At 32.6% G+C, this 138,075-nt stretch overlaps 14 protein-coding genes, 2 long non-coding RNA genes and 1 pseudogene across 21 annotated transcripts; 8 read left to right on the top strand and 9 right to left on the bottom strand.

The window, feature by feature from the left end:
* The first annotated feature begins 7,836 nt into the window (after window positions 1-7,836).
* LOC122589332 (cyclin-D3-1-like) lies at window positions 7,837-9,514 on the top strand. The gene is made up of 4 exons (XM_043761620.1): window positions 7,837-8,448; window positions 8,541-8,742; window positions 8,842-8,972; window positions 9,092-9,514. The coding sequence occupies exons 1-4, from the start codon at window positions 7,978-7,980 to the stop codon at window positions 9,311-9,313; spliced, it is 1,026 nt and encodes a 341-aa protein (XP_043617555.1). The 5' UTR covers window positions 7,837-7,977; the 3' UTR covers window positions 9,314-9,514.
* A 17,326-nt stretch (window positions 9,515-26,840) lies between these two features.
* On the top strand, window positions 26,841-29,838 carry LOC122587010 (probable isoaspartyl peptidase/L-asparaginase 2). The gene is made up of 4 exons (XM_043759067.1): window positions 26,841-27,106; window positions 27,348-27,581; window positions 28,866-28,952; window positions 29,155-29,838. The coding sequence occupies exons 1-4, from the start codon at window positions 26,945-26,947 to the stop codon at window positions 29,650-29,652; spliced, it is 981 nt and encodes a 326-aa protein (XP_043615002.1). The 5' UTR covers window positions 26,841-26,944; the 3' UTR covers window positions 29,653-29,838.
* Window positions 29,839-36,891: 7,053 nt separating this feature from the next.
* LOC122589343 (probable carbohydrate esterase At4g34215) lies at window positions 36,892-38,091 on the top strand. Its single transcript, XM_043761629.1, has 2 exons — window positions 36,892-37,523; window positions 37,752-38,091. The coding sequence occupies exons 1-2, from the start codon at window positions 36,942-36,944 to the stop codon at window positions 38,055-38,057; spliced, it is 888 nt and encodes a 295-aa protein (XP_043617564.1). The 5' UTR covers window positions 36,892-36,941; the 3' UTR covers window positions 38,058-38,091.
* A 1,117-nt stretch (window positions 38,092-39,208) lies between these two features.
* On the top strand, window positions 39,209-41,078 carry LOC122588612 (probable carbohydrate esterase At4g34215). The gene is made up of 2 exons (XM_043760762.1): window positions 39,209-39,858; window positions 40,139-41,078. Exons 1-2 carry the CDS (start codon window positions 39,277-39,279, stop codon window positions 40,364-40,366), a joined length of 810 nt encoding a protein of 269 aa, XP_043616697.1. The 5' UTR covers window positions 39,209-39,276; the 3' UTR covers window positions 40,367-41,078.
* Window positions 41,079-43,562: 2,484 nt separating this feature from the next.
* LOC122588231 (probable carbohydrate esterase At4g34215) lies at window positions 43,563-46,834 on the top strand. The gene is made up of 3 exons (XM_043760353.1): window positions 43,563-43,692; window positions 44,974-45,242; window positions 46,459-46,834. Exons 1-3 carry the CDS (start codon window positions 43,563-43,565, stop codon window positions 46,645-46,647), a joined length of 588 nt encoding a protein of 195 aa, XP_043616288.1. The 3' UTR covers window positions 46,648-46,834.
* A 4,884-nt stretch (window positions 46,835-51,718) lies between these two features.
* Window positions 51,719-53,449, top strand: LOC122589727 (probable carbohydrate esterase At4g34215). The gene is made up of 2 exons (XM_043762054.1): window positions 51,719-52,412; window positions 53,083-53,449. The coding sequence occupies exons 1-2, from the start codon at window positions 51,771-51,773 to the stop codon at window positions 53,281-53,283; spliced, it is 843 nt and encodes a 280-aa protein (XP_043617989.1). The 5' UTR covers window positions 51,719-51,770; the 3' UTR covers window positions 53,284-53,449.
* Window positions 53,450-54,922: 1,473 nt separating this feature from the next.
* Window positions 54,923-57,319, bottom strand: LOC122588229 (putative receptor protein kinase ZmPK1). Its single transcript, XM_043760351.1, has one exon. The coding sequence runs from the start codon at window positions 57,317-57,319 to the stop codon at window positions 54,923-54,925; it is 2,397 nt and encodes a 798-aa protein (XP_043616286.1).
* Window positions 57,320-59,738: 2,419 nt separating this feature from the next.
* LOC122586316 (heavy metal-associated isoprenylated plant protein 33-like) lies at window positions 59,739-60,561 on the bottom strand. The gene has a single exon (XM_043758316.1). It carries the CDS (start codon window positions 60,522-60,524, stop codon window positions 59,835-59,837), a length of 690 nt encoding a protein of 229 aa, XP_043614251.1. The 5' UTR covers window positions 60,525-60,561; the 3' UTR covers window positions 59,739-59,834.
* A 10,954-nt stretch (window positions 60,562-71,515) lies between these two features.
* LOC122588468 (F-box protein GID2-like) lies at window positions 71,516-72,453 on the bottom strand. The gene has a single exon (XM_043760589.1). The coding sequence runs from the start codon at window positions 72,257-72,259 to the stop codon at window positions 71,684-71,686; it is 576 nt and encodes a 191-aa protein (XP_043616524.1). The 5' UTR covers window positions 72,260-72,453; the 3' UTR covers window positions 71,516-71,683.
* An 18,495-nt stretch (window positions 72,454-90,948) lies between these two features.
* Window positions 90,949-92,807, bottom strand: LOC122589941 (cytochrome P450 81Q32-like). Its single transcript, XM_043762273.1, has 2 exons — window positions 91,914-92,807; window positions 90,949-91,794 (listed from the first exon to the last, which is right to left on the bottom strand). Exons 1-2 carry the CDS (start codon window positions 92,802-92,804, stop codon window positions 91,159-91,161), a joined length of 1,527 nt encoding a protein of 508 aa, XP_043618208.1. The 5' UTR covers window positions 92,805-92,807; the 3' UTR covers window positions 90,949-91,158.
* Window positions 92,808-95,140: 2,333 nt separating this feature from the next.
* Window positions 95,141-97,156, bottom strand: LOC122589535 (G2/mitotic-specific cyclin C13-1-like). Its single transcript, XM_043761834.1, has 7 exons — window positions 96,763-97,156; window positions 96,428-96,660; window positions 96,180-96,332; window positions 96,038-96,071; window positions 95,790-95,939; window positions 95,572-95,706; window positions 95,141-95,480 (listed from the first exon to the last, which is right to left on the bottom strand). Exons 1-7 carry the CDS (start codon window positions 97,057-97,059, stop codon window positions 95,406-95,408), a joined length of 1,077 nt encoding a protein of 358 aa, XP_043617769.1. The 5' UTR covers window positions 97,060-97,156; the 3' UTR covers window positions 95,141-95,405.
* Window positions 97,157-101,367: 4,211 nt separating this feature from the next.
* LOC122586840 lies at window positions 101,368-104,342 on the top strand. 6 transcript variants are annotated; one of them, XR_006322083.1, is made up of 3 exons: window positions 101,368-101,484; window positions 101,769-102,076; window positions 103,888-104,342. It is a non-coding gene; the product is annotated as an uncharacterized LOC122586840 (long non-coding RNA). The 6 variants fall into 6 exon arrangements; XR_006322085.1 differs by having other exon boundaries at window positions 101,769-102,080; XR_006322082.1 differs by lacking the exon at window positions 103,888-104,342 and adding an exon at window positions 102,765-103,357.
* LOC122586839 (putative receptor-like protein kinase At3g47110) lies at window positions 103,597-106,912 on the bottom strand. Its single transcript, XM_043758837.1, has 2 exons — window positions 104,277-106,912; window positions 103,597-104,181 (listed from the first exon to the last, which is right to left on the bottom strand). The coding sequence occupies exons 1-2, from the start codon at window positions 106,900-106,902 to the stop codon at window positions 103,805-103,807; spliced, it is 3,003 nt and encodes a 1,000-aa protein (XP_043614772.1). The 5' UTR covers window positions 106,903-106,912; the 3' UTR covers window positions 103,597-103,804.
* A 3,162-nt stretch (window positions 106,913-110,074) lies between these two features.
* LOC122588228 lies at window positions 110,075-113,168 on the bottom strand (annotated as a pseudogene).
* Window positions 113,169-116,394: 3,226 nt separating this feature from the next.
* On the top strand, window positions 116,395-119,166 carry LOC122589974. The gene is made up of 3 exons (XR_006322382.1): window positions 116,395-116,572; window positions 117,181-117,277; window positions 118,703-119,166. It is a non-coding gene; the product is annotated as an uncharacterized LOC122589974 (long non-coding RNA).
* LOC122589973 (probable LRR receptor-like serine/threonine-protein kinase At3g47570) lies at window positions 118,553-122,094 on the bottom strand. Its single transcript, XM_043762302.1, has 2 exons — window positions 119,467-122,094; window positions 118,553-119,114 (listed from the first exon to the last, which is right to left on the bottom strand). Exons 1-2 carry the CDS (start codon window positions 122,090-122,092, stop codon window positions 118,735-118,737), a joined length of 3,006 nt encoding a protein of 1,001 aa, XP_043618237.1. The 5' UTR covers window positions 122,093-122,094; the 3' UTR covers window positions 118,553-118,734.
* A 4,106-nt stretch (window positions 122,095-126,200) lies between these two features.
* On the bottom strand, window positions 126,201-129,650 carry LOC122586542 (probable LRR receptor-like serine/threonine-protein kinase At3g47570). The gene is made up of 2 exons (XM_043758531.1): window positions 127,016-129,650; window positions 126,201-126,916 (listed from the first exon to the last, which is right to left on the bottom strand). Exons 1-2 carry the CDS (start codon window positions 129,639-129,641, stop codon window positions 126,540-126,542), a joined length of 3,003 nt encoding a protein of 1,000 aa, XP_043614466.1. The 5' UTR covers window positions 129,642-129,650; the 3' UTR covers window positions 126,201-126,539.
* Window positions 129,651-138,075: the final 8,425 nt, after the last annotated feature.

Below are 138,075 nucleotides of genomic sequence, written 5' to 3'. Positions count from 1 at the left end.
TCATTGACTCATTGTGTAGTTGAGTCATTCCTGCAATATGGTGTGATGGTCCAGTCACTAGTATTTCACTATGTCTACAAAGCCATCAAAATTTACCCAACATGGTAAGCCTAAAGTAAGATGAAAATTAAAAAGAAGGAAAGTCATTTAGTGGAGCCAACAACCATGTTAACTGGTAAGTTGTTAGAATTTATTGCGAGAGTACAATTATTTCTTTTATTATTATTTTTGAATGATATCACATTACTGTAATTTGAATGATTGAAAGAGCTATAGAATGTATCAATAAAAGAACTAATTAATTCAATGTGTTTTTTGCATGGAGAAATTAACAAAGAGAACAACCCACAAGGCACAAGCAAATAAGCCCAAAATGCTATAAACATCTATTGGAACAAATCATGGAGATGTACACAATGGGGGGCACACCCTATTGATCTAAAGACACGTAATGGTGGCATATCCTTATGTTGAAACAATATATTTAAGTTGAAGAGTGAAGATATCAAATAGGGAGCAACACTTTGAGTTGATGGTATAATTCATACCCCTACCTTCGATTTAGATGAACTTAATTATCATATAGAAACACCATTTATGAGATTGCATAGCCGCATTTGGCAAACGTTTTTAGAACAAATTATAAATGCTTTTCTCATTTCCTTTTGATCTTACGAACGTCAAAATATATAGAGTTTAAGCATGATGACAATGGAACTCATATCACATCATTCAATTTATACTTTCAACCAATCCTTTTATAAGTTCTCAATTTTAATTTTTTTTAACCCATGTCTCCTAATTCCGTTGACATCACCAATCCACACCACATCTCAATCCACACTATATTTGTTTAATTTTTAGAGAAAAAAAAATACACTTTTAATGGTCAAATGTGTTTGTTTTCTAGCCATTATGGCTTCAACCAATTTTCAACCCATTATGACTCCATATCCCATGGCTATGCAACTCATGCTCAACCCATGTCAATGGCGATGGTGTTTTCACATGGATTGACTGCAACCCACACTCCAACTCACATAAGACTAAGGCTATCTCCAATGCTAAGGATATCATTAGGCATCATTCAGCTGCCATATCATATCCTTACAAATCCTTAAAATCTTTTAATTTTACCTTCAACCATACAAACATCCTTACACATCATTCATTTGTTTTATATAGTTATAATAAATAAATAATAAAAGTAAACTAGATCTATTTAAACATAAAAACATAAAATTTGCATTATATAAAAATTAAATACCATACAGCCATTCAAATTAGGTGTTCCATAAAAACATAAAACTTGCATTACATTAAAATTAAATGAAGTGATAAATATAAAAAGAAATGTCTATGGACATGAAAAAGCATATCCTTGGTGAAGGATATATAGGCTATGGACAAGCAAGGATGAACATGCTTCAATGCTATAGATAAGAAAAGATCACGATGGATGTGCACAAACTCCTAAGGATACTCCTATTGGAGATAGCCTGAGGAGTAATCCCTCAAGGGAATGTCCATCCTCCATTTATATGTTGACACGTCACACTCATCAACCATGAGAGTCATTCCCCCATTCTTTTGTGGTGGAGTAATGACTCTAAGGCATTCCTTTTATTATATATATATATATATTTAAAAATAATAATTAAAAGTTTGCTTTTTACCTTCTACTAGGCAATATTCCCACAAAAGTCCAAACCTTCAGACGCGTTACAAAACCAACGGGGCTCGTGAATTAAGGAAGGGGAACGCCCCCGGGATCGAGATTGAGCGTTTCTGGGCGTTCTGCACGAAAAAACATGGTGAGAACGGGCTATTTCTCTTAGTCTAAGTTGTTATTGCCCTAAGTTATAGATTAGCCATGTATTCTATTTTGTCTTAGCTTGGGTAATGAACTTCAAAAAATGCTAATACAGATGACATGCTTTTTTAGTTACGTTCCAATGTAAGAGAACTTCAAAAAATACCTATTTCAAATTTTGTTCCAATATATATCAACAAAAATTTTATGTCGATTACTCACATGGACTATTCATATAACGACGTATCATCATTAAATGTTTTGTTATAGAAAATTCAGTATGGATGCATTTAGTTATAGAAGAATTTGTTTAGTTTCATAGACGAAAGGCTTTTTTAAGCAATTAATGGGTTGCCAGAATCTCTTTTATTAACTAGATTGTTATTCGTGCAATGTAGCGGCAGTGAGACGGTGACAATGTGGTTATTAACGTAAAAATAATTTCACTGCGGTCGGCGATGTGATAAATTTTTACGGTGGGATATGAAAGGGGGAGGAAGAGACGAATTGTGAATTGAGGTTTTTTTCTATTTGTTTCTACGTGATTGGTTATTAACGTAAAAATAATTTCATTGCGGTCGGCGATGTGATAAATTTTTACGGTGGGATATGAAAGGGGGAGGAAGAGACGAATTGTGAATTGCGGTTTTTTTCTATTTGTTTCTACGTGAGAGAGAGAGAGAGAGAGAGAGATGTTGAGAGATGTTGAACTTTTTTAAGGGCATTTTAGTTATAGTATATAAAAAAGAAATAAGGATGTATTAAAATAGGGGTAAATTAAACATCAGATTCTTAAATTTAAGAGAGGGGGATTAAGTTTGTTTTATAAGAGAGTATAGATATAAAAACAGTATCTCTTCCTTATTATTATTTTTCTTTTATGTATATATGGAAGGTTTTTAGAAGTTCTCCAAGACTTTTATCATTGGAGTTAAAACATTTTTTAGAACTTATTTTTGTAAAAAGTGTTTAATAAACAACTTTGATATTGAAATGTTCTAACAGATTTGCTCAATTATACATAAAGTTGCAAGTTACGTATCAAGAAAATGCACATTGCAATGTTGACTCTGACTCTTATTATTGGTGAGTACATGCTAAAACAAACTCTCTTCCAACCAAATGTGAAATATCTAAAATCATCTTTGATCAAAATCCATACATAATCAAGAATGCTTCTTTTAATAGATTACTGGATTGGAGGGAATATTTTCTCTTTTCTTTTCTTTTTTTTTTCTTTTCTTTTTTTAGCACCAATTTTTTGTCTTAATACCTTGACGATATACAAAAAAGTTAAGATGTAGACAACATTATCCCTACCACAACGATGTAAAGAGGCTGCTTTCAGGTTATATGTAAAATAGATAAGGATCTTTAGCCTTGCAATGCATGAGGATAGATCATTTGACCTCTATCTCTAGGCGTATCATCATTAGCATGGTTAGAGTAACCGGTTAACATCTTTGTCTATGGAGACAACGGTCCGTGGTTCAGTTCTCACACCATATAAATTAATGTCGAAAGTCATTATCTATCATTTAGATAGATACTAGAAACAACCTCTCAACTTAGGTAGAATTAACCTTACCTAGGTAGAGGTAAATCTATCAAACTCATATATCTCAACTCTCCTCATATACAGTCGAGGTATCAGGACTCAATAACGTTACTATGTTACATTTACATTTTTGGGGGGAAAACAATAAAGTAAAAAAAAAAAGAAGAAGAAGAAAAGCATAGAAGAAAAAAGAAAGCAAAGAAATCACATCAAAGAAACAGTCCAATTTCCTTACACAAACTGACCAAACATCATATTTACATCTATCTACCCATACCACTCCACTGATATATATAGCCTAACGTACAACTTTTTGTTTTCTTGTTATACTACATCAATTCTTGCAGGATCTTCAAAGATTTTTCATATCTCTAACATAAAGAATGATAAAAAGTAACAAATTCTACTGTTTTACCCACAAGTAGACTGATTTTTTAGCTTCTTTTACATTACGTAAATGTATATATATGTGTGACGGTAGCATGGTAGATATATAACATGGCCAAATAAGTGGTAATAATTAGTAGAAATCAGATTATATTACACTGCATATATAACATTGCTGCAGTGTCACCGGGAAGTGAGTGCTTCCAAAAAAAATTACAGTGAGCATTTGAACAGTAGTTTAGTAGTAGAGACTAGAGAGGACAGTGAGAGCCAGCATAGCTGATCGATAGCAATCAAAATGGGTGAAAATTGCTCAGACCATTTTATCAAAATAAATGGACCACAATATTATTCACAACTAAACTTCATAGACTCTCTTTTGTCTACCATATAATACCCACTTTTATTCTGGAGAAAATGTCACAAATAGTCCTTGTGGTTTGTTATATTCGTATTTTGCCTCCTTTGTTTTTTTTTCATTGCAACTGGTCCCTGCCTTTTTCGTTTTCGTTGCCAGAAGCCCCTGACACTAACTTCTGTTAGTTTAAAGCCGTTAGTGAAGATATAATTGTCTATTTACATAAAAGAAACACCCTTCTCCTTCATCCTCTTTGTTTCTTCTTCCAACAATCTGACCACCACCACAATCACCATAATCCAACCAAATTTTATTTTTTTTTTGAAACGACAAGGCCAACCTTTTTTTTTTCCAGATCTCTTTCCATTTCAATTTTATACATGCACTTTAATATATCTATCAATATATCCATCTATTTGTAATCTAATAAACAAAACAGACACAGAAGCATACACACAAACATATATCTATCTATATGTAACAAACAAAACAAAAACCGCCAAAAACACCACAAGAGCTCGAATCAGGCCAATACAAAAAAGATGATTATACACTTAACATACACACACAGATTTTAATTGTGATAAACCTAAAACATAAATAAAAACCAAATTAGCTAACCCAATACAATTAGTACTCCAACCGAATAAACGTTTCTTAGAAAAAGATGTTTATGACTTCTTTTGAAACTCCTAGTCTCCTATATAGGATTAGTTAGTAAACCAAGTCGTTTATGCCCATGAAATACATGCCAAGATATGTAAAAAAACATAGTAATTGCAATTAAGTCATAACAAATGTTGCAGAATTCGACGATTCAATTAAGTCTAAATCCTTAAATCATCAACCAATCACCAACCAACAAAAACATAACCTAAACATTCAAATCAAACACAAGTACTAAAAACCTCAATTCTCAAGTTAAAACACAATACCATATAAGATCAATCATTCCGAGAAATCAAAACCCTTCCAATCTCAAAGATAAAAAACGCATCAATACACGCATACATCGCCTGCTAGATCGAGGGATATTTGTGCTTTTTCCGGCAAGAGAACATAGCGGGCAACGACGGTGCTTCGTACCGTCAGCAGTGAGTATTCCGAACAATGGGTTTTCGAAAAAATATAGGACCCCCTCTGTACAGATAATAGATAGAAATAGATACATATATAACACAAATATATTTATATATATCGAACGGATGGATGGACGAAAACAGAGAATATGGGATAGAAATTATGGGATCTTTTGAAATAGAGAAAGGATAGGAACAAATTATTTTTTGAAAGAATATGGATCTTCATATACAAACTATATATAATATATATACATAATTTTTAAAAGAAGTTGTGATTATTAATTGAAAAAGGTTTTTATCATATATATATAATCCCTATGATTGTTAAAAAGGACGATTATACCCTCACGTGGTTCGCACGTGAAGGGCTTTAACAGCTAAATTAAACAGAAGTTAGTGCCAGGGGCTTCTGGCAACGAAAACAAAAAAGACAAAGACCAGTTGCTACGAAAAAAAAAATAAGGGGAAAAAGGCGAATTTGACAAACCACAAGGACCATTTGTGCCATTTTCTCTTTATTCTTTTAACTACATAATATACACTATTTATATAGAAACTAAATGTCTAAACCTATTTCAGTTTAATATATGAGGATATCATTTGTACTGCAACATTACACAACCTTAGATAATGCTCACATATAGGTGATTAAATGTGCATTACCTAAGGAAATAAAATAGAAAAAAAAAAAATTTTTAAAAATATGCATTACGGATCATTTCCTCTTAATGTATCTTTCAACACTTATTTGGGTTTGTGTTAAAAATCTACATCTTTATGTTCTTTATTGATTTTTCAAAATAACTTTCTATTCCTCTTTCATCTAACAAGGAAATTGCAATAGAGCTCGGTGAAAGTTTATATCATTAGTTATTCAACCGTAGAGATTCCTTTAAATTATTTTCTAATTTAAAGAATCAATGATCAAGATTTAAAAATAATATTTAAATCATTCATATATGGTTAAATATAACGATGATTTATATATGTTCCTTTTACATGTATAGTTGTATACTTGTATGTACTGATTTATGTATACATATGTATATGTATGTTAAGAAAGTTAGATTAGAGTTGGGCAGGGAGTAGACTTACTTAAAAGCATATGAAGCTACAGCATGCGTATGGGGGTCAACTTTTTTCATGCTTTTAAGTTTTATCGTAATTTCCTTTTTCTTTATCAAAATTTTATATTTCTTTCTTTTTATAAATTAAAATTAAATAAAGAAACCTGTTTGCCTTTGTTAAAAGAAGGCAGAAAAAAAGAAACTATATTTCTTATTTATAATTATTTTTGTATAAAGTTGCGTTGAAAATACCTATAAAGTAAAATGAATTATTCCGTTATACCATCTTAAAAAGAATTTATAGCATTTTTATTAATCGGCAAAGTGACAGTGGGATTTGGTAAATTTCAAGACACTCACTTTGATATGCATGCTTAGAGATGTGATTTTATCAGTAGTGACTTTAATGTGTGGCAAAGAAAATACGTATAATACGAGTATATAATTGGCGTATCATTGTATATAAATATATGTCCTTGAAGTTTAAACCATTAAGAGTGACGGTAACAACAAATCTTAGTTTGTTAACATTCATTTCGGGTTTTTGTGTGGTTCTCACTCATTTTTCTCGTCCTGGCAAGTGTAAAATAATGTGTTCGATTTCTAGTTTTTATGAAATAGCGTAAGATAATTTCATATAAAAATTGTTGTTAATTTGATTTAACAACTTTTTATTTCTTGTGGGACGAGTTCATAGCAAACACATAAATGAGATTTATTAACCGTTTTATATTTATCGATGAAAATATTTCTCTCATATATGGAGTATATCAAACCGTATTATTTCAACGCACCTCACCCTTAACCGCTGCTCTTACAACAGCAAGCAAGCGAGAACGAATCTCTCAAAGGCAAGGTTTAGATCTTTCATGTTTCGGTGAGCACTAAGATAACCGTTCATGTCTAATTCTAATGTGCACTAACCAGGGCAATCTAATGCGTGATCACTCGATGGATGGGGGAATTGTGTGAATGACGAGACCGACCTCAAACCATGAGGCCATTGTGCGGAGAATTCAACCATTGTGCTAGAAAGCTTTGGAGCAATGAATATTTTAATTCTATTAATTAAATGCTTGTTAATTTAAATGGATGGACGTTGAATTGGTATTATCCAATGAGAGTTCTGATATCGATCTAAAAAATTACTATGATTGAAATTCTGATATCAAATTTTGATATTATGTTTCGGTACCGAGGATATCAATCCTAGTAAAAAATAAAAATAAATTGCCAGTCCGACTAAACACATTTCGATACAGACATTATCATGACGGAATAAAAACTTAGACAAATTATGCTTGCCCATTTATTTTTTTACATTATTAAACATTTAAACCACATATTCACACACCACATATTCACAGTTTCACACAGAACACTAAATTAGATATTTGCTGCATTTTTTTTATCATAACTATAAAAAGCAAAACTACTTATACGAATAAAACAAATATATTATTTTACAGATTTAAAATAAAAAAAATAATCTATTAATTAAAAAAAAAAAGAAAGGAATATAGATGTGATACCTTGTGAATAAAAGCACAAAACCTCTGGACACTGCTCACTAGTCACTACACTCACATCTTCTTTCTCCCCTCTAAATCAACTCCCAAACTTGTCTAGATAGAAAAGATGGACTTCATCTCCATCTGCATCATCAAATTTAGACCTTAGTTAAAATCCATTATTCCTTCTTCTTCAAGAAGATGATGACTACCCTTTTAGACTCACTTTACTGTGAAGAAAAACATTACTGGGAAGAAGAAAATGAACAACAACAACAAGTTGACAGCTACACCACTTGTCTTGAAAATGAAGATGATGAAAATGATACTAATAGTAGTTGTATTAATAATTGTAATATAAGCCATCAGGACTTATTTTGGGAAGATGATGAACTATCTTCTTTGATATCCAAAGAACAGTTAAATGACGGTAGCACCGGTGACAAGAACCGCCGTGAGATGGTGGAATGGGTGATGGAAGTGGCTTCACATTACTCTTTTGCCACCCTCACTGTTGTACTGGCGGTCAACTATCTTGATAGGTTTCTTGAAAAGTTTGATAGCAAGAAATTTCAACAACAGCCATGGATCACTCAACTTACTTGTGTTTCTTGTTTATCTCTTGCTGCTAAAGTTGAAGAGACCCATGTCCCTCTCCTTCTTGATCTTCAAGTATGTCTCTCTTTGTGTGTATATATAATTTGCATTTTGATAGAATATAAATCTGATGTGTATGTATTAATTATATTTGGTTGGGAATGAAGATGGATGGAAGCAAATATGTGTTTGAAGGAAAAACAATACAAAAAATGGAGATGTTGATACTATCAACACTTGAATGGAAGATGAATCCTGTCACACCCCTATCTTTTCTTGATTTCATCACAAGACGACTTGGATTATCTCCTTTTCTTTCTTTACAATTCCTCAAAAGATGCGAGTCCCTCCTTCTCTGCCTACTTCCCGGTACACTACTATATATACCTACACTATATATGCTCATGATCTAGTCTTTTAAGCCATAATATATGGAGATTTAATGTAACGTTATTTATGTGAATGCAGAAGAGAGGTTTAGATGTTATCTTCCATCAGTTGTAGCAACAGCAACAATGATGCATGTAATCAACAATCTTGAACCATGTATTGGGATTCGATACAAGTCTCAACTACTAGGCATTCTTGGTATCAATAAGGTACTACTCACATTTTTCTCCTTTTTTGAACAGGTCAAAAGTTTAATTAGTTGACTTTTCTTTTTTCTCACTACTCGTATTATTTATTTATTTTATTGTCTTTTTTTTTTTTCAAACAGGAGGAAGTGGAGGACTGTTGGAAGGAAATCCAAGAGATAACATGTGGAAGGAATTCGGGTCGGGTTTTTAACAAAAGGAAGTTCGGGTTGGTACCCGGTAGCCCAGATGCTGTGATGGATATGTCCTTTAGTTCGGATGAGTCATGGTCAGTGGTGAACCCATCGGGTCCATCTTCATCTGAGCTAGGAGTCAAGAAAGCTCGCAAGGGTGCAGCAGCCTGACTGACTATGAGCCAATAACCATGTGTTATGTTAAATGCTTTTATTTTAAATTAAATGTTAAATTGCCAACCATCTTTGCAAATTTAGCCCCACCAAAAAGATAATGGAAAATTTGTGGTGACATGAAGTTATGTGGTGAGTTTTGGAGGTAAAGATGGTTGGCATTTTATCCGGATAAAAAAAAAAAAAAAAAAAAAAAGGGGAAACAAGAAATATTGAAATTAGAGCAATGTGGGGGTTGGTAACAAATGGTATTAGTAATTTCTTTCATTCTCTTTGTAAAAGAAAAAGAAAACAAGGATGAACATATATAAATAACAACTTTCTCATGGTCTAAATTGTCCATGTTAATTTGATTGTGTACATCGAACACTTATTATAGTTGAATAATTGTACTAATTAACTTGTTTGTTAAAGTTAACATAAGACTTTCTTGAGACTTTTTAATGTTACTAACGAAACATTGTTATTTTCAATAGGATGATGAGTTTCTTCAAATGAAAGTACCGTTGAACACCTAAAAGGTGAACATTATCTGATACAAGTACATGTTTTAAGTGTTATACATAGACTAAAATCCCTAAATTAATATTTCCAAAAAATAGTGCGGTGTATCCCTATTAGTACATTTTTATTTTCATGTTAAATTATGAACATCCAATTATTTTACTTAATTATGAATGTATCTGGATGTCATATTTTACTCTAAACATTTCAAGGTTTATAATATGGAGTATGTAGTGATGATGGATCCTCCTAATTAATTAACTTAATAATTCTCCTAATCATAGGATCAAGTCATATGAAAAAATAAAGAAGGATGATGAGAAAATATAACTATTAAATTACACATATCAAAGTTTTACAGATTATTAGGCTTCATTTTCCTTTAAAAAAAGGGTAAAATTGTTTGATTGCATTGAATGTGTAATCTCATGATAAATTTTAACTTGAGATAAAATGCTTATGATGATTTTAGTAACACTATTTAGGGGTGAATCCTTCTTAAGCGAAACCTTTTGTTATCAGTATTATGTTTGGTAAATGGTATCACTATAATGATTTATATATTGGATTTGGTTGACTTGCTAGATTGAACACTGGTAATAAAAGTGGAGATGATAAATATGAGATGATTATAATGTGAAAATGAAAATTAGTTGTATGACTTGAGCCAAACACAATAATAAGTTGGTTTAGGGATTCGATCTAGTGTGGTTGTAAGGTTGATTTGAAAGCATTCTATATAATAAATAGCGTTGCTCGATTTTCCTGCGCCTCACTTTTTATAGTTATAGTCCCTATCGTTAAATTTGTTGCAATAATAGTCTTCATCATTAAAAAATATTAAGTAACCCTAACTAGAACTAATGGTCATTAAGTTATGTTTAAGTGTTTAACGGAAGTAACAATAACGAATACAAATTAATCAGGTCCTTCTCATTAATTGGAAGTTACGTCCTTTTCTCTAACGGGTGTTAATGATCGTCAAATGTTATTTTAGTGTCTCACAAAAGTTACAAAAGCTGTTGTAAATCAAGTCCATTGTCGGGGTATATAGTATTTAGTGCGTTCTCATTCTTATTTTTTTTCCCCATTTTGTCACATTTTTTTCCGATTAATTATATTGTTGCTACCTGATTAATATTTGGTTTTTTTTTTTACTTTCAACTGTTCATAATATTTGATCATGCAAATGTATTTGTACACAATATTTAATTTTCAGACACACGTTTGAATAAGCAACAAACGAATGTATTTCTTGTTTATATAAAATTTATGCTAGCAATGTTATGTTTCTCAAGACAACGTCCGGATGACATGACTAGTTAAAAGTGAATTATAGATTTTGATAGGTGCACTTTAAAAAAATTTATATTGAGAATTTGCCGTGTCACAAGATTAAAATGATTAGAATAATATCATTTTAACCTGGTTGATTGATTGTGATACTGAGTTTGTTGTGAATACCACAAAATGTTGGATGACGATTCAAGGGCACACCGTATAAAACGTATGTTCAATAAATCACCATTCATATGGATCACAAGATATATTTTCTATACTTATGTTTAATATGTTTTGAATATATATCGTTTACGAAAATATTAGTACATATTTCGTTTGTAATTACTCGTAGCATTTATTATACATATTTCACTTCCTTGTAATTTTTTATTAGTTTATTTTTATTCATTAGCATGGTGCCCGAATAATGCGGTGACACGGTGGTGACGGGTGGCGACGACGACTAATGACGACTGATAGTGGTGACGACAAATAGTACTATAGGCTATATATTGATGTAAGTGTAATAATTAATATAATGGTTAGTATAATTATTTTAAAAGTTGAGGGACTGATGGTGTATTTATTTCATTTAGGGTGGGTGTGTGTTGTTTTAGTGAAAGGTATTTTTAAAGGCGAATTTCGTTTTAAGCTTCGTGTCGCGATTTGACAGCGAAATGTCTGATATACGTTGTCTTAACCGGACATTCATTCCTCATTATAACATATATAAACTAAGACCTAAAATATTAGTTATATCTTATTGTATTTATAACATTATAACAAATATTAAAATATGGCTAAATTAATAATCTGAGACCTAAAATTCTAGTTATAAGAGCTGGAGGGAAAATGTAGGTTCATACTACAAAGTAACACATACAGAGCTATTTTAGTGACGATAAGAGCCAGAAGGAAAATAGTTTCATACGTTAAGTGTGGAGAATCACATAATAATTGCATAAAAAGCAAGGTAGTTTACAACAATATTTTGGTGATGTAATACTAAAATTTGGTGTACAAATCGGTTCCTTTTATGTTTTGTCTTTATTAATTTGTCTTAGGATATAAATTTTTGGTGTGACCCTTGTAAATATTTGTAAGCAAAATGAAATGTGTATTTCTTTTTTTTTCCATCTTATCTTTTGATTTTATCACATGTCATAATTTTATAATTAGTCAGATTTTTAAGAGAATTAATTAGAAGGATATATCATTATGTTTTTAATATAATGGCATATATATATATATATATTGAACATTAAGATAATGGTATATACTTAGCAGTTTTCAAAGGAAAGAAAATTACATAAAAGACATTAAATGCTCTATGTATTATAGTACTGAAATGTGGAATTGTGTGTATGATTGTATATGTGAAAATAATTATTAAAAAAAAGAAAGAAAATTACATTGAAATGAAAAGTTAATGAGATTTACTAACAACAATAATAATATTGTAGAAATAATGTGTAGATTAATTAAATTGGATGATATGATGTGGATGATGATTTCCAATAAGTGAGAGGAGATGCATTGATGATGGTGTTTGACTCGATTCTTGCTAGTAGTGTAGTACTTGTAGTATGTTATAGCTTGTAACCCACTCAATGGGTCCATTTAAGACCATATCACTAATGTTGTTGACCATGCTATATATGTATGCAGACCTATTTCATTTACAGTATCATTCTCTACAAAAACAAATCCACCATTAGTAATTTTAAGGTGTTCATATAAGGATCATCATTTTTGATTGATTTATTCTACTAAATATTATTATTGCAGGCTGCATAAACTATAAACTGACACTACATAATTGTGATTTGTATATTAATAAAAAATGATGATATTTATATATCACCTCTTTTAGTTTTATTACTTTATAATATATATAGTGTTATAAATAATTGAGTAATTACAATATGTAATAACCATATTACATAGTATTCTGTTTCTTTCATTGATCAATGCACGGTGTCTAACCTCAAAAACAGTCCAAATAAAGTAAGGTGTATCCTCTCTAGAAGTTAAAAATATCGGGTAATGACATGCAATACTCTGTTATCAACTAGCTGGGCATTGATATCTTCCCAATTTAAGTATTGCCAGCCAATTTCATAAAATAACATGTTGTATCTTGACCAACACACTATTATGATTTTGTAATCCATTTTAAGTTATTAGACATGGCCAAATGGATTTGTTTCCCAAGAACTAGGGATGATGAATATATAGAGATCACTCTTATTTAATATATATATATATATCTTCATTCAGGCTCCTTATTTTATAAACTTAAGTTATATTCACACTTTTAGAAAATTGCCAATGACTTAGTGGCATCAAAAGAGACAAGATGAATAGAGGTCGCCATGTGCTTTTATTTTTACTATATTATTACTACTACTACTACTACTTTAAAATAGCACTTAAAAAAAAAGTCAATTATAGCTTTGGCTTTCTTTGATCGATAATGTTTACAGCTTCACCCCCTCATACTTTTCCATATGACTTTATTATGGTTATAAACAATAATACTTCTTGAATAACCAAAACTTATGGATATATACTATTCAGTCCTTTTGGTTTTATATGAGTGGCGTGATTGTCGGAGACATTTTTGCGAAGTTTGTAGCTAGATTTTATGGCATATTCAATCATTATTTTGCACCTTCCCTCTCATTTTAATAAGCCACGGTGGAGTTATGTTGCATGCAACTTATTATTATATTATAAAGAAGAAGATGTTTTAAGTACATTATATGATTTGAGCTCCACGTAGTTTTTGAGACATACTAAAATATCAATAATTGGTTAATCAATCCAGGTTACTTGGACATATTAATTAAAATTTTAAAATAAATTAAAAAAATATATAATATTTATTATCAAAATATTATAATTTGATATAAATCTAATAATTCAACTAACACAATAATTACGTAGTTAATAAATCAACTAACACAATAATAATTTTAAATTAAAATGACTACCGCATTAAATAAATAAAAAAAAGACATTAAATTTGTGATATTATATAAAAGAGATTTTCTTTTCTTTAAATAAATGATTAATATTTTTTATCAAACATGTAAAGGCCTTTTCTATTTTATTTATATACGACATTATCTCTCTATATAACTAAGAGAGGATAATTTTTTTTTCTAGGTGTCACTTTTAGTTGTTTGGCACATTGGATTTTTGATTAGTTGTCATTTTTTTATTAAATTATTATATTTAAATTGCCATGTATTTAGCCATATCATCTAAATTAATCTAATCATCAATCCTAATAGTTAATACAAATAAAAATACAATCAATATATTCTCCAATAAATATATTCTACTCCCGTTCAAGTTTAATATGATGATGATGATATCTATCTATCCATTTTTAATAATATTTATATTTATACGAAATTTAGATAATGATGATTGTGTATCGTTTATAAAATAAATAAACATGATTTAAGATTTACTCATCACATGACTCAAAATTTACCATTTAATAAAAATAAAAATACTATTAATTTACTTATTCATATATAAACAACGTACTGTATAACTTAGAGAGAATATAGATGAAATTACGTGAAACCTTCATTTTTACTTCTTTATTTAAATGTCATTTGTATGATTTAGACACTTTTATGAAAACAAGTCTGTTGGTCGGTATTAAAATATATTTATCTATGATGTAACTGTCTTTAATAAGTAAGTTTACATTAGAACACATTGTTGTTACAATATTATAGTTTACATTTTAAATTTGGAAGAGACTTTATTTATTTTTAAGAGATTTTTTACGACAATTTTCCACCATGCAATGCATGGGTTTAATCTAGTAATTAGATAAAAATATTTTTTAAGTAAATTATAGATTTGCCACACCAAAAACTTTTTAAATAAACAATCTTGTTTTATTATATATAGAGATAGAGATAACTTATGTTTTAGACGTCATTCTAGCTAAGATTGAAATATGGATTAAATGGTAATTGAATCATAATGTAATGGGGTTTATTCATCAATTTTATTTATTCATTTTTTCTCTTGCCGTTCTAATAAGAAAAAGTATTACATAATCTATGTACATAATGTTATAATAAAATTATAATCGTCGAAACCCTATACATTGATATTTGATAGAATGCAACATATACATCTGTCTCCCCAACTTGAAAGAGACACATTCCACTTTAACACAATTTATAGAAGTTCTTGATGTTTTCTTAGTTTAGTAATTCACTATAGTTTAATTCAATGCTTACTAGTTACTACAGAGTACTACTTTTTAACCAATTATATGTTAACTACATAAATGAAGATTAAAGTACAGAGAAAATTACTAATTACCAATATAATTAAGGACATCATATTTCTCCCCGACCATGTTACTAGTTAACATTAAAGGTTTGTTAAATTTACTGATATAAAAATGAAGAATGACTTAATTTCATTTCTATTAAAATTGTTTAGTTTATCATATTAGATTTATAAATTAGATTTCAAAACTAGTAACTTAATTAAGTATTTAAAAACTCACCTAAGACAATGGATTTGAAAACTCATTTTTGTTTCTTTGTCAAACCACACTCATAGTAATTCCACATTTAAAACAAGATCATCCGAAGGAAAAGAGGAAGGAAAAAGTGGCAATATGAGGACCATATGTTAATAAGAGTATAAAACAAGGGGCCAAAATAATGATACGAGGTCAAGGTCAAAATGAGACAGTAACTTTTGTTTTTCATGAGTCGTCTATATTGCCTTCTTTTTATCCTCTCTTTGTTTATTAGTTTTTTAATGAAGCTGTAGTGATTGACTTTTTATTCTAAATACAGTATAATTTAACTTAGTTTTGAACGCATAAAAGCCATATAAATAGTAATACTATATTATTTAAGAAAAAATAAGCACTGATGTACGTTTGTTATCTATACTTGTAGTATTATTCTGTTGAAAGGGGCAAAGGGCATTTAAAAAAACTAAATAAGTAAAAATACTATAGTTTGGCATGGTAAAAGAAAAGTAAAACAAAAAGAATTACGGGTTTTAATACGTTTTCTACTATATATGGGGACTTGGGATGTAGCCAACCTTACTCTCATGTAATGTAGAGAGACCAATATAGAATATGACTTATGGCCTTACAACTAGTAATAATCAAACCCATTACTCATGACTTTTGTATTCAATGAAAGTGTCTTAATCTCTGTGTACAAGCCTTTCATGTTTCGTACAATCATAAGAAAAGATCGGAAAACATTATATTACATTTGCTTCAAAAATTTGATTACCACCACGATATCAATTTTGTTGGCAAAGGAAAGTGTAAACTTATTAATGCCAGCTTCAACTATGCAAAAGAAAGAACTCAAATTAAATGATAACGTGCCATTGGGGATTTGGGGTGATAGCGTAGGGGTTAAGTCGTTAAGAGTTTTTCATTGTGATTTTTTTCAAATGGTTCAAAAGTAGTTCGAATTCTTTCACATGCAAATTTGATGTGGAACCTTAGTAAAGCTATACGGCTATACCCATCGACACATGGGAAAACAAGCTCTTTAGGGCTTTGTCATAATTCAAATCTGTTGTATGCGTATCAAAGTTGGGGGTGTCGTATTAACCATTTATCCTTTTTGACTTTATAAAAAAATGAAAAAAATCAAATGATAACTCGAAAAGCTAATTCACTAAATCAAATGAATGACAACTGACAACTTGAAGGATTAGCGCGCAGTTGTGATAGTATTTATCTATATTGATATCTGCATGAACAATATTTATATTTATAACGGTGAAAATTTTGGAGATATGTGCTCAGACTGGCTCAAAGGCAACAGTCAAAAGTTTTACCCAGAGTACATCTCGTACATACGAGTATAACATTGATATTACGCTAAATATTTGTATCTCCTATGGGTTGGAATAATGTTTACACTATTAATTCATGTGTTAAGCTCTTTTATTTTTGGGTTTAATCCAATTTTGGTCCCTACGGTTTGTACGATTTTGCAATGGGGACCCTTTTCAGGTTCACTAATAATGGGGTCTTTGTAGTCTGTACTTTTTTGCAACCTTAGTCCAGATTGACGATTCCATTAACTAATTAAGCTAAATTGATAAATTTGACACGTTTTTCAGTTTTAGTTAGTAAACTTCAAAAATTGTAAATTATACACTAAACTTGTCACTTTTTTCACTATTAGTCACTGCGTCAACTTTGTTACCTTTCCAGCGCTAACTTGCCCAGATTCGTTAGGTTTTTTTTTTTTTTCCAGTTTTCATCATTTTCATTTATTCCATTATTAAAAGTGATAATCGATAAAAAGTACATTCAAAACTCAATCTATTTATATGATTTATTACAAATTTATATAACACAAACAAAAATATTTACGGTTAAATTATAAGGCGTTATCAACAATCTAGAACACGTTACTCTGGATAACCGTTACAATATCTTATATTTATTATAGTTTAGCAATAGTTAATACAATGAATTAAGGAAAACTATATAAATTTATATAATACAAACAAAAATATATAATACATAACTTCACTTATTATTTAAGATAAGAGGCAAAAACTTACAATCATTAAACGTAAATATATATATCCAGTTTGTATATATGTATTTCGGACCCCTATCCTATCCATACAATAATTAAAAACGCCAGAGGGGCGATCGGAAGGGAAATTCGATATACTTAAAAATTAAGAAGCTAGGAAAAAATTGATGGGAATGGGTCCATATCTGTGTAGCAAAATATAAGTTGATTGAAACATGACATTAAGGTAGATGCAGTCAAACCGAAAAACAAAATTACACACATACACACACCACATTCCATGCGTGATTGGTATAATTGTTAGATTCCAAATAACTTACAACACCCTTTAATTCTTTTATCTATATCTCATGAAACTCAAGCCCCTCCCAGCATATGAAATACTATCTTTTATGGACTCTTCTCTGCACTGTTAAGTTGCAGATGTATTTATAACATTTGGGACCATTGGATTTTAGGGGTATAAGTGTAACTTTTATTCCCTTAGCTAGATAATAGTGTAATACATGAAAGATCATCAAGCAATGCTGGCTTGTGACTGGGATCAAATTTAATAAGTCAATATATATAAGACTTATGGTCAATCTCGATTGCATATTTTAGAAATGGTTATTCTTGAAAGTACGTTTAAATTGGCACCTCCCATTTAGAAAAAACTCATTTCAACGTAAAATACACAATTAAGCATTTTTTTTTTTAATATAATCTTGTTGCACTTATATATAAGCACTAAAGGACAGTTTAAACGCCTTCTAAGCATTATCTTGTCCGGTCGGTATTTGATTTCAATGATTGTGTTTCCAAGCATAATCTTATAAATATAGCTAGGTAGTTACATTTATATTTTGTTATTGATTAGTTATAGCTTGGCACTATAATATGTAGTGTGTCTCAATAAAATCCACATTTGACTATACTACTTAGGTCTAGTTAGGTGTACTTGTCACGTATGTAACTTGTTTAGCAAATTTAACCCTATTGGAATATATATGATGCATTTATGACAATATTTATTTGAGTTTTGTCAGTAAAGATGCATGAATTTTATGAAAGTTTAATCTTTAAAATTTGCTTTTCTCAAGTTACGATGATTGACAAACAAACCTAATTACTGTCTTATGGAGTACTTTTAATAATAATTATCATGTCCTTCAAGCATAAATTCATAAAACAGAATCTAAAACATTCATTTGAAATCTGAAAATCGATGTTAAAAACCATGCAAATTGAATAAAAAATTTCAAGAAACTGAGGCAAAGAATTTATATGCGATTAAAAAATAATGGATCCTTTTTTTTTCCCCAGGTAAATTAGAAGTACTGATTTTCATAATAATAATCTGAACTTTAAAGTTAAAGAGTAATTTTAAATGATGGTTTCAAGCGGTTCAAGAAACAGAAATTCAGATATGATTTTCCATCTGGACATTATATATAATCTGTTGTACTATAATTGCTAATTCAATGCTATGAATTGGATATACACGGAAATTTCTCATAAACACTATCAAAAAAGACATTTTTGTTGCCAGTGTATTTTATAAATGTGTATTGATCAGTGGATTAAATACGAAACTTAATTATACTTAAATAATTATTATTACTATTACGTACTACTCCATTATTATTAGATAGAATTTGACTAGTTCGATCTGTTTGAGTGTTGACCATAAAAGCTTGGTGGACACTGGACACCAAGGCCCAACAGTCCACAAACATGTAGGAGCCCTGTAAAAGATTTTTACCGTCTTTGCAGTAAATTAATTAGTTTTGCGTCACTTTCTAGTGAAGGCTTTTCACTGTTCACCAAACAGTAGAATGCTTGCCTAGTTTCTCTTTTTTATTTTCTTTTCGAGCTATACTTATACCAATTGTATTTAAGATTCTGAATTTTTTGTGTGTTTTATTTTAATTTTTTGTGCTACCTTACCAAATATTTGTATAGGAGTAATATAGTTCCAGCTACAAATTAGCTTGGATTTGAGATATTCGTGTATATTAAAATTTAGAAATAGGAATAAATAAATTGTCGTTAAAAAAATGAAAATCAAACTCACGGCTCCAGCCATGGACACTACTATTGAACATACGCCTATTATATAGACGAGTTGGATAGTAAATTCATTAAATTTTTCACAGTGTTTGCTGGTAGCCTGCGGGCTGTACATCACTATCTTGCCTATAAATCACATATTAACCTATAGCCTACTCGAGATGTGGTCCAACCTGTTTCTTTGATTTACATATAAGATTTGACAACGACTATCTCATAATGCTCCTCCCAAGGGTATAGTAACAACATTATACTAAGTCTTATGTTATATTAAACGTTCAATTTTAACTTTTAACTTTTCTATTTTCAACTTTAAGCGTAAATTTTTTTGTTTGTATTACATAACACTTCATATAAAATATATCGTTAGATTGAGTTTAAATATATTTTGCGTTGATATAAATTCCATCAACTACTATATTATACAAACAAATATATTTATGGTCAAATTTGAAAAAAAAAAAAAAAACTTAGACAAGTCAAAATAGAACATATTGAATATGTAACAAGGAAGTGATGAAGAAGCCGTTAAAAAATAAACCCATTAGAATGAAGAAATTCAAGCATTTCGAGATTGGTATAGTTTTAGATGGTTGCCGAATTCATTTAGTTAATACAATATTTTCTGACTGAAACTATGAAGTTTGAAGATATGGTAGGATTGAATTGGACAACATTTGTTGGGGGGAAACTCGAATGAAGTTGTGTTTGAAATGCAGAATGAGTGGTCCTGGGAAAGAAAGGGGTATCGGTATATTGGTATTGTATTGTTTACAAAATCACAGCTTTACAGTGAACCACATTTATATTCATACAAATAGTACTTAGGCACAACTGGTAAAAGCACAAAGGGACCCTTTCGGTGTAGGCAGATAAGTTGAAAGTGACAAGACTAAATAAAAAGATAAAAATTATACATATATAATACATATATATTATATGCAAAATGGCAAAATCCCTCACAAGGGTATAAAACTATAAAATGTCCTAAAGAAGGTCTAGACTAGAGTGGGGTTAAGTGTTGTATCCTATATTCCTATCTGGGACAATTTTATTGGTCTCGTTTGAGTAAATCTGAATCTGATATTTGGTGTTTTGTTTGATTTATTGGCTTCATGTATTTATCATTTTTTGTTCAATGTTCCCCTACATGAAAAGAAGACAAACAGAATATGATACAATACAATGTTGGATTCACATTGCACGTAATCAAGTTTAATAAATCATCGTAGAAGTTTTGGATATAAATCATGCTTTTAAAATGGTTGTATTTGATTTATTATACATGTATATACTAATGCTATTGTGATGCCGACACAATTCAACAAGATGAATATTCTAATTAATAACTCCCAATGACGTCTTCTACCGGTTTTGGGTCTTAATACCGTCTTCGACGGTGGTTTATATTAATTGAGAAAAACATAGAGATGTGATGATCATTATGTTTATAAATCTCAAAATTGATATTGTGTTAAAAATTGCTTAGATAATACATAATGATATATGATGCTTACGTAATTTTTATGGTTTTATATTCAAGGGCGTAGCTACCATAGGGCGGGGAGGGGCGCCCGACCCTCTGAAATTTTTTTTACGATGTAGGGGTATATATGTTTCGTGTAGAAATTTTTTGATATATTCGATTTCGACCCCCATTTTAATTGTGAATTTTTTTTTATATACCAAGCAATATAATTGATCCATTACATTTTACATATGCCCATTCAAAATTATTTAGCCCAAACTAAAACTCATAATCTAATTACTTACTTAGCCCATAACTTCATTGAATCGAACCAAGTACCAACTGTTTGTCTCATTTTTAATGTTTACTTTTGTCTTGGACAAGTGTTTAGTTTTTTAGTGATTGAAACATTTTTTTAATAATAATAGTATTTATTTTTTGACCCGACCCGAATCGAATCACCGACCCGAACATATTACCCGAAAAATAGTGTTAGGAAAAAAAAATTAGATCCCGACCCCCCACTCAAAAATTTCTAGCTTCGCCATTGTTTATATTCTTGGTTTTATTGCTTCTAAGAAGATGTAAAGATAAATTTTTACGAGTAGTATTCAGTGTTTGGTACCACTATACATTGATGACCAAAAATTTCAAATTTTGGATGAAAGCTACAAACTAATGATAAAATTAGTATTTCAGTTTTTGATGAAGTTAGTAATGAAGACCTACAAATCAATGGTTCAATGGTAAGTCGATAATAAGTAGTAATAATAAAGTGATGATCAAACTTGAACTTCATGTTTATTGGTGCAATTGAATTACTCAAACAACATTACCTTGCTTAACTAATTAAGAGTTACCTGTTTGTTTTTTTAACAATTAAGTGACTGAATGGATAAATAATATTTGTATGAAATAAGTCAATATAGTTATTTTTTGTTTACTAAATCACAAAAACAAACACTTTTATGACTTAATAGATTAAGTATTTTTATTAAATCATGATTTTTTTTACTAAGTCATAAACAAACATCGTTTGTTTTAGGTTTATTATTAAAACCAATTCAATTTATCTTTTAGCATTATTTTCTTCGACACCATAAATTCATCGACACATGAGAATACACATTCTCGTTTTAAGGCTGGTGTAGGTATATGGAAGATATGCAGTTACACGTTTATAGTTTATCAACTTATCCCATGTCTCTTACAAAGTAGTAAAAGTATAGAAAGTTGGAAGTTTTTAACTGGGAAACCAATATTTAGGTATGCCTGCTTCGTGTTGTATGTGTCACTACGAAGGAAGATAATTTCTATTCATTTTGGATACATGTTTATATATTTATTCGCTATATTCTTCATATAAGCGATTAATGGGGGAATGAACCAAGTCATAATGGTGTATTCATTTGAGCCCAAATCGATTATGTACGTCGGTAGTGATCTACTGATCTGTATGGGAGTCCAACATCTATTAAAGTCTGAAAAGTATCTTGATTAAACATTCAAATGTTGTCCATTTATAGAAAAAGCCCATATAGAGTAAAAGCCCACTTCATGATATTATCAATTTATCATCCATCCTATTAACGCTTATTAGTTTGGGTCCGTGACAGTAATAATGTGCCGTATATTATCTCTGGTTATTCCGGATCCGAGCAATCGAACTCTTAATTTCAAATTTCAATACCCGTGTTGATTTACCTTTTATTTTTGATTTACCGTTGAAAATGAGTACTCGTTACTATTATATAAACCAAACTCAATATATTTTTTCTAGTTCTTTTATTTTTAAAATATTCAAAATGTTCCTAATAATATAACTTATCAAGTTTTATATCAGGAGATTCTTTTCAACAAGGCTCGACTAAATTAAACTACTTTGAATATTCGAAAATTTATTATTATTTGACCTTAAATATATTTCTTATGTTATATAAAACTTGATAAGAAAATTATATCAATAAAAACACTTCTAAACACATTTAAGTTTTATAACTTTCATCAAGTACAATCTAACACAAAAAATATTATTTAAGGTCAAAGTTTGAAAAAATGATAGCATTTAAAAATTCAAATCATGACACTTCTAATGAGACGAAGTACAATCAATCACAATTCTTGATTTCTACTAATTATTATATTTAATTTCTTTTATCAAGAACTTAAAAAATTATGGAAAACTCGTTTAATTATGCTCGTTATTCTTTTGTTTTCTGTCCGCTATTCTTTCGTTGCCCATTCTACTAGTTAGCCTTGGATATGCAAAGTTTAACTTTAGTTCCCATCCTAATGCTTCAATTGATGTGGAATAGATTTATCATCGAGAGAACATCTCGAAAGTAAGTCAGTTATGGTTACCTCCTGTAAGCATGCCAAATTATGTAGGATTCAACATCTCACCTATTTTCAATAGATTTTATTATTTGGGTCTTATCAAATTGGTATCGGATATCAGTCTACCATAGCATTTGTGGCTTAGAAAAATGCACAAGAAAGTGAATTATCAAGTAATAAAAAATTAGGTAATATTCTTGCCTAAGTCATCATTTACCCCAATGTAAGAATACAGAAAAAAGTATCATTAATTGATACATTACTTTGTAAAACACAATATTTACCATTGGGGTAAGCATAGTCATTCACATGAATCTCTGTTTAATACTATAACACTTATGTAGCTAATCTCAGCTTTCTGTTCGTCTCCTTCTAATCTCAACAGATTTTATAGGCCTTATTTTTGTTAGTTCTAAGATTCAAAGCATTTGTATAGAGTGTGTCTTGTTTCTATAGAATGAAATCATGAATAGGGGGGGGGGGGGGGGGGGGGGGGGGTAATTTTTTAGAAGTTGAGCTTTTAATCGAATGATAGAAAAGTTATCAAAAATACCATTCTAGTATATATTTTTTGAAGAAAGAAAGTAAGAAACATCACTTTGATAAATACTTACCATTCTATTTTTTCTTTAAAATCATACGACTTTTCTTTTTCTCTTGAAATTTAACTTTAAATCATCTGGCTAATAAAATCGATTTATTAGTGCTAGTATTACCGGGGGAAAAGAGCTCCAACAACGTGGGAAATAAATTGTAGAATTGTAGATTCCCAACATGGTATCTACGTCGACTTCCACAAACACACACCGTGATTGGTCATTCATATTTCATGATTTTGACAATGATGATTTGGAAAGCAATTTAAAAAGTAAAAATAAAAAGATGCTTGCAGAAATGCATGGATGTGTAGAAGTATTTTAAGGGAAAATAATAAATACTTTTAAAATATTAATTTAAAAATTCTTATAATTATTAGATGGAAATATGTGAAAACAGGGGTTAAGATTAGAATTTTTTTAAAAAATTCCACGTGTCACATATAATAGTTTTAAAATGATTTTTAGGTTAACTTTTAAGAGAATAAATAATTTTTTATATTAATCTTGTGGACATATGTTAAAAAAACCCTTTAAAGTATTATTGAAACTAGTTGATTAGGCCTGGTAAGTTTCATAAGTCGTGTTTTGTATATCATTAATCAAGACAAATCACTAAGTTCTTTTAAAATAGATAATAAAATTTCTTCAATATACATGAAGAAACTAAGGTAATTAAATACTCCCATCATCCCAATTCTATTGTTATAGTTTGAATTTTAAAGTTTTTATTTTGCAACTTTAACCGTAAATTTTTTTGTTTGTGTTATAGAACATTTGATGTAAAATATATGGATAGATTGAACTTTCGATGTATCTTTCATTGATATAACTTTCATAAAGTTCAATCTATTCAAGTAGTATGTTGTACAAACAAAAATATTTACAGCCAAAATTAGAGAAAAAAAATTAACACATCAAGTCAAATTTAGACATTTAAATTAGAAAAAAAGGCAAATTTTTTTGAACATGCATAAATAATTTGGAAAGCCCACTTCCAGAATTTTAAGTTAAGTTTATAACTATTTAATACACCTTAACTACGACTTTAAGACCATGTTTATCAAAAACCAAAATTTAGAATAGTTAATATCAAAACAAGACAGAGAAATAAAAAAGAACTTTTAATTATCAAAGTAAAAATGTATAGATAGTAGGCACGGAATGATAATTACCCGTCAGACATGATGATAACGAAGAGACAAAAGCTAATATGAGGTTGATAGTGTGCCAATAACAATAACTGTGTTGCTGCTGTTTTCCGTGGTGATAGAAATTTAGAACTTGTACAAACTTATGTTTCTATGTTTGACCAAAACTTATGAATGAGTGGACACTAGCTAGACGCCCGGGTGAGTTCTGTAGTAGGCTTTTTACAGGTATTTCTGGCAAGTTAATTTAGTCGAAATCAAGATTTATAGAAGTTTCAATATCAATAGATTTTTAATTTTGATTTTTATGAATTTTGGTTGAATTTATAAATGAAAAATGATTATCCAACTTAAGAAATCAACCTAATAGTATTATGATAATAATATTCGATATAAATAAAGGAAGAAATTGAAAGAGAATACATAAATTATATTGAGTATATGATAAAAAATTTAAATTATTTTCTTAAATTGATATATAGTTAGTAAAGGCTCTACGTCCCTACCATTTTGAAAAATCGCAGAAAATAGATTCCGTTGATTCGAAAGATTCTACAAAGATAATATTTTCTTTTTGGGTGTCTATTCCAATGTTTAAATTTAACTAATAGACACAAAAATACGTAAAAAATACGACTAATTAGTCTAATTTGATATATTAGTTAGATATTTATATTTAAGACTACCTCGTCATTAGTCATTACAACCTAAAGCCCAAATTTCTATACTATATATGAACAATCTTTTTCCTTGCCTTTTCAATGAAAGACCAATTAACTACTACATGTTTAATTAATCACTTTTACTTGTATGATTCATAACCCACAATATATATAGATATAGATCTGGCTTCTTCGTAGTTCCAATGGAATTGAAGTTCACATACATTCAGCCTGAGTATCCAATGTTATTTCATCCCCAAAGTTACAAGCTACAAATCCCAACCTTGGCTTACCGGATTCTTTTTTTTTTCTTTTTACAATATGCATTGCATTTTCTACAAATGTTTATATCACTCACGAAATATACATTTTCTACAAATATCAGTGATACTTAATTAGTTACTTATGTTAAAAAGTGGTGATATTAGTACCACAATTTTTGATTCATTTACCATAGCATATAACTTTTAATGAAGATTGTACAACTTAATACTGCATGATTGTTGTGGTGTATTAATCAAATGTTATGATATTAATTTCACCTTCCAATGTTAAAACACTAAAACCTTTATTAAATTACCTAACCTCATGTTGGCATGACACACTATGTGTAATTGGTACATTTATCATAAATTAATCCATCATTTTCGAGAATCAGAAGAATCTTGTAACCGGTGGTCCACCATACACTAAAGATACACAAAGACATACACATCCCCACAACTAAAACACGTGAGTCTTTCCCACGTGTCCGGAGATACCTCCCAACTAAAATATATTTCACACAAACAACAAAATAAATTAAATTATAATACATCAAAAGAAAATTGAACCCAATATTTGGGATCCGTAGTACAAGTAGTCACTCTATAAATACCACCATTCAGCCACCTTAACAATCGCACTCTCCCCTAATTTTCTTGTCACACACAAACATTAACCTATACTTTGTTTGTGTGTGTGTCTATTTAGAGAGAGTCCCAATAGTAATAATAAAAAATGGTTGGTTGGGCTATTGCTGTGCACGGTGGTGCTGGTGTCGACCCTAACCTCCCAACCGAACGTCAAGAAGAGGCCAAACAACTTCTCACTCGTTGTCTCAATCTCGGCATATCCGCTCTTCGATCCTCTGCTTCCGCTATCGATGTCGTTGAACTCGTTGTATGTGTTTCGTGTTTAATTACAACCTCAAATAACATATTATTTTGTAGTGGTAATACATAGCGAATAGATTTCTTTGATGATAATCTTTAATGTTATATATAAATATTAAAAAAGGAATACATACAATGTATGACAACCGATATAATGTATTTTTAAATTTTAACTTTTATGGATATAAATAGAAGCACTTATTACAAAATAAAATTTAGATAATAATGAATGATCGATAATGATGTAGGTTCGAGAATTGGAATCGGACCCGATATTTAATTCGGGTCGGGGATCGGCATTAACGGAGAAAGGAACGGTGGAGATGGAAGCGAGTATTATGGATGGGCAGGGGCGGAGATGTGGAGCGGTGTCGGGACTAACCACGGTTAAGAACCCGGTTTCGCTGGCTCGGCTTGTTATGGACAGGTCACCACACTCGTATTTGGCTTTTTCTGGCGCCGAAGATTTCGCCAAACAAATGGTAATTAATGTCTTTAATTATGTTATTTGCTTGACTACTCTTAAATTAATTTTGTTTTTATTATTTACAAGCTATAATAAGCCAATTCTTAGTAAGTTAGTATCATACGAAATGACAAATATATATAATATATATTAAATTAAATGTATATATGTTTATGTAATGTAGTGTAACATATATATAATACAATTATATATACAGTTTAACCAATATTTTATTTAAAAAAAATTAGAGTACGTATTGAATTCCATACAGACAAAGATGACAAAAGGAAAGACATGCATTTAATACTTTAAGCTATTATATTATACACAAAGAATAATATAATGATAAATAAATATTTTTATGATGGAGATTATAGGAGTTATTTAAGTTTATCATATTATAGATTTATTAAATAAGAAAATAATATGTAACTAATCAATTAATTTAAATAAGAAAATAATATTATCATATCAAAGATTAAACATAAAAGATCATTTTTTGTGTTAATTTCATTGAATATTTTTTCAACAGATTAATTATCCATTTAATTTAAAAAGACTACTTTTTTATTTATAATAAAAGGAAACTAAGTAGATAGTTAAAATATAAATATTAAAACTAAATAAGGATAATAACCATAAATTAGGATTCTTACTTATTTTGGTTAACAATAATAAATTAAGCAATTAAACTACTCATTAAATTGTTATCTTATTTTAACTTATCCGTGTCACTTAAGAAATTGTTAAGACATATGTTGAGGAAAACCTTATAGTGGTGAATATCATATATCAATATATTATATAAAGGTTAGTTGATAGTAACAAATAAATAAAATTTAGGCTAGTTAACTTTATAGACCACCAGATTAACACATATCCTTCAAAGGATGTTTTACATGTCGCTTAAAAAATGTTTAACTTTGTTTTAGTTATATCGATTGATAGTATATGTATATATATATATATATATGTATGTATAGATAGATAGATAGATTGATAGATATACTTTTTGAAGTTTTAATTAACGTACACACGTTAATTTGTTTCCTCTTCCTTTTTTTGGATTAACTGTCGAAGTAGAACCACATATTAGTTTGGCCCTTATGGCAAATATCTCCGAATTATTTGATGTGATATATTGATGTAATTGTTTGATGTAATATTTTGGTGTCTTTCAGTTTTTCGCCGAAAGTCACCTTATAATATAGTTAATTTGCTAGTCAAAAATAATAATAATAATAATAATAATAATATCGTACACACGTCTTTTTTTATCCTTTCCGTTTTTCTTTTGAAGGGCGTTGAAAGAGAGGAAAATGACTATTTTATCACTCAAGATAATGTGGGAATGCTCAAAGTAGCCAAGGAAGCAAACTCAATTGTGGTAAGTTAATCCCTATTTAATTTGAAATTGCACACGACCTAAATGAGGGTGTTTATGAACATCTATAAGTATAGGGTGAAAATGTGATTTTGTTTTCATCTGCATTTTGGAGATAGGATGATATTCCATATGGTTAATCAATGTATTATGTATATATTTGAAAAGTACTCCGTCATTATAATAATTGTGGTTGGAAATGCAGTTTGATTATAGGATTCCAATTAATGGATACGAATCGTGTGGAGTCGAGGTAGAGAGCCCAATACGTATGAACGGTCTCCCTATAAGTGTCTACGCCCCAGAGACAGTGGGGTGTGTTGTCGTGGACAGCCAAGGACGTTGTGCAGCCGCAACATCCACAGGAGGGTTAATGAATAAAAGGATAGGAAGAATTGGTGACTCTCCCTTAATCGGTGCAGGAACATACGCTTGCAATGTTTGTGGCGTGTCCTGCACTGGTGAAGGCGAGGCTATAATCCGTGGGACACTTGCACGAGAAGTGGCTGCGGTTATGGAATACAAAGGGCTGGGTTTACAAGAGGCTGTGGACTTTGTGATTAAAGAGAGGCTGGATGAAGGACAAGCAGGGCTCATAGCCGTTTCAAACACGGGTGAGGTGGCTTATGGTTTTAATTGTGTAGGCATGTTTAGAGGGTGCGCTACTGAAGATGGGTTCATGGAAGTTGGCATTTGGGAATGAATTGGGTTTCAATCACAGCCAGTTAACTAGTATCTGTTGATTTTAGTTAATAAGTTGCTGGGCGCTTAGTTTCTTATATTTTCATGTGTTTGTTTATTTGTAACTTTTTAAGAATAGTCTTAATCCATGTTGAAACTTTTTTTCTTTTTAAATAAAATTGGTCGATAAGTTATTTTCTTTCTTCAATGTTCATTACTCTATCTCATGATCTACATATTTAAATAGGTAAAAGTAAATATTAATATTGCATGTCCAACAAAAATTTAGAAAGCAACAACATATTAATTAACTGATTGATTGGTGTCATAGCCCTTTTAGGGACATCCAATGAATATAAAATGATGCAAAGAAGATTAACATAGGCTAGCTGCGTACGTAATTAAGGATGACTCATAATTTGAATCTTGTTTAATAATCCAGCTTGAGTTAAAGCTCAAGCTATATATATATATATATATGGGAAAAATAAGTATGGGATTGTCCCCCATTTAAGTTTAGATGGGGAACTCCTCACACACAAATTTTTTAATAATATTTGTATTTTAAACAAATGATGGGGCCCCCATGATATTTATGAATTAAAAAACCAAATTGTGAGGGGTTCCCCATCTAAGCTTAGATGGGGGACAACCCCATACTCACTTCCCATATAGGTTTTAGGTAAAATAAAACAAATATTAAAGTAAAACAAATAAAACAATATATTTCTCTATACTAAAAATTACCGTGCATCATGAAAATCATCGTGTATCAATTGCTTCGTGAATCTCCGTGCATCAACTTAACCATGATCTAAGGGTCAAGATCTTGTCTAGCTTATTTGTTTTACGTTTATACTTGTTTTACAATATCCAACCCCTATATATATATATATACTTGATTTAATAAGTTTACGAGTCTAAATGAACCTAACATTATATAACATACTCGTATAAATTTTCAAATTCTTTATAATGTATTAGGGTGATGATACATCATTGTTTTCTAACCGTACTTACACCACCAATGATGTTTCACATTTTGTGTTGTACATCATCTTAAAATATTTAGTGTTATAAGGCTAAAAAATTGCCGATGTAAAAATCACCACCCAATGTAGTACATATATACTCTTAGAGATACAAATATTACTATATAACGTCGTCATAAGAATAATTTGATGTACTCACATTGGATTGTTACACTCCTTAGGCATGTGCTTATAATATGTGGAGTTCTCCAGGTTTTTCACTGCTACATCAGCAGGACTTCCCTCAAGACTCTTCATGCCTGTAAACAAGCTTACTGAAATTTCTTCACCACATTATCAATTATTTTATAATTTATCTCACACACACAAATACACACATAGATACACCACATATATATATAATAAATAAAAAAAAGTACAGCTGATCCCACATGTTACCCTACAATGGAAAGTCTTGAGGAGTCCCCGGGAGGACTAATTTGAAGGACGTTGGGCAAAGGTCTCTCCATGCCATTAACGTCTTGCGTCTTTTGTGCTTAGGACTCGCACAAAAGACTATTATAATGAGAAACCTTATAAATTACACGTAAATTTATATTATGAAATTTTAATAAAAGGTACAAAATATGATCTTGCGATTTTGTTAGCTAAACTATAATAAATACTTTGTTTTTTTTCTGGTCAATATGATATATAGTGTATTTGAAAATTGGCTGCTGTATTTTTATATTTTTTTAACATTCAAACATTTTATTAATATAAAAAACTAGCGAGGGCTAAAGTACAAGAAAAGAAAATGACATAACAGAGATTAAAAGTTAAAATTGGCTGCTGTGATAGTTTGCGATACAATATTTGATTTTCTGGTAATTAACAATGAATTTAATACTATACGGAGTACTAAAAATTTAACTTATAAATTTGATGTTGACATGATAAATTCCAAAACAAAATACTTGGTCATAAATGTCGTGCGAGTATAATTGAATGTCCCCATCTATCGTCGTTACTGTCATGCGTCAAGTAGGTATGTAGTGCGCATGAATGTTCTTTTCACTAGCTGGAATCCAAAATATTCGATTCTTAGTATCTAAACATGTCCTTTAATTTCTATATTCTTCTTTATTGCATTTAGCTTTTCCCATATAATATAACGAAAAGTTAAAGGTAATGAAAATCGATTTGAGTTTTTGCGTGCATAAAATAATGGGGAAATGGGAATTAAACATCAAATTTTGTGGGGAAAAATACTGGAATTTGACAATTGAGCATCAATAATATTACGGAACAAAAATATACTAATTACTTACATGGAACAAGTAAGGGCGCGTTTGGTTCACGAAATATTTTTGGATGAAATAGAATCTATTGAAAGAATTGGAATCTGATGGAATGGAATTTGATGGAATGTTTTTCATTTTTTGAAGATTTAAGGGAGAGACGGAATGAGATTCCTTCCCCCATCCTCATGGAATGGAGATTCCATCAAATGAGGGAATGTTGACATTCTAACGGAATGATATTCCTTCATTATTAAGCAATCAAACGCGCTAAGGAACGGAATTCAATTCCAATTCCATCAAATTCCATCAGAATCTGCGAACCAAACGCGACCTAAGATTATATATGGGAATTTAAAGGTCAAAATTTCCAATGGAGAAAGTAGAAAAGTAATTTTGTAACTTTGCTGATGGATTAAAAAAGTTAGAGGTTTGCTAAATACAGCCCTTTAGGGCTGTGTTTAAGGTGCATAAATTGTTTGTACATTTACCATGAAAATTAGGGGGCGGACTTTTAATATGGAAGATACACGTTAAATACAGCTCTTAGGGCTTTGGAACCATGTTTGTACATCTACCAAACCATGATTATTAATTTGATTTTACCTCTTATCTATGAATCTATCGAGAATATTACCGCAATCTGAATCCGCCTTGGAATATTAGCGCTTTCAAAAATGATATGTGTTAAGAATTTCTAATGGTTCAGTATATATTCATGTCTTCGATTATCATCAAACAACCGCCCAAACATAAATTCATGCGACTGGAGTGATATATGATAGCTGCTAGAAAGAGTGACAGGTCATAATTCTCATTTTGTAACCACACCTTGCGATTCTACGCCACTAGTTCGAGTTAAGCCGGAGCGGAGCTAAAACCGATTAGGCTAGCTAGATGGACATAAATAAGTCATATAAACCATATATGAGTTTTCTCTTATAGCATACTTCCTAAGTTAGTAGGTCATGTTTAAGGCCCATGGACTTGATACGCTTGGGCTAAAATTAAGTCATGGACCACGCCTTCATTAACTAAAATTATCATAGCTTTCACAACTGTACCGGATTGATCGATCCAAGTCATCCAACCGGTTGATCATGAACAGGAGGGTTGGTTGGTTATTAATGATTGGTCTAGTTTATTTATCAATGTGTAAAAACTAAATATAGGGAGTCGTTTTAACTTTTAAGAGCATTCACAATCCTTTTAATTATTACCCATTCGTCATCCGTTCGTTTGTTTTGATAACGAGCCTACGCCATTAAAACTGACTCATTATTGGTTCGTAATGAGGCCCATTCATTATTATGATAATGCGTGAAGACAAATTGTTAAAACTGTTTTTATATGAGATGTAGTGGGTCTTAGATATAATTTATTGATTAATAAAGGGGGATGATTTCCGGTGTCGATGACATAACGTTAACAACATATATATTTTACTTTGGCAAAAAGTTTCTTTGCATTTTTAAAAGATGTGTAGGACGTAGTTATATGTTTTCGCAGTTATAAAAATGTAGTAAATTCTTATAATTATTTATAAGTGTATTAAATTATTAGCAAAAATGCGCACATTTACTAGGGGTGAGATTGGGTCGGTTTTATCCTAAAACCGAAACCCAAACCGAATGTATCAGTTTTTCATTTTCTGAAACCGAAAACCGATTCAATCCAATGGTTCGGTTTGTCGGTTTTGGAGCTCGGTTTGGGTCGGTTTTGGTTTGGTTTCGGGTTTCTGTATAACACTTTAGCCTTTTGAGTTGTTGTATGACCAAAGGCTATGTATTTGAGCAACATGAGAAACAGTTTTAAATTGAAGGTATCATATTTCTCATCCTACTACGTGCTTCTTCTGCTCCTTGGTACAAAACTCTCATTGAAAAACAGTAGTGTTGCATAACCACGATATATGTTAATTTACTTGCACATGCTTAAATATCTGCTAATCTGCTATATTGGTTCATCAGCAACATGAAACTAACACTTTTCATACCTGTTAATTTATTAGACATCGTGAAAAGGTGCCAAACTTTAGTAATATTTTCAAATCCGATCCCATCAAAAACTCAGTGTCTTATGTGAAATAATAGTCCTACGGTATAAAAATTGAAATATACGAGTATAAAATATACTTTATTGAAGAGTAATAGATATAATAGGAAATTGATATAAATAATAAATAATAAATATAGTAATAAAATTATGCATATATAAAAATTGAAATATACATGATTTGGTTCGGTTCGGTTTTATTGGTTCGGTTTTTCATATGAAACCAAACACCGAATCAATCAGTTCGGTTTTTAGAAAAGCAAAACCAAATTCAATGGATCTTTGATTGGTTCGGTTTTTTTTCTCGGTTTTTAGATTCTCGGTTCGGTTTTTGCTCACCCTAACATTTATAACGTCAATAAATAATTAAATATATATAAAGGTTGCAGACAACTAAAATCGTGAAGATTAATAATCATGAAATGACATCAACCTCTATAAATTTATCTCTAACAAGTAACAACTAGATCAATGCCCGGTCGTTGACCGGGTTACAAACAACATGTATATAGTTAAGAGTACACAAAACTTGTAATCTTTATATATTAAAGATAATATAATTTAACAAAAATGCATATATCCATCTTTTATTACTAATGCCTACTATAAAATGTTGTAAACCCAAACATAAGAAGACTGGAAACAATTGACCGAGCAAGAAGTTCATGAGAAAGATATAAAATTATGTACTTTCGAGCATATCCTTAGATCCGTCAACTTCTATAGTAGCTTTAAACATGAAATCATCAACATCATCAATTATCTTATTTTCATCTTCCATAATAGCTCCAACGTTGATATCTTCACATTCCATAGTAAGGTTTGTATCAAAAGAGTAATGTTTGGGTTAAATTAGATTAAGATAAAAGCAAAGACGGGTCGTCTTTCATTTTGTTCGAAGACCGGACGGAAATTATAAAAGATAGAGGGTGAGCCTAGGAAAGGGAGAGATCCATTGGAATATTGGATTGTAGCGAAGAAACTGTCATGTTCGTTAATTCATTGGCAATCGAAGTTTAATACATACACCAAAATACCATCAGTCTTCTTATCATTTCATTATTTTAAAAAATAGTAATAATAAAATAATATTAATAGCTTTAAATATTATGTGGTAACTTCTTTGTTATTTTTATATATCTATCTATACTATTTTATAAAAGTATAACCCTATGTTAAAAGTTATATGAGAGAAATGTCTAAATTACTTTTAATGATTAACTTACACTATCAAAATATTATCTTTTAAATTATCTACATTATCCATTTACATCAATTACTTTTACATTAATAATCTACCACACTCAACGTCGTCTCCACCACCAATAGTCGTCACCACCATCACATAGTTGTCGCCACAAACACCACCGCACTGCGTGGGTAACATGCTAGTATTCCTTTAAAAAAAGTATAATCGCCACTGGACAACATTTTTAACACCTTAAAATGAAAAATACAAGAGGAAAAATTTCTCTACGGGACTAAGGGGTTCTTGGATATTTACTTTTTTTTTTTTTTTTTCAATTATCTAAAAAAATGAGAGCATGTTTTAATTGTTTTTTTAAAAAAAACAATGCATTTAATAAAGGAAATATATATTTTTTAAATACAATTAAAGTCATTTTTAAAATGACTCATTTTGATCCATTTATAAAATTACCCACGTTGACCCAGACCCGTTTTGACCCGTCATTTAACTCGATTTGGCCCGTACATTTTGCCCGATCCACCACTTGAGTAAATGCCCAACTCTTCATCTTGTTGGTTGAAAAATACTTCAATCTTCTTGATTGAAAATATGATGCATTCAAATGAGAATAAAAAGTTGGTGCTTTATATACTGAAATCTATAATGCCTTATAAAGAGGATTGAGTTTAAGAAATTCAGCATAATTTTGTTCCCAAAATACCCCCATTTTATTTCTTAAGTTTCAAACTTACCCTTTCACACAAAAAAAAACCCACACATCCTAGAAATACATATCCACAAAAACAAAAAACCCTCCGGTATCTTTCTTTATTTTTTTTCCTGATGCTGCCGGAGCCGGAATCAGATCCCTACCGGTGTCTTTTTTTTTTGTTTTTCTTTCATGTTTTGTATGCAATCACCGTAAAGCCGCCGCAACGCGCGGACACCGGGCTAGTATACGTAACTGATATTGTATGAGAGTTAATTATATAATTATTACTAATTACGTTTTATTTTTCTTAAAGAGCCTCATGAGAATAAATATTGGATTAGGATTCGCATGTATGGGCTATGTGGAAGAGTGTATACGCATTTGAGTTTTTTTCTTGGCTTATATATGAACCGAAAATATAATTGCCTTGTATTAGTAAAAGATAATTGCCTTATATTAATAACAAATGCATTTTGACTTTTTAATTTTGAAGGAATCACGTCCTATACCAAGTTACCATATTTATAAAACTATTACTTTAACTTTGTTTGTATTTGAATGGTTCAGATTATAATTCTTTTTATTTTCAATGGTCTAGATGAAAACTTAAAATTAATATTTTCTCTTGGCTATGGTAGCCATTAATATATAAAATACAAGTTTTTCAAAGATATATATATGGAAAATGATATATAATTAGATAGCTGATAAACATAACCCTTTCTAGTGTAATTTCTTACTATATGACGAGTATCAATTCATTATTACAAAAACTCAATCAATCAATCAACCATTCCATTTCATATATACATTTTGATTAGAGATAAAAAATCATAATACACGTCCATAAAAGATAAAAAACCATTCCATTTCTTTTAAACAACCATAATACATACGAGTATTATAAAGAATTCATTTAAGAGTCGACAGTGGGAGCCATGGATTAGGTAGTGTGATCTGTTCCTTTTGCAAAACATACAAAAATAAATTCAATAATTATTTAAGTAATAGACCACTTGCTTTGAAAATGGGCTAAAAAGATGCAAACTTTAACTATACCCCACCCCCACATCAACCATCATCATGTGTCCATTGCTTTTGTTCTACACATCCATCTTGATCTCATCTCCCGTTAACCACGCCAATGCCAACATCGAAAAGACCATTTTCATTTTGGCCGGTCAAAGTAACATGGCCGGCCGTGGCGGGGTTGTGAACGATAAATGGGACGGATACGTCCCACCTGAATCGTCTCCCAACCCCAAAATTCTTCGCCTTACGGCTGACCTCACTTGGCAACCTGCCACTGAGCCTCTCCATCGTGACATCGATTATTTTCGAGCATGCGGTGTTGGCCCTGGGATGGCGTTTGCCAATTCTTTACTAAAAAGGGATTCTAGCATTGGTGTTGTGGGGTTGGTTCCTTGTGCAGTCGGTGGCACCAATATAACTGAATGGGCTCCAAAGGGTCAGCTTTACAACCAGCTCATCCAACGGGCCAATGCGGCATTGCAAGGCGGAGGCACTATTAAAGGGTTGTTGTGGTATCAAGGAGAGAGTGACACGGTTACTCGAGAGGATGCACAGTTGTATAAGAGAAGATTAGAGCGTTTTTTTGATCACGTTCGCTCCGATCTTCTCTTGCCTAATCTTCCAATAGTTCAGGTATCGTGTCTGTACGTGTTTTAAAGAAAATATGATATGTAGTATGTGACATGACAAAAGTTTGTCATACGCAAATAGCACAATCATGTTATATATATATATTGTACTACGAATTTTTAGTTTTTTACCTGTATGTTGTCACGAAAATCTTTAAAAGTAACATCAATATGGTGACTTTGTTAGTACGAATGGTTGAAAAAGGAACATTAAAATAAAGTTAATTGACAGGTGGCATTGGCATCAGGGGCAGGGCCATATATTGAGCAAGTACGTGAGGCTCAGTTAGGAACGTGGCTAGTGAATTTAAGGACCGTTGATGCAAAAGGGTTGGGGCTTGAACCGGATAGATTGCACCTAACCACACCATCTCAGGTGGCACTTGGTGGGATGTTAGCCCAAGTCTTCCCTAAAGCCCACCAATCATTAGTCACCAGTAAAGCTTCAAAAACGACTCATAATTTTATAATACAATTTTTTCTTTATTTACTCTTTGATTTATTCCCTCGAATGACTAAGATTATAAATCCGAAATGATTTTTTACATTTGTTATACAGCGTTATTTTCTTATTGTTTTAGAACACATTATTTACGGATGTTAATTAAAATGTAAATGAGTCATGAGCATATGTTCCAAAGGCCCAGTACTTCAGTTTGTACTAATGTATGGATGTGTATATTTTCTCAACTCTGAAGATTAATTCAGTTTTATTTAACTATCAACTACTTTTTAGTTGGTTTCAAATTAGATTTGATGTTACGTGCGTGACAATTTTCTGATGCTGTTGAAGAGATAATTATTTCTCGTTTTATGCCTGATATAGTTAGGTTTCTACTACTTAAAAACTAAAATGTTAACTTACCGTCGATATTGAAAATATATGTAGTTGAAATATAGAAAAGTAAAAACAAAAATGACAATAATGTTTTAGCTTAAAAGTATATATATAAAGTGTAAACAAATATAATTGAAAATAATAATAATAATAATAATAATAATAATAATAATAATAATAATAATAATAATAATAATAATAATAATAATAATAATAATAAAAAAGTTTTCATGATTTAATCAAATGTGATTGATTTAATTTGACAGCGGGCCAAACATGTATTATGATGAGAGGCGTGTATTTAGATTTTAGAATACATTTTCAAAACCGAGTTTGTATTCTAAAATGTCAATTTGGAGAGGCTTGTCACAAGTTCACAACCGATTTTTCAAAACCACGCTCTACCTTTCTAATTTAGACATTGACAACCTACAGTATTACTCTTCTTTTTGTTAATGTAAATTTATCTCTTACCTTTTTGACATTATTGTTTTTGTTAATGTAAATTACTCGATATATTTTAATTTTTCCGACTCTTTACGTTAACTCTGATACGTACCAGAAAAACACTATAGATATCGTAAAAAATTACATAATAGTAAAATATATTTATCCTCACATTGTGCGAGAGTGACAACCTGAATGTTTTGTGAGTTGCAAATTCGGATTGTTTATATCTAAATAAAGCACATAAAATTAAAAAAAAAAAAAGTTACTGTAAAATTAGGAATCTACAGACTACAAAGAACTGTAAAACCCGCAATTAGAATTTTGTTTTCTTATTCCACGTACACTCTATATTTAATTATAGATTCGAACATTTTGGGAGACGTGCGAGTAACTTCCTTACATAAATACAAATGACAATGATGTCCACTAATTTATCAAAAATAAAGAAAAGAAAAAGAAAACTGCAATAATGTTAGCCTCTATTGTATGTCTGATTTTGCATCTAGGCATTACCTATGTGTCCGCGATTAAAGGGAAACAAGTAATCTTACTCGCCGGACAAAGCAACATGTCCGGTCGAGGCGGGGTTCAAAACAATACCTGGGACGGCATTGTTCCTCTTCAATCGCGACCCAATCCATCAGTTTTTCGACTAGCAGCTAATCTCACTTGGGTGGAGGCTCGTGACCCACTCCACAAGGATATAGATGTGAATGTAACATGTGGCCTAGGCCCGGGAATGGCTTTTGCTAACAGGGTGTTAAAGAAAAACCCGGGCCTTGGCCCATTGGGTTTGGTACCGTGTGCGGTTGGAGGTCCACACGGGACCAAAATAAGCGAATGGGGAAGGGGGAGTTTCCTCTACAAGCAGCTGTTGAGACGGGCTAGAGTTGCTCGAAGAGGCGGTGGTTCGATTCGAGGGGTTTTGTGGTATCAAGGAGAGAGTGACACTGTGAATGTTTTGGATGCGAAAAAGTACAAAAGAAGGCTAGTCAATTTGTTTCAAAACCTGCGTGCGGATCTTGGATCTCCTTTGCTCCCTATAATTGAGGTTATCTAAGAACTAATTAAGCTTTTGGTGACATTTAAATAAGCAAAATGGTGACATTTAATTAAGCTTTTGCTAGCTACCTACTACTAACTGATAAACTTTATATGGTTTAAAAAACTATTTAGCTAAATTGATATGTATTAATAATTTACTTTGTATAAAACTTTTATAGAAATGATAAGCTTGAAAGACATGTTTAAACCAAGACAGATACAAGAAATATATAGTTCTCGATCATTTAATGTTGTCGAAGTGTAAAACATAGTTGTTGGCAATGCAGGTTGCTATTGCCTCTGGACAAGGATCCTATATAGAAAATGTAAGAAGAGCACAACTGGGAGTCAAGCTCGCGAGAGTGAGTTGTGTGGATGGCAAAGGTTTGCCATTGCTAGCAGACAAGTTGCATCTTAGCACCCTGGCTCAGGTGCGTCTAGGTCGGATGTTAGCCGATGCCTTCCTTAAGCTTGAATCTATGGCTGCGATAACTAACAATACCTCTAGCCCCTAGTAGCAAGCAAGGAGTGATCTCTCTGCTTTTCATTTTTTATTGTAGTTTTAAATAAAGCTATGCTAGAGTAATAAATTTTTACAAACTAATTTTCATAAACATAGATGTCATGTGAGATGATTCAATTAAACAAAAGATAAAAATAAAAGTGAAAATACATAGAGATTATTTAAGAGTAATTTACAAACATTTAACAAACAAAATTTTCAAACATAATTTCGAGCAATTATATCTTGTCAATGTATTATCTCTCATCTTTCTCTATAGTTGTTAATTGAACCACCTCAAATGCCACGTGTGTTTAGAAATGTTTGCTTGTAAAATTTTTGTCAATTTAGTATTGTTCATGATTTAGTCGGTGGAAGTCATATTTATAAAAAAAATCTTAAGCCTAGAATTACTAATAAAGAGAAGGTTTTAGTGCGAAGCTTGAAATTTTACTAATTCAATGACATAGATAATACTGTAAATGATACTCTAAGCACATGCCTCGCACATTCATTTTCTCCTCTCTTTTCATCTTTAATCCACCCCCTGTTGGAGTGTTGGTTATTTCTCCCCCAATTATCACCGGCAAAAAGTCCTGATCCAATGTATATCCGTATATATATGTTAATTTGTATGTGTATGTTTATTTGGATTTAATTAGGATTGTAAATTCCGAATTTGATAGATTGGAAATGGGATAATGACCTGTGGATGTAGCGAACTATGACAAAATGTCTATGTTATGTATTGATCTAATCGAGGGTCTATGTTATGTAATGAACTTACCAAAACTGTCTAAGTGATGCATGTTACCGGGTAATCTACAGGTAGCCGGTTACCATCCATTTTTTTAAGGGATAATGACCTGTGGACGTAGTGAACTATGACAAAATATCTATGTTATGTATTGATTTAATCGGGGGTCTATGTTATGTAACGAACTTACCAAAATTGTCTAAGGGATGCATGTTACAGGCTAAAGCCGGTCATCAATTTTTTTCCCTTTATTTTTTAATCTTAATAATTAATTAATTTATTTAACATATATAATTAAGTATAAGTTATGGAAACATATATGTATATAAATTCTGTAATTATATAAAAACGGTAACATACATCACTTAGACAGTTTTGGTAAGTTTGTTACATAACATAGACCCCCGATTAGATCAATACATAACATAGACATTTTGTCATAGTTCACTACATCCACATGTCATTATCCTGATTGGAAATTGATATGGTTGATTGTTGAGAATACTTACATTTATATTCAACTTTTTCATATCAAGTAATTGATCTAATTTCATGTTATAAAAGTTAATTAAATTAAAACAAGAGTACATTATTATACATTTAGTTTTTTGAAAGGCAATATTACGCATAGTTTTATAAAAGTCTATATATATTCCACATAAGTTTATAAAGTTTTGACAAAAACTTTGTCTCACCATGTTCATACTTTTTCCCAATATTTTTGGTACGGGCCTTTCTTTTCCAGAATTTCTTTTTTCTGACAAGTGAATTTTATCTCCAACGCGTATGATGTGTGTTAATCGCACAACAAAAGGGTCTCGCACTAAGCGGATCTTAAATAGTCTTTCTCACTATACCACTTCCTTAATTGGAAAATACCGTCGAGGAGAACCTACCATGGCTCAAACTCGAGACCTTTGAGTAAACTTCCCCAGGGCCCCGCATAGCAGGTTTAGTGACACACCTCTGGCCATTGGGGTTTAACCCAGTGGTTTCCTTTCCAGAATTTCCTAACGAACTAACAAACTTTGAAGTTTAAAAGTGGTGATAAGAAGGTTTACACACATAAGAAAAAAAGAAAATTAAGATTGTTTACGAGATTGTTTGTTAAAAAAATGAACAATGTGTGGACATAACACAAAAAGCAAACAAAAAAAAAAAGTTCCTCACAAACACAAATGGTAGCCTGAAGTTCAATGGCATCTAATCAAAAGTACCATATTAGAGGCTCCGCAACGTACGCGTCCTTTGAGTCAAACACAATAGGCAGTGGTACTTGGTCCATATATATTGGCTAACTCGTCTGACCTCTAATGACGAGTCTATTTATTCAACGTGTATATAATGTATAAGGAAAAGTGGTATAAATGATGGGTCATAGACCAATTAGTCCTCACGTTGAGAATATTTTAGGGTTATTAGTCTTTGATTAGTTTTTTTTTGATTTGACGATAATGTTACACCGTCAGGGCCAGTCATTTTGAAGGATGAATGAGGCACGATGGAGCCTTTTATATATATACTAAAACCCAACTGGTTTTTTACAAGTTTCTATGCACATGGTACAACTACACATGCATGCAATTTTGAACTCTTTACCTTTTAACCCCTTAAAGATTTTACCTTTTACATTTAAGCCCATCACCTTTTACTACTTTACATTTTAACTCCCTAAAGTTTTCTCTTTACTTTTTAATCCCCAAAGTTTTTTCCTTTTACAGTTTAGCCCATCAACTTTTACGTCTTTACCTTTTAACCCTCTAAAGTTTTTATCTTTTACATTTTAGCCTATCAATAAAATGTTTTATTGTTACAATGTCAAATAAATGTTTGCTGGTGACTTTATCAAATTTGTACCAAAACATTGTCATCTGAAAAAATAATCTACTTGAGTCTCGCCGCAAGTTGTGTAATATAATCTGCGGCAACGTGTTTAAGCTTAATGAATCATTGTCCACGATGTTACTATAAAAGCTCCGCGACAACGCGCGGGTGTTTATTTCTAGTTTATATACTAAATCTTAAATGCTCATTGAGTATATAACTATATAAGTTAGAAAAGAAAAAAAAGTTATTCAATCATATGCAAAACGAAAAATATGTCGACCATTTTAACTTTTAAACCCCAAAATCACACTAAAAAGGAAAGAAAGAAACTGCTCAGTGCCGCCTTCTGCGGGTTTTGAGCCTCAATACCTCGACGGTGTATGTGGGAGGTTAAGATGTAGACAGACTTTACTTCTACCTAAGTAGATAGACTGCTTCCATGTTCTACCTAAATGTTAGAAAATGTCCTCCAACCTTTACATATGATGAGGATTGAACAAAAGAAAATATGTGCTTTCGCGTTGTATCAAAAAGTCGGATATATTGTAACGACTCTCACATACACTCTTAATTTGTTTTTTAGATTTTGTATTTAATGCATGTAACTCGACTTATAAGTGGAGTTATGTTATTACCTCTCCGAGATGGGTTCTCCATAGAAGTTCCTGCATCAGGAGCTGGTTCAATGGCCTCTCATTACCTTTCTGTTGGTACAACTATCGTTGAGTCTCCGAGGTTGCTTTTGAATCTGGGAGGTGTCAGCGGCGTCTCCTCTTCCGTCATTGCTTTCTGTCACAAGATCACTTGGAGAGTGTGGATGGCGCCACTTGTTTAAGCAAATGATCTCGCTTAGGTACTCGGGGTGAATCTTGCTGAGAAAAAGACATGAGTTTGGATATTTGTTGGCGGTTCCCTTATGGTGATTGGATCGTCGTTCACACCACCAAAGTTTTTAGGGTGTGTGAACAGTGTGAGTTAGGGTGTGTATTTATAAGGGTTTAGGATCTGGGCTGCCCCTTTAGACCTTTGTACGACTAAGTGAGCATGTAAATCAGGTACTTTGGCCAGTAGTGCCATTATAGGGGACAAAGTCTGTCCTCATGGACCATACACTCAGATCATGTAAGTACGGTTTGTCGTCTCCCATTTATCTCCGTATGCTTGTCCGTGGGAGCATGTGTGTATCGTGTTCGGACTTACGATATGCAAAACCCGAACTCCAAATGGTTTTAACTCGTTATTAACGATAGCTGATGATTAGCAACATCATACAAAAAGACGCAAAGTGCTTCTTATAGTTCTTCTATGCGGCGTCCAAAGTGCTTCCGACGCAACCAAGGAAGAAGACGCAAGTAGCACGGTCACGTCTTCCATGGCGTCTAAGGGGTTTCTTCTAAATTTGAACGCGAGTTTAAGGATTTGTGTGGGCCCGTTTTTGATTTTGTGAGGGGAAGAAGTGGGGGTTATAAGGAGGGGTGTGCCTAGAAGAGAGAGAAACTGATGAATAATGTTAGACGTGGGTTATAAGTGGTTCCTTATAAGGAGATGTCTTATAAATCTGAAGTATATATATATGTATATATCTTAGTATTATTATCATTATAATACTTTTTATTAATATATATCTTTACCATATTATAATAAAAAAAAAGTCCGCTTGTTAAAAGTTATATGAAAGAATTGTCTAAAATGACTTTAATAATTAAATTATAATATTAGCCCTTTATCTTTTAAAATATCTCCATTAACTATTTTACATTAGTTATCTAAAATACTCGACGCCGACTTTACTACTAACACTCGCCCCCACCACCACACCATTGCGGTCATAACCATTGCCAAATACAATTAATTAAATACCCTCTGAGGCTTAACTCGATCAACCAACTATTTTTCTTTTTCACCAAATATTTTGGAACGTTTTCCTCTGGGGTGGGTGATACCATTTCTATTAATCGGTAATCGAAAACTGTACGTTATATTCTGGATGGATTAGTTTTCAATCAGCTCGTACTATATGTTACATCTCTAAAAAGTACTATTGGGTTTGGTTCCCTGTGCGGTTGGAGGTAGGCTAGGGACACCCATTAGCGAATGGGAAAAGGGAAGTTTCCTTTACAAACAACTTTTGAGGAGGGCTAAGGTGGCTCGAAGAGCTGGTGGTTCGATTCGAGCACTATTGTGGTATCAAGGAGAGAGTGACACGGTGAGTGAAGTGGATGCGAACATGTACAAGAGAAGATTATTAAAGTTGTTCAATAACCTGCGTGCTGATCTTAAATCCCCTTCACTTGCTATACTTGAGGTAATTAAGGTTGTTTAATACAAAGGCTCCGTTTACTTTTTACTTAATAAACTTAATAGTTAAGAACTTAATAATTAAGTAGAATTTCATATTTTTTTTAACTTAATAAACAAAAATAACCGTCATTTACATATATTTTACATAATATATATAGATATTACTTATACATTCAATAACTTAATACATTCAGTACTTAATAATAATAATAAAAAAAAAGGCCTTATACTTCTACAATATTTGCGGTTTCTTGATAAAAATAGAAGTAAAGAACACATCCATGTTGCAAGTGGGCCAAACTCTCATCGTGCTTATATTGGGCTAAACTAATTACTAAACATAGATATATATCTACACCCTTCGGCCTTCATGTGTTCTTAAATTGTTGTCCGTTTTTATTATAAGTTGGTATTTACCAAAGTATACACGGTACCTGCGCAATGCGGCGGTGGTCATGGCGGCGACGGTATAGTGGTGGGAGCGTCTGTCGGTAGTGGAGGCGACGTCAAGTGGTTAGATAATTGATGTAAAAGTAATTGATTTAAAATGTTGATGAAGATTTTTTGAAAGATAAATGACTGGTAGTGTAATTTAACCATTAATGTTTTTTAGATAATTTTCCCATGTAAAATTTAATAAGAGAGTTGTTTTTTTATATTAGATAGTATCAAAGTATAGATTAGGTGTATAGGAGAATTAGTATTAAGAAATATGAGTATTTTGGGTAAAAAAAAGTACTGAATTTTCTAAAATAGGATAATTCAATATGTTTTATAAGGGGTTATATATATATATATGGTGGCTATTAAATGAGAACACTTTTAAAATAAAAACAAATGAGAACACTTAAAAACTACATTTTGATGCATTAAAAGTCCATAAAACTGAAATAGTGCATAACTAATTATCATTATTTAAGTGTTTAACAACACTTTGCGCCGTCAAAATCAAAAAAATCACGTTTTTTTTATTGGATACATCATTTGATGAATATGCATCCAAGATGGATCAATGTGTTGTCATTTGAACTGAGAAATATGATGTTATATTTACACTTTATTAAGACTCGTTTTTCTTCTGATGCATGATAATCTTGAGACACAAAAAGTATAACTAATGTTACAAATTAAAAGTGCTGTATACTTTTAAAACTTTGTATTTACATTATAGTATACATTATTAATATGATAATATCAACATATGGTTTGTTGATGGTTAGGTGGCTATAGCGTCAGCAAATGGTCCTTACATCGAAAAGGTTAGAAAAGCACAACTGGGAATAAAGCTTAAGAACGTAAAGTGTGTGGATGCAAAGGGTCTGCCATTGCAACAAGATCAGCGGCACCTAACAACCTCTGCTCAAGTGCGTCTTGGTCAGATGTTGGCTGATGTCTCCCTTCCGTTTTAACCAATGGTTTCAAATTACAACTCATCAAGTCCCTGGCCATGACGATGCATTATTAATACAAAAAATATTTGTATATGTAATCTATTTGTGCTTATATAATGTAAATATTTATATGATCAGTATCATGACATTAAAACTTATAGTCGTAAAGCATTACGACTTTTAGTAAGGATATCCAATGTTTTGATATCGACTTGAAATTTAAAACCTTCATGTTCGTACAATATAATTACTTTGTAGCAAAAACAATATTAAATTTTGACTAACACTTTTTAAATATATCTTCTAACAAATTAATGGCCTTACAATTACAAAAATCAAAGTTTAATTACATTAAACACATACTAAGTAAAATAAATAAAACAATATGTTTCTCTTCATTGAAAATTATCGTGCATCATTTAAATCATTGTGTATCATTTATTTCGTGAATCTTCGTGCATCAATTTAACCATGATCCAAGGGTCAAGATCTTGTCTTTTTTGTTTTACATTAATACTTGTTTTACAATAACCCACCCCCTATATATATATATATATATATATATAAATACTAGTACCCAGACCTGTCCAATGGACAGATAGTCTCAGAATATATTAATCAAAGCTAAAAAAAAAAAATTAGAATTCAAGTATATTAAATCTATATGACCAATATCACAATTTAATCAATACGAAAACTAAAAAAAGAAACATATGAAAGTTAATTCCACATAAATATATATTTCAGTTTACCCATTTTTTTCAACTTTAGTTAAATAAAAATTTGCAGTTTGTTGTATCTAAACTTATTACAAACACAAACAACAATTTTAGACTAAACAATTTAGAGTTAAGCTCAACAAAAAGAGAAACAAAAAGTGTACAATATATGATTTGAAAAATACATATCAATTCATCAACAAAGACCATTTCAAACGTTTTGATTTTCTTCGGGTTGTTCTACTCTGAAACAGTCCATACATGCACAACATGAAGTCATACATGATGGTTAACATGTGTTGGCTTACCATCTTCAAGATGAATTAATGTGGTTTTATTTTTTGTTGTTAAAGAAGAAACAATAATGAGCCTATTATAGACAACAAACTAAATTAAAAGAGATATAATAATAATAATAATAATTTAAGTTCATAATATATTGAATTTTATAAAAGTGATGATCTTTCAAAATTAAAAACATATTACCTGGTATAGGAGGAGGTCGAACATTTGGATAGTCAAATTTTTTTTTTTTGTTTGTTTTCCTAGGTTGGATATATATAAAATTTTGGTTTATACTTATTCGTACAGTTGTAATAAAGCATAAACAATTAAACATAATATATATCAGTGGTAAATACCCTGACCTCTGGAGACACAGGTTATGGGTTCGATCCTCATCCCATGCAAAGGTTGGAGGGTCTTTTCTACCATTTAGGTAGAACGTGGAAGTAGCCTCTCTACTTAGGTAGATGTAAGGTTTGCCTACAATTTAACTTCCCCCATATACCATCGAGGTATTGGGGCTCAAAACCTGCGAAAGACAGCACTTAGCAGTTTCTTTCTATATATTTATATATATAATATATAATATATAATAATAATAATAATATAAGTTTTTTCTCTGCATAATCATAACCATCAAGCACGAATACAAGTTGCGTACATAATGTATACATCAATATCTAGCTTAAAAAGTATTATTTGATATTTTACCAAAATATATAGGGTTTAGTATCTGGGGTGTAAGTAACTTTTACACTTTTTCTATTGTGTGATGTAACTTTTATTTGGTTCATTGTATGTAACTAACTCGCTAGCTTGAACGATTAATGTAAAAGTGTATACGTGGCACACCATATGAGCTGCCACGTAAAAGTTTTTGATTGGTTAATGTAAAAATTTTACATTAATCGTTCAAATTTAGCGAGTTAGTTATATACAATGAATCAAATGAAAGTTACATTCACACAATAGGAAAGATGTAAAAGTTACTTACACTTCCAAATACTTAACCCAAATATATATGCCCTATAAAGGTGGGCCTTTAGATTTACTAAAAAAAATATTTTAAAAATAGAGGAATAATGAGCAAGGAGTTTTAGGCTAAAAGAGGAGGATTAGGGGTGTCAAGTGTACCCATAACCTCCTCTTTTAGTTATATTATATTTATATATATGAGGGATGTGAATATAAGGCTGTTAGGTACCTAAGCTTAAATGTCGGACACTCACATATTAATTTTTTAAACCATAAAAATCATAGGGGCCCAAACTCTTATTCATTAAACAATAAATAATAAAATATTAGTATGTGAGGGATTCAACACCTAAATTTAGGTGTTGGACAACCTTATATTCGCTTTTTCATATATATATATATATACAAGTTAAGTTTGAGATAACTAATTTAGTGTCTATGATTTGTTAACTAGTGTCGTAGGACAACAGTGTCCCAAGACTAATTATATATGGTGAATTTAAAGAACTTTATCTCTTAGAGTAATCAAATTTTTATTTAATACTAATTAATTCAATTTAACCGTTACAATTTATAATTAAGTGCAAATCCTTACATTTAAAAAAAATAGACTTTATTAAATGCATTACAACTAGCGCATCAGAAGCCCTAGTTAATAGTGAACAATTTTTTTTATCTATTTGAAAAAGAGATAAATAGTTGTACAATTACATCTAATATAAAGGGAGTAGGAGTGGGAGGGATTAAATTTACCAACGTTCCTAAATTTCATCAATAACAACCTGAAAACTCATTTTAACCTTTCAACCTTCTCAATCAACCCTCCTAACCTTTTTTATTAAAGCTCCATAAATTTCCAACCATCTCAAATTTATTTACTTTTCTTTTTATTATAATTATTAATGATATAAACAAAAATAATTAGTAATAATAAATTATAAATACTTTTAAACTAATTTGTAACAATTGTAACTATCACTTTATAACCCAATTTATAAGTAGTATAAAACTTCAAGGGTATTAACGAAAACTGAGTTATATTTTATAACCAGATAACAGATAGTGTAAATCTTCAGGGGTTAAAACAAAATTTTAGTTATTAAGTTGGTATTCGTCTTCTATATCTGCAGCAGAGTGTATATATAAATATATTGCACATGTTTTTTTTAAAGAAAAAATATTTAAAATCCGAGTGGCCCCATCCCAATGTTCAAATCACACACCCCCTCTCCATTTGTCACCACCGGGTTCGGAACCCTTCAACCATATCGCCGGGCAATAAAATCACAACCAGTGGCGGTGTTACCGTCGGTTTCCACCATAAATTCATCCAGCCCGGCTTCCACTCCTAGTCCCCTAAAATGTATTATTTTTTTTATCCACGTTATGTTTAACATTATCATATAATAACTAATGTATCAAAATTCGGATAACTGATTTGGTGTCTACTAAATGTTATACTCCATATTGATTAACACTAAACAGTATATCTATTTTATTTGGGTCGGATTTGTAGTTGGAGTTTTAATCTCTAAAGACAGAGATTAAGGGTTCGATCTTTATGTCACCAAGGCTAGAGGTATTTTTCTACCTTTGGTAAAATCTGGAATCAGTCTTTCTACCTTTAATAGTGGTAAAACTGTCTACATCTCGACTCCCCCCATACATCGTCAGAGATGGTATTGGGACCCAAAAACCCGTGAAAGACGACATTAGAGGTTACTTTATTATTACTATTCTTTGTACTAATCTATAAAAATTACTGTATTGCTTTATCTTTCTTAACACTTTTCAACACTCTCTCTCTCATAAAAATGTTCTCATATGAAATAACCATTTTACCTTTAGTGAATTAAATAATTATTTTACTTTTATTTATTAATTTAAACATTTCCACTTAAATATACCTAACCTTTAATAAACAATTTACAACACCATACTGCCGATATCACCACCATCGTTGGCGTATTGTGCGGGTAAAATGATAGATATTACTATATCATTAATGCCAAGGCTAATGAACAGTAGCTATTTTGTCTTTTTCTTCATTCTTAATATAAATATAATATATGACAATTATAAAACAAAAGTATGAATTGGTGGAATGGTTTGTGTGCTAGACTTTGGGGGTGGAGGTTGGTAGTTCGAAACTCTCTCCCCTTCAACACAATTCTTTTACTTTTTTTCTTTTGTTTTCTTATATTTTTTAGGTTTTACAAAATTATCCCTTTGTTTTTTCCTATTTATTTTTCACCCCTCTTATTTTTCCTCTTGCATTTTTGTGGTTTTTATCATTTCATATTTTTTAAGTTTTATTATATATATTTCGTTTATATGTTTTTGTAATGTTTTTACATTTAACAATTGCATCATATTTGTAACTTTTCATTTTGTGTTTTATATTTTCTTTTTTACTTTTTTAAGCATTTCTTTTGTCTTTTCTATTTTTACCACTTGGTTCTCTTATACCTTTTTTTTTATGTTCTTTTTGTTTTTCTTTTGTTTATTGGTGCTTATTATATATATTTTTTCGTCTTTTTTGTATTTTTTCTATAATGTATCATTTCGGGTTTTATGTCCTAACATTTGTTTTTCCATATACCTTTCTCACATTTGGCTTTTGTATTTTTTTTTATAAACTCGAAAATGTGGGATTCTAAAATATAATATGAACGCTGGCGTTTTCAATATTTCATATGTCATTAAACACACATTCTCACCATCAACTACATTTCTTACACGCCAAAGACATCCAGCTATGTGGCAAAACTTGTCACTGTCGCCGCCCAACGGACACGTATTGGTTTTTAGTTAAACGGTTATGGATACAATCTTAGTAATAACGTAATTGTAATAGTAAACTAAACTTGATAATAATTGAAGTCGTGCAACGCGCGACCCAAATTTCCTAGTTATTATTATTATTTAGTTTGGGAAAGAGGGACCAATACTTATTTCGTGTCGGACTAAAATTCCAGTAAATTGACCAGTAAACGATCAAATCTTGGCTTCAATCACAAGACTAAAGTTGCTTTTAACAATTAATATAATATACTAGTAATATAATAATACAAATGTACACTTTAATTAATCTCCTTCCTTCACCAATCTTCCCTCTTTATAGCTTGATATAATTTTCACATATATAGTTTCAAATATTAGATGGCCAATAATGGCCTAAAGCTTACCATATTCTTTGTATTCATTATAATCTATGAGTATTGGTCAAGCCATATAAACACACATATAGCTAACTTAACATATACTTCTAATGGTTCAAACCGTCTTATCAAAGATGTATTCATTTTAGCTGGTCAAAGCAACATGGCTGGACGAGGTGGGGTGATCAATGGAACCTGGGACGGATTAATCGTCCCAGAAATGAAACCGAAACCCGGAAAGATCCTACGGTTAGGCGGTAATCTAAGATGGGAAGATGCAAAGGAACCACTTCATTTTGATATTGACGTGAACAAGACGTGTGGTGTTGGGCCAGGGATGGCGTTTGCGAATGCATTGGTGAGAAGTGATCCACATCATTCTCGGGTTGTTGGGTTGGTGCCCTGTGCTATTGGAGGTAGTGGTATTGGTGAGTGGTCCCGTGGTGGTAGGCTTTATAAAAAGTTGGTAAAGAGGGCGGCTGTAGCGGTGCAAGGCGGGGGAGTGATTCGGGCCGTTTTGTGGTTCCAAGGGGAGAGGGACACAGTTAATTTAACTGATGCGCAATCGTATAAGGAGAATTTGCGTAATTTGTTTATTGACTTGAGAACAGATTTGAAGTCTCCTTTGCTACCTGTTATCCAGGTAAAATTAATTTTACGAATTTTATAATGGTATGATATTTTGATTAAATTATGTATAAATTTCTATGTTATGCAAATTATATAGTTCGATACTACAGAATATGATGAAAATGATTTGAATATAGAATTAATTAAACCGTATATAGTGGTTGGGGTCACTTGTTTAATCGGTCAACTTGCCGGGTCAATGCGTTTGGCCAACGGATTTCAAGTAATTTTTAAAGAAATTGTTATAATGTATGAGCATCAACTTCAAAAACAGTTAAAAAGAAAGTTAAGCTCACATGTGATAGCTGTGTTACATATATGGTTTGACATAGCACGAGGCGCACACACCGGATGCAAGGTAAACGAGTTTGGTGGGTGTCATGTTTAATACAATAGTAGTAGTAGTCGGATAAATTACAAGAAAAAGACTAAAAGCCGCCTTAAAATAGGATGTACTTTGCTTAAAGATTTATTTTATGTACTACGAGTATAAACAATTAGTATCACTAAGTTTTATAAGTACTTTTTGTATGCAATTGGTGACGTGAACAAGTGGTACCTCATTAAATTAAACTTTGAGTCTTGTTTTTATTCTGTTGATCATTATATGATTCTATATCCATTTTTTTTTATTCTGTTGATCATTATATGATTATACATGTTTTTCATAAATTGATTGACAGGTTGCTCTGGCCTCTGGTGAAGGACCTTTTGAAGAAACGGTAAGAGAAGCTCAACTTGGAATGCGGCTTCCAAATGTAGTGACAGTAGACGCAAAGGGACTCCAACTGCAACCAGATGGGCTTCACCTCAGCACCCATGCCCAAGTTCAGGTTGGAGAGATGTTGGCTCATGCAATTTTACAATCTAATTGTTCTCGTTAGTTTATCGTATACAGTCGTCGTGAATATCATTATTTTGTTATACACATTTATATGTGCATAGTTCTTCTTTTCATTATTGGAAAAATATATACCCCATTCACGTGGTTTAGAGAGAATAAACAAATATCTATTTTCGAATGCATGTATAAGAATAGAATTTCATGCACAATCAGAACACTTAATTGTCTTTCTTTAATATGTTGTTGGATGTGAAATAAATGATGGGAGATGTTGAACATGTGCTCGATTTGATCCTGGTTTTCAAATCTGTGAAGCAATGGCTAGGGACATCGTTAGAGTTGTCTATGGCCAATTTGTTTTTTGGTTCAAAGAGTTTTTCTACCTCAAGGAGGTGGTAAGTGGTAACCAGGAATGTGAATCGTGGATAGGGGTATGTATACTGTGTTCGTTTGGATTTAACTACTTAATGTGATAGATTGGTCGTCTTCTTTTCACACTACTGCTCCAAACATTCCTAAAAGCCGCATACAAGTGATACAACCCAAATAATTTTTAGCTTCCAAATCGCATCGGAAGGCCAATTGCAGACAAGGTGCGTGGATGGGCCATTCAAAGACTTAGGATCCAAAATCACCGTATTTCCGGGTCAACTTCAACAGGGCTTATAACGGGCCGCCTTATTCCATTATCTTTCCCGTTTCTGCTGGCCCAATTTCCATAATTTTGATTTTTGACATTGACACATATCCCATTTATGCCAGATTCTTTTGTATGTTTGTAAGGCAATTGTGCCAGAATTAATTTATTGGATACCCATTTTTATATGTGTATATAAGAACACATATATAGCGATGACATGACACTTAACGGAAGACTGCTGTTAAAACTAACGACGTTTCCTTTAATGCGAATTTTTTTAAAAATAGGATCCTTTAATTAGACCAAAACTAAATAAGTTTTCTTTAATAAGAAATTAGTGTAAAAAGGTTAACTTTTTATGGATTATTATTCTCTTTAATAAAAGAAGATTCTTAAAAATTCCTGCAATTTTTAAGTTCCTAATATAACCTTTCGATATGAGGCTGTTAGAAACCTAAGTTGGGTGAAAAACCCCTCACATACATTTTTTTAAACCATAAAAATAATGGGGGGCCAAACATTTATTCAAAATATTAAAATATTGGTATGTGAGGGATTTTTCACCCAAGTTAACCTAACAGCCTCATACTTACTTTTCTCTTTCTTTATCTCTCTGTCTCTCTCTATATATGTGTGTGTGACTTGATTATTCTAATACAATTGCTTAAATAAATCAAAATATGACAAACACTTGGTGATGACCAACATATTATAACTTACTATACATGTAAAAACATTTCATTAAGAAGCTATGAAATCCCCGTGCTCGTGATGTATGTATGATACGTTAATTAGTAAAAGAAGGTATGAAATCCCCAGGCTCTTTTAATTACCAACATTTTAAAACTTAGTATATAGAAAAACATTTCATTAAAAATATGTGTATTGTCAATTTCCTATTTCCACACAGCAGGGGGAAAAAAATTCATCAAGGATTAAGCAAACTTACAACCTAAAATCGTTAATTAAATTAAAGTAACATACACAGAAACAAAATCACTCATGTTCATAGTAGTCATTATCTTCATCAGCTACTTGATCATGTACGTAGCAGCATATCGACTACCTGCCTCATGGTCGGTCTTGCATCTTTATCTTCCTCCAAGCAACGTAAAGCCAACTTGATAACAACTTCCATTTTACTTGTGTCGTATTTTCCTTGAACAGTAGAGTCTACAACATCTCTGATCCATCCATTCTTTCCATCGGCTGCTATCATCTTTTCTGCCACCCAGCTATCTAGCCTTCCCTTCGACCCTAAATTTTGGTCATCTGCTCGGATTTTACCTGTTATCATTTCCAACATCACAACCCCATAGCTATATACATCAACTTTTGAAGTTATCGGTTGATTAAGAAACAACCATTCCGGAGCCATGTAACCTCTTGTTCCTCTGGCTTTTGTGAACTCCTTATGGGTTACATCTCTGTCCAGTAGCTTGGAAAGGCCAAAATCCGCGACTTTTGGACTGAAATTGCTGTCAAGTAATATATTATGAGGCTTAACATCGCAATGCAAAACCCATTCCAAACATTCTTCATGTAGATAAGCTAGACCTTTTGCAGTACCAACTGCAATGTCAAACCTCTTAGCCCAATCCAGTTTATTGGTTTGTAGGTTTTGAGCTAGTGACCCGTTTTCCATGTACTCGTAAACCAACATTCTGTGTTTTCTTTCAACACAATATCCCCATATGTCTATCAAGTTCATGTGATTAATCCTTCCAAGGGTACTTATCTCGGCTAGAAGTTCTGCTTCACCTTGGTTGTTATCAAATTCCTTGAGAACTTTGATAGCTGCAACCCGATTGTCAGGCAATATTCCTTTGTACACAATGCCACCACCTCCTCTTCCTAACTCTTTGCTGAAATTATCAGAGGCTTTCTTTAATTCCGCATAGCTGAATCTCTGAAATCCTTGCACCGTCTGGAGATAACCCTGTCTTCGTGTTTTCAATGGATTTCGGGTTTTGTAGAAGAAGCAGATAATGCAAACGATCTCCAATGCACCAAATATATATGTAAATAGCTTCATGAACTTGAGTGACTCGTTTTTAGGGTTCTTTACATAGGCCCTGTCGAGTTTGATTGTTGATTTCTCGCTACACGTTAAACTGAATTCCTGAACCGCCATATTGTTATTTGTTTGTAGAGAAATACTTTTGGGCACCTTTAGATACATAGTACCATTTCTCACCGTACCGAACCCATTTATTAACTTAAATTTAGCGTAACAGGAATAAAAGCCTTGTATATCGAAGTTAAAAAGGAACCCTTTGCAGTTGCAGATACTTGCACACACTTTTTTACATTGATCAAGTGTTGTGTTGGGAACAAATCTAGCATCGTAACCATAGAAGTCATAATTAGGAAATGCTACGTAGTTATCCTCATCATTTCCACATAATGTTGTATTGAATACCGGTGCACAACCGTATGACCAATCTGTTTGATTAATCATCTGGTGATTAGGTAAACAAGAACATTTCCTACCATGAGTAGGACTGATAGAACATGTACTATTCTCTCCACATATCCCTTGAACTTGACAAGTATCAGAAATAGCCTGCCAGGTAACTTTCCAAACTCCTTTGATCTCATCTAGACTATAGGCCCGTAAATTACCATCGACATCCATAGTCAACCTTCTAACTAACACATCTTCAGCGTCTGATGTATTGAAGAACAGACTATCACTTGATACGAAATGACCAGATGAATCGAGGACTGCAGTCCTTCTGGGCGCCCATGTGCTCCTACCAGAAACCCATGCAGTTTGCTGAGGATCTGGCCAATATGTGCCTGCTATTTTTGGCCCATTATAGACAAGTCTAAGGACATTATCATTATCAAAAAACAGCTTGTAGAAGCCTTGAGAGAAACTAGTAGAACTTCTTGAAGATACAAGTGTAGTATCTTTGGTGAATGGTTGAAGGGGGAGAAGGGTGTCTGTTGGTGAGTCAAAGCTTTGCCAGATGGTTTCGTTATCTTGATTTTGAAGAAAAAGGTTTCCGGTATTATTTAGCATCAACTGAGCAGATTTTGATGAGTCAATAATACCTGCGGTCCAAACGGGCAAAGGTTGGTCTGCATCGGTCAACATCAGATTTCCGGTTTTTAACAAGGAAAGCTTTGAACGCTTTCCATTAACTGGTACATCTCGGTTGGCCATCCAAACCGCGGTATAACTTCCATCCGAGAGAGGTTTTGTGTACCATATTGAGAAACAATAAGCATTTTCCCCGACTTTATAAAATCCGGCAGTGAAAATGCCATTGGGTGAGATCAAAAAGTCATCTTGGTTCTCCACCGAGAGAAATGAACCCGGTTGTAATACCGAGGATCGTGAAGGAGAAATAGGAGAAGAAAACAACAATGGTGCTAATAAAGAAAATGATAGTAAACCAAGCACATGGAAAAGAAATGGTAGAGCCATTGAGAACAAGTTTATATGTCAAGTGTGTAAGTTACATGACATATATATACAAATCTACAAGTGTGTGATCTAGCTATTTTTTTTACCATCATGCGCACAGTCTTCAGTCCATGGTCAAAATGAGAATGAATAAATTAATCTTATTCTACTACTGAATGCTTGTATTTTCTTTGATGCACCGTTGGCACCACCTTTTTTTTTTTTTTTTTTGGTTTCGTTGGTTCGTTTTGTTTGGATAACCAAGTATGTATAAGTGAAGAGGGAGAGAAGAAGGGTGGCGTCTTGGGTGAGGTGATGATATATATTTGTATGTGTATATAACAAGGTGATGTATGAAATAAAGGGCTGTACATGTTATTGGCTGAAGTTTGTCAATTTAAATATACTGGCGTATAATATACTGATGAAGGAAGATCGAGAAGAGAATATTATGGGGGAAATATGCACATCATGGAGAATTGAGGCTCTTCAAGGTTATTAATTAAACTTCAATTGGTGTGGCCTAATGGTCGTAAAGTCTTGAGTATGAGCCGAGCGTTAGTTGTGAGTTACATAAAACTCATGAGTTTAATTATGAGTAATGAGTTATGAGAGGTGGTACCAATATCATGAATTATGATCGACAAATAGAATAAAAAAAATATACAGTAATAAAAAATCAAACGGGGCACATTCATTTATATTCATGTTATATAGCTGACACAATCAATAATGTAGTAGTTGTTTATTTATATGAGTACGTATGCTAAATCTTGTAAAAAATCACTTTACTAGCTAATTTTTTAATAATATGATTGATTTTAATCAGATGTCATGATTATTTTTATGACACTTGATAATATAAAAAAAGATAAAATTAGAAAAATAATTAGCTGATTCTCCAATATATTAAATAGATTACTAGAGGGTATATATGTAATGATGTGGTTGTGACCCTTCCCAGTACTTGATAACCTCAAAAACATTATGCTACCATCTTAATTTCTTCACCAAAAATGCATACATAAACATAAGTATTTTGAAAATATTCTATCGAGCAATAATATATCTTTCTAATTCATACTCTAACTACATGATGATATTTGATAAAAGTAAAAGTTGATATTAGAAAGGAAAAAAAAAAATAACATAACAATGAAATGCATATCATATTTTTGTAATTTTAGGAGAAATGTTTTGCATTTATTTATATCTTTTAGTTATTAACTTACTAGTTACTACTACAGCACTACTTGATTCTCCTGATGAAGTCAAACTTCTCATTTTGATGTTGTATTTTATTGCTGAGATGATGCCCTTATCCCATCATTCCCTTGTGCACTTTATGATCTCATGATTAATTTTTCTTTTCTGATCACACGCAACACTCGCAAAGAAAACAAAACGGGCAAAAAATTCCGTGATACTCAGGTAGACAAAAATAAACAATTTCGGGTTGAGACAAATTGATTTGGGTCTAAAAGGAGTTACAGAGACTAACACACTTAATAAATGGGGCCAAGAACTACTGCCTATTTCCATGAAAAAGGGTTACTAATCACACATTCATACAGTCAACCAGATAACTTTAAGAAGTGCACAAACGGGCTTAAGGCCGAGCCCAGGATCAGGTCCGGCCCAAAAAATCCAGCCCAAAATATGGAACTGGTGGCAAGTCAATTTATATATTTTTTTCAATATATTTGTGTAGGTAAATAATTTGGTATTTTCATCTTCTCTTATAGCAAAACTTTATATATAAGAAAATAAAAATAATATATAGTGGTTTGGTCCACGGTTTTTAGTAAAGTTAGGAGTAAACCACGAATATAGCCATGAAGCTCCTGATGAAATTCAAAGGCCCAATTGCACAATTCAAAAATGTTTTTATTTTGTTTTCACGAGTTTAAAGATACAAATAACACAACAATTGTTGGTGGCTTCTACTCATACATTTAAAATAGCTAGATTAATATTATAGGCAAAGTTTCTTTTATAGTGAAACGTCTATAATTAATTAGTGTCGAGAGTGAGATACTTTATTAATTAGTAAGTTATTAATTTACTGAGTGTTAATTATCATTTGTTTTTTAAGTTGGGTCTGAACAAATTTTTAATTTTATCGAGATGTTAATTTATTAAATATTAATTTTTAAAGGTTTAACTTATTTACTTGGTTAGAGTACTATGTTGAGTAATTCGCTTTCAAAAACATAGATATCACGTTATATCTCGTACGTGTACTCCACAATTTATTAGTAGCAAAATATGGATGTGAATATTCATTAATTTTCACAATTCCCGTGTGTTACTCAGGCAAGGACTTAATTGACAACCACAATTTTGAGGCTCTAATAATAAAAAGTTAATCAATTAATTTAATAAAATAATCAACGATACAAATTAATCTCAAAAACCAACATAATCCCTAATACTTGTAATCAACATTATAACACCGGCCACTACGCAATTGAATGATTTTCTTCTACTTCCATATATAGATGATCTAATTAGTGCCCAAATGCATGGTGGTAACTCAATGTCCCTTCCCTCCGGGACTCGGACCCGAGTTCTTAATGTTCCCAAGAGATTCAATATTAGGAGATCCATGTCCTTTTCCACCTGCACTTGGACCCGAATTCTTATTATTTCCAAAAATATTATCATTCGTCATGTTGTGTCCTTTTCCTCCTGGACTAGGACCCGAATTCTTGACATCTCCAAAAGAAATAGTCGTGGGAAACTCGTGTCCATGTCCTCCACCACTTGGACCCGAGTTCTTAATGTTACCAAGAGATTCAATATTGGGAGATCCATGTCCTTTTCCACCTGGACTTGGACCGGAGTTCTTCCTATTTCCAAGAGTAACATCATTAGTGAACTTGTGGCCATTTCCTCCGGGACTCGGGCCTGAGTTTTTGATATTCCCAAAAGAAACGGTAGTTGGAAACTCATGTCCTTTTCCTCCATCACTTGGGCCTGAGTTTTTAATGTTACCAAGAGATTCGATATTAGGAGATCCATGTCCTTTTCCACCTGGACTTGGACCGGAGTTCTTCCTATCTGCAAGAGTAATATCATTAGTGAACTCGTGCCCATTTCCCCCGGGACTAGGGCCTGAGTTCTTGATATTCCAAAAAGAAATAGCATTGGGAAACTCGTGTCCTTTTCCTCTTCCACTAGGACCCCCGCCGCTTTTAATAGATGCAAGACTAAATGCATCCATTGCATTGCTTCTAATTGCATCATCAGAGCAGCCAATAGATATTTCGACATTGATTGGCCGTGCCACTATGTTTAAAATAAATGAGGTCAGAAGCAAAAAAAGACCGATGTTAAAATAGTAGTTCTGGGCCATTACTAGCAAGCTAATTAACTTTGTAATGGAAATGAAAGTGAGATGGGAAATAGCTCGATTACTAATTTGAAGCTTCAAGATGTCGTCGTTTCGATAATCGGACAATGGAATTTGAGATCGAGAAGAAGAAGAAGAAGAAATTGTGTGTGTGTTGTAAAATTGGCAAGATGATGAAGCTATTTATACGAGTTATGCATGCATGCAAAAGTGTAAAGAGACATGGTCCCCTGTCAAAGGAAGAAAATTCTTGGACTTAAATAGAAAACGTGGGTGAATAGAGATTTGAATATAAGGGTATTGTGGGGGTGAAGCCGCCAATATTCCACATTCCGGAAAAGAACTATTGGCTTCCAACTTCTGCTTTAATGAATTCAATGCAATGTAACTACCTAGGTGACTGTTTGGGAGACATGTTATTATATTACATGACGAAGTCAAATATTATATTACTATTTTATTTCCAATTCGAAATTAATTAACGAAAGATTTGTACCGATTAAGAAAATCCAAATTGCCTGCTTTGTCTCTTTTAGCCTTTTTGTCACCCACGAAATACTACGTAGTTGATTACGCAAAATTGCAAATTATTTTTAACTTTACATGTTCTCAAATGAAATGTTCTCGTCTAGGTTAACTTGAGTAGTATTTTGTGTTAATTCCCTAAGATCATTCTCGTAAACTCCATATTTCAATTTCATTTTTGGCAACATTAGTTAGTTTGATCGAGTTCCGCTTTTATATTAATTAATTTGAATGGAAAATCACTCACACAACATTGGAATTTTTTGAAACAGTCGTTTTTCAAATGTGTTTTGTCAAACAAGTTTTCGAAAAAAAAATTATACAATAGGGTAAACCGGTAATGCAAATACCGGTTTCGAATTTTTGGCTCGAAACCAGTATTTGCATTACCGGTTTCAGGAAAATTAAGTACATTTGAAGCCGGTATTATTTGCATTACCGGTTTCAGACTTTGCAGAGTGATGTGACAAGCCACAGTACGAATGATGACCACTATAGTTGACCTTCGCACCAATTTTGAAACTGGTATTTCGATTACTGGTTTCGAATCTAATATATATATATATATATATATAATTCAGGTGTTTATAGCATTTGTAACATAAACATTTTTGAAGCATTTGTTTATTTAAACAAAACTTATGGCTTATTCATCGTCATCTGACCCATCATCACCTCCTACGGTAACATTTCATGCATTGAAAGCGCAATGTAAAGAGGATATAGACGACGGGTATGAACTTTACCACAAAATTAATTATTGTAGGCTTCTTATAGAACAAAGAAAGCTCGAGCATAAGAAGATTGACAAAAAAAATCGACTTCGCGACATATTATAAATTGCAAGCTGATGACGGTTTCAGTTAAAAAGTTTATGTAGTATTTTGAATATGTATTATTCTTATCTAAGTTTATGTATTATTATTATCTAAGTTTTATATCGTTATTTTGAGTATGTATTATTTTAATGTAAGTTTTTTATTGACCTTGTTCTTTTTTATAAAATATCGATTAAAAAAAAACATTATGAAAAACAGATATTCGTTAATAAAAACATAAAAAAATGTACAGATATTTATTAATAAAAACAAAATAAAAAAATACATAATATAACCTATCTTTGAACCCCCGTTCCACATCCTGGTCGATCGGTACGAACTCAGCGACTTCTTCGCGGCTCCACATTTTGTTGTTGTCATTGTCGTGGTTCTTCCTCTCTTCTTCTTCTTCTTCGTCTTTTCCTTCGTCATTTCCCAGATTTGTAACTAGCTGTTGGGAAGAACTTGGATTAAGAGAGAAGTCTTGCATCGGATAAGGATAGATGTTTCGTACCGGTTGACCAGTTCCGTAAAGATCATATGCAAAATAATTTGAAGGGATATCGAATAGATTAAGTGGTGGTGCATTCGGGGTATAATAATTCGGGTTTTGGGAGGTACCCGCGAAGAAGTTACCCGGGAACATTTGTTGGGTTGCTGAAGTTGAGGCTCCAGCTTGTAAGTTACCCGGTTGGTAACTTTGAAACCCCGAATTTGGTGACGGCCTAAACACAGTTTGGGTATTCAAACCGGAAGGACCACCACCCCAATTAGAAGGACCAGCACCAGAACTGGAAGGACCACCACCTTGATAATTTTGGGAGGGAGGCATTTGAAATGGTTGTGACTCAGGAAACGACCAATTTTGAGACATATAATTCATACGTTCTTCCTGTTGAGTGAAAGAAAATGCCTCCCTCGGTATTGTTCTAAAATCCGCAAACAAATGACTTATCTGCGGATTTGCTTCTTGATGTAGACGAGCTCGTTCGTCTACCTGTATCAAACCCTCTTACTGCGTACATTTAAATATTAGTAACTTTTTAATATTAATTAGTATCAAGTTTTATTTAACAAAAAATATACTTACATAAAACTTTTGGGTAGCCCCCCAAAGAGGGTATTGGCCTGGAGGCTGTTCCTGGCCGGGTTTACCGACTGTTAAGATGGTACGCTCTAGATACCACTGCATATAACCATCCGCAAAGGTGGTCCCTCGGTCTCCTTGGTGGATCCGCTGCTATCGGTTGTCCCACTGGTCGATATAGTCGGCGTGTTTTACACCCCAATCGACCACATTAGGTCTCCCCTTTCGGATTTTGATAAGGGACTTATGAACAGTTGGTTCCAACAAACCAAAATTAGATGGAACATTTTGTATCAACCCAAACTATCTAGCAACTCTATGTGGTAAATGAACCTCCACCTCATCCCAAAAGACCAAGGGACCCATATATCTCCATATGTTTCGACCAGTCTTACAACTCAAGGGGAGTAGGTTGATGAACTGGCTATACGGAGTCCATTCGAACTGCATTAATTAAAAAGTATTAAAAGGTATTAATTTTTATAACTTACAAATTAATAAGTACATAAAATATTAAACGTATTAAATAGTATTAAAGAGTATATTAATTATTACCTGGTCATGCGTGAGCGCATTGAAAAAAGATCGGTACGAACTTAGACAGTGTGCCGGTGTATGAAGATTTAAGTGGTCTCCAAACCACTTGTTTGCTAAACAAGTTTGGTAAGCATACGGACTATCTCTTTCCTCTTTGACTGGTGTCACGCGTGGGGCAATGTGTGGGAATCTTTCCCACGCCCAATACTGCAACAACAACAACAAAGGCCAGTCAATGCTTTTTCTATCAGGCCAAGTCCCCTTAGACAGGTTCTATACAAACAACAAAGAGTTGTTGAACCCCAGCTCCTTCGTCGTTCTTTGCTCAGGTCTCCCAGGTTCCTCAACAATTTCAAACTAACATCATAGGTGTTAGGATCAAGAAAAAGCTTCGCACCAATCATAGCTAGAATAATCCTTCTAGCCATGAATAGACACTCCTGCTCATCTTCCTCGTCGAACCTGACAAAACTAATGTATCCGACCGTTGCTCAAGTTGTCATGATCATGTTCATCTGTAGGGAAAAAACCCAAATACTCCAGACACAAACTATTCCAATAATCTGCATTTCGGGTTTCTGAAACCCACTCACCAGTCACCACTGGTCCCTGTATGGGTAAACCCCATATCACCTGCACATCTTGTAAGGTGACAGTCGCTTCACCGATAGGAAGGTGAAACGTGTTGGTTTCCGGACGCCATCTCTCCACCAACGCGTTGATCAAAGGATGATCAAGTTGGCAAATAGATGCCTTGAAGAACTGGAAAAACCCAACATTCCTGATATGGTCAACAACTTTGCCAGGCACACCATCCAGCATTACTCTAAATAGCCCTCCATCACCTTTTCTACAACGTGGCACTATTACATTATGGTCATGGGAGATGTTGTATGAGCGATGATCATCTGGAGCTTGTAACCACAACAACTCTGGGTTTCTAAAAACACAGCTAACATTAACGGATGTCATTTTTTATTATGAAAATACTGCTTTTGTTGATTATAAATGAGTGAGATATTTGCTAGTAGAGAACTACGTAAGAAACTTTGAAGCTTTTCTCCATGGGTCTTAGTCTAATTAACAAAAGCGCATGCATGCCCCGTTTGCAACTTGGTATACTACCAGCCGGTAAAGTATTTTAGACTTTAATTGAAGAAGGTTTTCAATACAATGGTACGTGTCGGTGGTTGATAATGGTTAGAGGTCGTGAATTGTGATCACTGTTATATGAGGACGTACATTTCAAAAAAAAAAAAATCACTAATAATACGGAGTAATAAAAATGTCTTTGTGTCTTTCGGGGTTCGATCTGTGTCTCTGTGTCTAAGCTAGTGAAATTATTCTTACTCAAAATCACGGCGTAATTCTTATTATCTACCAAAATGACTATATATATTACGTACATACGAATATATTTTTAGAGAGTAGACATGGTACTGGTTTCCAACTTTCCATGCATCCTCATCAATCACTATGATCAAAGGATATATCCATATATGAGCTAATTTGCCCCCTCATTAACCGCAATATAATGGTTCTCCGAATCTATACCAATTTCTATATGTTTTAATTTTTCTTATCAACAGAGAGTTATAAAACAAAATCTAACACGAAATTCAATTCCCCCTCTTGGTTTATTTGCAGTCTTATTATTCATAAGACCGCAATATTTCCTACGAATTGAAATCTTTCTTCAGGAAAGTTATAAATCAAAATAAAACACTAAATTAAATTTAGTATAGACCAATATGTATGAATTGAACGTTGGTATAAACTTTAGTACAGAGAATGAAGTTAATTTCTACATGTGAGCATCAACAGGAATTTAAACTAATTGTAAGACAATTGTATGCAAGATTAATTTAACTATTTAAAAGAACTATTACAATTCGTACACGGACTAAAAGCTACGTACTATATATTATGCCATAGATATGTATATAAATAATCAAGAAATAATTTTTAAAAAGATACAAGATTAGTATATAAAACCAAGAATAAATAATCGATTACTAATTCCTACGTTTCGGTAAAACTGAACAACATATATAGATATATACACTCCGTACGTACATATAGCTAGTAAACGATTTACGTACATTGTTTATATATTTCGGTAGAAGTATATATAAATGTTATATTATATTGGTAATTAATTAATTAATGTCCCCTTCCTCCTGGACTTGGACCAGAGTTTTTTATCTCTCCAAAAATATTATCATCGGTCTCACTACGTCCCTTTCCTCCCGAACTAGGACCAGAGTTCTTGATACTCCCAATAGAACTTGCAGTTGGGAAACCATGCCCCTCTCCGTTACTAGGACCACCCCCGATTTTAATACCAGAAAGGCTAAAAATAATGTTCATGTTATATGGACTCGCATCCTCTACCGGGGATTTGGTAACACTAATTGGTCGAGCCACTATAGCATGGCTTGATGAAAGGACAAGTAGAATAAGAACCATGGTGATACAATATAATTTATGACTTCTGGCCATTAATAACGTAATTAATTTAGTTTTGATGAGAATCGAATTGAAATGAGAAAAGCTACTACGTACTTCTGGAAGAATTTTACAACTTGAAGTATATATAACTACGGATGCTCTAGCTTAGATGAAAGAAAGAAAGAATTGATGTTGTTAGTGTAAAACTATCATGAAGATGTATGTATTTATATTTAGTTATGCATGCATGCAAAAGTGGCCAGAAGTTGGTCACGAAACTACTCTAATAAAACACGTGACCATATAAAATAGAAATTCAAACAAAAGGGATGATGAATGAAGTCGCCAATCTACATTTTTTAAAAAATTTTCGACCATAGAAAGAAAGGCTGTGGAAACATCCATTGTGGAAACATCTATTATTTTAGTCGTCAACAAAAGATACATTTGAAGTAACTAGCTACTCATAGAAAGTTAGAAACAATATTGTAATTAGTAAGTTTACTAATTATGGTATAGTTCATAATTAGCCATTGACTGCGGTCACTTTTAATTAGCTCTTTAATTAGTTAATTAGGTGATCCACATATATATATGCGTAGTTGCTTATGTAATACTCCGTATTATCGAGACTACTAGAAAAGTAATTCCACTTTCTCATTCTTTCCATGATCCTTCAGTTAATTAATGTTACATTTTCGTAATATCGTGTCATATTTACTAATTAGATTAAAAATCAGTAGTAATTATTTGAAAAGTTGATCAAAGGCGTTCTATATATATTGCTTAATTAATTTGAAAGACTTTTGGAAGGAAATTCGGTTTTGACTACCCGTCTCTCTCTATACATTTCTTCCATCTTTCCATTAAAAATCTTCGTTTGAAAAGTACATATATGTTAAGGTAGTAGTTTGAGTCCGAACTCGATCACTAAAGGTACAAATTAAGTATTGCCTTAGTTGGAACAGCACAAACGTCACTAATTATATTGGACAACTTTGAATGAATTAATCATCTTGGATTTATTAATCTTTATATTTTGTATTTTTGTTGCATAGTGGAACCAGTCAATGTCATTCCATATACTGCTTCATTTTTATGTTGGCTATGTTGATATTGGACTCAAAATTTCGTAGCATATAGTGTAAATTAATTTGGTGATTTGTATGTTATTCTAATCATGAATAAGTTTACTTATGGTTTCCTAGGATATATATAGTCAATTGTCAGTTTTCCTCAGTTGACGCGTCTCCAGAACATTATTCTCTCATTTCTATTTTAGCCTTGTAGGTGTCTTAGTTTGACATTAAATTTTTTTAAAGAAAACTTAATCAAATTATATTTTTTTTTACGTTATAAAATATTTACGAATGAATTAAGTTTTATATGTATTTAAATTTTTCAACGATATAAATTCCATCAACTATTATAAAATACATACGAGCATGTTATCTGCACAATGCGGCGGCGGGGACGACTGTCTAGTGGTGTCAGTGACAGTATTATTGGTGGTGGTGGCGGTGTTAAGTGGTGTATGTTGATGTAAAGGTGATAGTGGAATATTTTAAAAGATAATGACTTAAAGTGTTAATTATTAAATTAAGGGTTTAGAGTGTCAATTATTTCATTAAGGAAAAATTTGGTAATTTATAAAAAAAATTTCGATAGTAGGTACTAGTATTTATTAAGGTCAATTTAGTAATTTCGTATATAACTATTATATAACACTTTTCAAAATTGAGGGATATGATAATTTTTATAAAGGAGTACGAACATGGTACCCGTGCAATGCGACGGCGACGGCGGTTTAGTGGTGTTGGTGACATCAACAATTGATGTCGAGTAGTGTAAGTTGATGGAAAGATAATAGTGGCAATATTTTATAAGTTAAAAACTTATAATATAAACTAGCAATATAAGGGTTTAAAATGTAAATTAATTTATTAAGGGTAAATTTGTTAATTTTTAATAATTCTTTTTATAGAGGGTGTTTATTAAAGACAATTTTGTACTTTCGTATGTAACTATGGTGTAACACTTTTTATTTTTAGTGGATGGATTATCTTTATAAAGGAGTAGAGATAGATCAATTTCATCACCCTTCCTTCGCCTATGGAATTAACCGATCTTTACAAATGTTCTTAGCGAAAGAGATCCTTTTGTAATCTTCTACCTACATACTTAATTTTATGGCAGTGGACTAAGCTTAAAACGCCAAATCAAACACATTTTTGTGCTTTTTATTTTCCTATTTGCTTTATTATTAAATCATAAGTTCTTAGATTGTTTATCATTGTTAGTTTGTTACGATCTCGATAAGGCGATAAGCATAATAGACGTATAGTTCGCGCGATTGTGATCGATGGGTCTCAGATTTATTAAAGGTCCAAGTGATATAAAGGGGCTTTTGGGCCTTTAATCCAAATTTGAAAGAACGTGGGCTCTATTCATTGCCTTAATGTCTAACATTAATATGGGCTATCCTAAAAAAAATCTACTTTCCTCCATAAAAAATAGGGAATTAACAAACTCTTACACGTACTTATTCATAATCGACAATTTTTTCTATCGTCAGTTCGTCATTACGAATAACAACATAAGTTTAGCCAAAGATTCATCTCAATAATGGGTTTGAGTAAAAATGGGAAAACAAATTAATCTTAAAACTGAGTCTAGACTATTTATTTCAAAAAATATATTTAATTTTTAAAAAATATCATATGATAAGTTATTATTATTAGTAGTAGTATTCTTATTATATAATGAACGAGATTACTATAAAAAATAACTTTTTTTTACAGCCGGTCTTCTAATATTATAATTATTAAATTAGACTAGTGTCCCACATTATAAAGTAGATATATATAATTAATGATATGATAAACCATTAGTATTGGTTGGGAGAAGGAATATGAGGCTGTGAGTCATTTAAGTTGGGTGAAAAATTACTTACATACCTTTTTTTAACTGTAAAAATCATGGGGGGCCAAGTTTTTATTCAAAATATTAAAATATTGGTATGTTACGAGTTTTTCATCCAAGTTTGATGTATAACAACCCGATACTCACTTTTCTCATATTGTTTATATGATAAAAAATTATATACAAGTCATTATTTAATAATACTTGATATAAAAAACTGAAACCTTGTATAGTAATGAAATCAAAAATTAATATTAAAGAAAAAAATGATACAGACCCTTTAAATATATCTCTACATCCATATAAAACAAAAGCCACCTTTTTTAATTTAAATAGTTCAGTCTTTAAAATTATGGATTTTATCTTGACATTTTATACGGGTATTATCTATATCTATAATCTATTTGATAATACCTGATAAAGATTTTTATTTTATTATTTCTATTAAACTTTCGGTCTTTGATATCGCTAAAACAACCTTAAATAGAACCAAAAATCTTCACACATATCTCATACTCCACCAGTGCCTTGGGCTGTGAACCGAACGAACACGAACGTGACCTTGTTCATGTTCGTTTGTATAATAGAACGAACGGTTCACGAACAGATAAACGAACATAATGACTTGTTCGTGCTCGTTCGTGTGTGTTCATGAATGAATGTTCACAAACACAAACGAACGAACACTAATGAACGAACATAAACGAACGAAATATTTATAAATTAAGTTTTTTTATTTAAACTTTTTCTCAAATAATTAGGTATTGATATATGTTATATAAATTTAAATAATTTTTAATTGTATAATTGATTATGTGTGTGTATATATATATAGATATGTAAACGAACATAAGGAACTATTGTTCACGAACGACGGTTCATGAACATAAACGAACGAAAGTTTATGAACAGATTATCGAACGTTTATGAACGTAAATGAACGAAAGATAACTTTGTTCATGTTCGTTCATTTAACTAAACGAATGAACACAAACGAACTTCCCACTGAAATGTTCATAAATTGTTCGTGAACTGTTCAGTTCGTTTACAGCCCTGTGCAGTGACCTTCTATGGAAACAAATGCTACTCTATATGAATTAAGGTTTCATTAACGAAACACTTATACTTTTAGTCTTTTAAATTAATAACCACACCATTATGGCTACGCTACCGCTGATACCATCACCGCCGCATGGCGGCTCTCGTTATTTTAAATTACCGTCACCAAAACGTGCATTTCTTTACTAAAAAAAGCACAAGAAAAATAATATTCTATGAATGAAGTCGATCAATATTCCAAACAACATAGTGGGTACAACATTATTCCCTTCCTGTTTCTTGTTCCATCTAACCTTTCATTCATACATAATACAAACAACAAGTAGGACAGATCCCGGGCTCTCCCTTCACACAGCAATACCCTCTGCCCTACCATATTTGTTCCCATATCATTTCTTTTTCACTTTTGCGATTGTCGTATTACATATATAGATATATACTTTACTGGTCTTATTACCCGGCCTTAAAACCCGTAGGAAGTACGAAGTGACTATCAATATATTTACAGTTTTATCTTACATTAAAATGAAATTCGAACTACAAAGATGATACAAAATACCACTTAATGTGTACAATTTTCATATGTAGTTACGTGAATTTCATTGCCTTAAATAAAATAATTCTTCAACTTATGATGTTTACATGAAACATATCATGCATTCGGAATTTTAAAAATAAACTGTCAGCCGAATTAAATGAGAAGGTGTGCACAAAAAAGGGTTGGTTTGCTTCAATTTCATTTTTCATAACATACGTTTGGTCATATGATTTTTGATATAATAATTTTTGTGAGTTCCATAAATTTTATTTAAAACTAGTAAATTTCTTAGACAATACGATTAATCAAGTACTATTTGTAATGGAAAAATTGCAAATATGGGCATGTAAACCAAGTGATTAGACTGTGTTGGACACCTTTTTCCAACTTGTGACAAGATAAGCCCAAAATTGTGACCTGTGCGATGATAGTTAAAAAAGATGTCAAAATGGCTCAATAACTTCGATCATAATCCCTAATTTCATGCTTTCCCCTTTTCTTAGGGGGCCCTCTTTATCCTACTACCACACGCATTGTCTTGGTCCCTTTGTACTTTAGCGCTCACCACAGAGCATCCAACTTAAAGTCTAAAACTAACCGTCGATAACTTTACTTTTTTACTTTTACCCGCCTTTTTTACCTTCTTTTATCCTCATACAATATCCAAACACTCCTCCCGATTATCATCAAATTTCTTTCCTAGGTATTACGATTACCATAAAAATTACGGAGTATCATGAAATCCAAATGGCAGAATCAAAAATAACATCTCAATATACAAATACTTTCATTCATAGCTACAAAAACATAGAAATCAACATTATTAGTTGTTCACTAACTATTCCCATAGACCAGATCTAAAAATTATCACATAGATATACCTATAGTCAAATCACAACAAAATGTTGTACACGACGATTGATAATTATCTATAACGGACGATTTTATTTTTTTTAGTGTACAACACATTACAACGTGTTCTTAAACATACAAAACTCCAACAAAATAAAAACACCAAAAACAAGCTCGAAACAGAAACATAGCGAAACAAAAAAAAAAAAAAACACCATCAAACCCGTTACAATTTTTACTATCACTTTCTGTTGTTAAAATTCATCTTCTCATAATACCGAATTGAAAGAAGAGACAAAGACAATTGAACCTCGTCTTTACCCCACCGTGTATTGGCAGCCGATTTTGTAATCGGTTTAGACGGAACAAGTGAACGATTAGTCGGTGGCAAACATGGCCACCCCGTCGATCTCGACGAACTTGCTCCCGACGACGACGAAATTGTTGGTTTTGATAAAGGCCATAAATAACCCGAATGAAGCCTTTTAAACCCGCCAAGCGCAAGAACAACAGAACGTAACTGGGTATTACCACACCCGATTTTATCCCAGTGACGTGTACAGATTAGTTCCCACAAACGTTCATCTTTAGAAGTTCGATTCCAATGTTTGTTGACACACCCACACGCGCCTAATGTCCGCGCGTCCACGTGTTTTAAAATCTCGTATAGTAAATTGTCGTCTTGTAGTACTTGGTTTGGGGGGTTTTGTATATCTATCTCAAGAGCCATATTATTATCTTCACGGATCTTTTTGTTTTGTTGACCACCACCACCGGTGTTGACCGGATCTATTGAACAATCTATCGATCGCTTCATAGATCCCCCAAAATAATATATGTAATTATCAGAAAGTGAAGAATTCAACAGATGGGTTTTTCTGGGTTTTTGTTCTACTGTCTTTGTATATCTATATCTATATGTCGTATGTATTGAAAGAACAAGGGAAAGTTAGAGAGAGACAGTGAGGGGGTGGGGGTTTGTTCGCTTAATTTGGTTGGTTGGATAGAAGGGGAATGGATGTATGGTGATGGGTTAGAAAGAGGACAAAAAGTTATAAATAAATGAAGGGCAATTGTGTCTTTTAAACTGTTTTGTATTTAATGAGAGGGGTGTTGAATTATATGGTCAAGTTAACTGTATTTGTTATGAGAGATGATTTTTTGTTTTTGTTTTTGTGTGACTACTACTGTTTTTGTGTGACTTGGGATACGTGTTATTACGTTATTTTATGAAGAAATTCTTCTAATTAATCCTTCTAAAAATCCTCATAATATATTATCTCTTAACACATGTAATTTATTAATTTACTTTTTTATTCTTATCTCTGATTTTTCACATGTCACGATTCTATTAATTAAGAAGATTTTTAGAATAAACAATTAGGATAATTGATCATTATTCTTATATGAACGTCCAAATAATGCTTTTCTATATATATGTGCGATATAAGAAAATTAACAACATTTAACCATCTACAACTATATCTACATTATACAGTATATAACACTGTACAATAAAATTTATATATTTGTTATAAATGACTAATTTATATTGTAATAATATCACTCACTCATAAACATTTTACTTAAAAAAATTATTTTATTTTTCATACAATTTATGCCTATCTATTAAGCATTAGAGCTGACGTGGCATACACCCCATGTTAAGAAATAAACATGCTAAGATATGAACATGTTAATGTTAAATACAATTACGACACAAAAATTAACATGTTACACGATAACACCAATTAAAAACCTTGTTAACATAATAGCTTTTTTTGTAAAGTTAGTCTTGATTCAAACGTATTGGGAGCAATTCTAACTATCATTTGCTGGATCTCTAACCACCTCCTTATGTAAAATACTTTGAGATGAGAAACCTCATACTCGAACCCGATACCTAAGGGAAAACTTACCTCCGGAGCCCACATTAGTGGATTTAGAATATACCATGGCCACAATTAAAAACAAAATTCTACAATAATCTAATCTCCTAGAGCTGTGAATATTATGTTCTTTATTATCTATACTACCTTATAAAGCATACTGGATTCCTATTTTAAGTAATTAAGCATTTTTCTTAATATTCCTAAAATACTTCTCGCTAACTCTTCTATATTTATACTTCTTTAATCCTTACTTTTTGTTACCCAAATGTCTCTTTCATCATTTTTATGGTTCTCAAAATGTTTCTCCACACACAACACTATTTAGTATATATAAATATTATATTGGTTTGTTTTTTTATTTTATTATATTAGTTCAATATTTTTGTTTTCAATTTGTAATTGATCTTTTTATATGGTTTTAAAACAATCGACAGAATCTTATAATTTATATTTTTGACACACTCTGTAACTAATATATTCATCAAAAAAATAGTTATAAAATTTCGCCGCAACGCGCAGGTACTATACTCGCTCATTATTAGTCCCCTTCGAAACGAACAACTAAGCATCCCCTTAAACAGAAGTTCCAATTGCTAAGAAGTATATACATACATTAAACTAGGTATTTTACCCGCACGATGTGCGGTAGTTAAAATAATTATTTAAATACATGAGTAAAAAAAATAATTGTATAGATTAATTTTGTTAAAGTTGACTATGTTATAATTTGTGGTCAATTCCCAAATTATTATAGCCATCTAAATTTATTAAATTACTTGTTAAAAAAAAAAGAGAAAAACAAATACCTAAACAAAATAAGAAAAAAATATCATACTTTGTGGAGATATGTTATGTGGTGTGGATAATAAATCATCTAATAGTTGCAAAATCATTTTTTTGTTTTTGATGAGACATATACAATATGGAGAAAAATTTATAGATAACTTGTCACACAACATATATAATAAAAAGAAAAATCATAGTATTACAACAAATTTAAATCATTAAAAAAATGGATTATAAACGGGTCTACACATTACGTTAATTTAAAGAATTGATTACCTTGAAATCGATGAACTCATTCTAAAATACCGACTCACTTGTGCATGCAGATCGACGTCGAAGTATCAATAAAAAATAAACCTAAATACCTTATACTAGATAGGATAAGTGGGTATCGTTCCCACGAGGAGCATCTGTGGTTATAGTCAAGTTTTAACAATTTTCGTTTGGTTTTGAAAATAAAAAGAAAAAACTAACTTTAATTAACTAAGTTACTAGACTTAAAGATAATAAAACAAGACAAATTAAAAAGAGAACTTGTAAACAATAATAAAAAAGTGCATCCCTCCCGAATCCCAAAAGTTTCGTTAATTTACTTAATAAACTATACCGAGTATTTATTCTAAATTACATAGACATAATTTTAATATTATTTGACAAGAACAATTTTGGGCACAACCTATGTTAATTATATGATCTGTCTTAATCCCTAAACTAGGTGGACTCGACACAAATCATTAACTCGCAATAAGTTGTCTTACGAAAATCCAGATCAAATAATAGTGGATAAATACTCAATCAGTCATATGAATTATAATCCAAAAAATGTTTACGGGACTGAAAGTAAAGTTTATCAAATAAAATTAACTAACAATTGTTCATCGAGAGAGATAGCAAAAACCTTAACTGGACATAATTTTCAAATCACTAACACTTGATGTAGAAATCCGTTGCATGATAATTGTCGAATATGTCGCTCGAGCTTCTCTAATCTTGCTAGTAAATAATGTCAGCCGTAAAAGATTGTATCAAATGAATATATGCGTCAGTCCCTTCGAATTTTATGAGAAGCTGTCGAATTCCCCTTAATTAATGAATATAGTATGTATATATATACTATGCTAGTGGATACGGGTGACTTGATTCCATAAATGGGAATTGCTCCTGCCGCCTCATGAGCCCATTAATTAACTCGGCCTTTTCCTTTTTTTCATTTGATGGATCGGTCAAGAGAGGCCGAAAACAAATCATATTAATATGATTGTGACTTTTTTTTTTTTCTTGTTGCTCTCAGCTCACGTGAGCTACTAATCCTCCAGATGGAATTAAATCCAACTTTTCAAAATAGCACATCTACATCTAGTTATGTGCTTTCAAGACTTGAACATCACCTTTACCTACTTGTACATTAACGATTTAATTGCTTTGTAATATTGTAGTTCCACCATCTATCAATTTTTGATCCACTTATCACCTTTTAAGCTGTATTTCATCATTTTAGCTCAAACCTAAAATTCACAAAACTGAAATTCACAAAACATATATTAAAGTAGATATATTCACATAAAAAATAGTCTATTTAGTCATTTTTAGACCATTGAATATATATCAAGTTATGACTTATCACATGCTTATTCTAACTCCATAACATGAAACAATTAAAAAAAATTTTGCTTTATATAAGTTACGGTTAGGAAAACATTGGAGTTGTTTTTCATATCATTTCCAAAATTTCGGACGATAATTTTGGTCCATACCTATGATGATTGATAAGTAGTCGTTTCCTATATTGTAAAATTTAATTAAATTAGATTGTTAATTTTGATCCAAGATTTATATAGAATTTTATATTCTTTTAATTGTTTGTATTTTTTAGTTTCAATATTTTGTATGATATTTGCAACAAAAAAAAAATAAAAATGTCGAACAACTTTTTCGACATATCTACTTTAATTTGTATGATATTATTTTCTTTTCTATATATTGTATTTATCTTTATTTTTATATAATCATATGTACTTTTATTTTATTCTAATATTCTAATCTAATTTTAATTTTCTAATTCTAATAGAAATATATAAGATAGAATATTATAAAAAATATGGGGATGCCACATAAGTTATAGTCCATGTGGCAATATTATAAAATATGTTTGAGTTGTAGAACCTCTAAAATCATTCGAATTCCTACTGTTTTAATAATTATATAGATAAATATTAACATTATCACTTTAAAAAAATACGAGTATATAATAATCATTTGTCAAAATATGAATCATATTATCTGTGATGGGCCATTTAGTGTTAATTTTTCTTAACTCGACTCCTTAGCATTCATTCGACTTGTAGTTCTTATAGACGCAATCACGCAATTAATATGAATAATTAAGTCCATTTGTGATGGAATGTCCTGGTCATATTCTCAGAGATGAATTCAAGCCCGCCATCTTTTGTTTAGTAGCTTATGCAATGGGCTGGATTATCCAACTTCTTTTGGGAATTGGACTAAACATTTCGGGCCATATGTGATCCAAACGAAGTGATACTGTCAAAAACATCTATGAATGAATGAAATCAGTTGAAGGAGCGGCCAAGGTAGCGTTAGAGTTTTTACAAGTTGCTTCTTTGGAAAAAGTCTCACACATATTCTAAAAGATGTTGATGTCAGTTGACCACTGATTTCGATTGAAAACGTGAATGACTCCTTCAAGTTTATATTTTTGTAATTAACATAGTTACATATAACATCTTTTGTTTAGTTGCTTATGCAATGGGCTGGATTATCCAACTTCTTTTGGGAATTGAACTAAACGTTTCAGGCCATGTGATCCAACCGAAGTGATATTGTCAAAAACTGTTAGCGTTAGAGTTTTTACAAGTTGCTTCTTTGGAAAAAAATCTCACACATGCTCCAAAAGATGTTTATGTTTAGGGAAGTGATCATTGTACCACAAATTTTGATGCATTTACTATACTGTACATGTTTTATAACATACTGTACAAGTATGTAATGCATAACAGTGGTAAATTTATCAAATTTTATTATACAAATATCACTTCCCTTATGTTTATGAGTCTACTGTTAATCTCCATAAAGCGTGTATCTTTTGTCGTAGAAGCATTGCATTTATATATCATACAAAAAAAACAACCACAATATAAAATATTTATAGACATATCTATACTATCTTATAATAATTATCACTTTCTCTCTCATAAAAGTGTTAGATGCAAAATTACCACTTTACCCTTGATTAATTAATTTACATCATCAATCCCTTATCTTTTAAAATATCTCCACTATATCTTTACATCAATTACTTACACCCACTACCAACAATAGTTCGTCACCACCATGACCGTTGTCACCACCACCAGTCGTCGTCATGACCAAACCGCCGCCGCATCGCGCGGGTATAATGCTAGTGTATGTTAGCATGTATGACCCAAATAAATGTGCTCTACCACGATTGAGTAATTAATACAAATTTGACAAAATATTATTTTTGACAAAACTAATTTAATAAAATTACTATACTAATATACGCAACATAATTGGATTATGTTAATGAACTATCTAGATTCAGTTTCGTGTCAAATACACTACTTATTTACTGAATATCCAAGATATAACTAAATATGTAGCTAAAAAACCTTGTAAATTGTATATATTTTAAACACCTTAAATGAGAATTCAAGTAAGAGGTGAGGAACCTCAATGTATAGAAGAATTATAACTACTTAATCAATTAATCGGACCATGACCTTCAAATTGATATTTTCTGGTTATATTCCAAGCTTCATTTTGGTCCTGGTCCTTCAAACATGAAGGAGCATAAGAAACCTAGAATAAATGAATAATATATCCCCGGTTAACATTAAAACAAGTATATTAGGCTAGACGGAGTAAGGCGTTGCCTCTTCTTTGGGACACCCAAAAAGCAACCGAAACGCCCAAAAAACGTCCACATAACGCTGTGAACAGTGCCCCATGGGGCTTTCTTGGTAACGCCACTTTAAAAAACAAGCAGAGGCGTGATATATGCGACGAGGAAAGTGGGCGTTAAATGTGTGGGCCCCGTGATGGCGTATTTGAGGACGCTTTGCACCATACAGTCTTAGTTATCTTTCTGTGTTCTGTTTCTTTTCTTTTTTTTTTTTTGAATATAAAATCAGAGCAATAGATAAAAATCCTTGGTCAGAGTGATAAAAGTATATAAGGAGTGTAACACCACCAGAGAATATTAGTGGCGACGTTGCCGCTAATACTGTGGTCCCCTATGTCTGTAATGGTAAATCTGGCAGAGAAATTAGCGGGTCCTCTGTCAGTGTCAAAGTATTAGCAGTGACCTCACCGCTAATGCCTTGATCGGGTTGACTTTTACCTGGTGGTGTTATCCTGTGTCATAACAAAAAGAGATGTTAGTTTAATTGTGATTGGATGGAAGAGCAGTCAAACTTTGAGATGTGTTCATGACTGTGATAGCTATAGACGCTGTAGTACGTAGACACCACAATTCGGGGGAATCAATCCAATCAATCTTTGTGAATTGTGTATTTTCTACAAACAGTGCAACACATATATAGCTACCTGACGTGACGTATTATCATGTAATTTGGAGGAATTGGGACTTGGGAGAATTTTTTATAGACCATTTATCATTATGCACTTTTACATATGATAACAAAGTTTTATGCAAGGACACCTTATACAAAACTGTATTATCTTTGTTCTTTTCTATATTTATATATCATATACAAAACTGAATCACAAGAATGATAAATTTCTTTTACATCATACGTTAAAAAAAATTTTTGTTAAGAAAACATATTCATATCACGTTTACAAAAGTTAATAAGTAGCTATCAGTTAGAACATTTTATATAACTTTCACAATCAGTTAAGGCAGCCTTACGCCAAAATTCATTCTCAGGAGGACTAGTCCTAATCATCGTCACATCAGCAGAAAACCACCTAAGGACTAATCCCCTTAAAACCAACCTTATACCAGGACTAGTCTTGGACCCACCATTTATTTTAATATATACGCTCACAAATCAAAAAACAAAAACAAAAAGCTTCAAACTACTCGTCTATGGGGGGACGAGTGACCAAGTACGAGTCCAAAGATGAGTCCAGCCCTATGGTGTTTCACGGAGGACGAGTCAAGGACGAGTGTATAAGGCTGCCCCTTATTGAAATTTGCTTGTGTATTTGACAATATATGATACACTGAAGAACTACAAACCAAATGCACCTGACAATAGGTTATTGTACGTCGATTGATTGTGAAGTTCATTACATTTGGTGATATTTTCACTATACATATAACTGATATAAGTGATATTTTCACATGTATAACTAACATCAAAAATGTAAGTAATTAATTAATTTGTTAATTCCAGGCCTTTCCTCAGAATTTTTTTTTTTTTGTTAATCGTGTGTTTGATTGAATGATTGGTAACCGACTATACAAATGAGTATATGTTTGATACTTAAAAGCTTGAGTCCGACTTCTTCTTGTATTTTTAAAATATTCTATGTTTATTTAAATATGTGTTATTTGATATGTATTTTTAAGATATTTTCTGTTTATTTAAATATTTGTCATATACTTAACATCAAAATTTCCCAACTTATAAGTTTAATCAAGTATCTACATGTAACACAACTTACTAGTTACATAGTCTACATTTTGTTTATTGAGTGATCAGTTGTGATTGGGTTCAAAATACGGTTATTCAAAGAGTTGGGCTTGAGTTGAAATATACGAACCAGCTACACCACAACAAGTAACCCGTTAACCCACAACACGGTTTTCAATCTTTCATCCCAAACAAAGATCATAGAAAACATTACTCATTTATCTTTATTTCTATCTCTACCAAACTACCACATTTTAAAACATTTGTTCCATCTATTTTTTCAACCTTGAATAATTGAAAACATCTATTTTTTCAACCTTAAATAATTGAAAACATTTATTTTTTCAACCTTAAATAATTGAAAACCTCAAAATACTCATGTCACTTATTAATAAAATATTTAAAAAATCTCAAATACTCATTTTTTCCTCTCGCCTCAATTCTCAACTACTCATTTTTCTTTCTCCTCCATAAATCATTTTATTCCCCTAATTCATTTAAAATACTTTATCTCAAAAACCATACTGCGATAACTATAAAAGTTATATGGGTGTTCTTAAAATTTCATGTTCTTTTGTTAGAGATGTCATTCGATATACTTTTGACGAATTTTTAAATCCGACTGTGGAGCTCGTACGCCTAAGGAATTTGTCTATCACACTCTATGAGTTATCACCTCTTATGATCTATCACACTTTATAACTTATCACCCTCATAATCTCACCGCCATAATGTGCGTGTACTTTCTGTCGTATATTATATAACGTAAAAAAGTAAAGAAAAGAATAAAAGAAAAAAGACATGAGTAAATAATAAATGAAACGCAACTACCAAAGACAAAGCAAAATGACAAAAGCAAAGGAAATCAGGAGAACCAAATCCAACAGAACAACTGGCCAAAAAGATTTCCAAAGCATAAAGTACATGTCATTGAGTTCGACTTGCAAATTTGGTATATACAATATTTTTCCATCGTACATAGTTAGACTAGCCACAATAAAGACTTTGTAAGAAAAGATGAATATGATATTGAGTGTGTATATATGTATGTCAAGAAAAAAGATTAATCTTTTTTTAAAATAATATATTAAAAATCCCCCTAATAATAAAATTGTGACATTTGGTAAAACCAATATATGTGATTAGGAGAGTAAATTAGTGAAGTATACTTGTCATATAATTATGGTATTAGGGAGATTATTAGGAGAATTTTTTTTAGGATATATCATTGGTCGATGTCGTTGGATCGATCAAAACTATAACTAATTACCTATAACTAGTATGGGTAAGTCAAGTATCGTTTTCACATTTAATCATGAGAAAGTGTTAACTTAATTGACAAATTAATTAAACTAGACATGAATGTAAACTCAGTTGATTGATTGGTTTGATTAAAACTAAAATTAATTATAAACTTAACAAAGTGATTTAATAAAAGCGAAAGTAGACTATTCTCATGCTCCTAATTATGCTTTCAAATATTTAACCTAACTTATATTTGTTGGATATCACATAGACATGATTCTTTATGACGTTTGGATTGAATAAACTTAAGAGCTAAATTAATCGGTAATTGTGAGGATTCACGATAACGAAAATCGAGGAATTGACACAACTAGATTTTCAATTCATTAAAGTAAAATTATAAGTTCATGAGAGATTTATTCAATAATCACTGATTAATAACAAATTAAAACCAATTGATAGATGAAATCCATTCAAAATCATAAACAAGTAATCATTCAAACAATCCAAACAACATTAGTTGTAAAATACTAATGAGGAATTAAACATCTAATCCAACATGAATATGAGAAAGGTTGAACATAAATGTCTTACATAATTGTTCACATGAGAATGATCAAAAGAAACCTAGCCTAGCATCTTCATCAACGTTTCTTCAATTAAGGCTTTGATCTCAATGGAATTGTGATATGATGATGATTTTGGGGTCTTATGTGTGTTAGGAACTGCTCCAGGTGTGTGATTTAGGAGAAAATTAGGCTTATAAATTAGAAGAATTAATCATTACCCTATTAATCTTAATCTTAATATATACTATAAGACAGTTGTACTAATGACTTATTAACCAATCAAATCGTTCAATTTTATTAAATTGACTCTCGCTTATGTCATCATTTAGATTAGCTATAAATTAAAACCTTCAATAATCATTATCCAAATATATTATTATATTATTGTTTATATTAATTTGTAGAAAAAATCTCATTAATTTACACTTTTTTTGCTTTCCGTCAATAATTTACACTTTTTAGCCCTCAATACTTAATTTATATTTATTTTTAGCATCAACTTGAGGAGATTTTTTAAAAAGGTTACAAAAGGTATTTATATTTAATTTTTTAAAGTTTCAATTGTCACTCAAATCAAGAATTCTAATTGTTATCAAATAGTAAGAAAACAATCCTAATTGTTATCTAATAATCACAGGACTTGTGATTGAAAGTAAACCTATTCATGTTATGAGTCCGCATCATGATCAAATACATATACTTGAATGTCAAGTACATGATCATGGCCGACTCCTATGCAAGTCAACAAAGGCTCAAGCCTAGGCCCAAACTTTTAAGGGGCCCAAATTTGTGTAGATACACATAACTACATAAGTGAAATAACGACACCTTTTACATTTATTCATATTTTCTCTACACTCAACAGACTCATTCTTTACTTTTCCATCTATATGTTCATTTGGTTCATCAAAGTTCATTAGAATAGCATTTACAGGTCTAATTTTTTCTTTTGCCTCGGGCCCTGATTTTTTTTACTATTTTTGGAAATAGTCCTGTACACGATCATAGGTATGTTTATATTTTAATTTTTAATTAACTTTAATAATAATATCAAATTATGAGTAAAACTGGTTTTAAAATTCTATAATAGAGAAATTATTGTAACATGTGCCTTGTGAAATGACTACGACAAACAATTCGATCAATATGTCCCAGCTAACAATGACAGTGACGAACACGTGATTATTGTACTACAACTTGCAAAGTATAACATTTAGAATTGTATACGTTCAATATTATAAGTTTTTATGAATTAAATGTATGAAAATCTAATATTGATAATATCATAAACCCCGTGTCCAGTGTTGGACACGGGTTTAATGTATATCTTAAATGGATATTTGTTATAAAGATAAAATAATTTATTATTGATGTTGATAAAAAAATGTTCGAGGGAAGGATGTGTATATAGAATGATGACATGGCATATGCTGATTAAGCTATAGTTAGCTCAAGTGGTTGAGTACCTGCCTTATAAGTAGGAGGTCTTGGGTTCAAGACTTGGGGAAGTACATAGGAAGTCTTTTTATGAATTGAAGGCTTGGTTTGGGTATATCCAGGTTCAAGTCTGAGGAGGCAGGGTTTACCCCTATTGATCGTCGTGCGGTCCGGATAAAACAACGTATGTAAGACCTCCCGTTGTCGAATCGCGACATGAAGTTCTCAAGCGAAATTCACCTTTAAAAAAAATTAATGACCTAAATTGATGTAGAATAACACCACATATTTAAGTTGAGAGTACGTCTTACATCAATGAGCTAGCTTCTAAATGAAAAGATGGATATATGACAATAGATAAGTTTAAATTCTATTGAATTGGAAGATGGGTTTTCTTGGAGTAGACTTTGAACGGCTGGTTATCCCCAAAATTGGTTTATCAAATTTTGTACATGTAAAGTAATTTGTTAAACAATAGTAACCTGCAAAAGCATACAATATATCCAAACTAAAAGATTATACTCATGCGAACATCCAAACGAAATCCAGGGCATCGACTGCATCACGTGTGAAGTTTTATAATCCTTCATACACTTTTTACTTTTAAGACCCAATTCACACCAAAACAATATAATAAAAAGTATTCGATCATATATATAAATAGAACAACGAAGATAATATAAAGTCATTTTATTCACAATATATTCATTCGAGGCGAACGAGTACATGGGTTGTTGCATGTTATCAGCCAATTAACATTTCCTAAATTCTGAAAATTTCTCATTCGTCACATTCATTAACAACCTATACTATAATATTATATAATAATAGAGATAATAATCTTTAATAGTAATTAGTTGTGAAGCGGGTCTGAAACATTTGGAACTCTTCTTTTGCTAGAGTACAAATCACCCTGCTGCTTCTTCTGCTCTTTCTCTTGCTTTTCCGGCACCACATTTCGTCTGATTCTAGCCACCACCGTCGTCGTCTTCTCGGCCCCGGAGACCAAAAGTGTGAGAATAACGAAGATGGCCAAACACATTCTAATACAGCTAATTTGGTTTTGCATGGTACAAGAATTAATGAGAATTGAGAAAAGTGAGAGTATATATGTGGGATGGGAAATTAGCTAGAAGGGAGTTTTTATGAATTAAAGGATGTGGATGTTTTGAGCTTTGAAAATTTTACATGATGTAATTATGATGCTTGTACGATAGTTTTAGATATATAGCAGCTAGGCTAAGTGTGGGAAAAAAGAGTAGGCTGAAAAGGAAAAAAAGAAAAAAGAAAAGGGTCAAGGGGCAAAGTGATGGAGTACACTACAATCTACTACTACATGCCCTGCAAACAAGGGTGGCACATCTCACGATATTTATGTTACCCTTTTTCCTTTTAACTCAAAAACATAACATATTATGAAAGGTTAGTTTCTAACTTTCTATCGTATTTATAATGTGATTAAATGAAGAATGTATGTAATTCAAGGATGACGATCTTGTCAATTTAAACATCAATTTAGTAGGTCAAGTTGATCAGATTGTTGTGAACATACCGGCCATTACTATGTGAGATTTTTACAATAATGAGTCTAATTTATTTATTTTTTTAGTCTTTTATATTTCTCCTAAACTCAACTTCACTTATTTGGAAATTTGAGAAAGTCTTCATCCATAATTTTGAATATTAATCTAAGTATATTTAAGGGGGTGTTTGGTACAAATGAATCATAAATAATGGAATTGTGATGAAAAATGGAAATGATGTGAATGAGAATGGACTTGAAGAAAGGATTTCAATTCAACTGTTTGGTATAAAATTTGAGAATGATAAATAGACAAACATTTCTTGTTCCTCCTTTAAATAACCAGTCAATACACCATGATATAATTTTGGTCAATAAAAATAAATGAAAAGTAGTTAAATAAATCAACAATCTTTGTACTCGTGAATCCATATATAATCATGGCTGATGTGTTTTCTCAATTTCGGTTAAATCTTTATAATTTTTTATTAGTCAAACTTGCCCAGATTTATATATATTTTCTAATAGTAGATCGAGTGCTCAATTGAAGGTAAAAAAAGGAAAAATTATTGGAAGAAGACATACATGATAAAACTTACCTCACTTGATGATTTGCAAAGATCAACCATAGAAAATGATGTTGGGGATTCAAAAAGATAATTGATATGGCTGTAATACATAAGAAAAATATGGAAACCTTTTTGGGAAAGTGATTGAATGTGCAATTACATGCTGACACCTATTATCCCTACTCATTTTTTTCATTCACATATTACTAAAAAGTGAGAAACACTCATTTGAAAATTTTCATTCACCGCCATTCTTTACTTATTTTAGAGAATGAAAACTAAGGAAAGAGAATTCAACAGTGCAGTGATATTTCCTTTCTTTTGGTAAAACAAACAAGGTAAACAATTCTCTTTCCCTTTCTTCCTTTCCCATTCCATCATACCAAACACCCTCTAAGACTTTATTGTCTAACTGGACTTGAAAGCTAGATCTTTTGTAACTATTTTTATGTTAATCATGGCTTATATGTAATTATGATATAATGACTTATGTAATTTAGAGATAGTTAAAATATGAAAAAAGGTCCTTAGAAGTAATCAAACATATAAGAAAAACGGTAAAAGAAAGGAAAAAAAAAACAAACAAACTCCGTCTATTAAATTGATGGCACGTCGTAATTATAACTTCTATAAAATTTTCTTAACCATCACTACTCCGTATGTATATACTTTTGTTGAACATATTTTTTAACGGCCAACAAAGGTCAATATATACATTTGTTAGAACATATATCTATAACTCTTATAAAACAATAGTTAACCAAACATTTTAAAACTCTTTTGCAATTTAAAATTAATTGGAAAAATTGTCACATAAGATTTTATCTTATGTGTCAACTCCATATTTTTCTTTAAATAAACTATATGTTTAGAAAACAAATGAACGTATATATGTTAAAATAAATAAATAAATATTTATATTGTAAGAGTATAAGATTTTCTCATTAGATAAAATGATATCTTCTCTTTAGTTTAAAAAATCACGTCTATACCTAATGATATTTCATTATCTTTTTTATTCAACATTTATATAAGGTTCCTTTCGGTTTTTTTTATGGTGATTATATGAAAGTTTGCTCAGGCCGTTGGTTAGTTGGAACTCTCATCGCATTAATCATTAGTAGCAATATTTAAAGTTTATAAGCTTTTTTATCACCACTAAATTATATTCATCTTATATGAGTTAAGAGCTTTGTATAATATCATAAGTTTCTGAAAGAGTTATGTTAATTCTTTCGTTCATATCACTATGAAAACTATGTTCAATTTTTGGTTTAATTTTTTTATTTTTTATTTTTTTGAATTTTATGATAATGGTTAACATAATCTCTTTTTTCTTTTGTTTTTTAACAATACAATTTTTCATTGTGATGATGAGAAAAATATTATGATGCTAGACGAAGAGTTAGTTCAAAATAAGTGTATATAACAATTAGTTTAATGGGTGGATAATGAATACGTTATTGTTAATTTAATTAAGTGAAACTAAATAGATTGTTCGTCAATATGTTTTTTTTACGATCATTATTGATCCATTCCATTAACTCATTTGTTCACATATTAAGCGTTTCATTAAATGTTTTTTTAAGCAAGTTTAACTCAAATCTCATTTTATTTAGCATTTTTTAAAAAAAAATTCTAGTTTTGTATATATTGTGTTTAACATGAACGCAACTAGGATAGAGTGATAGACATTGGGAATAAATGGAGATTGCCGTTTTATCATCTATATCTAATAGATTGATATAGATATAGAGTGGGTGTAGCTCCCTAAAACAAGGAGTCGGTCCAGCCTTCCACCTGCTTAAAAAAAGTTTCCATATTACAGTTTTTCCTTTGCTATTGTTTTTATATATATACTAGGTTTTTTATCTGCACGAGGTATAGTTATTTAATTGATTTGTCTAATAGTTTAATATTAATATTGATAATCAATAAAATTTAGTTTAGTTAGCATAAGATTAATGTGTTGTTTATACTTTATATATCTATAGATACAAAAATAGAAATAAAAAACATTGGTTATGTATAACCTAACTTTTACAAAGTAAAAAGTACTAAGAAAACAAAATTAATGGGCATATGGTTGTTTATGTAAATAATTCAACTCAAACCCATTATTTCTTGTTATCCATCCGGCTTGGCTAGAGTTGACTGGTAAGATTATTTTATTTATACCTTTTAAGTTTAAGGCATTTTACTCGAAAAACAGCCAATTTGGCTTAAATTTACATAAACATGCAAGACGTCATACATTCATAATAAAAAGTACTAATAAAATATTTAATCTTAATATCATAGATCCATCTTTCGTGTTCATTGCAACATGTTTCGTGTTCTAATTCAGAGCTAACAAAAGATAAATCTAGATTGTAATATTTCGATAGTGATTTTCAAATTTTCGGTCGTCGTGATTTCAGTTAAAATTTCGTTTTCAGCAAAACCTGACGAATCTGGTTTGTGTTTGAGTGTGGGAAGAAGGGAATCAAGGGATCATGGTGAAATGACGAATCTGTCATTCACTTAATGGACCTAATAGACGGCTGTTAGTCACAGACTGAAAAGTGAAAAATTTGACCAACTTCAGGGTTTTTTCTGTAATTAATTCACTTAAAGGCAATAACTGAAAATCCTGCCAACTTAAAGGACCAAAAATGTAATTTTCTCTTTTAGTTATCATTAAAAGGCCATTTACCATGAATTACTTTACTAAAGTTTATGAATTGTAAACTCAAGATATGTCAATATAATTATAGTAAATAGATTTGAATATCTTATCAAAATTTAAAATTTGTTAAATATATATATACAGGGGATGAGAGTACAAGGCTGTTAGGTATCTAAGCTTAGATGTCGGACACTCACATATTAATTTTTTAAACCATAAAAATTATGGGGGCCACACATTTATTCATTAAACAATAAATAATAAATTATTAGTATGTGAGGGGTTCCACACCTAAGCTTAGGTGTCAGACAACCTTATATTCCATTTTCCCATATATATATATATATATATATATATCAAAAATAAATATGGAGAAGACACATAATATAAAATCCTATGTGGCAATATGTGAATATTTTTTTCAGTTAAAAAGCCTTTAGAATTGCTCGGTTAACTACTGTTTTAATATATATATATTATTTTTATATAATGTTAATGTCCTTGTGAACATTAACATAAAAGTTTCTTTAAACATTAACCTAAAACTATTTTGAAAACACAACGAGAATGACACATCACATATGAATTTCACTATTGTTCTTTCTTAATTTTATCTCTCTTGATTTCATTAAAATGTCATCATCTATTTGATAGCAAAATTTTTAAGTTAATGAATTAAAAGTATATATCATTTCCCTAATGTTAAATATGCATATGTTGGGTAATGATGATATATATATACAACAAATATTAGTCATCTATAACAAATATACATATTTTACTGCACAATTTACAACTATGTAAAACATGTATTGTTGTGGATGGCTAATACTTGTTATAAATATATCATTCCCCATGTTAAAATTTGAATTTTGGATTTACACCTAAATAATCAAGAGCTTATACTGAATAGGTGAACCCATTTGTTATCATTTCACCAAGTAAATCAATGAAGAATTATAAATATTCTTAATTTAAGCTAGTGTTGTGAAATACAAAAAGAGGTAGCTTTCTTATAGGTACAAATACTGACATAGGACCAGGTTGAATGACGACTGTTTTATGCTTTTTTTAGGAAGTGTGAGTAAAAAAGTGTATACCCCCCTAGGATAACACTTGCTTATTTGAAGTATACAACCGATGCTTACTAGCTATCTATTTCTTTTGTTTCTCTCTTTCGTTATTCAGTCCTATATAGTTTGCTTGATTCACACACGCTAAATTTAATAATTTATGATAGTTGAGTGTATTGTCATTTTGAATAGGGAAGTGATATTAGTACCACTTAAGTTGATTGATTTACCACACTTATGCATTAACTGTTTGTACAGTGTGTTGTAATACTTATATAATATGGTAAGTTAATCAAGTTTGGTAATACGAATATCACTTTCCTTTTGAATATATAGGAGGTTTATGATAGGACATCTAATACTAGTTATTATAGGTGATACACGAAAGATATCTCTAATATTACTTAAACTATTACTCATAAAAGCATTAGCGCCATCACTTGTGAATAAACATGTCATGCTTTACATTTAATGCATATGATGCTAAATTATGTTTACAAAGAACATTACTTACTTTTGGATATGTGGGTAATTTCCATCAATAAATGTTAGTGAGTCGCAATAAAGATGTGTCGCTATTCTAATAGCTGAACCTAATAAGGTTTATAAGCAAAATAAGCATATGGTCAATGAAAGATTTGTATAGTCGTGTATTAATTAAGTTCATTCTTGTTGAAACAAGAAGGACGTTGTCGATTGTGTGTCAAGATTCCAAATTACTTGATAGAGTCAATAAATTATTAATGGAATCATTCATAGCCTTTGTTATAGTATTCTACCCGACTCCAATAATTTATAATAGTAATTATACAAGTGATGGTGTTCTATTACCACCAAGAATGTGGAATTGTGGATATTGTCCACACTCAAAAGTCAAAAGAGATGACTTTAGTCAGCCCGTTTGACCAAATAATTCCCCTGTATCCAACATCAAGTTATTCAATAAGTTTGTTGTAGTTCATTTAATTTGTTGAAAAGAATATAACATCATGAATATGTAATGATCTTTATGTTTGGATAACAAGTACAATATTAAGCTCAATCTTGTCTCCGTAGCCAAGGTAGATAATTAAGCATATCAAAGTAGGACTGTGTTTCTTGACGTGGCAATTTCTTATAAGTGGGTTAATTCAGTTTATATTTTATTTAATAGGTTTTAATAAGATTAGCCATACTAATTATTTATAAGAAGATGATAATCTTGGACAACGAGTGTTTATGTTCAACCTGCCCAACCCAGGCCTTTTGCCACTGTTATTTTTCCAATATGATCAAGACGTTATTTAATTCTTTCAAATTTAAGACTACAGCCCTTTTCCCCATGTAATTAAAATTTCAAACTAATGCCTTCAATACTCACTTGACTTTTTTCTTAAAGACAGATTATTTACTTCTTGGGACAACTCTCTGTGATTCGTAGCTATGCTCGGTGCTATTTTCTGATTCTTCATGGTAATTTCTTGAACGATCCGCACTCAAACAATTGTGGCATTCGCGCTTCACATGACTCTGATCCCATTATTGAATTACTTACACAATTTCTAATAAAAACCGTGAAAAAAAAGGCACATTTTGCCGTCGAAAAGCTATTTGTAGCATGAGTGAAGCTTAAAACTAATCTGAATGTGTTAAAACATAAGTTGAAGGACAGTTAACATATAATCTAATGCGCTACTTAGTACTTGCGTAACGAAGTCAATGTGAATGTACAGGGGTGACATATTTGCCATATTTTCAGTTTCCTGTCCTCATTTCATACCAAACTGATCGATTTGCACCATATGTCACTTTAAGACTTTTATTATACTCGTACGTATTAACGCATAACAAGTCTTGTGGACTTGATTAACTACTTGACGTGATCATGCATTGCCTTAATAAAGTGGGTTAGTAGTAATCCTAACCAATCATTTATTGCTCATTTGGACATTTGGTAATTACAATACGTAAAATATATAGATAATCACAGAATAATTTATCTTAGTTTCTATAATGATTTAACTTACTATATATCACGACTTTTACAAATGATCAGTAATATATTCATTCAAAGAAATTGTAGTATCATTCCACATTCATCACCATATGAGTATACGAACGGTGAGTGCAGTGGATGTGAATTGACTTTTGATATCTACATGTGGGATCTAATGTGTAATAAATCATTTTTCATATTAATGAAACTTTCTATATATAGTACCATAACGGCAGTTCGTTTTTAAGGATTTTGCCAAATTGAACCTATATATTTTCTTCTTTTTACATTGCATGTGAGACCTTTGTTAATGGGCTAGCTAGGCCGGATCCATGCAATTATGTCATGGACTCAAACGTCTCGTATACCAAATTGCGAGTAATCGGGAGTGGTTTACATTTGGCGAACAAAGGTTGAACCTTGGGCATGGAAAGCCCGGGACCTTCACTCATATCAACCATCTCTTCACTGATCCTTTCCCAATCAAAGCATTGTATGAGCAGCCCTAGCGTTAACCCAATCACACGTGTGGCTAGCCCTTCCCCTGGGCAACTCCTCCTTCCCGACCCAAATGGCATGAACTTCAGCCCATTTCGTCCACTTTCAAACCCTTTAAACCTATCAGGATCAAACTTCTCTGGGTCACTCCACACGTCCGGGTCGTGTTGTATTGCCCACTGATTTATCAACAGCATGGTCCCACGTGGAACGTGATAGCCCCCGACCACACAATCATGCGATGACTCATGAGGTACTAGCAGTGGGGCAGCAGGGTACAGTCTTAAAGTCTCGTTAATAATACAACGAAGATAAGGTAGGTTGGCCATATCCGATTCATTAACAAGACGGTGATTTTCCACATGATTATCAATTTCATTTCGTGCCTTTATTAGAACATGTGGATGGTTGAGCAAAAGAGTAAAAGCCCATTCCATAGTCGTAAACGAAGTATCCACACCAGCTGCCAATAGGTTCTGATAATCAACAGATTTAACTAATTAGTACACAAATGATTACTTAATGAGATACTCGTAACTTAAAACAAAATAGTTTGATCAGCTAGTCCCATGTTTAGTGTAGATCTTTATCTTACCAGTATAAAGCTTTTAATAAGTTCATCTGTGTAGTACGCAGGATCCGTTTCTTGTAGCTGCAACAACACTTCAATTATGCTACTATTCTTCTTCTTCTCTTTGTTATTTCCCACTTCAGCCTTTCGAAGTTGATCAATCAGCCCTTGAAAGAACTCACTCCGATTTTTCTGCATCGCGATTAACTTTTTTTCAAATCCTTTCACTCCCATCCAACTCAAAATTGGCAAATGGTCCGCTATATTCGAAGCACCAGCAACCAAAAACGATTCCTTGACGATTTCTTGGAACCGTTTGCCTTCATCCTCCATATCGACGCTACCAAAATATCTCTTCCTTGCAATCATACTCATCAACACATTCGACGTTAAATCTTGGAATACTTTGTTTAAGTTCACAGGTGATGAACCACATTCAGAAAGTATCTTACGTATCATGAGTCTTCCTTCGTTAGCACGTACATCGTGAAACTCGTTAAGACGAATAGAAGAAAAAACCTCAATGGTTGAAATACGACGAAGGTTACGCCAAAGATCACCATATGGGGCCCAACCAAGGCTGCTATAGTTAGAGCTCAGTATCTTGCCAGCCAGCAAATGAGGGCGGTTAGCGAATATGATATCATTTTGCTTGGTGAAGCATTCTTCGGAGACTGAAGGAGAGGATACCACAAGGACACGGCGTGATCCAAAGTGGAGGAAGAGAATTGGGCCGTGTTTGGCGGAAAGTTTGGCTAAGGTTCTGTAAATGGGCTTCTTTAAGAGGTAGAGGTGACCGATTATTGGGATACTTGGGAAGATGGTGGGCGGAAGGTTGGCATATTTGCCACGAAAATGGGTGGCCAATAGAAATGAAACTAGAAGTAGTAGGATGGTGATGAAGAGATGATCCATGAGATCGATACAAGTGCGCAAATAATGATGAGTTTTTGCGATATATAGCAAGTGTTTTTATACTGATGAAAGTCATGCAATGATTATTTATAACCAAATTTACACAGTTTAATAATTTGTTCTCATGAAATACATGTAAGTAAACTAATTAAGATACTATAATACCATATTGTATGGAGGCATAGAGCAAATTACATAAAACGTAACGTACGTAACATATCTATATAAAATCTTATGAATGATGGCATAATAGTAAAAGTTTTGATCTATAAAAGTAAAAATATGTAAAGTTCTCGAATCAAATTTGAACTGTTGGGTAGCAAAGGTAAAAGGTTCATGGCAACGATACTGTCATTGTCGTCGTATTGCGTGGTAATCATTTAATTGATTCATCAACTTAAATAAACTAACTTTTTATTTTTATAAAATACTATGTTAAAAAAATATATACTTTTTTGAATATTGTGTTATTTTTTCATAAAAAAGAAAAACACAATTACGCTTTTTTTTCTGACTAAAGTTAAATTTGTAATCAACTATTTTGAAGAAAATCTTTTATGTACCTTGATTTAAAAAAAAACTATAAATAAGTTAATTCTCTTTTATAATTTTTTCTTATCGCATAACTATCTTATAGTAATGTTTTGAAATAAGAATTAAATTATGACTAGGTATGATAATATTTTTTAGTTAAATATGAGATTAAAAGGAAACGATTAAATTAACTTTATGTAAAAAGATTTTGATTGGTAAATAAAAACCTATTTAGTCACGAGTCTTATATATTAATATATATCATGTGTATGTGTATGTCAATCAAACAAATACGACATTAGGTAATTACCTTCAAACAACGATTCATGAAAACAACATGTTGAAATCATCGCGTTTGGAAAATCTTAAAAACAACATGTGATGAATAATCTACACCTAATGGTAAAACAGGATCATGGTTTATCTTAAAATTAAAAATTGATGTTAACAAAGTAACTAGAAAGTAGAAACATATAAATTAACTGCACATGAACAATGAACACACAAAGTCACAGGCAGTAATGCGGCCCATTCTTGTTGTAGCCGGCCCATGTGTACAGTACATGAGATGTGCTTGTTGCTTAAGAAATTGGTTACTCCACAATTCTACATCTGCCTTTTAAATTCTAAATGATTATTTAAGATTATTAATACATAACAAATTCAACATTAGTTAAATAACAGTGGCAGAATAAATTTAATTTTTTAAATCATCACTTACTAGCGTTATACAAGGTTTCATATTTACTTGCATAAAACAAATGGAATGGTAACCAAGTCAAGCGAGTATGGAACAATGGCCATCAAACTTCCTTAAAGATACTTATATGTCGTGTTTTCTATACTTGCTTCATAGTTCATACCAAACACATACGCAGTCTTATCTTTTGAAGTCTTTAGTGTTAACACGTTTAAACAAGCATCAATCTCCACAGAATCTGAACTAATCACCATATGTTGGAACTATATCCAGTGTTTTGTTTTAAGGGTAAAGCCATGGTTTTGGTACTCTTATTATCTTTAAGGTCCACAAGTTTGTAAGTTTTTTTTTCAAGTTCTGAGTTACTCACGTAATTTGGGAAGTCTTGCATACAATGTCTTAATCGGGTATGCGCTAAACTGTCCCTTTGACGAGCAAAATCCATTTTAAACCCTTGAGAAGGAAAATTCTACCTGTTCAAGGCTCAGACCTGATACTTGAAGAATAAAACTCCTCCAAACCCACCCTAAGTGATTTGGTTTCACAAGTTTGTAAGTAATTACACTTGGTGAATTAAAAATGATCTAACAGACGCAAATGGCTAAATATAATAAGTTTAACTTGTGAATAACAGTAGATACATTCCACTCTTAATTATTGTTAATTATCAATAGATAATTCTATGTATTAAAAGGGAAGAAACATTAAACCTCTATTACAGTTGAAAACTTTAGAATATGGAGTAATAACTAGAAAGTAAAAAAGTTCAGGGGAATGGCAAGGGCTCGTCACAAGAGTGTCATTGCAAGTTTGCAACTACATTAATTAACCATCAAACAATCTTTTAACTTAAGAGTAGAAAGTCATGGCCTCACTTTTTTTCTTTAACCATCATTTCATTTTTTCAGAATCAAAGCCCAGATGGTTTTCTATGTTCAACAAGTTTTTGGTTTGGTTTTGCTCACCTATCATTGATGTTAATGCTGGTAACACTTTCAGTATCAATGTTGTGAATAAATTGCACTAAACTTGCAAAAGGAGAATATTTTTATCAAAAACAACTTTATATTGCTACATTAAAGTAAGATACTACAACCAGCAAATCACTTATAATAAGCACAGATTAAATCAACTCATACTAACTAAACAAAATCTTTATCAACAATATGTTCTAAAAGAACATAAACCCAACCTTCATCCACAACTAGAACTAAATATCTGAAACAACTATATCAGCCATACTCATACTTCTAGCTTGTGTTCAGAGGAAAAAAACAATTTTAATACCAAAGCCCAAACAACCAGGCAGCAGCAGCAACTATTTTACGAGTACCATTATTGGATTGTTTAGACCAAAGACATCAAAACTATACTTCTTGGACATCATCAAAATACAAAGCAGGTATCGCGGATGGAGATGCCAATTCCGACACACATTTGAACTGTCATAAAGAGGTAATGAAATATAGTCAGATCAGATCAACAAAACAAACAAATGATCAGATCATAAAAACACTAGTACATAACTCATACCTTATGTTGCCTATACTTTTCTCTAACTGCTACCAAATTGGCTGCTCTTCTACTCAATTGCAAATCATGTAAAACTTGAACACATTCTTTTAAATCAGATGGCTTGTATCCACAAAGTTTCTCAAGAGCCAAATTCTGTAAATGGGATCAAACCTTATAAGAACTAGAACATTTGTTTTCAATTCATACAAAGGTATAGCAAAGTATTTTAAGCATACCCAAGGATGTGCATTTGGTTTAAGTGTGAATCTTGAAAGAAAGGTAACCGATGCAGCCACCATAGAAGGCAAAAATTTGATACAACCATACTCTAATAAACTCAACTCTGCCAAATAATATCCCAAAAACTCCAAGTGCAAATTCGGCGCCTGTAATTTACAAACAATACACAAACTTAGTACCCATAACATAATAAAATTAATGAAATACTTGTTTAACATATCAAAAAATAAACAAAAAAGCTTACTTCATAATCCTCTTGAGCAACCTTCGTAAACCGTCTGCAAATCAAAAAATTAACACACATAACCCAAGTTAGCTAATGAAAACAAAATATTGTAATTTTTTATTATACAATCTAGAAAACAAATTAGCTTTTAAATTCGTACCTAAGAAATGACTTTACTGTGGGATTACCCATTTCAAACTTAAGAGATTTAAGCACATCAGCTTCCATTTTCACTACTTCTTGCTTTGTATACGTATTATCCGTAATATAACAAAAATCTTCCGTATGTGGAGGACTAATTTCTTCATATTTCCTGTTTTCCCCAAAAATGATAATTACACAATTAACATACATATCACAAAATATACAACAAACCAAATAACCGAAAAAATTACTGTAAATACTTACGCAGCAATGAGCATTGACGAAACGCCGAGAAGTTGAAGCCGTTGTCGATTAAGAACATTCATCGATAAATACTTATCGATATAAGAAACGGTTAAATATAAAGTATCTGGAAGAAGCTTATACTCTTCAGCAACTTCAACTAACCAATCCACCAATACTCCCCTCATATTCACACTCACATCTTTTTGTACTTTTTCAATGTAATCCCCCATTGGCCTTCTTTTTACTTCCCTCTATATTTCAAAATCCAAAACACTTCAATAAATTCCTAAATTATATATAACTAATACATATCAAAAAAAATTTTAAAAAAAGGGAAAACAAAAAATAAATACCTCCATATTATGAAGATAACTGTATATATCTGCAACGTAAGTTTCACACATTTGGGGGTCACTAGCCGCCACGTCATCATCTTCAACCAAAATGGGTTTCTGGGTTTTAACCGTTTTCTTAACTTTCTTTGACTTCGGGTTCTGGGTTTTGACCGGGTCGGATCTCACACTCGGATTGTTGGTAATTTCCCCCAAAACAACTCGGGTTTTTTTGGCAGGTTTTAACTGTGATTCGATTGCTTCCATTGCTCTCTTTTTCGCCATTCTTGTAACCCTTTTGTTCTCTTGATCTGCCATTGATTGTATATATATATATGTGTGTGTGTGTGTGTGTGTGTGAAAAATCGATAGATACAAGAATGATAGATAGATAGATACAGAGAGAATGTGATGAGGATATATTTTGTGAGTGAGAGATGTGAAGTGTGTGAAATGAGTGTGTGTTTTAAGGAGAGGGGATGCCGCCATTTTGAAAAAATTCAATTTTTGGGCAAATGTTTTTGTTTGAGAGAGGGGAGGTTTTTTTGTTTAAAGATTTTGAGTTGAAATTTTATGATGGCGAATGAGAAGGTGACACGTAAGGGAGTTTGGGTGTGTTACGGATTGATGAAGTGGCGTTTTTGAAACTTATAAAAAAGATGAATCAGAATGAATTTTTCAGATTGGATTTGAGCGGCTTACTTAAAATAATTCATTTGAGTTTAAACTTTTGAACATCTTGGTTTTGGTGGATCTATTTTGAGATAATATTCTATTATTATCTTTAATTAATTATATTGTTATTATTCCTAACTTTAAATACACTGTATAATTTTTTTATTCAAAGACATTAACTACTATCATTTTGATTTGTTTGAATGGATACTTACAACTACAAATATAAACGTATATTAAACCGAGTAAAAATCTGGAAAATATTGATTTTGATTTCATTTTTTACTTTTAACGCCATTTATAATGTATCCATCATATGTTCTTGTATATGATGTCCAAATAGATTCTTATACAAATTATGGTATCATATTACTGAGGAAAATGATAAATCCTCTTAAAGATTAGCCTAAATATTATCTTAAAACTATAAGAAAATGACATATGTTATCCACTAATTTCTTTCCTAATCTTGGCATTTGCTTTTTCCACATGTCCTCATGGTTACGGATCACGAGGGGTATAACATAGCGGTGGAGATGCGGAATTTGCAGGAAGTGAGCAAGCAACACCAATAGATCGAACTAGAGACGCTTAAACTTAAAAAACAAAAACATAGGGTGTTAAGAGCAATTGGTGTGGTGATGGGCTGTTTTATACCCTCTTTCTGTTTTTCTTCGTGCCTAAGCATTGTGTAAGCCTTGGGCACACTAGGCAGTGGTTGCAACAACAAAATTTGTTCTCTAATATTGGTATAGCTCTCATCAAGGCCCATCAAGAATTGAATTAGCCTAATTCTTTGCTCTCTTTTACCATTTTCACAAGTATAAGTACAATTGCAAACACAGGGTGCTTCTAGTGCATCAAGTTCATCCCATAGTCCTTTCAACTTGTGATAATAGATCTCAATGGAAGTGTTATTTTGACAAAGCTGAACTATATCATGAGTCACTTGAAAGAACCTATGGCCATCTAATTGGGAGTAGTGTTCATAGAGTTCTCTCCATAAAGCAAAAATAGAGCTCACAAAGTTGAGGTTGTTACTAATTTGGTTTGAAAACAGTGTTCAAGATCCAAGAAATGACCACATCATTGGCTCTTTCCCAATGAGGCCTAAGCTCGGGGTTAGGGTTTGGTTCAGTGACCTCCCCATTGATAATCTTCAGTTTATTCTTAGCACTTAAAGCAATTGTCATAGACTTTTTCCAAGAAATAAAGTTTTCAGATCCAGTGAGTTTCTTGGTGATCAGAATAATACCTTGATGATCATTAGGATGAAGGTAGAGAGGATGATTCACTGAATCAACCGAAGGTTCCATTAAAGCATTTAAATTCACATTTTGTGTGCTCTGATTTGGAATTAAAGGATTCTGAGTTTGAGTTGCTTCTATAATCACCATTAATAAGTTTTATATCAGGTTTTGATGAGAATTTAAAAAATTAGGGTTTTCTTGATTGGAATTTTTCACCGGAAAATTGATCAGAATAGATGATCGGAGTATTATTAGCGTTGATTGGCATCGAATTGAGGTTTGTAGATGCCTCAATTAAGCTCTGATAGCATATCATAAATCGACATCTTGAGAGAATTTTGGGAAAGTGAAATTGATTTTATTAGAAAAATGAAATTGTTAATTACAAGAAATGAAAATTACAATATTAAATACTAAGCTTAGGCGGTTAACCGCCTCTAACAACTTTTGAATTTAAAGTTTCACTTTCTACCCTAATCTTCTGTATAATATTAACTCCTACATCTACATTTTGCCACAATTAACCAAGCATCTTTATAACAATTATTTGGTTTTGTGTTTGAATTGAGTAAGCTTGGAATTCTTGTATATGTTGTGAGCTTGGTGTTGCTGCAGTTCTTCTTGTATGATCTTAGGTTTTTATTAAATTGAACAAGGAATACCGCTAAGCTCAATATTCTTTAGTCAAAGTCATTCATGTTGATAAAACCAAAATTAAAATCAATCTTAAGCTAAGTTCTTTAGAAAGGTATTTAATTTGCGTGTATTTGAAACTACCAACAGCTAAATAGTTCTTCAGAAAAGGTCATATTGTTCGTGTTTGACATGTAGTCGTTTTTATTTCTATTTTTAGAGCTCCACTTAGCCCCCCACCCTCCCCATTTTATATACTAGAGCCCCTATCACAAGATTTTAGATGCACTCGGTATCTTTTTTTTTTTTTTGGTTTTAATCAGCCTAGTTTCAAATGGACGAACACTCATATGTAACAAGAAGTGATAATTGTACCACCACACACATGCAACACAGACTTGTACTGTATGCTGAAAACCTTAAGAAATGTGGTAAATTAATAAATAATAATAGTACAATTATCATTTCCTATATGTAATAGCCAAAGCACACAAAAGACAATGAATTTGTAAGTGCCTATCTATTGTGCATTACTACTATGCTTTAATGTTTAAGCTTATGTTATGAAGCACACCCATGTTAAACTTGTTTATCCAAACTTTATATGTGTATTGTACTTAAGGCGTTGGTTAGTTAGCGTTCAATACACTCAATCTTCCTTAAATATTTAAAAGTTTTATTTAATGATTATAAGTTTAATATAATAATAACTATTTTTATATAACTTATTAATGTATATTTTTATATTTTAATAGAATTTAATGACCGGCGACCGAGACATCGGTTGAAAAACCCATAAAATAAACAAGTGAGTAATTAATAGTTAGGGCTGTAAAAGAATCGAACGAACACGAACGAGACCTTGTTCATGTTCGTTTGTTTAACTTAACGAACGATTCACGAATAGATAAACGAACAAAATGACTTGTTCATGTTCGTTCATTTGTGTTCATGAACGACTGTTCACAAACACAAACGAACGAAATATTTATAATTTAAGTATTTTTATTTAAACTTTTTTCTTATATAGTTAGGTATTAATAATATATATTATATAAAACAAATATTTATATTTGTAAATGAACCTAACGAACAAATGTTTACGAACATAAACAAACTATTGTTCACGAACGACGGTTCATGAACATAAACGAACGAACGTTCACAAACAGATTATCTAATGTTCACGAACGAAAGCTTTGTTCATGTTCGTTCATTTAACTAAATGAACGAATACGAACGAACTTCCCGCCGAACGGTTCATGAAATGTTCGTGAACTGTTCAGTTCGTTTACAACCCTAATTAATTTACAATACATTTTAACCTATCATAACGAAAGTACATATTATATTGAGCAGTATATAACTGTTTAAAACTATATAATTATAATTGACTAAATATTGTTATAGTTTTATCACCTAAGAAAAATATGTTATTATCAGAACCCGTTAATTTTAAAAAGAAATTACATTAGGGAAAAACTTAACTATTTTTATCATCTCATCATACAAAGTAGCAAAAATTTTTTTCTTTTTATAAAAACAAAATCCAAATAGATTAGCTAATTTTTAAATAATTATCCTTAGGCTGTCTCCAATGTTAAGGATGTCTTTAGGTGTAATTGAACTATCACATCATATCCTTACACATCCTTATATATTCAAATCTTATAATTTTATCTCCAACTATACAAATACAAATAAGTAAAGACAAGCAAAGGTAGGGATGTGCAAATGACCCGACCCCCGAAAACCCGGCCCGGCCCGCGACCCGCAAGTGCATAAAAATAGGAACCGTGACCCGCCCCGTGAAGGTACGGTTCAGGTCGGGTTCGGGCAGGTTACGGGCGAGTCACGGGTTTCCTTCACTTCTTTTTGGTTTTTGGCTTGACCCGACCCGACCCGCGCAACCCGTGACCCGAAAATGTCACAAAAGCTTGACCCGTGACCCGGCCCGTTAGCCCTATGGGCGGGTCGGTTCGGGCCGGTTCCGGGTCACGGTTTTTTTTTTTTTCTCATCCCTGAGCAAAGGTATGTCCAAGGACATCTATTAAAAAAAATCAAAAAAATCTTTACTTTACAAACTTATCAAAAGACCCCTAAAATATCAAAATTCCTTTTGTCGCTTCCGACCGTCGTCATTGGACTTTGTGTGAAGCTGCACCGTCTCCGGCCATCTCTCCAGGTTAGCCCCAACAACCCATTCTTGGTTAATTTGATTGTCATATATATATATATATATGTTTCCAATCTTTATTATTAGTAACAATACCTGTAATACACCCAAATTTTTTGGAAGCTATTATCTATAATGTGCAGAATACTGGATCACTTAGCTGTTGTAGCTTGGTTCGACTTCATTTAAAATTTAGATAATACCAGAGATGGCCTACTTATTGATTTGTTAATAGATAATGTGACATAAATTTAGCTCAATAGTCTTACTCTCATGTCATTATTGAACGATAGGAGTTAACGGCAGGTTTGATATTTTAGTGGCCTGATTGAATGCTCTTCTGCAAAAGTATCAAAAAGATAACACAAGTCATTCTACTATATTAAGTAGAAGGACCAAGGGAAGTATTTTTCTTTCATTAATTCTTGCAATAAGTATAACTGTAGCGCCAAGAGCCCAAGCCCAATAGTCAAATGTTTATTTTGTTTCTCTTTCAGATGTTAATGCTTTCATTGTCATGGTCACGGATGAAATTCTAGATGAAACCTTTAGTATGGCATTGATATGTCCATGTTGTTGCATCCAAACTAACTGAATTAAAGTGAGTAAGTGACCATGTTTCTTTCCTTTTTACTGTTTTTTTTTTTTTTATATTTATATTTTTGTTATGTGTTTAGCGATTCTAGTTCTAGGCAGAACATCTATTATATTGTCCTTTCCTTCACAGTTCTTCTGCCTTTGTCAATCGGCTTGAGCATTTGAGCTGCATTTACAAAGCAGGATTTGAAACTGCTTGACGTATTTTTCAAGTCTTTTGGGCAAGACTTGCCGAGTTATACATATGTTGGATCAGTGTAGCAAGAGTGGCTTTTCTTTTACCAAATTATGGTGCACTCCTATGATTACATTATAGAATGGGAGGAAAAGGTTAATATAAAAGATGATATTAGATATGGAGGCAATATCCCTACTTGCTGTTCTTCTGACAGATTATAGTTATTATTATTATTATCATGGATAATTAAATATCAAACAATATGACATTATTAGTATCCCACTTTACAAGTAGTTTTAAGTTATTGTAACTATCAAACTATTCTTATTGTCTCTTGTGTATCAATTACAGTTAAAACAGAATTGAACACTGAGCAATATGCCAAAATTCATGTTAGCTCTGTTTTATGGACTTTCACCAACAGAAGAAGTTCGTCATAAAATCTGTTGTTCCTTTTATAACTGAATTCTCGTATGAATTAGACTTTTAGTAATGACTCAATTTTTTTTTATAGTTTGGAAAACTATCCTACTCCTGCTCTAAAACTACATGACTGCCTGCTTGCCTGAAGTGTAATCGAGGAATCCCGAACCCCACCTTCCCACCAATAATGTTACCCCCACATTAGTGAATCTTTTTTGCTCACTTGGAGTATATCTACATGCCCTTAGTGGCCTTTTTTCATATTTATCGACATTTGTATGCTAAAAGGTTTTGTAAGCATATGTAAGAAATACATCTGCCAAGTATATGTAAGTGGAGCAGTCCACTAGACAGAACTGAAGAAGTTGATTCCCCCTTCAACAATGAAATGGATCCCTTCCAAAAGCACGGGTGGTTTATGTAGACACAAGGGTGGAGCTGGCTAGTAGGATTCCCCCCAATTCTCCATACCCAGAGCTAGTATATTTTAGAGAAGGAATCACCAACCACCACAAAATCCTGTAGTAATTCAGAATTTTTCTTTAGCTTTACTAATTATATTGAAACTTAATGGAAACGTATTTCTCTTGGCCCGTTGGTATCAGTAACTCCTCATGACTTTGTGGTCATGTGTATAAGCCTCATCGTTGACATTAGTTGTAATAATTAAGCACTTTAGTAGTATTTGACTTTTTCCTAAAAAATTTATACTTTATAGAGTTGTTTGATTAATAACAGTCAACCTCTTTGTATATATTAATCGGCCCCTTAAACAAAATGCATACCTCTGCTAATATATGCATGATGTGAGTGTGTATTACACAATTTTTTATGTCAGAATTACGAAAGTTAATACCCATGGCTTGCACTTAAGTCAATAGACAATGTCAAGAATGAAACAAGGTTAAGTTAGAATTGAAGCATATCGAATCCTTCTGCAGAAAATATATTTATACTTTTAAAACTAATAGTGTGGGTAGTATGGCAGCATCTAGTAAGTTGAGGGGGAGGGATGTAGGTTTATATGACTGTAATAGATAACTAAGATTGACATATTATAGGTATGTTCCTCATATTGCCACTAGAAACCATGCAGTAGTACCATTTTGCAACCAATCACCAGGATCTTCATCACTTCTCTCTGAACTTGTGAATCGTATCTAGTACATTCTTGAGTTTGCGAAGAGCTTCAAGTATTGTAATTCTTGCTTCAGGGGAATCATTGGTGCAAGAAAGAGCAACTCCTATGACCTCTGTGAGACAATCAAGCTGTATCTTTGGGTTCAAGAGTTGAGGATCTGAACATGACTCTTCATCCTTGTCAAGCATATGAATATCCAAAACTTGATGCAAGTTACTCGGGAAAGCAGACTGCACCCATGTCTTGAGGCTTAGACCACCTACAAACATTTCATCTGTCGGGCTCTTCCCAGTGAAAATCTCCATCAGCATAATGCCGTAACTGTACACATCTCCCTTAGTTGATGGTTTTGCTCCCATACCATACTCTGTATTTAATGTAGATGTAGGTTAATGTTAAGTGCATGCCCTTGTTCATTCAAGTAGTACAACCATATATAGAAGATGAGATTAGTGAACTCACCTGGAGGAATGTAACCCATGGAACCTTTAAGAACATGTGCTGAGCTAAAAGATTGATCTTTGTCAACCAACATGCTTGCAAGCCCAAAATCTCCTATTTTTGCAGTCATGTCTTCATCTAGCAGAACGTTACTTGGCTTGAGATCACAATGCACCACCGGGGCCACCACACATTCATGGTGCAAATAACTTAATCCGCAGGCTACATCAATTGCCACATTTAATTTTTCTTGAAACTCCATTTTGTTCTGGATCCAGTTCTCCAAGCTTCCATTCTTCATGTATTCGTAAACAAGTGCGAGAAAATCCCTGTTTTTATGATCCAAACTGGAGCAGGAAGTCATGAGCTTAACTAGATTTCTGTGCCTCAGATGGCGCAACGCAGCACATTCAGCCAAAAAGCTAGGCAATGATCCGGTGATTTCCAAGTCAAGAACCTTCACGGCGATTTCTTGGGCAGGCCCTTCGAGACTAAGCCACCCTTTATAGACAAAACCAAAACTCCCACGTCCAATCAGGTTTTCCTTTAGGAAGTTCATGGTTGATGAACGTAGTTGATCATAAGTTACCATGTGATGCTGGCCCTTGAAGGAATCAGAAGCGTCCATGATCATAGCTTTCTTTCTCCGGAAGTAAAAAAACAAAGCGATTGACAGAAGTATTGTTGCCAATACAGAAATGACTACTGTGACTGAAATGACTACTACTTTGTTGGGGCTATCTCTTCTGCATTTAGGATCATAACATAGCTTTGGGTTGCCTTCAAGATGAACTTTAGTAACATCTGAGAAAACCCCATTACTAGGTACTTCTCCTTCCAAGTTATTGAAAGAAAAGTTCAGAAATTGGAGGGCCATTAAGTTTTGAAGCTCAAGAGGGATTGAACCCGAAAGTTGGTTGGAAGAGAGGTCAAGAGTTTCCAAACCTTTTAACTCATTCAAAGTTTCTGGTATGTTGCCAGAGAGAGAATTGTTGGAGATGAATAGCTTCTCCAAGCTCTTACAGTTTCGGATTGAGTTTGGAATGTTTCCTGTCAATCGGTTGTTAGAAAGATCAATTGTCACCACTCTTTCCAAAAGCTCTATTTCTCGTGGCAGAGAACCCACTAATAAGTTACTGGACAGATTGAGGATAGTGGTTAAACTTGGAAGATCAAGAACTTCTCTAGCAATACTCCCATTAAGCTTATTCATGGACAAGTCCATCGAAGTAAGCCTTCCGAAATTCCTAAAACTAATGGGTATACTCCCTACCAATTCATTGCTCGACAAATCAATTTGAGTTAACTTTTGAAGATTACCCAATGAACTCGGGATATTTGAAGATAACCTATTCTTGCCGAGAACAAGCTCGTTCAAGTCCTCTAATTGGCCTATCTCTGGTGGGATTACTCCAGAAATGGAGTTGAAGCTTATATTCAATAACTCCAGGCCTTTCAGTTGACCGATCGAGGGAGGGATGCTACCGGATATCCTGTTAGAACCCATGTATAAGTTTCTAAGATTTTTGGAAAGACTTCCTACAGACTCTGGTATGACACCATCAAAATGATTACCATCAATGGCTAGAAAATCTAGTTTTGTACTGTTTACCAAAGAATTTAAGAAACCAAGACCCTCACCCGGAATGCTAACAATATTGTTATATCCAATATTATACATTTCTAGCTGAGGTAAGTTCCCTAATCCAGGTGGTACGGTCCCATGCAATTGGTTATGTGCCATTCGGATGATTCTTATGTTTGTAAGGTTGTGCAGTGAGCCGGGAATAGTGCCTGTGAATTTGTTGATGCAAAAGTTGAACACTAGAAGATTTGGGAGTGTTTCTCCAACATTGTAAGGTATATCACCCCACAAATCGTTAGAAGCTACAGCTATATTCTCGAGGGAAGACATGTTGTATATGGATGGTGGAATTGTGCCACTGAGATTATTGATGGTGAGATCAAGATTCTTTAGGTTACGAAGAAGAGACAATTCACTAGGAATCGGGCCATTAAGTTTATTTGTACCAAGGTTCAAAGTAGTCAGTGAAGAAAGGTTAGCAATGGAGAGTGGAATTGAACCTGAAAGGTGATTTTTTGCCAAGTTGAGAGTTTGTAGATTCACTAGAAGACCAAGGTCTTCAGGTATCGAACCAGAAAGTTTGTTTTGCATGAAATCGACAACCCTGAGCTGAATACACTGGCTTATGTTTGCTGGGATACTGCCTTGGATGTTATTGGAGCTGATGTTAAGGACTCTAAGACGAGTAAGTTTAGTGATCGTTTCAGGAAGTTCTACAAATTGGTTGTCTTGGAGTTGTAGTGATGTCAGAAAGGATAGGTTGCCTATATCTGGTCTAACTTGACCGGTTATCTGAAGCTTTGAGAGGTCAAGACCGACTACTCTTTGGCCACGATCACCACACAACACTCGAGTCCAGTTGCATGGGGACGAGTTTTGGTTCCAAGATGCTAGAGCATCAGGGGGTTGTGTGATTGTTTGAGATTTTATGGAAAGCAAACTTTGTTTATCTGTGTCAATACTTAAGGTGACTGAAGCTACATATATGTTTGATATGAAACTAGAACATAAAAGAAGGAAAATGATAATACTGAGTATGAACATATCGACTATGAAAGCCATAATTTTGTTTTTCGTTGGTTTGTGTTATTTGTAGTTGGGTGTTAGGCTGAGCATTTATAGTAAGGTTGATGGTTACATCTCTACTCATGTCTTCTTCAGATAATCAAATCCCACCAACTTATATTGGACTTGGTCACCTTTATGACTTATTATGTAGCAAGAACGTGTCAAAAATGGGTTCATATTTTTTCATCTTACGTGTATTAAAACAACGAGAACGGTACCCGCACGTTGCGGACGATGGAGGCGGTGGCGGTGATGTAATGGCGGCAACGGTGATGGGTGGTGGTGGCGGTGACAGTGAGTAGTGGATGTTATTGATGTAATGTAATTATGATGTATGATATATTATGCATTAGAATGTGTACATTGTTGAAAATTTAAATTAATATTGAAATTTTAAGTTCAATTGTTATCAAAGTGAATTTGCTTTATAATATGGAAAATGATAAATCCCCCTAGCCAAATAGCTTAATAATTCTCCTAAAACATTAAGAAGGTGACATGTGGTATCCATTAATTCTCTTTCCTAATCTTGCTCCCTGATTTTTTTACATGTCGTCATTTAATAGTTAAGAGGATTATTAGGCTATTTGGTTAGGATGATTAATCATTTCCCTTATGATATAGTATAGTATAGTATAGATATAGATAGATATAGATATAGATATTTCAAACACACTTAAAAAGCAGGCGAAGCTATTCAATTGACATCTTGTTTCTTGTAACCTTTATCAGTTTCAATATATATAGCTTTCCTTTTATTTAGCAATTACTCTTTTGCTCCGTATAAACACAAAAGAACCATAAGTCAATAATAATATAGTATATATATTTGAATAATACAGTAGCTAGAAACTCCAGCGGTATTCTGAAGTCTTGTAATGATGCTTGGATCTTGGGCCAAAGTTCGAGTCTGAGCAGACAAAGTTTTATCTCTAATTTAACGTCGTGCCTTCTGTACCCCCGTGGTCCGTGACTTCGTGGACCCGTCGCTAGTGACTGCCTGCCTGTATAAATGTAACAGCTAGCTGTCCCGTGACACGAACGTTAAAAAAAAATTACAGTAGCTAATAATGCAATTATAATCATTTATTATATTCAATTATTAAATTAAATTTCATGAGACATGATATCATTGTAACCTCATTCAATTCATTGCCTGTTTCTAAGGAAACCTATTTCAAGGAAACCTATTTCTCAAATAAAAAAAAATAAAAGAATACTGTATATACCAACGCCGTTGATTATTTCTTTATTTTTCTCAAATTTTAGTGTTTTGTTTATGAACAACTAGTTTTGAAAAAAAAATAGTTTAAAAAATTTCAACTAAAACTTTATTTAAATTGTGATACTTTGAAATCCCACATCTAAAACTTTCATTGAACTCTCGTTTTCAAAGTTGTCTTGTACGCTATGGTGTTAGTCTTTATGATTGAATTTGAAGCCATGAGACTATTTTACAATTTACATACAGTTGGTAAGTCACACTTTCATACGGTTTTACATTTCCATCAAAAAAAAACCCCTACTTTTCTCTTACATCAATCACATTATCTTTTACAACCTTTACGCCTATAACACCAATACAAATGCACAAAACCCAAATGTAACATCGACTTTTTTTTTTTAATTATAGATAAAAATTTATACAAAAATAAATACACTTATCAAAAACTTTGAGTCTATCATAAAATTAAACATTTTGGGTGCTGTAGGCAGTAGACGACCAGAAAACCTTCGATTACAACAAGCTAACACAATATCTATAAGTAAACGACACAAGTAGCCAACTAGGGGTATTCTTTTGGTCACTTTTCAGGTTAATAGTGGCGGCCCTAAGAATTTAAACATTTCAGCCGAGCAAATAGAAATGCCCCTAATTTTTACCAAAGATATATAAGCAAATTTTATGATTAACGATAACTAGCATTATAACAAAAAGTTATATACGCATATAATAAGATAATAATTTAAGAATTACATACCATAATAGTTACTTATAAATCCGATTATTCGTGAAGATCTCCGAGCTAGAAGGAAAATATCAAAGTTGACATACGCATTGATTTGTTAATAATGTGACATAAGTTAAGCTCAATAATCTTACTCGCATGTCATTATTGAACGATTGGAGTTAAGGCAGTTTTGAAATTTTAGTGGCCTGATTGACTGCTCTTATCCAGAAGTATCAACATTCAACAGATAGCATAAGGTTTTTTTTTTTTAAATTTTTTATTTTTTAAAGTTAGTTTCGATTCAGACGTGCTGGAGGCAATTTTAACTAACAATTCGCTGGACCTCCAATCCCCTCCTCATGGAAAATACCTTGAGATGAGAAACCCAAGACTCGAACCCGAGACCTTGGGGAAAACTCACCTCCGGGACCCACATAGTGGATTTAGAAGATACCCCTGGCCAACCCACCTAAGTGGAGTTGGTTAACAGATAGCATAAGTCATTCAAATAGTCAATGATGAACTTAATTAAAAGAGACCATGTTTATATCTTTATTATTATTTTCTCCTTTTTAGATACTATATTTTTGGTGTGTTTACGTGTGTATGTAGTGCTTATAGCCTGAGCATCTTACTACTAGAAATACATTGTTAGCATGAACTGGTTTGCTTGATTATCCTCCAAGTCTTTTGGGCAATATTGCAACTTATATGTTTATTGGATCACTGGAGCAATAGTGCACTTGTATAATTAAAATTTATAATGGGAGTCAGAAGGAACAAAGTTATCAGAAAAATATGATACCAGATTTGGAGCCTTGGAGGTGATATCCATACTTGCGTTTGTTATTTATTTTTTTATAATTGTCTCCACTGTGAAAAAATATGACATTATTAGTATTCTGGTTTACAAACTACAACTACTCATAAGTTATTGTAATATATGATTATGATTGATGACATCTGCTCCCAACAATGAAATTATCCTTACCAAATCTTGTGTATCAAATATAGTTAAAGTAGAAATGAACACGTACATAGAATTATACCAAAATACATGTTAGCTCTGTTTTATGGACTTGATCAGTTGATCTTATGTACCTTTTCTTACTGAATTCTCGTATCACCATAAACTTCTAGTAAAGACGCAATGAGTTTTTCTTTTCTTTTCTTTTTTTTTAAAATAAATTTTTTGCATGGCAGTGATGACTTAATCACCAGGCTCTTCTACGCTTCACTTTGAGCTTGTGAATCATATCTACAACATTCTTGAGTTTGCGAAGAGCTTCAACTATTGTAATTCTCTTATCAGGAGAATCATTGGTGCAAGAAAGTGCAACTCCTATGACCATTTTGAGACAATCAAGCTGTATCTTCTGGTTCAAGAGTTGAGGATCTAAGCATGGCTGTTCATCTTTGTCAAGCATATGAATATCCAAAACTTGATCCAAGTTATCCGGGAAAGCAGACTGCACCCATGTCTTGAGGCTTAGACCACCTACAAACATCTCATCTGTCGGGCTCTTCTCGGTGCCAATCTCCAACAGCATAATGCCGTAACTGTACACATCTCCTTTCGTTGATGGCTTTGCTCCCATACCATACTCTGCACTTTATGTACATATAACAAGTTAATGTAAAATGCGTGTCCTTATTCATTCAAGTAGCCATGTATAGAAGATGAGATAAACTCACCTGGAGGAATGTAACCCATGGAACCTTTGAGGACGTGGGCCGAGCTAAAAGATTGGTCTTTGTCAACCAACATACTTGCAAGCCCAAAGTCTGCTATTTTTGCAGTCATGTCTTCATCCAACAGAACGTTACTTGGCTTGAGATCACAATGCACTACCGGAGCCACCACACATTCATGGTGCAAATAAATTAACCCGCAGGCTACATCAATTGCCACATTTAGTTTTTTTTGAAACCCCATTTGGTTTTGTATCCAGTCCTCCAAACTTCCATTCTTCATGTATTCATAAACAAGTGCAAGAAAATCCTTGTTTTTCTGATCCAAACTGGAGCAGGACGTAATCAGCTTAACTAGATTCGTGTGTCTGAGATGGCGCAGTACAGCACATTCAGCCAAAAAGCTAGGCAATGATCCGGTGATTTCCAAGTCAAGAACCTTCACGGCGATTTCTTGGGCAGGCCCTTCGAGACCGAGGCACCCTTTATAGACACAACCAAAACTCCCACGTCCTATCAGGTTTTCGTCATGGAAGCTCATAGTTGACGAGCTTAATTGATCATAAGTTACCATGTGATGCTGGCCCTTGAAAGAATCAGGAGTGTCCATGATCATCACTCTCTTTCTCCGGAAGTAAACAAACAAAGTGATTGATACAAGTATTGCTGCAGATAAAGAAACAGCTACTGCGACTGAAATGACCACAGTTTTGTGGGGGTGATCTCTACTGCATTTGGCATCATAACACAGCTTTGGATTTCCTTCAAGAGGAACCCTAGTAAGATTTGAGAAAACCCCATTACTAAGAACTTTTCCTTCCAAGTTATTGAAAGAAAGGTTCAGAAACTGGAGGGCCCTCAAGTTTTGAAGCTCAAGAGGTATTGAACCCGAAAGTTGGTTGGAAGAGAGGTCAAGAGTTTCTAGGCCTCTAACTTCATCCAAACTTTCTGGAATTGTGCCAGAGAGAAAATTGTTGGAGATGAATAGCTTCTCCAAGCTCTTACAATTTTGGATCGACTTAGGAATGTTTCCTGTCAATCGGTTGTTAGAAAGATCAATTGCCACCACCCTTTCCAGAAACTCTATTTCTGGAGGCAGAGAGCCCGTTAACAAGTTACTGGACAGATTGAGGATAGTGGTTAAACTTGGAAGATCAAGAACTTCTCTAGTAATACTCCCATTGAGCTTATTCATGGACAAGTCCATAGAAGTAAGCCTTTCGAAATTCCTAAAACTGATGGGCATGCTCCCTACCAATTCATTGCTTGACAAATCAATATGAGTCAACTTTTGAAGATTCCCCAATGAACTCGGGATATTTGAAGATAACTTATTCTTGCCGAGAACAAGCTGAATCAAGTTCTCCAATTGACCTATCTCTGGTGGGATTATGCCAGAAATGGAGTTGAAGCTTATATTCAGTAACTCAAGGCCTTTTAGTTGACCAATTGAAGGAGGGATGTTACCAGATATCCGGTTAGAACCCATGTATAAGTTTCTGAGTTTTTTGGAAAGACTTCCTATGGACTCTGGAATGACACCATCAAAATGGTTACCATCAATGGCTGGCAAACGTAGTTTTGTACTGTTCACCAAAGAATTTAAGAAACCAAGACCCTCACCCGGAACACTAACAATATTATTGTAACCAATATTATACATTTCTAGCTGAGGTAAGTTCCCTAATCCCGGTGGTACGGTCCCATGCAATTCGTTTTCTGCCATTCGTATGATTCTTATGTTTGTAAGATTGTGCAGTGAGTCCGGAATAGTGCCTGTGAATCTATTGAGACAAAAGTAGAACACTAGAAGATTTGGGAGTGTTTCCCCAACGTTGTAAGGTACATCACCCCACAACTCGTTAAAACCTACGGCTAGAGTCTCGAGTGAAGACATGTTGTAAATGGATGGTGGAACTGTGCCAGTGAGATTATTGATGGTGACATCAAGATATTTTAGGTTACGAAGAAGAGACAAGTCACTAGGGATCGTGCCATTAAGTGTATTTGTATTGAGGTTCAAAGTGGTCAGTGAAGAAAGGTTTGCAATGGAGGGTGGAATTGATCCGGAAAGACGATTTTTTGCCAAGTTGAGAATTTGTAGATTCACTAGAAGACCAAGGTCTTCAGGTATCGAACCAGAAAGTTTGTTTTGCATGAAATCAACAACCCTGAGCTGAATACATTGGCTTATGTTTGCCGGGATACTACCTTGGATGTTATTGAAACTGATATTAAGGACTCTAAGACGAATAAGTTTAGTTATCGTGTCAGGAAGTTCTTCAAATTGGTTTTCTTGGAGTTGCAGTGATCTCAGAGAGGTTAGATTTCCTATATCCGGGCTAGCTTGACCAGTTATCCGAAGTTTGGAGAGGTCAAGACCGACTACTCTTCGGCTACGATCACCACACGTCACTCGAGTCCAGTTGCATGGAGATGAGTTTTGGTCCCAAGATGCTAGAGCACAGGGGGTTGTGTGACTGTTTGAGATTTTATGGAGAGTAAAGCTTGTTTATCGGTGTCAATACTTGAGATGACAGAAGCTACATATTTATTTGATATGAAACAAGAATAGAAACCAAAGAAAATGAGAATATTGACTATGAAAGGCATCATGGTTTCTTTTGTTGGTGTGATTGGTAGTGGTGTGTGTTGGCAGGGTATTTATAACTTATAAGTGCGGTTGATGTTCACCTCTCTACTCATGTCTTCTCCAAATCCTATTAACTCATTGGACTTTCTCAACTTCATGACTTTTGTAGTTATGTATCAAAATGGGTTTATAAAATCATTAATTTTATGGCTTTTAAAAGAAAAGTATGTAAAAAATATTGGCCTCTGTTTTAGGTCTCAGTATTAGGATGGTATATGTAAGAAGTTGAGATGTAAACCATTTTATATTTATAAAGTAAAAAGACCGTTTTCAAGTTTATCCAAGATAAAATAGGACTTACGGTCTTACAATATATGAAAATAGAACTTGTGACCTTTTATCTCTAGAGACAAAAATATTGATCCCTTGATCCAATTTTGATGTATTTTTTATGGCTTCTAAAAGAATCAAATAGATCGTTACATTTTTATGCAATTGTTATCGATAAAAGTTAAACACAATCTCTTAATTGTCAGTATCAACGATGACAAATGCTAGCACACCAAAAAATGAGCTACCTTGGTAAGATGACACTCATATTACATTTTTTTCATTCTAACTATGATATTAAAAGTTGGATCCCACAACAACCTATAATTCCATAGAATACACCACTATACTTATATATACGAGTGTATATGAGTTCAAAACCGGTTATCATGTAAGATGATTTTAAGTCACCGTCATCTTTTGACCTATATATAAAATGAAGTATGGTTTTTCATTTTTAAATTGGATTGTATATATAATTTATACACTTCATTTTATACATGGGTCAAAAGATGATGGTGGCTTAAAGTGATCTTACAAGACAACCGGTTTTGAACTCATATACACGTGTATATAAAAAATATATTTGTTATTATTAATTGAACATTTATAAATTATATAATATCCTTCTTCTCCGGTGAACGTTACACCTCCTCCTAAACAACCACCGACACCACCTCCGGCGACATCTCCGACGACTTTCCGGTGAGAATCAGGTTCGTTTTCGGGTGCATACGGTACGAGGCCCTCATCCGTTCTAAACTGGTTGTCAAGGGACGCATATGGGAATCATATGGACTTAATGGACGGTGATCCAAGAGATGGTGATGGTTTGCTACCGTACGGGCGAAGCCCTTGCTGTCGACGCCGACACCGTGGTTGGGGTGGTCGGAGATGATGGTGGCTAGTGGTAGTTGTCTCACCGGAGAAGAAGGTGGTGGCTGACGGTAGTCTCGCCGGAGAAGAAGCAGGCTGCTGGCCGGAGAAGGCGGAAAAAGGCTTGATATGATCCGTCCAAAGTTTTGATCCAACAACTGTGAAGTGTATGTTTGTATTTTTTTTCCATAGGTACTCAAACTAACTCTCATATATATATATATATATATATAACATTAATATTAAATGATATTTTTAAGATGATAATATTTAATATTTTTAAAATTTAAACAAAATATAAATGTTTTATAAAATAACATAGATAATTAAAAAGAAAAAAAACTGCATCATATACGTTCCTCCAAAGTCATAAAAGAAACTGTAATAATTGATACAACCACACGATACCATGCCAAAAAAATTATGACATGAATGACCACTCATCAACCATGTAGCAATCCCATTATAATGGTAACACTTAACCTAAAAGTTAGAATTCATGTAAATATGTAATACCCAATGAAAAAAAAATCAACCCTACTCGGATTCTTCAATGGTGGGAGAACCACGGAGCCAACCACACAAACTAAGTTAACCATCAAATTAGCCATCTTTGGTCTCCGAAACTAATAGGCTATCATTTGGCCACATATGCACAATTGAATGTGTTTCATATTAATTTGAAGGGTAAATTACATTTTTAGTCACTGAACTTGATATATTTTTCACTTTTAATCCTTAAACTTTAAAAATTGTAAATTATATACTGAACTTGCCATTTTTTTCACTTTTGGTCACCGCGTTAACTTTGTTACCTTTCCTCCGTTAATTAACTTAGATTCGTTAGTTGTTTTTTTTTCCAGCTTTCGTCCTTTTCATTTATTCCATGATTAAAAGTGATAATCGATGAAAAGTACACTCAAAACTCAATCCATTTATATGATTTATTATAAATTTATATAATACTAACAAAAATATTTACGGTTAAATCATAAGGCGTTATCGATTATTCAGAGAAAAAAAAAATCTAAAACACGTTACTCTGGATAACCGTTACAATACATTTTTTTTTTATAGTTTAGCAATAGTAAAAAAAAATGAATTAAGGAAAACTATATAAATTTATATAACACAAACAATAATATTTACGGTTAGTTTGATTAGATGAAATAATTGATATTTTTTTTGAACGACTATGAAATAATTGTTAGTTGAAATTTTTATTTATAAAGTTAGATTTTTTTTAGTGCATCTGTTTGAATTTGTTAGTCTTTTTATGTCTATTTTAACCATAAATAATTTTATTTGTATTATATAAATTTATATAGTTTTCCTTAATTCATTTTGTTAACTATTGTTAAACTATAATAAAAAAATGGATATTGTAACGATCATCCAGAGTAATATGTTCTAGATTTTTTCCACTGAATAGTCGATAACGCCTTATGATTTAACTGTAAATATTTTTGTGTGTGTTATATAAGTTTGTAATGAATCATATAAATGGATTGAGTTTTGAATGTAATTTTCATCGATTATCACTTTTAATAATGGAATAAATGAAAAGGACGGAAACTGAAAAAAAACTAATTAATCTGGGCAAGTTAATGGAGAAAGGGTAACAAAGTTGACGCGGTGACCAAAAGTGAAAAAAAGTGGCAAGTTTAGTGTATAATTTGAAAATTTTGAAGTTTAGTGATTAAAAGTAAAAAACGTGTCAAGTTCAGGGACCAAAAATATAATTTACCCTAATCTATAATCCTTTATAAAGCAAACTAGCTTTAAGTCATTAAGAACCTGATAAGTCTAAAATGTCCTTCACTTTAATACATCTTTCTATACCCACCTCTACAGTTGGACTAAACTACCCCCGAATCTATCTCATTTTTAAAACAAAATTCCATCGCAACACGCGGGTATTATGCTCGTTTGAATAATGAATACCACTAAGCTGAATATTTTTTAGTCAAAGTCGTTCATTCATGTTGATAAAACCAAATTAAAATCAATCTTAGAATGAATACCACTAAGCTGAATATTTTTGAGTCGAAGTCGTTCATGTGAGATAAAGTTAAAATTAATCTTAAGATAAAGTCAAAGTTAAAAATCTCTAATATTCAAATTCCTTTTGTCGCTTCCGACCGTCGTCATCTGGACTTTGTGTGATGCTGCACCATCGTCACAACTCTACTTCTGTCACCGTCTCCGGTCATTTCTCCAGGTTAGCCCTAACCACCCATTCTTGGTTAATTTGATTGTCACATATATCTATAATGTGGCGAATACTCTGTTGTAGCTTGGTTCGACTCCATTTGGAAAGAAAAAAAATTGACCAAACAACTCCTTAGTTTATGGGCCTTTGACTTGTACCTAAAGAACTGTTGTTTATGAAACCAATGGGGCTAAGTGGAAAATTATTTGCGAAAAGGTTGCTGTTATCTACATAATGTGAGTTTTAATACTTCATTAGCTCTTCCAATCTATTCTATCTACCTAAAGAACTTTTTCACCAATCTATTCTATGTATTTAAATGCCAGAGATGGCCTACGCATTGTCTTTGAGTTTTAATACTTCATTAGCTCTTCCAATATGTATAACTGTAAGAGCCAAGAGTCGCCAAATGCTTTTTTTGGTTTTGTCTTTCCAGATGTTAATGTTTTCATTGTCATGGTCATGGATGAAGTTCCAGATGAAAACCTTATACTATTACATTGATATGTTCAGTTGGGTACATAGCTAAAGTGACTAAGTGACCATGTTTCTTTCTTTTCTGGTGTTATATATAATTATATATCATGTATATGCTATGCATGTCCTTTCATTCACAGGGTCTTCTGCCTTTTTCAATCGGCTTGAGTTGCATTTACAAATCAGGAGTTGTAACTGCTTGATGCTTCTGTATCTCTTCAGAAGGAACACTACCATGTAAGTTGGTTCTATTCCTGAATGCATCTTACTTTTACAACTACAGTGTTAGCATGAACTGGATTGGATGTGTATCTTTTATGTCTTTGGGTAAAGACTTGCCGAGTTATACATATATTGGATTAGTGTAGCAAGAATGCCTTTTTTTTACCACATTATGGTGCACTCCAATGATATTACATTATATAACTGGAGGAAAAGGCTATCCAAAAGAAGATGATATTAGATATGGAGGTGATGTCCATACTTGCGGTTCTTCCGACAGATTATTTATTTTTGGTATAGTTATCTTAACTATGAAACAATATGACATTATTACAACTAGTTTTAAGTAATTATAATGTATGATTTGATTAATGACATCTGCTTCCAGCAATGAAATTATTCTTATTGTCTGTGTATCTAATACAGTTAAAATGAACACGGAAAAATATACCAAAATTCATGTTAGCTCTGTTTATGGACTTTTACCAACAGAAGTAATCCATTTATAAAATCTTTTGTAACTTTTTTACTGAATTTTCGTATGAAATAGACTTTTAGTAATGACTCAATTAGTTTATTTGCATGACAGTAATGACTAAATTAGTTAATCTTTCTTGCTCAGCATATGTAAGAAATACATCTGCCAAGTATATGTAAGTGGAGCAGTCCACTTGATAGAACTGCAGAAGTTGATTCCCCTCTTCAAGACTGAAATAGATCCCTTCCAAAAACGCAGGTGGTTTATTTAGAAGCAGGGGTGGAGCAGGCTAGTAGGATTCCCCCAAATTCTCCATAACCAGATACGATACACTAGTATTATTTTAGACAAGGAATCACAAACCACCACAAAAGCTTGTAGTGATTCAGTTTTTTCCCATGAACAAGATTGATTTTGTAGGTTACTAATTATACTAAATAGAAACTTGTGGCTCTTGGCCCGTTGGTATCAGTCACTCAGCATGGTCATGCTTTTGAGCCTCATTGTTGGCATTAGTTGTAATAAGTAATCACTTTAGTAGTAATTGACTGTTTCCAAAAAAAAATTATACTTGATCGGGTTGTTTTTCAAATATCAGTTGACCTCCTCGTATATATTAATCGTCCCCTTAAAACAAAATTGATATCTCTGCTCATGTATGCTCTATGAGAGTGTGTATTACACTTTTTAATGTAAGAAGTACGAAAGTTAAGATCCATTGCTTTCACTTACATCAATAGGGAAAGTCAAGAATGAAACAAGGTAAGTTAAGACCAGAACACAGAAGCAATGGAATTGAAGCATATCTGATATACCTACAAAAAATATTTTTACTTCTGAAAACTTATAGTTTGGGTAGTATGGCAATATCTGGCAAGTTACGTCTTTTTATTTTACTGTAATAGATGCCTAAGATGAATTACATAGGTATGTTACTCATATTGCCACTAGAAACCATGCAGCAGAACCAACTTGCATCCAAGCATTGGGCTCTTCAACACTTGACTCTGAACTTGTGAATCGTATCTAGAACATTCTTGAGTTTGCAAAGAGCTTCAAGTATTGTAATTCTTCCTTCAGGAGAGTCATTGGTGCAAGAAAGCGCAACTGCTATGACCGTTGTGATACAATCAAGCTGTATCTTCGGGTTCAAGAGTTGAGGATCTGAGCATGACCCTTCATCTTTATCAAGCATATGAATATCCACAACTTGATCCAAGTTAGCCGGGAAAGCAGACTGCACCCATGTCTTGAGGCTTAGACCACCCACAAACATCTCATCTGTCGGGCTCTTCTCGGTGAAAATCTCCAACAGCATAATGCCGTAACTGTACACATCTCCTTTCGTTGATGGTTTTGCTCCCATACCATACTCTGTATTTAATGTCAATATAAGATGTTAATGTAAAATGCATGTCCTTATTCATTCAAGTAGTACAATGATTATATACCAATGGGGTGAAACCCTTCACCCCGGTGTTACCGCCATCATGTGACCACATGGGTCCACATATGAAGGCTAGAGGTCATAGGTTCAAAACTTGTCCAAGACAACTGGAGAAGCTATATCTTGTGATTCATGTGTGAGGACGGTGACTTACCGATCAAGAGTTCTATGCGGTGTGCGCTCTGGGTACCAAGATGGTACATGAGACCAGAGGGTTCCCACCCATTTACCCTTTTTTTAGTACAACCATTATATAGAAGATGAGATAAGTGAATTCACCTGGAGGAATATAACCCATGGAACCTTTAAGAATGTGGGCGGAGCTAAAAGATTCATCTTTGTCAACCAACATGCTTGCAAGCCCAAAATCTCCTATTTTTGCAGTCATGTCTTCATCCAGCAGAACGTTACTTGGCTTGAGATCACAATGCACCACCGGAGCCACCACACATTCATGGTGCAGATAACTTAAACCGCAGGCTACATCAATTGCCACATTTATTTTTTCTTGAATACCCATTTTTTTCTGGATCCAGTTCTCCAAGCTTCCATTCTTCATGTATTCATAAACAAGTGCAAGAAAATCCCTGTTTTTCTGATCTAAACTGCAGCAGGAAGTAATCAGCTTGACTAGATTCCTGTGCCTGAGATGGCGCAACGCAGCACATTCAGCCAAAAAGCTAGGCAATGAACCGCTGATTTCCATGTCAAGAATCTTCACAGCAATTAGTTGGGCAGGCCCTTCGAGACTGAGGTACCCTATATAAACACAACCAAAACTCCCACATCCTATTAGGTTTTCCTCAAGGAAGTTCATGGTTGATAAACGTAGCTGATCATATGTTACCATGTGATGTTGGCCCTTGAAGGAATCAGAAGTGTCCATTATCTTCACTTTCCTTCTCCGGAAGTAAAAAAACAAAGCGATCGATAGAAGTATTGCTGCCGATACAGAAATGACTACTGTAACTGAAATGACAACTGCTTTGTTGGGGTCATCTCTTCTGCATTTGGGATCATTACATAGCTTTGGATTGCCTTCAAGATGAACCCTAGTAAGATTTGAGAAAACCCCATTACTAGGAACTTTTCCTTCCAAGTTATTGAAAGAAAGGTTCAGAAATTGGAGGACCATTAAGTTTTGAAGTTCAAGAGGGATTGAACCCGAAAGTTGGTTGGAAGAGAGGTCAAGAGTTTCCAAACCTTTTACATCATTCAAACTTTCGGGAATTTCGCCAGAGAGATAATTGTTGGAGATGAATAGCTTCTCCAAGCTCTTACAGTTTTGGATGGAGTTTGGAATGTTTCCTGTCAATCGGTTGTTAGAAAGATCAATTGTCTCCACTCTTTCCAAAAGCTCTATTTCTCGAGGCAGAGAGCCTGTTAATAAGTTATTGGACAGATTGAGGATAGTGGCTAAACTTGGAAGATCAAGAACTTCTCTAGAAATACTCCCATTGAGCTTATTCTTGGACAAGTCCATTGAAGTAAGCCTTTCAAAATTCCTAAAACTGATGGGTATACTCCCTACCAATTCATTGCTCGACAAATCTATATGAGTCAACTTTTGAAGATTACCCAATGAACTTGGGATATTCGAGGATAACCTATTCTTGCTGAGAACAAGCTCGATCAAGTCTTTCAATTGGCCTATCTCTGGTGGGATTACGCCAGAAATGGAGTTGAAGCTTATATTTAATAAACCCAGACCTTTTAGTTGACCAATCGAGGGAGGGATGCTACCAGATATCTGGTTTGAACCCATGTATAAGTTTATGAGTTTTTTGGAAAGATTTCCTATGGACTCTGGAATGACACCATCAAAATGGTTACCATCAATGGCTAGAAAACGTAGGTTTGTACTGTTTACCAAATAATTTAAGAAACCAAGACCCTCACCTGGAACACTAACAATATTATTGTAACTAATACTATACAGTTCTAGCTTAGGTAAGTTCCCTAATCCCGGTGGAACGGTCCCATGCAATTCATTTTCTTTCATCCGTATGATTCTTATGTTTGTAAGGTTGTGCAGTGAACCCGGAATAGTGCCTGTGAATCTATTGATGCAAAAGTTGAATACTAGAAGATTTGGGAGTGTTTCCCCAACATTGTAAGGTATATCACCCCACAAATCGTTAGCAGCTACAGCAAGATTCTCGAGTGAAGACATGTTATAAATGGATGGTGGAACTGTGCCAGTGAGATTATTGATGGTGAGATCAAGATTCTTTAGGTTTTGAAGAAGAGACAAGTCACTAGGAATTGGGCCACTAAGTGTATTTGTACCGAGGTTCAAAGTAGTCAGTGAAGAAAGGTTTGCAATGGAGGGTGGAATTGATCCGGAAAGACGATTTTTTGCCAAGTTGAGAATTTGTAGATTCACTAGAAGACCAAGGTCTTCAGGTATCGAACCAGAAAGTTTGTTTTGCATGAAATCAACAACCCTGAGCTGAATACATTGGCTTATGTTTGCTGGGATACTGCCTTGGATGTTATTGGAGCTGATGTTAAGGACTCTAAGACGAGTAAGTTTAGTGATCGTTTCAGGAAGTTCTACAAATTGGTTTTCTTGGAGTTGCAGTGATGTCAGAAAGGATAGGTTGCCTATATCGGGGCTAACTTGACCAGTTATCTGAAGCCTGGAGAGGTCAAGACCGACTACTCTTTGGCCACGATCACCACACAACACTCGAGTCCAGTTGCATGGAAATGAGTTTTGGTCCCAAGATGCTAGAGCATCAGGGGGTTGTGTGATTGTTTGAGATTTTATGGAGAGTAAGGCTTGTTTATCTGTGTCAATGCTTAAGGTGACTGAAGCTGCATATATGTTTGATATGAAAAACGAACAGAAAACAAAGAAAATTAGAATATTGAGTATGAACATATCAACTATGACAGCCATAATTATGTTTTTCCTTTGTGTCATTGGAAGTTGGTTGTAAGGCCAAGCATTTATAATTAAGGTTGATGGTCCCGTCTCTACTCATTTCTTCTTCAAATCGATCCCACCAACGCATTTTGGACTTGGTCACCTTGATGACTTCTTATGTAGCAAAGAACGTATCAAAATGGGTTCATATTTTTTCATTTTTATGTGTTTTAAAATAATATTTCAAATATACAAAAAAATCAGGCGAAGAGCACCAACAACCAAGCTAATTTGAGTTTAATACTATCCATTAAAAAACTAAGTTCTCTATCTTATATCCATACAACCCAACTAAACTAACTTTTAAACTCACATGTATAGTAACTACAAAATTTGTTTTTGTGGAATCGTTGTTAGAGACATAAGTATCTCCCCAATCCATAGAATTAACCATAGCATTTACAATCATTTAACACAATATCAAACATCAATAAATAAGCCTTATGAACTCACAAAATCAAGGAATCAAAAGCAAGATTCTGTCGATTAGGCTACCAAATTATGTTTGTTCAACTATATGAATGGGCCTGTGACTTGTACCTAAAGAACTGTTGTTTATGAAACCAATGGGGGTAAGTGGAAAATTATTTGCCAAGAGGTTGTTGTAATCTACATAATGTGAGTTTGCGGCTACAAATTTCATCGCCTCGAACTTTTTCACCAATCTCTTCTATGTATTTAAATGCCAGAGATGGGCTACGCCTTGATTTGTTGTGTTTGTTAATAGATAATGTGACATAAATTTAGCTCAATAGTCTTACTCTCATGTTATTTCTAAAGGCAGGTTTGATATTTAAAGTATCAAAAGATAGCACAAGTCATTCAAATATTAGTTAGAAGGACCAAGGGATTTTTAAAGTTTTTTTCTTTTCTTTTTCTTTCATTAGCTCTTCCAATAAGTATAACTGTAGCGCCAAGAGCCCGAGCCCAATAGTCAAATGTTTATTTTGTAGAGCATTGTGATGGGGGCTCAAGTATAGATGAGAAGACCATGTTGTATTTGGAAGCACAAAACAAGGCTGGGTGTCTCATTAAAATGGGCATAACTTGAGCTACAGGGCTCTATTTTGGGCGTATGACCAGTCAAAAAGACCGTAGGAACGAGACGCATCAAGTTGCAAATGCCCACGGCGGTTTGGGTCGACCTTCGAGTCATGAAACGGCCTTTTTCTATGAGTTTTGGACATTTTTATGTTTTTTTCGAGTTTTTATGGACTTTTATTTTGTTATAACTTTCGGCCCAGATATGTTTTTAGGCCGGAATTTTGTAGCCCTATTTATATGATTGTAAACCTAATGTGATGATCAGTTTTCAGTTTGATCAAAAAACATTTTTCTCTCTATCATTGTGTGATAGTTTGATTTTTTTTCCTAATTTTCGGTATTCAACTTGAATCAACGAATTTTAGAAGAATCGTTCATGGTATTATTTGAATACCTAATAGATATGTTTGTCTAAGAACAGTCAACCTCTTTGTATATATTAATCGGCCCCTTAAACAAAATTTATATCTCTGCTCATGTATGCACGATGAGGAGGTGTATTACACTTTCTTATGTAAGAAGTACGAAAGTTAACCCATGGCTGTCACTCAAGTCAATAGACAATGTCAAGACTAAAACAAGGTTAAGATAGAATTAAGGCACATATGATATATCTGCGGAAATATTTTTATACTTCTAAAACTTAAGGGGGAGGGAGCCGAATCCTTCAACCTTTTCATCTCCCTTCAAATAACCAATCAAATTACTCCACCTCATTTCAACCCTTCAACCTTTTTTTAACCTTTTTTTAGTGGCAACCGAAACTCCCAACCTTTTTTTCACATTTTAATAATTTATCCTTAACATTATAAACTTTACATAACTAACCCTTTTTAATTTATATCTTTTATTAATAACCAAATACATTACATACCACTTAAAAACATTACATTTTAAAAGTAAAAACACACACGTACGTAATAAAAACACACAATGCATAACTTAAAAAAAAACATAACTACTGTTCATTCTCATCATCGTTGATTGACATATTTCATAATCCACGGTAAGCGCATTCGTCGAGCCACCACTTGCTGTGTTGCGGGCATTTGACTTCATCTGTTGTTTTGTCTTCCCCGCAATTTTCGTGGTACGATTCGGACCAAGTGCATTGGTCACTCAACGTGTGACCCGCCTGAAAAACATCATCGACCACCCCCTTGACCCTCTTGATCTCATCCCGCAGAAACAAAGAATATGTCTCTTCGTGCTTCGAGACCTTGCGGCCTGGTGCTTCTATAATAGCAACATGTTGCTCGCATTGTCGTCTTTTCTTGCGTAGGTAACCTAGAACCCTGGAGAGATCAGTTTGAAGGAGGGTGTCCTCTTTGATATCGGCCATGATTCGTGTTTTCATCTCATCTTCGGTCAGATGAGGTCGGTGACCATTGTTTTTTGATGATGAGGACGCCATTTGGTTAAAATGAGTGAGTAACTTTGTAGAAGAATGAAATTTAGAGTTGTTGATGAATCTAAATTGTGCTGTAAGTTTCTATTTATAGAGTGACAATCCGGGTAGCCGTTTAGGGACTATAAGTGTAAATATTTTTGAATTTTTGGCCATTTAAGGGACTGAAAGTGCAAATATTTTGAATTCAAACGTTAGAGGGACTAATGGTGTAAATATTTTGAATTTTGAACGTTGGATGAGCGTCTTTGTAATCTACCTATAAATACTGGGACCTTATAAAAGATTTCAGATAAAAACTCAAACTTCTATATATCTTGAAATGGCTTCTTTATCAAATGCCCCTAACCAAAAACCACCAATGACTGTCGATCAAGTGAATGACAGTATCATGGCTGATATCCTCGACCACCGAATGTTCAAAGAGAAACTTGTTGCCGTTGGTCGAAAACTAAACGCGAAGAGGTAATGGTGTGAAAAAGAAATCGATTATATACAAACCGAGCATTGTACTAATCTTGAGTGTCAATACTTTACTTAAGATTGAAAGTGTTATGGAAGAACTTGCTGATGCGGTCATCAACTTGAACCATTTGATCATAAATGCCGAAGCAGTTTACGAAAAAAAAAAATGAGTGGTTAATATGTTGTAATGCTAAGTACTTTTAATTATGTTGTAATGTACTCTTTTAAATAATAAAATGTCATTTTAGGAATTAATATGGAGTGTGTGTTGTGTTTTTGAAAGTTTAAATGGGTAATATATATAAGAAAATAAAAAATAAAAAGAACTTTTATCAACTTGTCAACTTTCACCCCTGGCTTTTTCTTTCTTCCCCTTCTAGTCCTTCAACGGTCACACCCACTTTCACAAACTTGCCACTTCTGGCCCTTTTCTTCTTCATCTCCCAGAGAGATCCCAACTCGCCCGACCCATCTCGCCCCCATCTCCCTCCACTTGCAGCCGAAGCTCGCCAACCTTTCTTCATCTCGCCCCCATCTCCCTCCCAACTCTCTTTCGGCTCCCTCCTCCCTTATATATAGTGTGGGTAGTATGGCAACATCTGGTAAGTTGAGGGGAAGGTAGGTAGGTTTATATGACGGTAATAGATAACTAAGATTGACATATTATAGGTATGTTCCTCATATCGCCATTAGAAACCATGCAGCAGTGTGGTATGAATCTGCTTGAATAATATCCAATAGAACTATAAGGGTGTTAAGTGTCTTTTTTTATAGTAGTTTCTTATTCTTGGTAAGTAATTGTTTACCAAGTTAGGTCAAGTTAGATTATGTCTGATGTCTTTAAATAAGGCCTATGAGCCAATTGTTTAGGGGATTGGAGATTATTTAGGTTCTATGAACTAGGAGTTGTTGGATTAAAACCAGCTTGATGAGGCTCCAACTCAGTATTTATCTATCTAATATAACAACCGACTTTTGCCGGCTATTATTTTTCTTTTGTTATGTACATCTAGTCTGTACCACATCAGAGCTTTGGATCCCGAAACTTGTGGGTATTATGGCTTGTATGAGTGTTGATGTCAATGCTGCTTTACGGGCCATATCAACTAATGTTGAACAGGCCTTGATCCTTAAAGGAATTTAGGGAAGAGATAAGAACAAAAGTAATTGAATAGAATTTCACGACAAAATCCGATCTAAGTTGAATGAACAATAGATACATAGATAGTTGGATGGTATATGAACAAAGCTCCCGGTTGCGTGATACGCTATAACAAAACTAATGGCTTAAGGCCTTATTTATAATACCGGAACATAACTCCAATTTCCAGTTAGCTCCCCTCCTAAATAACACGACATATTAAAACATTAACTAAATAAACATAAGCAACCCACAACCGGCCCATTCCTAAACTTCTTCTTCAAGCAACCTTCAGCCCAATGATCACTTGTTACATGATTCGTATCACAGTGCCATCTTGCAACCAATCACAGGGATCTTCATCACTTCTCTCCGAACTTGTGAATCTTATCTAGAACATTCTTGAGTTTCCGAAGAGCTTCAAGTATTGTAACTCTTCCTTCAGGAGAATCATTGGTGCAAGAAAGAGCAACTCCTATGACCGCTGTGAGACAATCAAGCTGTATCTTTGGGTTCAAGAGTTGAGGATCTGAGCATGACTCTTCATCTTTGTCAAGCATATGAATATCCAAAACTTGATGCAAGTTACCCGGGAAAGCAGACTGCACCCATGTCTTGAGGCTTAGACCACCTACAAACATCTCATCTGTCGGGCTCTTCCCAGTGAAAATCTCCATCAGCATAATGCCGTAACTGTACACATCTCCCTTAGTTGATGGTTTTGCTCCCATACCATACTCTGTATTTTATGTAGATGTTGGTTAATGTAAAATGCATGCCTTTATTCGTTTAAGTAGTACAACCATATATAATAGATGAGATTAGCTAGTCAACTCACCTGGAGGAATGTAACCCATGGAACCTTTAAGAACATGGGCTGAGCTAAAAGATTGATCTTTGTCAACCAACATGCTTGCAAGCCCAAAATCTCCAATTTTTGCAGTCATGTCTTCATCTAGCAGAACGTTACTTGGCTTCAGATCACAATGCACCACCGGAGCCACCACACATTCATGGTGCAAATAACTTAACCCGCAGGCTACATCAATTGCCACATTTAATTTTTCTTGAAACCCCATTTTGTTCTGGATCCAGTTCTCCAAGCTTCCATTCTTCATGTATTCGTAAACAAGTGCAAGAAAATCCCTGTTTTTATTATCCAAACTCGAGCAAGAAGTAATGAGCTTGACTAGATTCCTGTGTCTGAGATGGCGCAATGCAGCACATTCAGCCAAAAAGCTAGGCAATGATCCTGTGATTTCCAAGTCAAGAACCTTCACGGCGATTTCTTGGGCAGCCCCTTCGAGATTAAGGCACCCTTTATAGACACAACCAAAACTCCCACGTCCAATCAGGTTTTCCTCTAGGAAGTTCATGGTTGATGAACGTAGTTGATCATAAGTTACCATGTGATGCTGGCCCTTGAAGGAATCAGAAGCTTCCATGATCATCACTTTCTTTCTCCGGAAGTAAAAAAACAAAGCGATTGATAGAAGTATTATTGCCGATACAGAAATGACTATTGCGACTGAAATGACAACTGCCTTGTGGGGGCTATCTCTTCTGCATTTGGGATCATAACATAGCTTTGGATTGCCTTCAAGATCAACTTTAGTAACGTTTGAGAAAACCCCATTACTAGGCACTTCTCCTTCCAAGTTATTGAAAGAAAGGTTCAGAAATTGGAGGGCCATTAAGTTTTGAAGCTCAAGAGGGATTGAACCTGAAAGTTGGTTGGAAGAGAGGTCAAGAGTTTCCAAACCTTTTAACTCATTCAAACTTTCTGGTATATTGCCAGAGAGAGAATTGTTGGAGATGAATAGATTTTCCAAGCTCTTACAGTTTTGGATTGAGTTTGGAATGTTTCCTGTCAATCGGTTGTTAGAAAAATCAATTGTCACCACTCTTTCCAAAAGCTCTATTTCTCGTGGCAGAGAACCCACTAATAAGTTACTGGACAGATTGAGGATAGTGGTTAAACTTGGAAGATCAAGAACTTCTCTAGCAATACTTCCATTAAGCTTATTCATGGACAAGTCCATCGAAGTAAGCCTTCCGAAATTCCTAAAACTAATGGGTATACTCCCTACCAACTCATTGCTCGACAAATCAATTTGAGTTAACATTTGGAGATTACCCAATGAACTCGGGATATTCGAAGATAACCTATTCTTGCCGAGAACAAGCTCGTTCAAGTTCTCTAATTGGCCTATCTCTGGTGGGATTACTCCAGAAATGGAGTTGAAGCTTATATTCAATAACTCCAGGCCTTTCAGTTGACCGATCGAGGGAGGGATGCTACCGGATATCCTGTTAGAACCCATGTATAAGTTTCTGAGATTTTTGGAAAGACTTCCTACAGACTCTGGAATGACACCTTCAAAATGGTTACCATCAATTGCTAGAAAATCTAGTTTTGTACTGTTTACCAAAGAATTTAAGAAACCAAGACCCTCACCCGGAATGCTAACAATATTGTTATAACCAATATTATACATCTCTAGTTGAGGTAAGTTCCCTAATCCAGGTGGTACGGTCCCATGCAATTGGTTATGTGCCATTCGGATGATTCTTATGTTTGTAAGGTTGTGCAGTGAGCCGGGAATAGTGCCTGTGAATCTATTGATGCAAAAGTTGAACACTAGAAGATTTGGGAGTGTTTCCCCAACATTGTAAGGTATATCACCCCACAAATCGTTAGAAGCTACAGCTATATTCTCGAGGGAAGACATGTTGTATATGGATGGTGGAATTGTGCCACTGAGATTATTGATGGTGAGATCAAGATTCTTTAGGTTACGAAGAAGAGACAATTCACTAGGAATCGGGCCATTAAGTTTATTTGTACCAAGGTTCAAAGTAGTCAGTGAAGAAAGGTTAGCAATGGAGAGTGGAATTGAACCTGAAAGGTGATTTTTTGCCAAGTTGAGAGTTTGTAGATTCACTAGAAGACCAAGGTCTTCAGGTATCGAACCAGAAAGTTTGTTTTGCATGAAATCGACAACCCTGAGCTGAATACACTGGCTTATGTTTGCTGGGATGCTGCCTTGGATGTTATTGGAGCTGATGTTAAGGACTCTAAGACGAGTAAGTTTAGTGATCGTTTCAGGAAGTGCTACAAATTGGTTCTCTTGGAGTTCTAGTGATGTCAGAAAGGATAGGTTGCCTATATCGGGGCTAACTTGACCAGTTATCTGAAGCTTGGAGAGGTCAAGACCGACTACTCTTTGGCCACGATCACCACATGACACTCGCGTCCAGTTGCATGGTGATGAGTTTTGGTCCCAAGATGCTAGAGCATCAGGGGGTTGTGTGATTGTTTGAGATTTTATGGAGAGTAAGGCTTGTTTATCTGTGTCAATGCTTAAGGTGACAGAAGCTACATATATGTTTGATGTGAAACAAGAACAGAAAACAAAGAAAACGAGAATATTGAGTATGAACAAATCGACTATGTAAGCCATGATTTTGTTTTTCTTTTGTTTGTGTGATTGGTAGTGGGATGTTAGGCTGAGCATTTATAGTAACGTGGTGGATGGTCACGTCTCTACTCATGTCTTCTTCAACACTCATATTGGACTTGGTCACCTTTACGACTCTTATGCAGCAAAGAACGTATCAAAATGGGTTCATATTATATCATTCTATCATTCTATGTGTTTTAAAACCATATTTCAAATACACTTAAAAAGCAAGCAAATAGCACCAACAACGAAGTTAATTAACTGACATCTTGTTTCTTCTGATCACCTTTTTCAGTTTCAATAGAGAGTGTCTAAATAAACTCCCAATAACAAGTTACACACTTATATATTAGTTTAATTAACTATCTCATTAAAAATCTCTTTATTCTTTCTAATCATTAAATATTTCTTTAAAAAAAAACCCATTAGTTATTATCTTTTTCTTTTTCTAAACATTACATAAAATATTTTTTAAATTTTTATTTCATTAATTAACACAATATATATATATATATATATATCTTAATAAACTTATTTTTCTTAATAATATATATATATATATATATTATCTTTATATAGTTGTGTAAGTGATATTATTAATAAATAAACTTTTTTTTTTATAAAAGTCCAAAAATAATATAAATCAAAAAAAAAAATATTTCAAAAACGATAACAAATATAATGACATTACAGTATCTAATCACTTATATTGATAAAATCTCTTTTATGTGGACAAAGTTGATCATATGGATATAAATGTTGTATAGGCGAAATAAGAATAAAAACTTACAAATTAACCCATATTAGTGTATAAGAGTACTTATGGCAGGTTTTTTTTTTATAAATTTTTTTAAAAATAATAATAATGTATAAATATTTGAATAACAGCTAATAATGCAATCATAATCATTTATTATATTCAATTATTAAATTAAATTTCATGAGACATGATATTATTGTAACCTCATTCATTTCCTTGTTAATGTTGGATATATATTACTCCAACTAATTGTTATATCCATCATTTATCTATACTTTTATACTATCTAATAAAACAAATCAGTCTTTTTTTTCCTTAAACTTTCTGTCTTTAAAAAACCAAAAATACTCTTATCCTTTATTCACCAATTTAAACATCTCCATGAATATACCTATAATATCGTTAATGAAGTAATTTACAGTATAGATCTCCCAACACTTATAATAACTACAATACCACTTTTAACATCAATTACCTTTACTTCACCATCATCGTCGCTCCCATCACCGTCGCTCCCATCACCGTCCCAATACCGGCCCCACCACCGTCACCACCACCATCTCCACTATCATTACCCCTACCGCTGATGCATTGCACGGGCATAAATTTAGTTTATCGTTGAAATGGTTGTTCATTTCTTGATTAAGTGGAAAAGTATATTTTGTTCTTACTTTTATCCATAAAATATGATTTCTAATGGTTTGATAAATAATGTATTTGTTTTACTTTGGAAAATATTTGTTAGAAAGAAATAGTTTATGCTATTATATAAAACAAACTTTTCTCTTTCCATTTTAAGTACAAGTAACAGAATTGTCTAAATTATCCCTGATTTTTTATTAATTCATCAATATTATCTTTACTATCTAATAAAACAAACCACTTTTTTTCCTTTAACTTTTGAAAAATCAAAAATACCATTCTCTTTTATTTGCGAACTTAAACATCTTCATCTAATATACCTATAATACCTTTAATGAAATAGTTATAGTATAAATCTCCAACACTTAAAATAACTACAATACCATCTTTAACATCAATACTTTTACATTCACCATCATCGTCACCATCATCGTCACCTCCATCACCGTCCCTATTGCCGTCCCCACTGTCACCATCATCACCACCACCTCCGCCATCACTACCCCACCGCCACCGCATTGTGCGGGCATAAGTCTAGTCTATGAGAAAATGGACCCTTAAATTATAAAATCATAATATTACGACAATAAATATTTTTGACATTCAGGCAAAGTATATGAAAAAATAACATAATGTGGTTTATATGTTCTAAGAAAATCGTGAGAACCACACAATTTTTGAATAACAAGCTCAATCAATAGATTTTAATAAATAAACACACCTAGAGATAACTTTCAAGTCTCATAGACAATATTACATAATTCATTTAATTTTACATTTTAAATAAACTAACAACCAAAAAAAATAACTATAAAGTTATAAAATAAAATATTATGTATAATATTAATAATAAAAAGGTACCTATAAAGTTATAGTACAATATTCATAAAATATTAATTTAATATCTAATACTTTGTTATAAAGCATTTTACTCATTTTTAAAATTTAAAAAAAGTATTTGATATACCTAATATATTCATCTCTTTATTCACTAATTTAAACATTTCTATCTAATATACTTATAATACCCTTAAATCTCAACCACTCATTTTATTCTATCCCCTCAAATCTCAACCACTCATTTTTTTCTCTCTCCTCCATAAATCATTTTATATCTCTAATTCATTTAAAATCTTTTATCTCAAAAACCGTATATCGATAAATTATAAAAACTGTATGGGTAATCTTAAATTTTCATGCTCTTTCATTAAATATGTCATTCGATATACTTTCAGAATTTTTAAATTCGAGGGCGGAGCCCGTTAGGCATTTGGCTATCATACTCTATGATTTGACTTATTACCCCACCATCTCACCGCCGCAATGCGCAAGCATTATTGCTCGTTATATAATAATGAAGCAAGGCGTTTCGAATAGGCAATCTGGTGGATTTCGCCCCTAAATCACCGGGAACACAGGCCCCTACTGACAATCTCTGTTGCAAGCGATCTTCATGAATCCCTACTATCTCTTTGATTTTCCCGGTTTCTAAAAGTTTATAAAAAGGAATCCACTAGATTATTTGTTCTAACTCAAGTGACGTTCTATTGTAAATCGTGTTTTGTTTTGTGATCGTTCCATGTTCTGTGATTTCTATTGTGTTTAGGATAAAGATGTTGTATATCGTCATCTGTTATTATGTTTGAGATATGTATCTCGTGAGTCAGTTTTAATAAAATTGAGTGATTTGATGGGTTAATAAGTCATTAGGTTTTGAAAATAATATTTTTAGACAATATTTCATTTGTTGAAACTATTTATTAATTAAATGACTGTAAATCTCAAAAAAAAAAAAAGTTCTTAAGTTGATGGCTAAAAATAAATATAAATTAAGTATTCAAGGCTAAGAGGTGTGAATTATTAATGGAAAACAAAATAGTGTAAATTAATAAGACATTTTCTACAAATTAATATAAATATTAATATAATAATATATTTAGATAACGATTATTAGAATTTTTAATTTATAGTTAATCTAAATGGTAACATAAGCGAGGATCAATTTGATAAAATTGAGCGATTTGATTGGTCAATAAGTCATTAGTTCAACTGTTTTATAGTATATATTAAGATTGTTTCATTTTCGCCCTTACATTATTATTTGTCTATTGTTTGTTTATATTATAAGAATATAGGTTTTGAAAAGTTTAAAGTTACACCTTTGAACTAGTATAAATTTTATTTTAACCCTTGCAATCTTTTCATTATTTTAAGTTGAATTAGTAAAATTTTCTCAAATATTTGGTGAGTATATGTTTTTTTAAGGAAAATGTATATGTTTTATATATTAAAAATGTATTTCTGATTAATATAAAGTGTAAAAAATAAAGATAAAAATACAATCAATTAGGACTACCCCATCAGCATGAAGAAACTATACTGTCATCGTGATTTCTAGGCTACCCATGACAACCCCAAATATCACATGACGTAATATGAAGAAGTAGGGAGTTATGGACCAAACTAACAATTGTCATGTCAAATTTAAACCACAATATCTCATTGCAAAATAACAAACTATAAAATGGTAGCGTTTCAAAAATCCAATGACGAAATAGACTCACAAGAGTAATACTTTTAAAGGTACGGGTTGAATATCACAATGGATGGTCTAGACCATATTGCCTTATCTGGGTTCACGTTAGAGAGTCACCTTACCCAATACCTACTAATAGGTTGAAAGCCTCCTAATAGTCCACCAAAAAATACGACAACATATTAAGAGAAACTTTGTCAAGACTTGAGTATGGGTTTTCCTAAATCTAACTCCTCATGGAAAAACTTACTTACTATTGAGCTATTAACCCAATGATAAATAAAGAGTTAGTTGATTAAGGTATTTGGAAATAAAAGTCTAAATTCAATTTGCAACAAAAAGGTAATGATTGTTTAAGTTGATTAATAAAAATGCAAAATTCATTTTATAAGAAAAAGTCAAAAAAACCCCAAACCGCAAACTTTTCTTATGTATATTATTGGGTTTAAGGTCTCGTAATGTTATGAACTATGCACGAATATTTATATTGATTAATGAACTAGGGTGTTCATTATATGTAATAAACTTTTAAATCCCGATTATTGGATGTAACCGAATAATCAAAATTTGCAAACTGACAACGTGGTATTTGACATGGAGCTAATACGGTTGCCATATACTCGGGTTAATTGAATAAGCGATATTTGAAATTTAAATCCATACAATGAACCTTTTGTTAGTTTATTACACAAAATATATATTCATGTATAGTTCAATGTATTCCGATACCCTAAACCCATTTGTATTCTTACAGGATTTTTCTCAGAACGTAGTTTTTTACAAACTTTTTTTATACCGACGTCATTGATTACTTTTTTTTATCTTTCTCAAATTTTAATGTTTTGTTTGTGAGCAGCTAATTTTGTTAAAAAAAAAAATGTTTAATTTATTTCAACTAAAACTTTATTTAAGTCGTGATACAGTGAATCCCGTATCTAAAACTTTCATTGAACTCTCTTTTTCGAAGTTGTCTTGTACGCTATGGTGTTAGTCTTTATGATTGAATTTGAAGTCATGAGTATTTTATACGCAGTTGTTAAGTCACACTTTCATAAGGTTTCACATTTAAAAGAGTGTTCCACCAAAAAACCCCTACGTTTTCCTTACGTCAATCACATTTCTTTTACCACCTTACATCTACAACACCCGAACAAAAGAAAACAACTCACAAAATTTACATGTATCATCGACTTTTTTAACTATGATAAAAAGTTTATACAAAATAAATACACTTGTCAAAAACTGACTTTATGATAAATTAATACATATTGTGTGCGGTAAATGACCAAGGCCGGCAAGTGAATTTCGGTGTTTGTGTGCAAAATCAAATTTCAAAAATAAGGTCCGTATAACAAAAAAGATATATATACATACCTTTTATGATAATTACTATTTTACTACTTGTATAAGAGTAAAAAAATAGTAATTGTTTATAGAAATTCATTAAACATGAAATGTTTTTATCATAAAAGTAGACTTGCAATTTTTTTCATTCTCCATTCAATACTAGTCTCTTTTAGAACTATGCATTTAATTTATTTTTAATATCTATAAATCCATAATATAATGATTTTATAATGACTATTTAAATTATATATATATTATATACATAGGGTGACAATCAAATGAGAACGAAATTAAAATGAGAACACTTAAAAACTACATTTTGATGCATTAAAAGTCCATAAAACTGACATAGTGCATAACTAATTATCATTATTTAAGTGTTTAACAACACATTGATCCGTCAAAATCGAAAAAATCTCGTTTTTTATTGGAAGCATCATATTGATGAATATGCATCCAAGATGGATGCACACAACAAAAACGTGATTTTTCGATTTTGACGGATCAATGTGTTATTAAACACTTAAATAATGATAATTAGTTAAGCACTATGTTAGTTTTATGGACTTTTAATGCATCAAAATGATGTTTTTAAGTGTTCTCACCGTTCTTATTTTAAAAGTGTTCTCACCGGAGTGTTACCATATATATATATATATAACTTAAAACTTTTAAAAAAGAGGGACCCGTCTTAAAGCCGGGGACTTATGCACTGACATATATAGCACTTGCCAAGGTCCTCCACTGTAAACAACCACAAAACCTTCTATCACAACAAGCTAACACAATATCTATAAGTACACGACACAAGTAGGGGTATTCATTTGGTCACTTTTCAGGTTAATAGTTTGAGTTATTTCAGTTTGACCCATCCAAGCCACCTATATAAAGGTTTGGTTATTTAGTCCGGATTTGGGTTATCAAATAAATTCATTTTAAGAGTTTTAGCAAATTAACTTGAATAATGATAATGCCAAATCAAGTTTATATTATCGGATTCAGATAGTTATATTAGTATTGGAATATCGGATTTAGATAGTTATATGTGTAAATATGTAATACATAAATTAGGTTATTAGAAATGCATAAACCTAAAACCAACCATCAAATCATAACTTTATTTTGTTTTATCTTATAACCAAATTGAATTTAAATTACAACAACAATAAACCCGTATAAATAAAATATGACAGGTTAGATGTAAATAGTTTTGCCTCCACCCAAAAATAATAAAAATAATTGTTTCCATAAATACTTCTAGTCAAACGTTGACAAATTGAATTTAACTTACCCAAGCCAAATAACTATATAAAAAATAAAGAAAAAAAAATTAATACAATTACTTTTGATAAATTTACCATAGTTATCTATACTATTATATAAAAATTATACCTTATGTTGAAAACTTTACAATTTTGGGACATGCAAAATTACCATTTTACCTTTAATTAATTAATTTACACAATCATTATATAATTTGTTAAAGAGTAAATTACACTTTTCGTCCCTGAAGTTAGCACGTTTTTCACTTTTGATCCCTAAACTTTAAAAATTACAATTTTGACCTTAAAGTTGACCAATTTTTTCAATAATCGTCCTTTGGCATTACAACGTTAAAAAATGGCCGTTAACGTACGCACGTGTTAGACACGTGAGGGTACTAATGTCATTTCACCTTACAACGAGGGACGAAAAGTGAAAAAATAGTTACTTGAGGGACGAAAAGTGAAAAAATAGCTATATGAGGGACGAAAAATGAAAATCATACAAATAAACTTATTCTTCCATTTTTTTTTTCCGATCATCTTCTCTGATCATTTTTACCGATGGAATTTTCCGACTTTGAATCCAAATCTAGACCACAAACAAAATCATTTACTCAAATTCATGACATTCAAAACATAACCAATTAAACAAATTATAGTTCAAACATGTCAGTTATCTTTTTTTTTTCTTTTTTAGATTTTGATTTTAATTGAAAGGAAGACGGTGGATGGTGGTGATTTTAGGTGGCGGCGGTTGGTTGGTGGTGAATGTAGACGGCGGTGGTTGGAGGTGACTGTAGATGGCGGTGGTTGGAGGTGACTGTAGATGGCGGTGTTTGGTGGTAATTGTAAGCAGCAGTGGCTGGTGGTGATTGTAGGCGGTGGTGGCTGGTGTTGATTGTAGTGGCGGTGGCTGGTGGTAATTATAGGCGGCGGTGGCTATGGGTGGCAGTTGCTCGTGGTGGTTACAGACGGCGGTGGCTGGTGCTGGTTACAGACGGCGGTGGCTGGTAGCGACGGCTGTTGTTGGTGGTTATTAGGTGGTGGTGATTGGAGAGGCTTGGGGGTAAAAGGAAAATAAATGTCTAGTCGGAAAATTTAATCGGAAAGAATGATTGGAAAAGAAAGAATGGAAAAATAAATTTACTTGTATGATTTTTCATTTTTCGTCCCTCAAGTAGCTACTTTTTTACTTTTCGTCCCTCAAGTAGCTATTTTTTCACTTTTCGTCCCTCGGTGTAAGGTGATATGACATTAATGTCCTCACGTGTCTAGCACGTGCGTACGTTAACGGATATTTTTTAACGTCGTAAGGCCAAAGGACGATTATTGAAAAAATTGGCCAACTTTAGGGTCAAAATTGTAATTTTTAAAGTTTAAGGATCAAAAGTGAAAAACGTGCCAACTTTAGGGACGAAAAGTGTAATTTACTCTTTGTTAAAAGATATTCACTATACCTAAAAATCAAATATCTTTAAATCTAACACCGATGTCATCACCATCTGTCGACACCACCACATCATAACTAATGTAATCACTGCCGCATTGCGCGGGTACCATGCTCATATATGGTAATACATTTATTAAAAGTTTATCAATATCATCTCCTATAAATAATTTGAATATAAACTATTTAGTTATTTCAAATAGAGAAATGATTTTCATACCATTTATTTTAATAGATATACCATAAATGTTGCATTGTCAATTTATACAGTCAACTATACAATTTATACATTTTCATACATTAAAATATAATATGATACAAATTTCGAATAATCACCATACACAACGGGTCACAACTTGGATAATCACTCTAAATCACTCGCCCTCAATAATAGTGCCATAAACTTAAACTACGTCCTTTGTAAACCGTAGGCTCCC

The sequence above is a fragment of the Erigeron canadensis genome, chromosome 2, assembly GCF_010389155.1.
Source record: "Erigeron canadensis isolate Cc75 chromosome 2, C_canadensis_v1, whole genome shotgun sequence".
NCBI lineage: Eukaryota > Viridiplantae > Streptophyta > Magnoliopsida > Asterales > Asteraceae > Erigeron > Erigeron canadensis.
This window is presented reverse-complemented; position numbering and strand designations above follow the sequence as displayed.

What these genes read in the sequence shown, in the direction of transcription:
- LOC122586839 (XM_043758837.1), bottom strand. Translation starts at nt 106,902, where the DNA reads ATGGCTTTCATAGTCGATATGTTCATACTCAGTATTATCATTTTCCTT. An exon ending in CATGGGTTACATTCCTCCAG is followed by an intron (nt 104,182 to 104,276) that starts GTGAGTTCACTA and finishes CATTAAATACAG; the next exon opens with AGTATGGTATGGGAGCAAAA.
- LOC122586316 (XM_043758316.1), bottom strand. Translation starts at nt 60,524, where the DNA reads ATGGATGCATTTAGTCTTGCATCTATTAAAAGCGGCGGGGGTCCTAGT.
- LOC122586542 (XM_043758531.1), bottom strand. Translation starts at nt 129,641, where the DNA reads ATGGCTTACATAGTCGATTTGTTCATACTCAATATTCTCGTTTTCTTT. An exon ending in CATGGGTTACATTCCTCCAG is followed by an intron (nt 126,917 to 127,015) that starts GTGAGTTGACTA and finishes CATAAAATACAG; the next exon opens with AGTATGGTATGGGAGCAAAA.
- LOC122589973 (XM_043762302.1), bottom strand. Translation starts at nt 122,092, where the DNA reads ATGGCTGTCATAGTTGATATGTTCATACTCAATATTCTAATTTTCTTT. An exon ending in CATGGGTTATATTCCTCCAG is followed by an intron (nt 119,115 to 119,466) that starts GTGAATTCACTT and finishes CATTAAATACAG; the next exon opens with AGTATGGTATGGGAGCAAAA.
- LOC122589727 (XM_043762054.1), top strand. Translation starts at nt 51,771, where the DNA reads ATGGCCAATAATGGCCTAAAGCTTACCATATTCTTTGTATTCATTATA. An exon ending in CTTTGCTACCTGTTATCCAG is followed by an intron (nt 52,413 to 53,082) that starts GTAAAATTAATT and finishes ATTGATTGACAG; the next exon opens with GTTGCTCTGGCCTCTGGTGA.
- LOC122588229 (XM_043760351.1), bottom strand. Translation starts at nt 57,319, where the DNA reads ATGGCTCTACCATTTCTTTTCCATGTGCTTGGTTTACTATCATTTTCT.
- LOC122587010 (XM_043759067.1), top strand. Translation starts at nt 26,945, where the DNA reads ATGGTTGGTTGGGCTATTGCTGTGCACGGTGGTGCTGGTGTCGACCCT. An exon ending in TCGATGTCGTTGAACTCGTT is followed by an intron (nt 27,107 to 27,347) that starts GTATGTGTTTCG and finishes ATAATGATGTAG; the next exon opens with GTTCGAGAATTGGAATCGGA. An exon ending in AAGATTTCGCCAAACAAATG is followed by an intron (nt 27,582 to 28,865) that starts GTAATTAATGTC and finishes TTTCTTTTGAAG; the next exon opens with GGCGTTGAAAGAGAGGAAAA.
- LOC122589941 (XM_043762273.1), bottom strand. Translation starts at nt 92,804, where the DNA reads ATGGATCATCTCTTCATCACCATCCTACTACTTCTAGTTTCATTTCTA. An exon ending in TTATTAAAAGCTTTATACTG is followed by an intron (nt 91,795 to 91,913) that starts GTAAGATAAAGA and finishes GTTGATTATCAG; the next exon opens with AACCTATTGGCAGCTGGTGT.
- LOC122588612 (XM_043760762.1), top strand. Translation starts at nt 39,277, where the DNA reads ATGTTAGCCTCTATTGTATGTCTGATTTTGCATCTAGGCATTACCTAT. An exon ending in CTTTGCTCCCTATAATTGAG is followed by an intron (nt 39,859 to 40,138) that starts GTTATCTAAGAA and finishes TTGGCAATGCAG; the next exon opens with GTTGCTATTGCCTCTGGACA.
- LOC122588231 (XM_043760353.1), top strand. Translation starts at nt 43,563, where the DNA reads ATGTTATTACCTCTCCGAGATGGGTTCTCCATAGAAGTTCCTGCATCA. An exon ending in GTTGCTTTTGAATCTGGGAG is followed by an intron (nt 43,693 to 44,973) that starts GTGTCAGCGGCG and finishes ATCTCTAAAAAG; the next exon opens with TACTATTGGGTTTGGTTCCC. An exon ending in CTTCACTTGCTATACTTGAG is followed by an intron (nt 45,243 to 46,458) that starts GTAATTAAGGTT and finishes GTTGATGGTTAG; the next exon opens with GTGGCTATAGCGTCAGCAAA.
- LOC122588468 (XM_043760589.1), bottom strand. Translation starts at nt 72,259, where the DNA reads ATGAAGCGATCGATAGATTGTTCAATAGATCCGGTCAACACCGGTGGT.
- LOC122589535 (XM_043761834.1), bottom strand. Translation starts at nt 97,059, where the DNA reads ATGGCAGATCAAGAGAACAAAAGGGTTACAAGAATGGCGAAAAAGAGA. An exon ending in GTTATCTTCATAATATGGAG is followed by an intron (nt 96,661 to 96,762) that starts GTATTTATTTTT and finishes TTTGAAATATAG; the next exon opens with AGGGAAGTAAAAAGAAGGCC. An exon ending in ACAGTAAAGTCATTTCTTAG is followed by an intron (nt 96,072 to 96,179) that starts GTACGAATTTAA and finishes TTTGATTTGCAG; the next exon opens with ACGGTTTACGAAGGTTGCTC.
- LOC122589343 (XM_043761629.1), top strand. Translation starts at nt 36,942, where the DNA reads ATGTGTCCATTGCTTTTGTTCTACACATCCATCTTGATCTCATCTCCC. An exon ending in CTAATCTTCCAATAGTTCAG is followed by an intron (nt 37,524 to 37,751) that starts GTATCGTGTCTG and finishes GTTAATTGACAG; the next exon opens with GTGGCATTGGCATCAGGGGC.
- LOC122589332 (XM_043761620.1), top strand. Translation starts at nt 7,978, where the DNA reads ATGATGACTACCCTTTTAGACTCACTTTACTGTGAAGAAAAACATTAC. An exon ending in CTCTCCTTCTTGATCTTCAA is followed by an intron (nt 8,449 to 8,540) that starts GTATGTCTCTCT and finishes TTGGGAATGAAG; the next exon opens with ATGGATGGAAGCAAATATGT. An exon ending in CCTTCTCTGCCTACTTCCCG is followed by an intron (nt 8,743 to 8,841) that starts GTACACTACTAT and finishes ATGTGAATGCAG; the next exon opens with AAGAGAGGTTTAGATGTTAT.